Below are 130,272 nucleotides of genomic sequence, written 5' to 3'. Positions count from 1 at the left end.
CCTAGAAAAAAAGTACACGAGGGTGATTGGGGTGAGAAAGACGAGAACATGAGAAATGTGGCATGTCATGTATTTGGAGAATATAAGATGTGCACATCATTGGGACACTTCACGTATACGAAAAGGGTATTTCTGAAATGAGGGCATGAGGTTTATTTTAAGATATTTAGATTTGTGATTAATTTTAAATATGGATATTAATTTTATAAAGAACAACAATTCTATATATAGTATTATTCTAATATATGTATTCTTTATAGATAGTTTGTAATTGTAAGTTTGTTGGAGGAAAACGCATAAATTATTCTTTTAGAGGATCCTATTAGCACCGTTGTAATGCTGCTGCAATTTCTTTTAAGTCACCTGATGATAATTATTTATAGGGCTATCGTAGAGAGCAGTCCAAAATTTTATAAAGAAAATTTGAAAATGTAAAGATACGCTCTTTACATTTTCAAATTTGTGTCTAAGCGCAGGATTCGTTTGGAAAAAGGCTACTTTTTCAACAAAGACGCTTAAAACTGGCAGGCCTATCTGAGAAAGATTATGGCCTACTCAAATCCAATGCACTAAAACAAATACAAAAATTAGAGAAAAACATTTTTTTTAAATCGACAAAAATCATCCGAGCAAATAGGTGCTTTTGAAAAAAAAACAGATACTCAACCATTTATTCTGAATGAATCCAGGGGAGAGATTCATAAGAATTACTGCATCAGTTGGAAAAAATATGCAAACTAAGAAAAAGTACTTCCTGCTCCTAGTCAGTTAAAAAGTTGTTATACTCATTTCATATAGTATAATATAGTAAGGATTCTGAGTCTGCCCGAGATAAAGATTTTTAAAATATGGATATATTTCCAAAACTAAAAATATTTAATAATTATTAAATGTCTATTGCCAAAAATAATAAACTCGCAATACTCAGAAGTACGAATATATTATTTTAATAATATGTCTAAAGAATACAAAAAATCAAAAAAAAATCAGGCTTCCGGTCACACCAGAAGTGATATTTAATTATTTGATTTGTCAAACTATAGCCACCTGTTAACCATAAAACGTCACCAAATTTTCTAATTTTGCGTTTTTAGCACAAGGTCAAAAATGTGTAAAACTTATTTTAATATTAGATGCTAAATTTATTTTTAGTAGTTTTATTAAAGCTTTTCGTGCAACGTGGATCAGGTACAAATAAAATTGCATTGAATGAAATAGCAAAAGTATTCGCTTCTTTCGGTATTATTCACTTTTAAAAGTATTGGTAAAACAAATAGATTTTTATGGGGAACGGTAACTTTTATAATAATAATGTGACATTGACATTGACAAAAAATACAAACTCTACAAACAACAACACACCTACAAACGATTTAGACCTGAACAGTTGTAGTAAAGAATATAAACATAAAATAAAAAAGCGGAAAATAAGATTTTAAAAGGCTGACATTTTGCTATGGGTAGAAGTAATGACTTAGTATTCTAAGATCATAAAACATTCAATGGGAGCTTTCAAATTATGTATCGCATGACCTTCTTTCTATTTAATATAATTTTTCAAAATGGCGTGCCGCCGCCGCGATTGCTATCGCAATCGCTATGTAAATGTTGACAACGGTCGCGCAATAAAGATACGCAAAGCGGCTAAGAAGGCCTCGGTAGAGAGGTTAGAGACCAATTCAGGAGGTAAAGCTTTGGTTGCAAAGCAAACGAATAAGCTCAGGTAAGCCTTTGTGGTGCGACAAACACGGTAACGTGACATCATTACATTAAAACCTTCAGCGTAGTCCACTCCGATGTGAAGAAAAGGCTTTACTTGGGATACGCGCGCAGCAGGCAAATCACCCATTGGGAGTTGAATAGACTGAGGTCGACACCTAAGGCATCGTACACATTTTGAAATAATTTGACGAATGACCCTTTGAGAAGATACTATCCAGAATTGTTGCGTGATAAGAAACTGTATTATCACTATCCATAAAAACGCTTAATTTTCTAAGCGGTTTCGAAGGTAATTGATTGGTTTGAATTACCCTTATGTCTGAAGCAAAATCCTAGGACTGAACATGCTAAACCAAAACCATTGTTGCGGAATTAGGTTCGGAAGACGTAAGAACGCCTGTAAAATTTTTAAGTGGGAAACAAGAAACTGATGTTTTCTTAATACTTAAACTTTTTTTGGATAAAGGAGACCCTATTACTAACAAAAGTATTCCAACGATGTGGAGATGCTTTGCTACATGAAAGAGTGATTGTTGAGTCACTCCAGGCGAAAATCTTATGAATGGCGAAAGAGGATGTATACATTTTATAAACATGTGAATGCAATAGAGACAAAAGTACGGCTGCGCAAAGTTCCAAGCGTGGAATTGAAAGGGTTTTTAACGGTACAACTTTTGACTAGCACATACAAATTAAGTGGTTACTTGCCCATCAGCAAGTAAGCAGCATAGGTAAATTACAGCGCAATCGCCCTTTTCGGAGCGTCACAAAACCCGTGAATTTTTATGGTCTCAGAAGTGAGGGGGATCAAAAAACGAGGAATTTTACATTTGGATATAGAAGATATCTCCAAATAATATTTATTCCAAAGAAACACAATCTCGTTTGGAAGCGTTTTATTCCAGCCTAGTCTTAAGTACCATAAGCGTTGAATTAAGTGCTTAACGAAAAAAGTTCAGGAAGAAATTAATCCCAAGGGATCAAAAAACTTTGCTAAATTAGACAAAAGTATACGTTTTGTGCATCCTTTATCAACTGAACTAATTAAAAACACGAAAACATCAAAAGAATGATTTCACTGAAGACCTAAAACTTTCAAGGGGCTATCTGAATCGAAATTAAGTGAGATACTTTCACTATAAAGAAGATGGTGGAAAATCAGCTAACAAACGAGGATCATTAATACACCATTCGGTTAATAAGTAATTCGATCAGTAATTTTCGAAGCTCAATACCACCTTTCTGAAGAAGAGGCATTAAATCCTTTTGAACCTTTTTAGCTCCCTCAATAGTTTGTGAGCCACCGTTGACGTTGTCAACATAAGATGACCTTAAAATAACTTGGGAGACTTTAGGAAAATTAGTAAAAGACTAAAACTAACCTCTTCTGCTAAAGCTAATAATGACCTAATAAGCAAGATAAGATGCACAAGTTAGCCCATAAGTAACTGTAAGAAGACGATAATCAGCGATAGGTTGATCTTTCGAGAAGCGCTACACGATTCTTTGATAATCAGCATGTGCGGAGTTTATTAAAATTTGCCTAAACATTTGGCGAACATCGGATGTGAAAACAGACCGGTGAATTCTAAAGCCAAGAAGTAACTCAAAAATGTCAGTTTGTAATTTGGGGCCAGGGAAGAGACACTCATTAAGCAACATGTCCTCGCGAAATTTTGCTGAAGCGTTAGATACTACGTGAACTTTAGTGGTGGGACTGGAATCCTTTAACACACAATGATGTGAGATTTTAAATGACCGCTTTGGAATGTCCTTTGAAGGTATTAATTCCATGTGATTTTGTGTAAGGCATTCCTGCATATAAGCAGAATAATTACAGTAGAGCTTCAAATTATTTTCCAGTCTGCGCTCTAACAATAAAAGATTTCGAACAGCTAGTTCTCTACTGCTAGTAAACTCTGGGTTTTGAAATGGCAAGGAAACTTCGAATCTCCCATTTTCATTGCGATAGGTAGAATTAGGATAGGCAATTAGGATATAATATAGCAATAGGTCCAATAATATTCGAATTTTTTAAAAATGTCCAGATCCGTCTAACATATCTACTAGAACTGTAGATAGTAAAACATTAATGGAAGTATTACTATTAATACTATTTGCGACTAAATGCGAAGAATTTGAAAGATCAGCTAGCAAGTGTGACTGTGCATCATTATCTACAGTAAAAGCAGTAGAGTGGGGAGTGGAGAAAGCATGATTGCTATTACCAGAGCCAGTGTTTCTTTCAAAATGCAATAAAGTATGATGCTTTTGTTTACATTTATGACAAGCGTGAGTAGATTTACAATCCTTAATAAAATGGGTATTTATGTTTTAGCAATTTACGCACATTTTTAAAGATTTTGCGAGTTGATATCTCTCATTTGGACTTTTTGCTAAAAACTGGGACATCGATAAATACTATGATTTGAATTTCAAAGATCACAAAAAATTGATTTGCATTGCTCATGGCTGAAAAAGGAATGTTTTTGAATTGGGAAATGATATTTCAATTCTCTTTTCGCAAGTTCTTTCTCCTTTCCTTGAGATTGGGTGTAACAAACATTATCAAGAGCCAAACAATACTTATCCAAATAAGTAGTGAGTTGAACAAAGGAAGGTGTAACACTTAGATCGTACTGAAGCTCAAATTCTGTAGCCACAGAAACATGAATGCGGTTAAGTAACATCTGAACTAGAATGAAATCCCAAGAATCCACAGGAAAATGTAGATTACGTAAGGCAGAAAGATTATTTGAAAATGTGTCCAAAAGCTGCCTTAAGTCGCTAGGATTTTCTGTGGTAAGCCTTGGAGCATTTTCGATAGCTACCCAGTGCGCAGCTGCAACTAAACGAGTGTTTTGGTAACGTTTTACCAGCGTTTCATAAGCGGTTGAATAATTAAGGTCGGTCATGGGTATCTTCTGAATTAATACTAACGGTTGGCCACGCAAAAAACTTAAAAGATAATTAAATTTCTCTATATTGCGCAAACTGCCATTGTTTTGTATCAGCGCATGAAACATATCTCTAAAGGTTGCAAATTATATGATATTCTTGGAAAAGATGGGAATTTCAATATTTGGTAAAGTTACATGTGATGGATTACGAGAAACTGATGAGGAGGAAGGTTCAGAGCTAAGTTGCTCACCGAATAAGTCAAATTATGTCAATTGAATGCACCAAAAATCTCGTTCGAATGAACTTCTAATGCGATCCTGTATAATAAATTCCTCATTATCATCTAAGATGCAACCAATCACAATATTGTGCTGTCTAAAAAATTCTGAGTTATTGGACTCTAAAGACTCATAACGCAGCTTAAAAACTGTATGATCAAAGTTATCATTTTTTGCTCTTTCAGAGATATCAAGCAAGTCCGAGAATCGGTTCACTTCACTTTGTCTAAGAAGTTTGGCCCTTTTTAATTTATCAGACATTTTAAATAGCTTAGATTGCTATAAAAAAAAATCACAAAAAATCTACTAGCAAACAAATAGGAAGCTAAAGAAACTTTGGAAGAAAAGAGAAAGAAGAAAGGAAAAGCGGTTAATTGATTTAAAATTAAATTATGTGGCAAATTGATTTTCTTAACAAGGGCCGCTTGACTTTAAAGTAATACCAGAAAAAATCTATCTAAATAAAGTAACTTTAAGTGAAGAACAATATAGAAAAATGACCACTCGTTACTCTTGAATAAAAATGACGTTAGTGACATCAAAGTAATAATTTATGTTTGAGTCACCCTGTAAATATAATTCAAAACGACCAACTACCATGCACCAAGCAACATTAAACAGGTAAAAATATTTTCAGTTTTTTATCTATTTAGATTTCTAGTTTAAAATTCCAGCAAATGCCGAGCGTAAAACGACCTGTGAAGGACAATGAAGACCACAAAATTTAGTAAGTTATTTGAAAATTATTATTAATCTGGTCGAAGTGACCAAAAAAAATAGTTGTTAGTTTTATGTTTGAAAAACAATAATTGAGAAAAAATTTAATTAACTAGATGAAGGCTCACTGTTAAGACAGTCACAAAAGTGGCATGTCATTTTTTCTTTGAAAAAAATTATTTAAAAAAAAGGAAATGGTTGTGAGACCTTACCTGGTTTTTTTTTCGAAAATAGTTTACCTCGGATTGCCTTTTCTTACACGTTAGCTGGCCAGCTTTTAATTCATTATAAAAGTTTAATTTAGGTTTTTAATCCCATAAATGTGGGATTGTGGCGGGCGGTACATGACACGTTAGCCACTGGATTAGCGATCTACTTGTTTTGCGACTTGAGAGCTCTTCCTCTTGGTTCCAACAAGCAGATGCTACTGTACTGGACGCGCATTTTTTATAAGGCCTCAAAACATTCTTGCATTCAATATGAATATTTTACAAAACTGTTTCTATACAATGAGCCAAGTGCAAATAAGTTTAAGAGAATAAAAGTAAAAGTTTAATGACAACTTGGAACTAAATGAAAAAATGATTATATAATTTGAGAAAACTGAACATGGAAAGAAAATCCATATCTAGGTAGTAAAATTAAAACTAAATTACCCTCTGTTGAATGGCGCTTTCTTCCATTTATTTTTGTTGTATTTTTCCAAATAAACTTCTAAGATCACTTAGATAATCGATGTTCGATTTTGGAAAAATTAGATCGATTACTGAAAAGATCGCCTTAAAAAAATCCATCGTTGAATAAAATTGATTTGAATCATATATCCCTACGATGTGCGCGAGACAATCTTTACGTCGGTAGGACCCAGAACGGTAGGAAAGAGAACATCACGAAACTGTGCAACTTTGTGGAAAAAGTTTTTTTTATCTATTGGATTGCCACATCTAATCTTAATTAATTTTTATTTCGAGAATATATTTAATATAAAATACATTCATATCAAATTCAGGAAGTATTTCTGAGGAAAAAATATTGTTTTTGATTTGGGAGATCTAGGAATATCTAGCTATTAACAATGGAAATTTTATAAGATGTCAGCAAAAATTACTATAGTTTAAAATGGTAAGTTTCTCTATATTAATAATTAAGCTGCTATTTTTTGAGTTGACACTACATTTCCCTATAATTTACAATCAGTAAAAATTAGCTCCCTCTCAAAATAAAAATAATAATCATCGCATTTGTTAAGATTAAGAATTAGTTATGAGTTCAATATTTTATATTAACTTTGTCTCTTTAATGACATCAATCTTAGGTTATAAGATTTTATAAGCCATATTTTAGCGAGTAAGCGGCTATAAGCGTCTTTAAGACATCTCATTCGAGCGATCAAGTCATGACGTCACCGTATAAGGCGCTTTAAGCGTTTATTAGCGGTCTCCCGAGACCGCTAATAAACTCGATATGTCAAAGTCAAAGGGAAGCTATCGTCCCTACAATGTCCAACTATCGAATGTGAAAAAAAAGGATTTTTCAAATTCGATACATTGCTGTTATACTAGACGTAATACGTCTTGTGGTAAATTATTGAATCCGTAGCTCCTTTAGAACGCGTTTTAGAAGTAGCGAATATATATGTATTTCTATATTTTACAGAATCAAAGTATTGAATATTCACAATCGTTTTTTTGTACCGAGATTACATAAAACTTGTTATATTTGTAAATCTACACACTATCGAATATGACACATTTGTTAGTTAGACAGTGCAAATATCAAAAAATCTTCAAAATCTTGAATATCATAGTATTGAAAGTGTCATATTCAATAGTTGAATTTGGGAAAAATCATGTAGGGTTTGCAATTAATACAAAGCATATATTTATTCTAAATATATATACATATATCATTTGATTTATACATATATATACATATTTGATTTATATATATATATATATATATATATATTCATTTCCCGCGTTAGAATCTCACTATTGCCGAAAAAAGTCTGACTATAAATATTTGGATTCAAATCTAAACATCTAAACATAAAATCCATGTATGAGATGTATAAGACAGAATGCCAAGTTCAAGGCACAAAAGTAAATTGTTATGAAAACTGGAAAATATTTAAATTTCATAAATTGAAATTTCATAACCCCAAAAAAGATTTGTGCAAATTCTGCATTGCATTTAAAGAATGCTCAGAGGCAGACAAAATTAAAAAGGCTGAATCGTATGCCAAGCACCAGGAAAGAAAAGAAGCAGCCAGGGCAAAACGAAATGAAGATAAAGAGTTGGCTCAAGTTAATAATAACATATTGGCATTTAACTTTGATTTGCAGTCAGTTTTATCAACTCCTAAAGGAGCCACAGGACCTTTTTTTACGTAAGAAAACTTGCTATTTACAATTTAACAATATATAACTTGGGAGACTCAAGTGTACTTTGTTTCTTGTGGGATGAAACGGAGGGAAAAGATGGAAGCACCGAAATTTTTACTTGTATTAAATTTATAAATACATTATGTCGTTTCCACATATTGAGCATGTTAAAATGATGTCGGGCAGCTGCGGTGGACAGCAGAAAAACTTCAGTTTTTCAGCTATGTGTCAATATCTTGTTAACACTCACCCAAATTTAAAAACAATAGATCATGTATACTTTGAGCCAGGATATAGTCACATGGAGTGTGACTCTGTACATTCAAAGATCGAAGTTAAATAAAAAAATTGTCCTGTTTACACCCTGGAAGGACGGGCTCAAATCATAAAGCCAACCCAACCCAACCCAACTCCATTTGAAGTTAATCAGCTACTCCATGATGATTTCTTGGAGTTTAATAAAAATCATATTAAATTTGAAATGGAAAAACAAAAAAAAGCTAAGAAAAAGCAAAAAAATTAAGTAAATGAAATGGAACCAGTTATTGACGATCATTTTACTTTCATTGATGGTGTGGTTTCAATATAAAAAGAATGAAAACCAACACATTTTAATGAAACGAAACTATAACGAGGACTTTTTGAAATTAGTGGCTACAAAAAAAAGAGGATATTATCAAACAACTCCTTCTACTCCTTATAATAATAGAATTCCCATAACCGATGTAAAAAAAAGAGATTTTTTGACAATGTGCTCACAAAATTTGATCCCAAAACCCTACCACCAATACTACTACTCCCTACCAACATCAAGCGAACTAAGGGACTGTCTACCAGAGCCAGATGCTAATGAAGATGAAGATGAGCCCGAAGAGATTTAAAAAATATTTCTAATTGTAATTTAATTTCATGTTTAAATTTCCGTGAGAATGAGATGATTCTTCTATCATTTAATTCCACTTAACCATATTTTTATTTTGTTCTTGGTTTTGTTTTCTAATGTGTTTAGTGCTTATAATAAATAATTTGTATGTCAATTTTTGTTTCATTACTTGACTTTTATTAAAAACAAAAAAATTAAATGTTTATAACACAAACAATCGAATATGTCACATTCGATTCTTTGAAGTAAAATTTTTGAATTGGTACACATTTTTAATAAGATGCAAAGTGACGAATATAGATTTTTAGCCTATAATAAGAAAAAAAAACTATAAGTGTTAGCACTATCACAAAAAGAATGAAAAACTGCATAGCACTAATATAAAAAAAAACAAGTTGGCATATGCGATAATTTTTAAATGACAATTAAATATGTTTTTTAGCTCTGCTGAAAAGTAGGCATTTTCACATTCGACATTTGGACATTGTAGGGACGCTATACAAACAATAATAAACAATAAATATTGCTATCGACTTTTTGATATTTTTTTAGACTAGAAGCATTATATTTCTTAGTATTAGTTTTAATTTATTTAATATTAATGTCTTATATACATTAACAGTTACGACATCCAAACCAAATAAAAATGCAGAAAATAATAAATTATCAAAAGAGCGAATAGATTTGCAAAACATACAGTGAAGAACCTAAAGGTGAGGTTGCGCGGATATTTTTTAAATTGATTTTTGATGAGTTTGTGTTTATTTCTGTGTGAAAAAAATATGAGTGAGGTTATGTTTACGCCAGTAACTTTTTTGTTTATTGTATTTCCTCTTGATCCAAAATGTATGAGATCGGATTTAGACTCAAAACGTTTTGAAAACTTAGACAAATGGGTGTTTTCATGGTTTAGGTCAGTCTCCGACCAAAGCGAATGCAATACCGATGAAACATATAGCTAATATTTACTAATGTTTAGACTCTGACAGCTGTTAGACATGACGTCATTCGAGCGCAATCATATGATGACGTAACGCTTAAGACATTGAAAGGCAACCGAGTAAGACGCTTACTCGCTAAAATATGGCTGTAATATCCAACCTCTCCCGTCGTCCTCTTGAAAATGCCTAAATGTCGATTGTCAGATTGCTTGCAGAATTTTTGGTGGATTTTCCTGCTGGTATCCATTGACAATTGACATAATGACATATTAGAAATAAATAATAGAATTCTATTGACAGTGCTGGTATTAGTAGCATCTTTCCATTCTATATTTTTCGGTTTTGATAATAACAATTTGTGTTGCACTGTTGTGTTGTTTTATTCTATCCAGATTTGCAATTAAGCTTAGTGCAACATATTTTTTAGCATTCAGTACCAATACTGCGACGTACCATATTATGAACAGCTACAGATCATCTCAAGTTGAAAATATCCATCAGATGGAAAGTCAGTTTATGTATGAAAAGCCACAAACAACTAATTTTCAGCTACTTCAGCCCGTGGACAGATCTCAAACAGTGCTAGTTAATCCACACTTTCAAGCAAAAATTAAGTCAAACAGTAGAGTATTTTTAAATCCCAATTTTTCAGGCAGCTCAAGCATACATGTTAACCCTAGATTAAAAACACATGTAAGAAAAACTGAAGCTCCAGTTTCAAAAATTCATATAAATCCCAACGTAAAAAATATCCAATTGCCAGTGAGCAGCCAAACAGTTCATATAAACCCTAAGTTCACCAGTGCAGTAACTAATATTTTAAATTCATGTGATATTCAGGAAAAAAAAGAAAATGCACCACTTAATAAACCTAATAAAGCTCTTGTTTTAACAAGAACAAAATTAATAAGAAGCCATTCACCACACAGGAAATTAAAAAGAAGAAATTCTGTTAAATCAAAGTATAAAATAGTTAAAACTGGTTGTTCTTCAAAGAAAAGCTGCTCTTTAGCATCGGCTCAACAAGGCACCCATCAAAATAAGTACAAAATTGATAATAGAATAAATAAATCAGGATTACTAAACTTTAGAAATCCTTACCTAGTGAAAAAATATTGTAGAAAATATGTCATTAACACACGTCCTGTAGTTGGCAGCCCACTGGTTAAGGCAAACATTAAGGGCAATTTATATAAAAAAGTTAAAGTTTACACCACCATTAACATAAATGGGATAACATATTGCAAAACAAGAAATTCTATCCAAAGAACATGTGCTGGAATTGGTAATAAAATATTTTTAAAGGACAGGAGTAAAAAAGTAGCTATGAATCAGTCTAGCACCAGAAGGAGTATTGTAAAAAAGTTTAAAGTAATAAGGTAATAATTTATGATTTATATTTGTTTCCAAGATATGTAACCTTAATTCATAATTTTAGTAGGGGATTTGTAGTGGTAACTTGTGACCTTCAACATTTTTTAAAATTTTGTATGGTCATTTTAATTGAGATTAGGATTTTTTTTTAATTTCTTTCAAGGAACTTTAAAAAATTCCAAAATTATAGGTATATCAATCACAAAGAAACTTCAATGAACATTGTGATCAGCCATTGTGGCCGCACAGAGGATGGTACTTGCATAGATTCTTTTCATTTATAATTTAGTGCATAAAGGTTCAAATTTGTTTCAATTTCAAATTTGTTACAAGTTATGAAACTAATGATGTATGAATGCATATATTTAGCAGCTCTATGTTTTCAACTTTTATGAGAAGTATTTTTGAAAAGCTTTGTAAAGATTGTATTTTAACCAATTGCAATTTGTCATTTCCATTGATCTGTTGACAGTATAACAAGTTCTTAAGCAAAATATATTTGGTAGTGGTTTTTGCATTTCTTTAGTCAAAAAACACTATATAAACCACTAAAGGATTGTTCTGTTGAAATCTAAATAATGCATTTCTCAGATCTAGATTATCTTTAGCAGCTATTTCTTTAGACAAGCTAAATTTTTTTTATAATAGGGGCCACAATATGTATACTACTCAAACTAAAAGGACTTAAGAAATGTCAATTTTAACTGAACAAGTGGTAATTAAAAATAATGAACAAACATGCTTTAATTTATTATAGTCAGTGATATTTATTGTCCTTGGTTTCTAGGAGACAAAGTCCAAAGAAAGGGAAGGAAAAGGCTTCCCCAAAGAGGCTGAAAACTTGCAATATTCCATGTCCATTTTATAGAAAATATGGTGTTTGCAGAGGAAAGGAAAATGGAAAGTGTTTTTGGAAACATGATCCAGATCAAGTTGCTCTTTGTACAAAGTATGTATTACCAATATGAAATAATAGTATTACCCTGCACTGTCTAATATTATTCTTATATTAATGCAAGTGGTCTGAGCTAAAGCTTGAGTAGCCAAAGAGAAAAAAACATGAAAACACTATTATCAATATTAAAAGATAATAAATAGTCATCAGTACAACCAGTAATTGCCAAACATTTTAAAAATATCTCAAATTTTATTGTTTATTGTCTAACCAATATGCTTCTAATTACAATGTAGACATGCATTTTTGTAAATTTGCTCATTTATTCTTCCCTCTCATTAAATTTTAAAATCTCTAAAATGAAAAGCCAAAAAGGAAAAAAATAAATTAGTTCTAAGTGTCAGTTTGGTTTCATTTTACTTTCGCCTTGCCTTATTTTGACTTGTTGCTTTGAGTTTGTTTTCAAACTCTATATATCTATACTCTTTCAATACTCTACTAGCTTGATCAAATTAACATTAGAAACATATCAATCATTAAAATATGTTTCAAAAACAGATTATAATTAGTATTTAGTATTTAAAAAAAAAATTATGTTTCCCTTAATTTTTTCCATACTACATTTGAAATATAAAATAAAATTTGTATAAAATGTAAAATTGTGAAAGTATATTATGCTTCAGAGTCATATTTTTTGCAAATTTTCTCTAGAAGTTAAAAAGATATTTAACATTTTTAAATATGTTCTAAGGTGGTGGGGTTCCTATATAATGTTAACCTTGTTTGTGCTGAAAGTTTTAAAAATAAAATTGTTTAGGAAAAAAAACCTGTTCGCATTTATGTTCTAAAGTTTACTGTATGGAAATAACATTTCCTTACAGTACAGAAATGAATATTTCCTTACTGTTATTTTCGGTTGCCAGGCAACAATCAAGTTGGAGGAAATATTGACTTTTTCCGAAAATCGATAAGAAATAATAACATTTTTGACAACATATGTGAAGACAGAGTGAAACAATAGTAAAGTGACAGAAAACATCTGAATAATAAAGAAAACATCTATCCACAAATATTTTTTGAAAATTTTGACATCTGTTATAAAACATTCACAATTCAATACTGTATTCAAGATTAACAACCAGATATATGTATAATAAAAAAAAATTCTTTATTAATAGCACTAGGCTAGAATTAATTTCATACATTGGATTAACTGTATAACAATATAAGTTTTAATATATTGCTTACATTCCATTTTAAAGCTATTTATATTGCAGCTCTTTACATAATCCGGCAACTCATTGTCTGGTTTTAAACCTTTAAAATATAAACTATTTTGACCTGCACCTTTTGATTCACCCTGTCTATGTAAAAATTATCTTTCTCTTGTATTGTGTTGATGAATGTCACTAACAAACTTACAGTTTTCTACTAAATGACTTGGAACTAAGTGGTGTAACATTTTATAAATAAATATCATTGTGTTGTAAGTGACAGTCTGTCTTAGACTCAACACATTGCCACAGTTTAACATTTCTGTCCTCCTTGTATAATGATTGCAAGCAAGAATAATTTTTAACACCCTATTTCGTTTTTTGTAGTAAATCGATTTCTAACAATTTGGCCCACACACTACGTTGAATTTTACACTTACAAACTACCTTTGCAATGTCATTTATGTACAATATTAACAAAGTGAGACTCAAGACTGTCCCCTGTGGTACACCATACACTGTTTCTTTGGTAGAGGAGATTTTTCCATTGAACTTGGTCACCTGTTGGTGATCCCTTAAGTAGTCCCCAAACCATTTGAGGATAGGCTCACCCATGCCATACTTAAGCCATCAATTGTATCAAAAGCACGTTTGAAGTCCAAAAAAACAACCCCTATTAGTTTTCTATCATTCAATGCTTTTTTCCAATTGAAAAGAAATGTTTGTAAAGCACTTTCACATGATTTTTTTTTAATTTGAAACCCGCCTGGTATACACTAAGTATAATATTTTCTTCTATATAGTTTACAATTTGTTCATTCACACACATCTCGAGTAGCTTTTTATAGGGTGGGACCATGTTTATAGGTCGAAACTCCTCACATTTATTTGGCCACTAATTTTCTCAATTGGGACAACACTGGTTAGGCTTTGGTTAATTACATTCAGCATTTTGTCTCCAATTACTTCAAATGACATTTTTAAATTTTTTACGGTAATGCCATGGGTGTTGTTTTCTTTATTTTCCATAAGACTTATTTTAGATTTAATTTTTCTTAATTTAGATAATTCTAACTTGCAAAATTAGTCCAGCTCATGTTCACACATTATTATTTGTATAACATCTTCATTACTTATATTTCTGGCTATATTTTCTGCTATTTCTTTAATACTATCCAGAAATAAATTATTAAAACTTTTACAGAGATCCTTTTCTTTAACAATCACATTATTAAATATTATTTTCTTTTTATTTTCAACATATCCGCTATGGCTAATTAGTTTTTTAACGATTTCCAAATTTCCTTAGTTATTTTTTACTTCATCAATTTTACGGTTGTAGTAACTTACTTTAGCTGATCTTATGAATGATACTACTTTATTTCGTTGCCTTGAGTTGTTCCAATCTTCCTTAGTTTTGGTCCAAATAGCTTTTTTGTATAAGTTATCCCGTGTTCTTAATTCACTTCCTACATTCGGATTCCACCACATTTTTTTATGACTTCATTTATATTTATTGTTTGTTCAGGGATTAGCTTATTTAAAGTCATTATCATATGATTTATTAGACAATCAGCTAAAGTATTTATATCTGTACAATGGTATTATATTTATTCTTAAAATAGGTTAATTGTAGTATTTATACTTTTTATTTTAAATTTTCCTATAAAATACAACACAAATAAGTTAAATTAACGTTATAATGGTTGTTAAAATATAGGTAAAAATTTCCTCCGCTGGAAATTTGCGTCGACTTGATAACAGAGAATCGGCAAATATGTTTGTAAACAAAACACCCCTCTTGCCCCTGTGCACATGTTGGACTCAAACCAAGTTGTTGTTTACTAATTCTAGCCTTTCAATGTTCTAAGGCCGCAAAAATTACATTTTATCAAAAGTTGGGACGAAAGTAAATGAAACAAAACATCAACAGTATATAACAAATAGAATAACAACAAGAATTACAATTTAATATAAACCCGAAACCGATTTTAGGGTCAGCCAACTCTGCGCCATGCTAATTTTAACACACTGACAAAATTGAAAATTGTTCTAATTATTACCATATACAGACAAATATATACCTATATTATGGCACGCATCTTAAGAAATGGTTGATTCTTCGAAATATTATTTCCACGTACAAAAAGGCTGGTCCAATAGCACTCCAACAAGAAATATAAATTTAAATATTTTTTATACAAATTTTCAAATGGCACATTTTTAGGTTCAAAAATGCGAAACTTTGCCCTAAATTTAACCATCTTCGTATCTCTTATATTTACCGAAATCCGATACCGACTGTGCGATACAAAAGACCGTAATCTAATAGGTTTATCCATTAGCAGATTTTCTTTAAAAACTAGATAGTTGTAGTATTGTGAGATTATTTCAAAACCTGGTCCAGTTTATAAATATGCTGCCAATACATGTTTATAAATTTTTCAAGTATATTATTATAAGGTTGGTTTGTTACAAAAGTTGGATATGCTTTTCTTGGTTATTGTCTTTGAATTATATAAGGTCATTGTATTATATGAAAAGAATCTGTTATACATTGATGTTTTATGTAGAATGGAGAATTTGTTTTTGTTTCTAATATTTTGTCCATGAATGCTTGTCGTTGGCAGAAATTTATTTTTAAGAGTATTTGAGGTGTTTGTGGTATTGAGAAGCTTATGCACAAAATTTGAAAGATGTGGTTTTTTCTGGTTTTTCATATTGAGCCAGTTAGAGTTACAATTTTATGAGTAATATTGTCATGCTTCCTGATTTCATAAATTAATCGACAGCATGCGTTATGTACCCTTTGTATTTTCAGCTTATCAAGAGCTGTAAGCAATGTACTGTATTTAAAGTCAGCATAGTTAAAATGTAAGAGTACTTATGTGTCACATAGAGAACTAATAGCTAAAAATGTGGGGATCATTATATAGTAATTTCAGAGCAGAAAAGTTTTTTTTTGTTATATTCAGAACGTGTGCACTAAATCTGAGATCTTCGTCGATAGTTAAGCTAAGATTTTTTGCGCTAGATACAAATTTTAATGTAGAATCAAAGTTGTTTTTAATAGAGTTTCTTTTGATTTTACTTCCAATACATAATAGCTTAGTTTTGTCAGAATTTAGGTTATGTTCAGCCGATAATTCTTTAATTTCTTGAAGATCAGCGTTTATTTGATCGGTCATTTTTTGCGATTTGTTATAATGAAAAGACATAAATTAGTGTGTCATCCGCTTATGTTTGTGCTCTACAGTATTTAGGTGTAGGGATTATATCAATGGTGTAAATAATAAACAGAAGGAGTGACAAAATAGCTCCTTGTGGCACACGCGACAGATTATCCAACGCATCCGACGTGATATTAACTAATTGAACAGAGTCCGCAAAACCATAATATTTTAGCTTAGTTAATAGGAGATGGTATCAAAGGCCTTGGAGAAGTCTAGAAGTACCAAAATATTTATGTAGCCTTCATGGCAGGCCGTGAATATATCATCAAGAACAGATACTAAGACAGATACTGTGCTAAAATTCTCGTAAAATCCACATTGATTATCATGCAGCATTTTGTTAACAGTAAAATAAGTGAATAAAAAAGGCTTAAAGAATTCGCTCAAAAATGTTTGACAGTGTGGATAGAGGTACGATAAATTAAAAAAGTTGATGTTGAAATCTCCCAGATACAAAAGTATATCCGCTTGAAGGAATGTCTCAGATATTATGTTTTCAAAATCATTTATCATATTGAAAGAACTCGTCCATTATCTCAAAGAGACTTATGTAACTAGAGAAAAAAATATGAAAACTCCAAGTCTCAGTCTCAAAATGACATTTTGAGACTGAGACTTGGAGTTTTCATATTCTTTTATCATTTATCATATTGTTTATATTTGTGTAAGGTGGTCGATAAAAAGCTCCAATTATTATATATTTATTTGGAAGTGTGATTTTAAAAAATATGTATTCTAGTTGATCAGATGTTTGAAAATTAAAATCAATAGTTGTGTATTTGAGAATATAATTTACATAGGCACCAACTCCCCCACCTCTACCTAATCGATCCTTATGATAAAACCAGTACCCAGGGATGCTCAAAATTAAAACATATTCTGCGTTAACTCTGTAGTAGATTAGTTGATTCCTATTTGAATAAAGTTATAAAAAATACAGTTACGTGACATTACGATACGGTATAACACAACACACAAGTACGGTATAATTTGTATAAGTAGGTAAATAACAGAAGGTTAGCCGCCGTCTAGCGGCTGTTTTAGTAATTAGAAGATAGTGTCCGGCAATTTCTCATGGCCTTTTTGATAGTAGGATGTTCCATTTATTCCCACAGATCATAAGAACCATTCTGTGCAAGAAACATGGGTACACACCTTGTATTTGACCCCTTGATGTGGGATCTATGATATATTAGTTATTTTATATTTTTTTTCACTTTCTCAACCAATTTGAAGGTGTAACAAAATTGTTGTCAATTGTTATCACTTTTTAAATTACTTATTATATTTAGTTATTTATAGCGATTTATTACTAACTTGATATTATTTTATCTGCGGACCAACTGCCAAAAATATAATAAATCTATAAATAATATTAGTTTTGTATTAACTCTTTTCAGAAGTGTTCAAAATTACAGATAAATTTTTTTAATAATTTATGAGTTTGCAAACTGTTGGGTGAACTTATTTTTGCAACAATCCAATTATCCCTAATGATGTTTACATCCTTTCTTTATGAACCCGAATTCTGATTTGTTCGTGGTTTTTTTGATAGATAGTAACGTTAAATGAATAATTTTAGGTTTTTACAAGGAGCCTGCCTAAAAGAAAAATGTCTCCTAGCGCATAATGTTTCTCCTGAAAAAATGCCCACATGCAAATACTACTTAGAAGGCGCATGCTCAAGAGAAAATTGCCCATATTTACACGTTAAAATAAACCCAAAAGCGGATGTATGCCGAGATTTTTTGGAAGGTTTCTGCAAAAAAGCAGCCGAGGTAAATGTATTAATTAAGATTATGTTCTGAACTAACTTTTACCATCATATCTTTAATAATTTAGTGTGACAAGAGGCATCAGTATCTATGTCCAGAATATGAAAAATATGGCAAGTGCATCAAACAGAGATGCGCATATCCGCACGGTAGTATGGTAAGAACTTATTTGATGAATAAAAATAAATTTGTCAAAAAATCCTCTGAATTTATACCACAACAACCTGTTGGGCATCAAAAGTCGGTTGATATTACTTTAAAAGGGGAAAAATGTGAAGAGAAGCAGAGATATTATGCAGGAAATGGGGGTGAGAGTTCTCCAATAGACGAAGTTGGGACAGATTATATTAAAAATGAAGTGCCTCTTAAAACTTTTGTGGGTTTGCAGTCTAGGCCCAAATTGGGTAGTTTGCCTTGCTTTATACCTTTCAAAGATAATTTATGATATTTCTAGAATAATTCTTATTGTGTGATGATATTTTGATATAAAAATATACATTTTATTTTATAAAATTGTTTTTATTATTCACCCACCACAGAACTATACTACCTATCGTCACAAAAGATATCCAAGAACTAACTAGACACCTAATTATTAATAATTTATTATAAGTCTTAACTAGTCAAAAAAAAACCAAAAGTAGAAACAGTTATGTTTCTTATTATGATTCTTATAATCCTGCGATTTGATAATAATTTAAATCTTAAACTTACTATATAACTTTTTCTTCACCATAAAGGATAATTATATTAGAAATGACATGTTCCAATTGATTAGCTGTAATTACTGCACTATGAAGCGTGTAGACCTTTGCAAACATTATTGCGTCTTCTAGGTTGTCTAAAAACGTAGTTATATATCCCCATTCTACTTATTATGCATTTATAAAATTATTTTTTAAAAAGAGTTTTCGTCTTATCGACCACGTAATTGGCGCAGTCGGTAGGATAGGCCTAAAAAGTTCGTGTCGGAAGTAGGAAAATACAAAAGTATACCGAAAAAGTCGTCCGATCGTTTGTCATAACAATTAAAAACAAGCCTATCGAATCAACGAAGAATTAACTCACGACTAGGGGACCGTGAACAGCAGTCAGCATCGTCCAGAGCCCTGTTGGCACGGAAGGAGGACAAAAATCGCCAAATTCCATAATTAAGTATCCATGTTAAAAGCAATGTTACTTTCATTGTAAGTAATCCTTTTTTTTACCAAATATCCTTATTTATTGATATAATATCTGATTTGAATTTTATATATTTATTTCTATTTAATATTTAGCTCCAAAAAACTGGAAGATACTTATTTAGATAGTTTAGTAAAACTTTTTGATAGTAAAATTAAAATCTTTTAAAATGGCACAACCAAATTATCAATTGATACGTTATCAAGCTGATAACATTCTAAGCTATGATGGAAATTCAAAAACTTTAAATAGATTTATTTCTTCATGCGAACACTTTCTTACTAATCATCAAAATCGTCCAGAACCTAATCACCCTATTAACATTTGTCTTTTTGACACAATAATAGGAAAACTAATAGCGTTGATTGAATATTTGGGAAGATACGCAACCTTATGGGCTAAAGCGTGACCGCAAATATGCGTGAAAAATAGATGGCGATTCTCTCCAGTATGCGCGAAAATAATTTCGTCCGTCGCTTCTCATTAGTAATCGGCCGATCATCCCTGAGTCGTGTGGGAGAGTTTTTGCACAGGTTCGTGTTTGCCGTATTGAAATTTCGTAGTTAAATTAAAATTTTCTTGGATATCATAATCACAAATAGATAGATATATGTAAATGTGTTTAGTTTGTAAGACAATGGCTCCTTTAGGCAAAATTAATCAGTGTGCTTATCGTGGGTGCAATAATGTAAGAAAATGTAAAAACAATGTTCTCAGTTTTTTAAGATAGAAATATTTTTAATTAATAAAAGCTTTGCTAGATCAAATAATGTATCTTCTCTAATAAACCCATCAGAGAATTTTTCAAATTTATGTTAAAACACAATAAAATCCTTTAATGAACTTTATCATACTCTAAAAGTAAATAATAATATATGCAAGTCAATTATTATAAAATATAACTAGATAAAATAAATATAAATAAACCAAACCTATGTCCACAGCATATTGATAAATTTTTGCATTTATTAGAAAATCTTTAAAAAAAATCTCTTTCCTTTTAAAATCTATTTTTTCTACAAAAATCAATCCGAACTCTTGGAGATATTGTCTCTTCATGTCTATGAGAGCCATTTTCTCTTTTTCTTTTTTTTACTTTAAGAAAATTTTAAATCAATATATTATGTTTATGGTCTTTAGTGTTTTAAGTATTTTCAATAATTGTTTTCATGATGAAATTCATTCATGAAAAAGATAAAAATAAAGCCTAAAAAGCCTTTAAAGTTATTAAAAAACTGTCTATAATAGTACGAATGGTAGCTTTCCTAATTAAAAAAAATAACATATTAAATGAATGTCGAGTAATGTTTTCATTCCTGGAGAGATTATATTTGAGCTTGAAGAAGGTCACTTTGCTGCAGCGGTATTCTGCGACTTCTCTAAAGACTTTGACTGTGTCAACCATGGAATACTGCTAGGTAAGCTTTCTAGATATGGGTTTAGGGGAGTTGCTCTAGAATGGTTAAAATTTTGTTTTGTTAGACAGAAAAAAGTTTGTTTGGCCAAATGGCAGTTTGTCTGAACTTTGTGTAGTAAGCAGGGTTCGTTTCTCGGTCCTATTTTATTTCTATTGTATATAAATGACCTGGCGTCTCTCCAGATAAGAGGATTCTTCACTATTTTTGCGGATGACACCACTATCTTATGGGCAGACAATAATAAAAGCACATTAACAAGAATAATTTCTAAAGATTTATTAATGATTAAACAGTGGTTTGATGCTAATTTGTTAAACATAGATAAGACTAAATTGTTAAGTTTTTATGTTCAGAGCTGTTCATGATTCACAAAGAATTGGAAGTGAATAATTTTAACAGATTCTTGGGATTGTTATTGATCATAAACCTAAGTTTTATGGAGATATGTATATGGAGGAGGCAAAAACTGGCTAGACGATGTTATGCTGTTAGAGTGGTTTTAAATGAGCTGAGATTGATATCTGCAAAAACGGTCTATTTTTTTGTTGTTGAAAGTTGGAACTTACTTTCATACAAAAATACCTACAGTATGGAAACGAGCCATTAAATATAAGTGTCATAAATCTCCACAGGACATGCAGACCCCTATTTAAAGATACTTTCCTTGTGTTGCTTGTTTATTGTTGAGTCTGCTTGCCTAATATATAAAAAATATAAATTGTATCTTCAAAATAATGGCTCCTTAAAACATTATAATATCAGAAAAGAATACAATATTCCAATGCCCATCCCGAAAAGTGAACTAGGAATTCTCTTATTTACTTGAGCATACAAATTTTTAATCGTTTTCCAAATGTCATAAAAGTCCCTAGAAGTTCTCCTCGCTTTAAAAAGTCCTTAACGAAACTTCTTAAAAGCAAGTATTTTTATAGCATTAGAATTTTTTAAAGATAATTAGGAATAGGCCAATAGTATATAATTAGTTTTTAGTAATGATGTAAAGGTTAGAATTTGTGATGTTACTCTAAAAAATTTTTAAGTCGTCTTGCTTTGAAATTGAAAATACATTTTGTGTTTATACTAGTATGTTGAACACACTATTGTGTATTGTTTTTAAATTATGTGTTAGTAATATGTCGATTAATGTGCCTATTTTATATCATAGAAGTACCATGTCAACAAGTAGGTACCATGTATTCATGAATAAAGTATGTTTTGAATTTTTTGAAATTCGAAATTGTATTTAAAAGAGAGAGAGGTATATAATATTTAATAGGGATGATTCCAACTACTCACTAGAAATTACCTCGTTAAAAAAGTAAAAGGGTTATTCAAAACTGGAAGTGGCCAACATGGCGTCGACAAGAAGAAAAAAAGTTGATTATGACTCTCTAAAGAAGGAACGTCGTATTTAAAAGTTAAAGATGTTAACTTGTAAATGAAAGAAAGTGTTTACAACAATGTATAAATGATTTTATTTTATATTTTCAAATAACGCCAGAAAAAATAAAAAACCATTTTGCCAAATTTCACCTTTTTCCTGAATATTAGGAAGTATTTGGCATTTTTCCAATTTTTAGATTGCATTTATTCAATCATTGCATTTATATTGCGCAACTTTCGCCTCCTTAAACCATTTACTGCTCATCCTTACTTTGGACATCCTGTATAATCGCGATGAGACCCTTCATACTGTTAAACAAAATATTTGTTTTTTTTCTTATTAACTTTTTCTAGTTTTAAGAATTAGTAATTAAGTGTTTACCTGTATTGCAAATTAAAATGTGGCCTATTTTCTATATTTTATAGTGTTGTTACACCCTTATTCAAAACCTTTTAAATTTTGCGATTTTATTTTTATATTAATTTCAGTTATCTATTCTTTATTATTCAGGTATCTATTTTTCAATATTTTTGTCCAAAAAAAGTGTACTTCACAGATCTCACTACCCTACACAGTTTTTGAGATATTGGCTGGTTTCACACACCCGTATTGTCAAAAATCACATTACGGGCTACTTTTTGCAAAAAATTATTGACTCTAAAAAACTATAGTACCGTATATAGATATAAAATATTTAATTATTGAATTTACTCTTTATATTTACGTGAAACCTACCTATATCATCACCTTTATTTAATATTTTGGTTAATTTTCTAATTAATAAATAAAAGCTTATTGAATTTTTTTGGTTTGTTTTCATTTATTTATTTTTGTCTCAAAAAAGGATTTTGGTAAGTAATTATTTGTTCATAAAATTTAAGTTGTAAGAGATAGCACCTTCCAATACATTACTTGACCACCACATTTATCTAGTTATTTATGCGAGATCACAGCGCATTTAAATATCGGCAATAACAAAATAAATAAAAGGGCTGTTATCATCATCGCCCTTGTCTTAAAAAAATAACAAAACGGCCGGGCGCCCAAAGATTCCCGCGTCGTTACAAATGGTCAATATAGCGCCGACAAAGAAAAACAAAACAAGTTGATGATGTCTCTTTAAAGACAGAACGTCGTATTTTAAATTTAAAGGTGTCATCGTATAGGCCAGAAGAAGTGGTCACAATAACTTATTTATTTAATAAATACTTTTGTCATATATTTTGAAATAACGCCAGAAAAAAAAATAAAATGATTTTGCCAAATTTCAGTTTTTTGCAAAATTTAGGAAGTATTTAGATTTTATTATAAAAGGACACTATATTGCTTAACTTTCCTCTAATTATACCACCTCTATTGACGTCCTGTATAACCGTGATGCGGGGTCTTTAAACAAAATGTTTCTTTTTTTATTACTAGGTATCTTTTTATAGTTTTAAGTATGTAACAACTGGTAATTGAGAATTTTTCTGTGTCGCTTAAAACTTAAAATGTGGCCTATTTTCTATTTCTATTAACATCCTCACTCACAACCCCTTACTTTACAAATCTCACTACGCGGCACAATTTTTCAGATATTGAATCACATGACAAAATGGGTTACTTTTTACAAAAAATTATTGATCAAGAAGTTATATTACCATCGGTATTAAGTCTGATGAATTATTTCAATTAGGTATTCTTTATAATATTTACGTGAAACCTACTTATATCTTAAAATTTGTTCCACATATTTTTTGTATATTAGTTTTTAGTTAATTAAGTGCAACGGGCTTTTTATTTAAAAACTTGACCCTCTTGAACACAAAATGGAGGAAACATAATGTTTGTTGGAATTATAACTTGTATTAAACTTTGTTGGTAATTTTGTAAAAATAGCTTTTTATATATATTTTTGTATTAATTTTTGTCTCAAAAACATATTTTGGTAAGTAATTATTTGTTTTTAAATATATTTTATATCACTTATCACTTGACCACCACATAAATGACACCGTGCTGTATGTTCAAAAAAAAAATAAAAACATGGTTGGCAGCATCATCCCATATCTTAAAAAAATATCCAACACGGCCCCGTAACCGGAGATTCCAGCGTCGTTGAAAACCTGACTCAAAGAAGCCAAAAGCCAAGTCCACGCAGCTAAGATAAATCGTTCCTAGATTTGACGCTTCGCGGCAGCACCACACGGTGCACGAAACTGAACGGCAATCCGATAGTCGACTGGGTACACTTTTTAACACAGGATTGCGTATCTTCCCAAATATTCAATCAACGCTAATAGGCAGAGCAGCTGAATTAGTAGCTCATCGAACAGAATTAGATTCTTGGCAGAAAATTAAAGATGCTCTCATAGTTACCTTTTCAGATCAGAAGATTGTTTAGTTCAAGATATAGTTAACATGAAAATGGATATAAATGAAAATCCAGCTTCTTTTGGACAAAAATTACAAGATGCTAGACCTTTATTGTTTAGTAAAATTAATAGTAAAATTACTCAATATAATGATTTATGTTTAAAATCTTTTATAAATAATCTTAATTATCATATGCAACAAATAGTTAGATTAAAAAACCCAGACTCTTTATAACAAGCACTTTTATTCGTTAAAGAAGAAGAAAACTTTTTACGATTTAAAAATAGAGCAAATAATTTAAATATTAATAGTAATCAACATAAAAATAATAATAATCCTTCAAACTCTCAAAATAAAATTAATAAACCCGTTATTTTACCTTTAAGCTATAATGATTCTTTTAATCGTGAAGCTAGAAACATGAATAATTACTTAATAATAACTTTAGACAGCCAAACTCTATGCAATATCGCCAACAACAAAATAGATTTATTATACCTAATACAATGTATCAACACCAAAATAATAATTTTAGAACATTTAATAATAATAACAGAAATGATATCCCTGAACCAATGGATACATCCTCTTCAAATTCCAGAATACGATCTATCTAAAGACCGAATCAAATTTCTAATCATAATGTCGAATTAAATGAGGAAGAATACTCACAAAACAATAATCAAGAAATTTATGACCCATTCAAGAATTATGATGATAAACCCTAATTTTGATTCGAATCAATATTTCTTTGAAAAACATTCACAAGAAAATTGAAATGAGAATAATATAATAAATGATCAAGATAAATATGAACCTAATGATGAACATGAAAATTTTTTGTTGGTCCTGAACTCCAAAGAACAGATATAGTATTTCTAAATACTCATATAGCCACTAATTTGCCAATACTAAATATACCAGAACTATAATAATAAAAAATATACGCAACTTTTTTAATAGATACTAGCAGTGGTAAAAGTTTTATCAAACCCTCAATTGCTTATAATGTTTATCCAAATATTTTTAATGAATATTTTACAGTTAAAACTGCACATGGAACTTCGGTTCATCATGAAGTGGTTGATATTCCAATTTTCCCATGTTTTAATATTAACAAAAATCATAAATGTTATTTATTCAATTTTTCAGAAAAATTCGATGGTTTACTACGTATAGATTTCTTTATGGATATAAATGCCATAATTAATTTTAAAAATTCAACCTCAAAAACACTCACTGTAACCTTGCCTTTAAAATTTCATACAGCAAACAAAGCAGATAACCCTAAACGCGTCCTTGCAGATACAACAAAATTCATTATCTTACAACCTCGAATGTCTCAAAAGGTTAAATTACCAGTGAATCAAAAAGATGGCATAGGCATATTAAGTTATACAAATTTTAATGGAGCAGAAATGCCAGAAGCTGTGACAATGGAAAATTATTATACAACAATTATAACCAATACACAAGAATTTCCTATTAAATTAGAAGTCTCAAAACCTTTTGAAAAAAAACGTTGATATTAAAGAAACAGAAAACAATTTTATTGAAAAAATGAAAACTTATTTAACAATTAATCCTGAAATTGATAATAAAATAAAAAGCTAATTTAAAAAATTTAAGATTAAATCATTGTAATCAAGAAGAATATAATGCAATTCGTAAACTCTGCTATGAATATAGAGATATTTTCTATTCAGAAGACATACCTTTAACATTTACTAAGTTAAACATAAAATAAACCTTACTGATGATTCACCAATTTTTACTAAAAGTTATAGATATCCAGAAATTCATAAAACAGAAGTTAAAACACAAATTAATAAAATGTTAAACAATAATATAATCCAACACTCAAATTCGCCCTATTCTATTTCAATATGGATCGTACCAAAAAAATTAGATGCAAGCGGTAAAAAGAAATGGAGAATTTTAAATTATTGATTATCGGAAATTAAATTTAAAACCATTGATGACAAATTTCCATTTCCTAACATTTCTGATATTCTTTATAAGTTAGGTAAAGCACAATATTTTACTACATTAGATCTCGCAAATGGATTTCATCAAATCGAAATGAATCCTAATAATATTCATAAAACTGCATTTTCAACTGACACTGGACATTTTAAATTCAAAAGAATGCCTTTTGGATTAAAAAATTCACCAGCTACATTTCAACGTGTAATGAACAATGTTTTAAGAGGTTAACAAAAAGAAATCTATTGTGTATATCTTAATGATATTATAATATACAGGGTGTTTCAAAAGTCATGGTCCAAACTGAAAGGGGGGGTTAGGGGGGGCATTTGGAATCACAATAACCCCCTATGTTGTTATCGATGTGACGATTTTTGATGGTTTAGAAGTTATAGCTGTTTTTAACTTTTTTGCTATAATTTACTTCTGGCTTGTTGTACATCACCAGGTATTTCTCCCCGCAAATATGAGTTATGTACTCGTATGAACGGGAAAGCGTTCACGATCCGGATAACGATCACGATACTCTCTTGCAGCAAGGCGAGCGTTCCCACCGCACTATCCATAAATGTAATGCATTTCAGCATATTCCCGTGGGGTATACCGATCCGGCATCTCGATGCAGATTAATTATTACTTTAATGGTATAATAGGTCAGAACACAGAAAAAAAATCGATTAACACGTTAGCTAAAGACAAACAGAAAACAATACTGAAAAAATGAAAACTTATTTAACAATTAATCCTGAAATTGATAATAAATTAAAAGCTAATTTAAAAAATTTAAGATTCAATCATTGTAATCAAGAAGAATATAATGCAATTCGTAAACTCTGCTATGAATATAGAGATATTTTCTATTCAGAAGACATACCTTTAACATTTACTAATCAAGTTAAACATAAAATAAACCTTACTGATGATTCACCAATTTTTACTAAAAGTTATAGATATCCAGAAATTCATAAAACAGAAGTTAAAACACAAATTAATAAAATGTTAAACAATAATATAATCCAACACTCAAATTCGCCCTATTCTATTTCAATATGGATCGTACCAAAAAAATTAGATGCAAGCGGTAAAAAGAAATGGAGAATTTTAAATTATTGATTATCGGAAATTAAATTTAAAACCATTGATGACAAATTTCCATTTCCTAACATTTCTGATATTCTTTATAAGTTAGGTAAAGCACAATATTTTACTACATTAGATCTCGCAAATGGATTTCATCAAATCGAAATGAATCCTAATAATATTCATAAAACTGCATTTTCAACTGACACTGGACATTTTAAATTCAAAAGAATGCCTTTTGGATTAAAAAATTCACCAGCTACATTTCAACGTGTAATGAACAATGTTTTAAGAGGTTAACAAAAAGAAATCTATTGTGTATATCTTAATGATATTATAATATACAGGGTGTTTCAAAAGTCATGGTCCAAACTGAAAGGGGGGGTTAGGGGGGGCATTTGGAATCACAATAACCCCCTATGTTGTTATCGATGTGACGATTTTTGATGGTTTAGAAGTTATAGCTGTTTTTAACTTTTTTGCTATAATTTACTTCTGGCTTGTTGTACATCACCAGGTATTTCTCCCCGCAAATATGAGTTATGTACTCGTATGAACGGGAAAGCGTTCACGATCCGGATAACGATCACGATACTCTCTTGCAGCAAGGCGAGCGTTCCCACCGCACTATCCATAAATGTAATGCATTTCAGCATATTCCCGTGGGGTATACCGATCCGGCATCTCGATGCAGATTAATTATTACTTTAATGGTATAATAGGTCAGAACACAGAAAAAAAATCGATTAACACGTTAGCTAAAGACAAACAGAAAACAATACAGAAAATACCAACAATAGTCGGTTTGGCTATTTAAAATGGTCCATGTGAGAATACCATTTTTGTTTGTGGCTTTTGATAGCATTCTGAATTCCAATTTGAAGGTCAAGCGCACTTAAATAGTACCAAATTTGTGGTATGCAAGCAAAAAATGTGGTATGATTTTATTTCTTTTACGTTTCATTTTTGTAAAAATTTTCTTAACATACATTGATGAAATAATAAACACTATAAGGTAAATGTTTTTATTGAAAGACTAGAAACATTGGTTTAAATTCCTGTAGGTCTTTGTGTACTGTGTAGTGGTGCTTCATTAAATTGTTAAAATTCATTTTTGAAGAATCCAAAAACACATTAAACAAGATTTTCTGTAGCGAAATAAAAAAAAAATTACACTACTCTTTTATTAAAAAGACTCGACATTTGTTGGAATAAAAACAAAAAAATATATTTAAAAAATAAAGCCCCAGACATAGAAAAAAATATTTTTTTAAGCCAGAAGTAAATTATAGAAAAAAAAATGAAAAACAGGTATAACTTCTAAACCATCAAAAATCGGATAACAACATAGCGAGTTATTGTGATTAAAAAAGCCTTCCCTACCCCCCCCTTTCAGTTTGGACCATGACTTTTGAAACACCCTGTATAGTACTTCTTTACAGGAACATATTGAAAGGTTAAAATTATTTTTTGAACGATTTAGACAATCAAATTTTAAAATACAACTTGATAAATCGGAATTCTTACGTACTGAAGTTAATTATTTAGGACATTTAATTACTCAAGATGGTGTTAAACCTAATGAAGACAAAATCAAAGCTGTAAAAAACTTTCCAATCCCCAAAACCCAGAAAGAAATTAAATCATTCTTAGGCTAGCCGGTTATTACCGCAGATTCATTAAAGATTTTGCTAAAATCTCTAAACCTAAAGAAAAACGCTCAAGACACCTTCTTTTCTACAATCTTTTAATCACTTAAAATATTTACTTTAGAGCTTGGCCGTGTTTACTGAGAATCATAACTTAAAACTTAACGCATCAAAATCGTGTGTAATGTTTGTAACACATAACAAGAGTCAGCTGCAAGAGGTTTCAAACAGATTTAAAGTAGTTGTTAAAGGCGAGTCTGTTCCAGTTGTAACTGAAAAACGTAATTTAGGTGTAGTTATTGATTCAAATCTTAACTTTACTTCCCATATTAAAGTCAAACTTCAAGCCGCCTACATCAGATTAAAGGGCCTTCATCAGTATAAGAAAATGTTGCCTTCAAAAATAAAATATTGGCTGTGTGATACACTAGTTCTTTCATTACTTGACTATGGGGATATTGTATACGGCGATTCTTTAACTAAATACTTATCGAACAAAATACAAAAACTTCAGAATAGTTGCATGAGATATTCATTTAATATTGCCTCTAGAAACCGCATAACTCCATATTTAAATTCTAATTTAATTCTGAATATGAGCAATAGAAGGAAAGTCCATATGTTTAATTTAATTTATAAAATAATGAAAACCGGACAGCCTGCAAATTTAAAAAATTTATTTTTTAATCAAGATATTCCTTATAATACAAGAAATCCCCATTTGCTTAGAATTCCTTTACATAGAACAGCAACCTTTAAAAAATCTTTTTTATATATGGGCATTCGGATGTGGAATGAACTACCTATTTATATAAAGGGATGTTCGCCTAAAAAATTTATTATAAACTTAAAAAAATATCTCTTAAACACGCAAATTATGGTAACCTAATGTGATCGTATTTTATAAAATGGTATTTTTGTTTTAATTAATTAATTTACATTAAAATTAAATTCTCAGTCGCCTGTTATCTACCCTTCGTGCTCGCCCCTATACCGTTCTCGCTCGTCTTTGGATTCTTTTGTTTTTTTTTTGTTTTTCTTTTTGCCCAGCTTCATAGCCACTCGCTAGTTCATTGTAAAATGCACATATTGTCCCTTTTGATTTTGGTATGGACCTTATTGTAAATATATAATATTACGTTTTTTAGAAAATAGTTTATTTAGGAACACGGGTTGTACAGCACATGTACAAGTAATCTATGTACTTGCATGTGTATCGGTTTTTTTTTTAATAAAAATCGCGTTGCACTCCGATTACCAAACAAATTGTTGTAATTTTGAATTATTTGTATATTCATGGAATTCTGTTTCGTATATTCTGTAATAATGTTTAATAATTTTGAATGGTAATAAAAGTATTTTTTTTTTTTTTTTTTAATTAATGCACCAATCTTAAAATATCCAGACTTTACTAAATCATTTGTATTAACTACTGACGCATCAAATTATGCTATTGGCGTAGTATTATCTCAAGATACACCCCCAAATGATCATCGTGTAGCATATGCATCAAGAACTCTTAACGAAACTGAACAAAAGTATTCAACCATAGAGAAAGAATTATTAGCCATTATATGGGCTTGTAAATATTGTCGACCTTATCTTTACGGAAAGAAATTTATTATCTATACTGATCATAGACCTCTAGTATAGTTATTTAATTTAAAAGAACCCAACTCTAAACTTATGAGATGGGGATTAAAATTAGAAGAATATCAATATGAAATTATTTATAAAAATGGTAAGCAAAATACAAACGCTGATGCATTATCTCGAATTCAAATTAATGCTTTAGAACACAATCTCTTTACAATAATCCCGAAGAAATTTTAGATGATCGGATATTGACGAATTCTTGCAAAATCTTGGTACAGAAAAATTTAATCCAAATAAATTAAATGATGAAGATATTTCTAAAACCTTAAAAGAATTTGAAGAACTCCCTTCAACTTCAAGGAGAAGTCCAAAAATTAAAATACTTCAAAATATCCAATTAAGACCTCCTGATAATGATTTTACTTCTAATACTGTCCACAGTACAAATGTCAATGAAACTTTAAAAGAAATTCCTCTATTAGATGAAATAATTAATAATAAAAATAATCCGTTTATTATAAAAAAATCCCCATATAATGCATACGTAAAATGCAAATCTGAAAATTTTGATGATAAAAAAATAGTTTATGCAATAATTCCTGCTAATGAACATGCTATTTTCAATTTTATTAGAGACTATATGTCAAATAAAACTAATTATATACACTTTTTATCACAAGACTTACGTCCACTTTTCCAACAAGTTTTAGGTAACCATTTTAATGAATTAAAATTAGTTGAATATAACAAACAAATACATAACGTTAAACCTGATGAAAGAAATCAAATTATTCAATTTTCTCATGAAGGCAAAACCAATCATCGTGGAATTTAAGAAACTCTAACTCGAATAAAATTAAGATATTATTGGAAATCAATGAAAAATGATATTATAAAATATATTGACTTCATTTTGTGGTATCCCTAAAACAATTATTTCAGATAATGGATCTGAATTTAAAAATCAAACTGTAAAAGACTTATTAGAATCACATAATATTAAAATACATTTTACAACTCCACAACACCGCGAATCAAACAGTCCAGTGGAAAGATTAAATTCAACTCTAATCGAAAATGTTAAAATTTTGAAAAAAAAGACAAAAACGAAGACATTGTATCTTTAATGCCATATGCAGTTATTGCTTATAATAGTACCATACATTCTAGTACAAATTTTACACCCTTCGAATTAATCCTAGGACCTACAGATACACAAGATCCTATGAAATTAATGCCTGCACATATTTATTCAGAATATATAAACTCACATCGAATTAAAACTAATACATTATATGAAAAAATAAAAAATGACACAAATAATTTAAAAGAAAAAACAATACAAAAACCGAAAATCTACAGGTAGGTTGTCAAGTATATAAAAAATAAGAAAAAAGGTAAACTTGGTAAACTTAAACCAAGATTTAAAGGTCCGTTTTTATTAACACAAATATTAGAAAATAATAAAATTGATATTCAAAATCCAAATAATAATAGAAAAGAAGTTATTCACATAAACGAAGCTAAAATAATGCCCCTTGTTGCAGATGGATCGAAATCATTTACATCAATGCAAGCGGAGTAAAATTCCATGATCTAAATGATAATCCTGGAATACTACCGTACAAATTAGGTACAACAAAATTAATTACTAATTATTGGTCCTTAATTCAAATTCAAGATTTAACTCCTATTCCTAAAAGAATTTAATACTTTAAAAAATTATGCAAACATTTTAATTAATGCTTTAAATACTGATTTCATTTATATGAGAGAATATGAAAATACATTGTTACCATTATTCGCTTACGAAAAACGAATTGAAAATAGTATTAGAGAAATTAATCGAAATATACATATTGAAAAACAAAAACGAGGTCACAACTAGATTACAACTTTGTTGTAATCTATAAACGGTGTTGTAATCTATAGACGGTGACGAGGTATTTTCAACCCTCTTGGCTCTTTAATCAAAGTAATCACTGGAAATATTGATCAAAATGATGCAGAAAAATATGATAATTTAATAAATCAATTAAAAGAAAACCAAAAAAAATTAAAAGAAGCTTTAATTAATCAAGCAACCTTATTAGAAAAATCAATAAATGAATTTCAAAACGTCATATCAAATGTTTCTGCAAATCAATATATATTTAAAATATTTTACAATTAGAAAGGACAATTAAAGAAGTACCTAGCACTTAACCAAACAAATAGTAATCAATATCTTCATTACATTTAATAATTAATCAAATATCAATGATATACATAATTGAAAAAACAGAAGTAGCTGTATCTTTCGCTAAACTGAACACACTACATAATTCAATCATTAATCCAATTAAATTAATAAAAGAAATAAATGAATTTAAAAATCAATTGACAATTGATAATTTGCCAATACCAGCTGTTAATAGGTATTGAAAATATTTTAAATTTTGAAAAAATCATTGAAATTAAATCTTATTCAAAAGGCGCAATTATTACGAATCAGATGTTTATCATTATTATCAATTGTATCCTTTACCTATTTCTGATCGCCAAAATCAATTTTTCCTAAACTTACCCCAAAAACCATTCTTTGCCCTTAGTAATAGAAAGTATTCTTATATGAATAAATTATGTACGGAGTTACAACCCTATGAGTATTTATGTAAAGACACTCTCTGTGCCGTCCAGCTAATTAAATATCAACAAAATGCTACAACGTGTCGTCCTTTCTGCATAGAACTTCAAGACGTTCAAGTAACCAGAATTATGGATGGAAAATGGTTAATAACTGTTATATATACCAGATAAATTAATTGTTCCAGTATCATGCCTAAATTCCAAGGATAATGTATTGCTTCATGGTTCGTACTTAATAGAAGCTACTAATGAATGCATTATCCAAATTAAGTCATTCATCTTAAAAACCTGTAAGCCAAGCCAACTCAATTATGACGATGTATCACTTCCAAAACTAAATTTAAGTTTTCACTTTCATGATAAAGGAAAAATTTTCAACCTCCCTACATTGGATTTAAATACAATAAATCTTGAAGAAACAAGGAAGCGTTCTACAGCAATTCAAGAACAAAAAAGATATTTAAAAGAAATTAAAGACCCTGTTAATTTCAAATCAATTAGCTTTTGGACCATTTTACTGTATTTAATAATTATTTTGATATGTATTTTCTTTATAGGAAAATCATTATTTGTATTTTTACAAAAGAATAAACAGAAACCCTAAGTTGATTTTTAAAGTTTTCATCTTATCGACCACTTAATTACGTGAAACTTTATTAATCGATTTATGGTATTTTGGAGTTTTAATAAAATCGTCATTAATGGTTTTATTCATGTTTTTTAAATAATGCAACATGTCTGATCGAAGAGTTTTGGTTTCTACTTAGAATACTGATAGTGCTATTGTAATTATTGATTAGGTCTTTTGTCAATGATATCTGCAACTTCAGCTCTATAAAATAACAAATTAAACTCCGGGCTGATTCGTAGATAAATTTAATAGTCTAACTGAAGATATGAAAATACGATATAATACGGAATAATATAACGCGATAAAAGAAATAAAGGACGACCGATGTGCATCCCGAAATCAAAATTAGCCGACTAACTTAGTTTCGCGCCGGATCATGAGCTTGCACGAGGCTCACGAAGTTCCACCTTCCACCGGCTAAGAGAATCCGAATTAAATCGTCCGGACAAATAACCCGGCAATCGGAAACAAAGCATTTTGTATTGATATTTTGCATCGTTTAAAATATACTTGATTTACTACATACATAATTAGCTATTTTAGTTTAGTATGTAAAAACGAAATGTATATTTTTTTCGAAATATATTCAAAAAAACAGCTATAAAAAACGTTTATCGGTCGAGCATCGAGCCCGAAACATGGCATAATTTGCCGAACGGGCGAGACATCGAGCGGACGAATTAACCCGGATTAAAAAACCGAATTTTCAATTCATCCGAATCAATACTGTCAGGATATTGAATTAATCCGGATTTTTACAACACTAGCCGGATCATCATTCTCCTGGGTTTGCAAAATAGTTCCTGGAACGCTTTTTTACTATATTAGGCGTTCTCAGAAATTTTGTATTGGAGAGTTAGTACGCATTATAGTACGCATAGATATATTTTATTATTCAGATCGTTTTTGTATGGATTTTTAACATCCCCCCCGGGGGGCGAATGTGTAGCTTCTAATGGGAAAAGAAGTTGCACTGGTCATCTTAGTTTTGTTCCGTCCGCAGTTTTTATGTCACAAGCTCTAACTCGTTCGTCGCGACCTGGATAAGCCTCTGTAACACGAACCATTTTCCATCGTAATCTTGGAACGTGTTGTTCATATAGCAATGCAACATCTCCCTCCTTTATATTCCTCGACGTGCAATAATCGCCTTAAACATCTGGTGCAGGTTTCGGTGTTAAGGCTCGGGACTAGCTCTATAAATGTACCGCGCGTATTACTGCATAGGCAAGCAAAATTATATAAACTTATCTCTTTGTCCATCCTGCAAAATATACAATGGTGCGGCAAAATCTATGCCTGTAATTTTAAATGGTGCAGCTTCCGTCATGCGGTCTCTCGGTAGCGGTGCAAAACATTCGTTTCCTGCCTTCCTCTTAGTCGTAGACATTTTAGACATTGGCCCAAAAGAGTCTTTATTCATTGACGACCTTGAATAATCCAGTATTTGCTTCTAGATTGTGCTAATGTACTATTAACACCACTATGAATTATATCTTCATTCATATTAGGTAGGTATTATAAAAACACAGTTTTTATATAGTTTATAATGATATATTATATTTTATTTAAAAGTTTTTATTTTATAATGTAGGGATACAAAAGTCAACTTAACTCTCTGAACGAGAACGGTCGAATTAATAATAATATCTAACACGTAAGCGATCTCACACATAAACCTAAATTTGCTTAAATAACACTTATTCTTTACTATGGATCAGCACAATATTGTTTATTATTTTTCATACCGGCGGCAATGGAACAGCCGATGATGTCACGCACATCAAACTTAGGCTCCTATTCTTGCTTATAACAATCGGCCATCCTGCTTAGTTCACGTCCTCGGGAACATTACCCTGGAAACCAATAATTCTCTGAGGTATCACAACTAATATTCAGGATTTCTCAGACATCATCAAACATGGAACAATGCAACACTTTGCATTTATCTTTAGGACTACGCATATTACTTACCACCATAAATTTCAATAAACAAGTCAAAATTCCATCACATCCGCATACATGATTGCACACGCTGACCGCCTCGTATTTGGCCAGAATACGCACCGCCAACGTAAACAAACAAGCAAGCTTAAGTGACCATATCATCGCATTTTCTCAACATAATAAATATGATGACATAACTTTCGGCAGAATGCTGCTCATAATTTCGAAAACCTCTCATTAAGTATTTTGACCGACCATCAGCAGAAACCTGCCTATTTCTACTTTATACATATATACTCGTATATTCCTCCATGCTTGATACTGTCTAAGTCATCACATTTTCCAGTTTAAAATCCAATTTATTTTTTTTTTACATATTACACAAATACATACTTAAACATAACTTTACTATTATTCTATTCGTCGTTTATACTTATTTCGTCATCAGAACTAGAGTCATTACTAGATGCACCCGGCATACTATAATATTGGCGTAAGCTATCACCTGCTACAACCGTTTCGAACTTTTTATAACCCTTAAGCCCTTTTATACTTCGAATTTTGTATCTATCATTTTCCAAAACTTTGACAATAACATACGGACCAGAATATCGTGAATCAAGTTTCTTGCTTATACCGGTTTGACTACAACAATTTGCATCTTTCCATAACACCAGGTTAACTTTCGCATATTTTCGAGGAGGCTTATGCTTTTTATCATAAACATCCTTCATCTGACGAGCGATCTTTTCCATTGCCACAGCAGCTGCCTGCCTTCTTATTCTAACACCAGTATTTTCTGACATGTCACTTTCTAAATTCTGCAATATTTTCCCCTTGTGATTAAATATTATCTCAAATGCAGTACAATTCGTGCTGGAATTTATCGTATTATTTATACCCCAAACAACTTCAACAATTTTCTCATCCCAGTATTTGTCATTATCAACAGAAGGTTTTAAGGCATTTAAAAATGTCCTATGATATCGTTTTATTTGTCCATTGGCACGAGGTGTACTAACTGCATTTAAAATATGTTCAATCTGCTTATCATTGACAAATTCAGCAAAATGATGACTCAAGGTAGGCCTCTATCGGAAATTATACGTTTTGGGTACCCAAGAAACATCCCAAAAACTTGCTTTAAATGTCTTACAGTTTCTCCAGACCCCAACGTTTTACATGGCATAACTATAACATATTTTGTAAATGAATCAATAATTGTAAGTATATACATAAAACCGGATGAACTTTTTGGAAGGATCTATGTGAACTGTCTTCATAGGAACATTTGACTTATTTATAGGATGTCATTCACCTTCAGGTTTTCCAAAATTTCCCTTATTATATGCACATTTTATGCAAGCACAAACATATTTTTTAATAAATCTAGTCATTCCTGCAAACCAAAATTTATTTTTTATTAACGTTTCGCATTTTTTAAGACCAGGATGACCAATTTCGTCATGATACTTAATCATAATTTGCCAACGACCTGACTTAGGAGCTACTAATCGTTCCCCTGTAGAAGTCTTACGATATAAACGATTATTTTTAATAACATACTCATTTTGCAAATTTGATTTTTTTTTCGCCACTATTTAATTGATTAATAATAATTTGTAATGCATTATCCTAAAGTTGCAGGGTCAAAAACCAATCATCAATTTTAGAAATTTGGGAAATATCAATGCTTACGTCTGCAGTTATTGCGTTCCGACTAAGCGCGTCCACATGACTCATATTCTTTCCCGGTTGATGACATATTTCAAAATCAAAATCCTGAATCTGCAGCCACCATCGAGCAATTCAAAACAACAAATAAACACGAAACCGTTTTAATGACTCAATAACAGCCAGTGTTTCCAATTCATAACTATGATAAACTTTTTCGGCGGTACTCGTAACCCTACTAAAATAAGCGACAGGTTGTTTATTTCCATTTGTTTGTTTTTGTAATAAAATACCGCCCAAACCTTTACTACTCGCATCGGTGTGAACTTCCGTTTCTAATTTTTCATTTAAAGGTGCCAAAATAGGTTTACTTGAAAGTTTATGATTTAATAAATCAAAAGCCTTTTGCTGTGATGAACCCCATTCCCATTTTACATTTTTCTTTGTTAATTGTGTTAATGGACCGGCAATTATTGCAAAATTTTGAACAAATTTTCGAAAATATCCTGCTAATCCTAAAAACTGGCGAATTTCATGGACATTTTTAGGTTCTTTAAAATTTTTAACCGCATCCGTTTTTCGACTTCCCGGTGCTATCCCAGCAGAATTTATGGTATGGCCAAGATATTCTACCTGTGATTTTAAAAATGAACATTTTCTTATATTAAGTTTAAGTCCAGACTCATCCAAACGCTTTAATACTAATTCTAACAAAGCTAAACCCTTAGATGTTGTGGCAGAAGCAATTAAAATGTCGTCCATGTAAACAAGAATGTTATTCATTTCTAAACTGGTATTAATTTTATTTATGATACGTTGAAAGACAGAAGGCGAGTTTGTTAGACCGAAAGGAGTTCGTAAATACTCATAATGACCCTCGGTAGTTATAAATTCGGTTTTGGGTATCGACTCGGGTGCAATAGGAATTTGATGAAAACCTTGATTGCAGTCTAAGCTCGTAAAATATTTTTTATTAGATAAACAATTTAACTGTTCTTCGATATTCGGCATAGGATAAACATCTTTTAATGTTTGTTTATTTAATGCACGGTAATCAACACACAAGCGGTAATCGCCATGTTTTTTACGAATTAAAACTACAGGGCTTGCAAATTCTGAACTTGATTCACGAATTATTCCGGCTTCTAATAAATCTTTAATTTTGTCTCATATAATATGGCTTATAACATACGGGCTTTGGGTCTTTTAAAATTATAGACATTTCAACATCTTTTACCACTCCCAATTGCTTGGTAGTGTTTGCAAAACAATGTTGTCTCCTCAATAAAATTTCTTGTAACTTATTTACTGTTTCTGACTCTAGCGACTGATCAATATCAATTTCATTCAAATTCAAAGAAAAATTAGTTTTTGAGTGACTCACCGAAAAAGAAATTTTTTCTTGGCCGTCCACTTCTAAACACTCCTCTGCACGTGCCAACAGCTGACCCTTTCTAAAAACTACCGCCTGGCGACCCATGTTGGAAATAAGTAACTTTGATGTTGGTGTTGAATGAATGCCAGCAGGAGTTTGAACAATCGATTCACCTAACACGCCCAAGGGATAACATTGTGCTTCCTGGTAAACACTTTTTCCATCCGGAATGCCCGACACCACAATAGACACCACTTTTGTACAACCCGCGTTTATTGTTACATCTTCACTCAGTAACAATTTTGGCCGTTGTTTCGTTTCGTCCAAAGTAATGTTTTCCAAAAAGGTACACAAGTCGTCGTCGAATTGAGGACTACCGTTCTTAATCACTAACGATATTCCTTTTTTATTAATCACTGGTTGCCCGATAAGAAAGTCAATGCCATTAAGAAAGATTTCCGAAATTACGGCACATGTCTCAATTGTGAGTCCATCGATAACCACCGAAAAATTTGCAACGGTATCGCAATACACATATCTGCCTCCGAAACCCTTTAGAACGTGAATTTTCCTTGGTAATGGAAAGATTAAGTTTCGAGGCAATTTCAGCAGTTATGACATTAACTTCACTTCCCGTATCGATGAAACTAATTACGTTAATTGTGCCGATTTTACATTGTTTTTTTGTAGACATCGGCAATTTTTGGACATTTTAATACAGTTTTCACATTTTTAGGGGGCTCTTTTTGGTTACCTTGATCTTCGCGAAATCGGCACTCTGAACTTAAATGTCCTTTGCGGTTACAAGTGAAACAACGCGCACTCGGTCGTCGAAAATCACGCGAATAATGCCCACTTTTCCCGCAATTATAGCAACGAATGCTGTTATATGGTTTACTGACTTTTTAGCTTGTGTGGATTCTGCAGCTCGAGAGAAAGTCGGGACACTTTGGCATGACTAGAGGCAGGAGTTTGATAGTTATCCATGGGTGCTATAAAGCCTGCATACAATTCATCTGGAGTTGTACATTGAAAAGCCCGTGCATTAGCTTGCAATTCTATAGGTAGCCCCCTAATAACACATGAAATAATGCCATCATTTTCCAAACGACACTGTTGAGCTAAGGAAAATTTTGCGTGATAATAGTGCGTCATCGACTCATAGAGACAGTTTTCGACGAGCTACAAGTTCTTCCAGAAGTATGGCATAATCTGTGTGCCGTGGAAAAGCTTGTGTAAGTGCTGTTTTCCATTCACTCCAAGTTTTGTCGTAATCTTCCAGGCGATTGTACCAATCTCTGGCAGAACCAGCTAATTTATTTTGTAAGTAGCAAGACTTTTCGTATTCGGTCCACTTATGCAAAGTTCCTAGCTGTTCAATTTTTTGTAACCAGGAGGCTACTGTAAGTGTTTTCTGGTCTGGGTCAAAACGAGGTAAAATATTGCCTGTCACGAGCGTTGGAGCTAACCTAGATGTAGATGCGGCAGCCTCAAAACCTTGACCACCAACGGATGAAGTTTCCGTTGTGCCTCGAATTGCCTCATTAATTCGCCGTGAAATCTGCTCTTCCAAAAGACGCTGATACAGCATTTCCGGCGGCTCTTCATGTTCTTGTTCCAAAGACATAATTGTTAATACGTCACACTACCACGAACAAAGAACAACAAAATATCACAACAAAACTACTAAAACGCGGTCTTTAAGGCGCATGAAACGCGGTATCCCACTTCTGATATTATAAAAACACGGTTTTTATATAGTTTATAATGATATATTATATTTTATTTAAAAGTTTTTATTTTATAATGTAAGGATACAAAAGTCAACTGAACTCTCTGAACGAGAACGGTCGAATTAATAATAATATCTAACACGTAAGCGATCTCACACATAAACCTAAATCTGCTTAAATAACACTTATTCTTTACTATGGATCAACACAATATTGTTTATTATTTTTCATATCGGCGGCAATGGAACAGCCGATGATGTCACGCACATCAAACTTAGACTCCTATTCCTGCTTATAACATAGGGCAACATCGGATTCCTGCATCACTTTACTTGCAATATTAATTTTTGTTAACACATTATACCATATAATAATGGAACAAATAAATTTAAACGACTTAATTTTTAAGAGTAATGAATTAGCCATAGTTTTTGTATCAGAGTCCCTGTTATTATCAGAGTAAAGTGCAAATAAAGCGTCATATATTTTTCCTAAATTATGTCTAAGAACTTTCAGAGCATTTATTCTGCTTTCCCATCTAGTACTAGAAAGAGGTCTTAGTGTTAACGTTGAGATTTCATCTTTTAAAACTTGCCAACGTTTAGTTGATGCGGAGAAAAAAACGTAAAGTTCCTGCACAATAGCAAAGAAACTTATAATTTCTAAAGATTGCTTTCTGAAGCTTTTGCAGCGTCATTAACAACTAAATTTAAGCTATGGGTTGCACAATGCACGTAAAAAGCTCTAGGGTTCAATTCAATAATTTTTTTTTTGTAAACCATTATTGCGAACCTTCATATTCGCTCCATTATCATATCCCTGACCCCTTAAATCGCCTAAACAAATGTTGTGAGTCTCCAAAAAATCCAATAAAACATTAGTTAAGCCTTGTCCTGTCGAATCTGATATTGAAATGAATCCCAAAAAATGCTCTCTAATTTCGATTTGCTTTGATGTATTATTTTATAAAACAAACCTTAATATAATAGTTAGTTGGTCTTGATGACTCACGTCAGGAGTAGTATCAAAAATAATTGAAAAATATTTACTAGCATTTAACATGGAAATAATGTCATGTCTTATTTGCTCTCCCAGAAGGAAAATTAATTCATTTTGAATATGAACACCTAAATAATGAGGCATATTTGATGGAGTTCTTTTAATCCTGTTAATGTGATCGCATATTGTTTCATTAAAATTGGCAATTGTTTCGATTAATTTTAAAAAGTTTCCGTTTTGTTGCTCGTATATCTTGTTATTTTCACCTCTAAAACTCAAATTTTGACCGGCTAAAAACTTGACAACATAAATTATAATTTTCAAAACAGAAACCCATCTATCTTTTTCCATGTTTATTAATTTCTCGTTTAGTGAATCAGTTGTCGTTTTAGAAGAAATTGATTGTTTTAAATCAAGCCAAGATTTTGTATTACAAATATGCCCCTTTGACTTTTCATGTCTTTCTATAAGTTGACTTAAATGTCTCCAATCGTTATAACCCTCAACCAAACCACTACCACCAGAAAAAAATATTTTGCAAGGAAAACAATATACACAATCTTTTTATTTAGAATATACTAGCCAAACCCTCGGAATTATTTCTCCATTACACATTTTTTTTTAAATAAATAAAAAACATTTGGCCAATAGCCAGGATCCTTATAGACATTAATATTTTCAAAGCTTACTTCAGATCCTTGTTCTGCTAATAAAACATCACCTTCCACTATAGTTTGGGTATTCGATGAGTTCTCCTTCTCTTCTCCGCTATTGACCATTATACATATAGTCTCCGTCACATTTTCATCTCGGGCTTGGGAACTTGATGGTTTGTCATGTGATCTTGTTGGTATCATCATCATCTTTGCACTGATTATATCCGGTCTAGCAACGACGGCTCTTGCCGGTCTTTTGATTGATCCTTTCGTCGAGATTAGGCGCCATCTTTTTATGATTCTGGGTGGCATCTAGGTGCTTGGACTTTTGACTTGCTCGGAAGATAGGAACTGGTCGGGATAGGTTTTGCTGCATGTATTTATAAGATCTGGGTGTGATGGTATTGGACGCGAGCCTGTGGAACAGACCACGCCCCCTCAGATTGCGGAACTTTTAGCTAGCGAGAAAAGGTCGGGTGGAGGTGTGAACGTAACCGGTCATTTACGGTGTTTTTGGTGATGGATTAGGTCTTTGACGGTCGGATTGGGTCTTGTATAGGTTTATTTTTGTATGGTTATTAAGGATAGGAACTGGGATTTGAACACGTTAGGAAGGAAACGAACGGACACTGCGAGAGACTAGACCTCGACTCCCAGCAATAGCTTGATAGCCGGGTTAGAATTTAATCTCTCAAGTTTTGCCATTAGGTTATCTATTTTCTTTAGTAAGATCCCGTCCGGCAAGCTTAGAAGGTTCAGGAGATTTGTGTTTTTAATTGACAAATCGGGCCGTTTCATGTGCGATGATGTATTGCCATCCTTTGGCTCCGCCCTCCTGTTATTAGAGTCCGAGTTGGTTCTCAAGGTCTCAGCGAAGCTTTTTTTTTTTATTGTTTGTGTTTTTTATTATGTTTGGGTTTTTTGGGCAGCGCCAATAGCTCGCCGGATGGTCACCGCCGCAATTGCAACACTCAGCCGGGGTTGCTCTGGTCTTTTGAAATTCTGAATAGAAATGTTCGCCCCTTGCACTTGTGGCAACGCGGCTTTGCGTTGCAATTACTCAGGACATGACCATATTCCTGGCAGCGATGACACTGCCCAATTTGCTTTCTGTTTTCAATAGTCTGAGTCCTTAAGCGCTCAACGTGGACCCTAATCTTTAAAATGTTGTCAATTTTGAACACACTCTCCTGTTCTTTGGGGACGAGAAATCTGATGAGGTCTGTGGATCTTCGTCGGCCTGCGCCGGTTTTAAACCAGCCCAGTTCCTCCGGCTCAAATCCCTTCGCCCTCAGCTCCTCCTCGACCTCTTATAACTTGAAGTTTTGGTCAAGTCCTCTCAATATCACTTTCAGCTTCCTATCCTCCTCAAGGAAGAAGGAATGGAATTCCATTTCCTCCCCCCTGAGAAGACTCGGTGGTCGGCTTAATGCTCGATGGTCATTTGGAGTTTTGGGGAAGTGTGCTAATCCCAGTCTGTCTTTTTGCACTTTTACAATATTTTTTTTTTCACAAGATAACTTGTATTTTGCGGCCCAGTTTTTTGTGTCTCTTAACACTACTTTTGGGACTTTACTTATATTTGTGATGGGATCAGTGCTCTTCCCCTTTCCCGCCAAGGAGAGGTTATTTAAGGGCATGTAGAGTGGATTTTTTTTAACTTTGGAAAGGGATTTTTAGTGGAGTTTTTGGTAGGATCTGAAGCTGATGATGTTGAGGAGCCTGGCTCCCTGTTTGTGGTTATCTCAGGGTAAACCGCTTCCGAGGTCGGCTCGTCTCCGTCTTGTGAAGGCGGTGACAGGTCCGCGTCTTCCCTGGTTCTTTTATTTTTGTATTGTTCTTTTTGATTTTTATCACTAGCCAGATCCCTCTGATCTGTTAGTTTCTCTTTCAGTTTGGAGTTTTTGATGGTAAGGGTTTCGTTTTGGATCAGCACCTCCCCGAGTTTACCTTTCAGGTCCGAGATCTGCCCATTGAGAGATTGATTCTCTGAGATTAACTTATTAATCTTCTGTTCAAATAGTTGTATTCTCTCAATGATCTGAGAGTTTTTAAGCTTAATCTCATTCATCTCGTCGAGTTTGCGTACTCTCTCCTCGCTTTGCCTATCTTCCGCACTCTGGGGTGGCGTTTTGCCAGCTCCCAGGTCGGGGTTTGGTGTGGTTTTGGTTGTTTTGGAGGATAGTCTAGGATCACGGGATTTATATTGAGGTTTAAGGAACTTAGAGGAGTCGTCCAAAGTCTTACCCCTCTCTCTCTCTCTTGTCTACTTGTCATTCTCTTTCGGTCTTCACTTTTGGTGGACCTATCTGTAGAGTATCCATCGGACATGTCCATTTTTTGCTTTTCTTCTTTTTTTCGGCGATAGTTGTGCCCCCACTGACGATGGGGGGCGAGTCGACGTTTTTCTACGCCGTTCCTGCTTTTGAGTCTTCTCGGGTTGTTGTGCGAATTGGGTGTTCCACGCTGTGTATTTCAATGGATGAACTTTATTGACTGACGTGCACTTATGGCGACTGAGTGTCGAATAATGGAATGAATGAATTCTTGTTAAGATTAAAAATGCTTGGAGTGAACTGCAAGGCTTTTTAGTTAATTATTCTTTTTCACGCTTTTGTTTTCTGTACTGTGCTCCAGAAGGCTTTTTTCGATTGATTATCAGACATCTATAATAAAACAAATCCAAAATTAAAATAAATCCAAGTTATCCTATATTTTGCCTGAATGAATAAAGAGATATATTTTTAACGTTTCAAATTAAAAAAAAAATATATTAAGATTAAATGCTACTTTTTTATCAAGCAAATAACTAATATTTGAAAGGTGAGTAGCCAAACGGAATTAGCGGATGAGTGCGACTATTGGTTATTCATAACGCATATCATTTTTTCATTTTTTCCTCAAGTTCAAAATTAATTATTTTTTTTTGTTATTATATTATTTAACTCTAAATAAGTCAACATTACTTTTTAAAATAAAATTAATTGTGCTAACAAAAATTTAAAAAATCTTAAGAGTAAAAAAATTGGGAGATTTCTAATAGGAGTAATAGGTATCTAAAAAAAGGAAAAAAAAAACTCCTTAAATTTCAGGAAAAATAAAAAAAAATTATGCATTATAAATAGGCAGTAGGTTCAATCATCCAGCATTTCCGTTTGGCTACCCATTTTCCAAACATCCTATATATTTCAAAAATATAAAAACGATATTTAAATTTTATATGACAGCTCAAAAAAAAATTTAATCAAATTAACGTGTGTAGAGATACCTACTTACCTTTTTAATTTTTACTGTCTGTTTTACCACAATATTAAATAAAAGCTTTTAATAACGTTGCGATTTACACGACTACAGGTTACACGCTTAAAATTTAAAATGAAACAAGTGCACGCACTGCACGCATTTATATGCCTTGACCACAGACAAGTATTTTCCTGAAAAATCTTCGTCGCGACATATTTTTTTTAACTCGTTGCGACCTGAAGCGGACTGAAGCGTATATCTAGGTATACCTATTAAATTTGAATCGGAAATATTACTAATAATATTTAGAATGTTATAAAGTAACTTTAATACATTAATTAATAATTAATAATATTTACATATGTATAATATTTTAAAATAATATGTGTATAATAATTAGTTTTTGAAACAAATTATTAAATTTTAAAAATATTTATTAAAAAAATATTTATTTAGTTTTTTTTGACCTGCCTCTGACCTGCCGCCCGGGTGCCCCGCACCCCCGGGTCGAAACGGCCCTGATGAATGTATACCAATAATGCATTGTAAACTTGTACTATTACTGGCAAATAAATTTATTTATTATTATTATTATTATTAGTATTATTAAAAAAACAAAAGAACACACCCAACGAGCGCGAAAATAAAAAGGAATAAGCAATGGCGACGATTGATGATGCGAAGGTGGGTGGTGGGAAGGGACGAAAGAAGATCGATAATCTAATGACAATTATGACAGAAGTTGGCCCTCGATGCGGTCTAACCGAACTACATTTTTTACGTTAAGTTTTAGAACTTGATGATCAGGTTAGGCTACCTTTCGAACACTCTTTTAATATTAATTTCTCTATGGGTTTCCTATAAGTAACGAATGAAAACACGATCTGTATAAACTGTTTGTTGTAAATAACTGGAAAAATGAAACCATGGTCATTCCGATTTACTTCCTTGAAACGATTCGATTTCGAGTCGAAGTCTTATTAGTAATGCTTATCATTTCTAATAAGACTTCTTCTAATTAGGACACTCCTATAGTAAACTGCAGATCACTTCATTTGAAGAGGAACCTCCCTACCAAAGATGTTGTATTTTTCGAACCAGTGACCTTAATAAAGCTTGCCCTAAGAGCGCCATCTGTTGGTGGTTGAATTTGGTAAAGTCTCTAGGTCCGTAAGAGTTCCAGCTGTTTATTTCCAAATGTCACAAGAATTTTTTTCATTTGTTTTGTCAGATGAAATTCTTTGTTTTGATCGATGATCAATGTTATGATTAATCTTTTTGATTAAATAAAGTGCAAATTATAAACTATATTGTGAAAAACTACTTTTCGGGGTATTTGTGCAAAAATTTGTCGTTAAAATGTGTGATGAGCAGCAGGGATCACTTTTGATGCTGCCTGAAGTAGCACTGGAGAAGATTTTTTCTTTTCTATCCTATGATCAAATTGCCAAAAATAGAATTGTAAGTATAAAGCCCCTTAGCAAGAATTATTGTTTCTTAACGATGATATTAATTGAATCTATCGATTAACTAGGGTACATCTTATTTGTTTTTTACCTGTTGCTTACAATGTACCTACCTTGTTGCTACCAATATTTGTGTCTGAAGCAGCACCTGATTGGTTGCCAGCAACCTATTTATAGTCTGCACTTCTCTTCTATCTCCCACAGGATAAAATAATAAAATAGAAATTGATCCTTATATTATTAAGAATTATATGAATAGATTTATGATATTTCCAAACCTCTTCAAACAAAAGCTTGTTTGTAAAAAAAAACTGAATAGTTCATTATTAAAAAAAATTATTGAGTAGTTGATTATTAAAAGGTCTCTTACCTCCTAAAACTCCCAAGGAATTTTAATGAAAATTTGTAGGGAAGGTCAATAACTGCTAGAGGCAATTGCTTCTGGCAGTTATTGACCTTAGTTAAGTTGAGGAACCCCTGGAACTCATGTGTGTGAAGCTAGCGTCCGATCGATATCCAGCAACCAAAATCGAGAACGCAGCATATGCCGGTTGCCAGCGACCAATTTATAGTCCGCGCTCCCTGTTATTTAATCAATATAATGCCCGTATCTCCAAAAATTCCCAAGGGATTTTAATAATTTTTTGTCCAGATATTAACAATGAATACCTAAATCGACTGACGATGGTCTCAAACCTCTACAAACTAAGGTTTTGTTGTGAAAATTAATTAAAAAGTCAAATGGTAAAAAAATGAAAAAGGCTCTAACTCCCAAAATTCCCAAAGGATTTGGATAAAACTTTTTTTTATAAAAGATAATAAATATCTAAATTGATTTTAGATGGTTGCAAACCTCTACAAACGAAAGTTTTTTGGTAAAAAATTATTGAATTTTTAGATGTACAAAAAAAATTTAAAAGCTATAACTTCCAAAACTCCCAAAGGATTTAAATGAAACTTTTTTACGCAACTAGTAATAAACATTTAAATCGATTTTACATGGTTGCAAACCTCTACAAACGAAAGTTTTTTGGTAAAAAATTATTGAAGTGTTAGATGTAGAAAAATATAAACGGCTATAACTCCCAAAACTCCCAAAGGATTCGAATGAAACTTTTTTATACAACTAATAATAAATATTTAAAACGATTTTACATGGTTGCAAACCTCTACAAACGAAAGTTTTTTGGTAAAAAATTATTGAATTTTTAGATGTACAAAAAAAATTTAAAAGCTATAACTTCCAAAACTCCCAAAGGATTTAAATGAAACTTTTTTACGCAACTAGTAATAAACATTTAAATCGATTTTACATGGTTGCAAACCTCTACAAACGAAAGTTTTTTGGTAAAAAATTATTGAAGTGTTAGATGTAGAAAAATATAAACGGCTATAACTCCCAAAACTCCCAAAGGATTCGAATGAAACTTTTTTACGCAATTAGTAATAATTATTTAAATTCAACAAACACAAGTTCTACAAACGAAAGTTTTTTGGTAAAAAATTATTGAAATGTTAGATGTAGAAAAATATAAACGGCTATAACTCCTAAAACTCCCAAAGGATTCGAATGAAACTTTTTTACGCAATTAGCAATAAATATTTAAATCGATTTTACATGGTTGCAAATCTCTACAAACGAAAGTTTTTTGGTAAAAAATTATTGAAGTGTTAGATGTAGAAAAATATAAACGGCTATAACTTCCAAAACTCCCAAAGGATTTAAATGAAACTTTTTTACGCAACTAGTAATAAACATTTAAATCGATTTTACATGGTTGCAAATCTCTACAAACGAAAGTTTTTTGGTAAAAAATTATTGAAATGTTAGATGTAGAAAAATAAAAACGGCTATAACTCCCAAAACTCCCAAAGGATTCGAATGAAACTTTTTTACGCAATTAGCAATAAATATATAAATCGATTTTACATGGTTGCAAATCTCTACAAACGAAAGTTTTTTGGTAAAAAATTATTGAAGTGTTAGATGTAAAAAAATATAAACGGCTATAACTTCCAAAACTCCCAAAGGATTCGAATGAAACTTTTTTATATAACTAATAATAAATATTTAAATCGATTTTACATGGTTGCAAACCTCTACAAACGAAAGTTTTTTGGTAAAAAATTATTGAAGTGTTAGATGTAAAAAAATATAAACGGCTATAACTCCCAAAACTCCCAAAGGATTTGAATGAAACTTTTTTACGCAATTAGTAATAAATATTTAAATCGATTTTACATGGTTGCAAATCTCTACAAACGAAAGTTTTTTGGCAAAAAATTATTGAAATGTTAGATGTAGAAAAAAATAAACGACTATAACTTCCAAAACTCCCAAAGGATTCGAATGAAACTTTTTTATACAACTAATAATAAATATCTAAATCGATTTTACATGGTTGCAAATCTCTACAAACGAAAGTTTTTTGGTAAAAAATTATTGAAGTGTTAGATGTAGAAAAATATAAACGGCTATAACTTCCAAAACTCCCAAAGGATTTGAATGAAACCTTTTTACGCAATTAGCAATAAACATTTAAATCGATTTTGCATGGTTGCAAATCTCTACAAACGAAAGTTTTTTAGTAAAAAATTATTGAAATGTTAGATGTAAAAAAATATAAACGACTATAACTTCCAAAACTCCCAAAGGATTCGAATGAAACTTTTTTATTCAACTAATAATGAATATCTAAATCGATTTTACATGGTTGCAAATCTCTACAAACGAAAGTTTTTTGGTAAAAAATTATTGAAGTGTTAGATGTAGAAAAATATAAACGGCTATAACTTCCAAAACTCCCAAAGGATTTGAATGAAACCTTTTTACGCAATTAGCAATAAACATTTAAATCGATTTTGCATGGTTGCAAATCTCTACAAACGAAAGTTTTTTAGTAAAAAATTATTGAAATGTTAGATGTAAAAAAATATAAACGGCTATAACTCCCAAAACTCCCAAAGGATTCGAATAAAACTTTTTTACGCAATTAGTAATAATTATTTAAATTCAACAAACACAAGTTCTACAAACGAAAGTTTTTTGGTAAAAAATTATTGAAATGTTAGATGTAGAAAAATATAAACGGCTATAACTCCTAAAACTCCCAAAGGATTCGAATGAAACTTTTTTACGCAATTAGCAATAAATATTTAAATCGATTTTACATGGTTGCAAATCTCTACAAACGAAAGTTTTTTGGTAAAAAATTATTGAAGTGTTAGATGTAGAAAAATATAAACGGCTATAACTTCCAAAACTCCCAAAGGATTTAAATGAAACTTTTTTACGCAACTAGTAATAAACATTTAAATCGATTTTACATGGTTGCAAATCTCTACAAACGAAAGTTTTTTGGTAAAAAATTATTGAAATGTTAGATGTAGAAAAATAAAAACGGCTATAACTCCCAAAACTCCCAAAGGATTCGAATGAAACTTTTTTACGCAATTAGCAATAAATATATAAATCGATTTTACATGGTTGCAAATCTCTACAAACGAAAGTTTTTTGGTAAAAAATTATTGAAGTGTTAGATGTAAAAAAATATAAACGGCTATAACTCCCAAAACTCCCAAAGGATTTGATTGAAACTTTTTTACGCAATTAGTAATAAATATTTAAATCGATTTTACATGGTTGCAAACCTCTACAAACGAAAGTTTTTTGGTAAAAAATTATTGAAGTGTTAGATGTAAAAAAATATAAACGGCTATAACTCCCAAAACTCCCAAAGGATTTGAATGAAACTTTTTTACGCAATTAGTAATAAATATTTAAATCGATTTTACATGGTTGCAAATCTCTACAAACGAAAGTTTTTTGGCAAAAAATTATTGAAATGTTAGATGTAGAAAAAAATAAACGACTATAACTTCCAAAACTCCCAAAGGATTCGAATGAAACTTTTTTATACAACTAATAATAAATATCTAAATCGATTTTACATGGTTGCAAATCTCTACAAACGAAAGTTTTTTGGTAAAAAATTATTGAAGTGTTAGATGTAGAAAAATATAAACGGCTATAACTTCCAAAACTCCCAAAGGATTTGAATGAAACCTTTTTACGCAATTAGCAATAAACATTTAAATCGATTTTGCATGGTTGCAAATCTCTACAAACGAAAGTTTTTTAGTAAAAAATTATTGAAATGTTAGATGTAAAAAAATATAAACGGCTATAACTTCCAAAACTCCCAAAGGATTTGAATGAAACCTTTTTACGCAATTAGCAATAAACATTTAAATCGATTTTACATGGTTGCAAATCTCTACAAACGAAAGTTTTTTAGTAAAAAATTATTGAAATGTTAGATGTAGAAAAATATAAACGGCTATAACTTCCAAAACTCCCAAAGGATTTGAATGAAACCTTTTTACGCAATTAGCAATAAACATTTAAATCGATTTTGCATGGTTGCAAATCTCTACAAACGAAAGTTTTTTAGTAAAAAATTATTGAAATGTTAGATGTAAAAAAATATAAACGACTATAACTTCCAAAACTCCCAAAGGATTCGAATGAAACTTTTTTATTCAACTAATAATAAATATCTAAATCGATTTTACATGGTTGCAAATCTCTACAAACGAAAGTTTTTTGGTAAAAAATTATTGAAGTGTTAGATGTAAAAAAATATAAACGGCTATAACTTCCAAAACTCCCAAAGGATTTGAATGAAACTTTTTTACGCAATTAGCAATAAACATTTAAATCGATTTTACATGGTTGCAAATCTCTACAAACGAAAGTTTTTTGGTAAAAAATTATTGAAGTGTTAGATGTAGAAAAATATAAACGGCTATAACTCCCAAAACTCCCAAAGGATTTGAATGAAACTTTTTTACGCAATTAGTAATAAATATTTAAATCGATTTTACATGGTTGCAAATCTCTACAAACGAAAGTTTTTTGGTAAAAAATTATTGAAGTGTTAGATGTAAAAAAATATAAACGGCTATAACTTCCAAAACTCCCAAAGGATTCGAATGAAACTTTTTTATTCAACTAATAATAAATATCTAAATCGATTTTACATGGTTGCAAATCTCTACAAACGAAAGTTTTTTGGTAAAAAATTATTGAAGTGTTAGATGTATTAAAAAAAACTTAAGGCTATAACTTCCAAAACTCTCACAGGATTTGAATAAAACTTTTTTTAATATTAATAATAAACATTTTAAGTGATGAGATTTAAGACATGTTGCAAAACTCTCTATTTAAACTAATTAAATTGAGTTATTTTAACTAATCAAAAGACCATAATAATTTTCCAATTGTTTATTTTATATAACAAATACAAAGATAGTGATTTCTGAGTAGAAATACAAGATCCAAGTCCAGCCAAATAGTAGTATGGAATTAAACCATCGGGGCTAGTAGCTCTAAGTCGTCGATACTACAGTCAGGTGCTACAAAAGGAGTCCGGGTCTTCCCTTTAGGTAATCGCTCTCTTTCAGGAGACAACAGTCAATATTCTCCATAAAGGTCCAATCAAAAATTACGTTAAAACCACTGGCTGGATTGTTACCAAGATGCCTAGAAAGTATACCTGAGGAGGTTTCATTAATTGTATTTAAGGAAAACTTACATAGGCCCCGTTTGTAGTAGTGTGTGGTCTCAGTTAAGATCCTTTTGGAAATTCATCCAGGAATTTGTATATGTTGTTAGAAGCAGTTAAGTTTTTACCCACTGAACTGCCCAGCAATAAAATTCTTTGCGCACTTTGGTGTAATTTTCTTTTCAATTTTGTTTTATTACACGACGGGGAATGCATTTACGCACGAACTGGGACGCACAAGGCACTCCAGGACAGTGTGGGGCTCGGTGAAGCCACTACCCACTAAACCCCTCCGTGTTCTTTCCCGACCGCATCTGCCCGAATACTCGCTACAATATCTGACAGGTGCCGGTATGATATTTTTCTCCCTGATTTCCCTACGCAAAAGGGCTCCTTCCTCCCCTTCACCCTTGCCAATCCCAATCCAAGAAATAAAAGGTTTTCCTAACAAGTTGATGCTTATTATTGATAGACTCAATAATTTAAAGGTATAATTTAGAACTTAAAGATAATCGTGAGCAGCCTTTGTACTTTATTATGATTAAAAAACCGCAAAAGGGCTCCTTCCTCCCCTTAACCCTTGCCTATCCCAAGCCAAGAAAAGAGTAATATAGCGTAATAAAAATATCTGTATGAATATTGTATTGAATTCGGTAAAAACCTAAGAGTTTATGTATCGATGGTTCTTACTATCTAGACAATAAGACTGCAGGAAAGTGGGTCAGTTACTTGATAAGATAAATAATGTATTTTTTAGGTAGAATTTAATGACAATAGAAAGATTTTAAAAGGATAATAAAAGAATTTGCGAGACAAAGATTATACATAATTTTACAATCTAAAAATAAATTTAAAAATCTTATTTATTTGAAACTTTTGAAACAAACATAGGTATATGATTATTTATATATTCATAAATTCGGTACAAAGAGGACAATTGTAAGTTATAGCTTCGAAATCATTTTCGATGTATTCCTCTCCGAGGCATTGAGTCATGTACCATCGCTTACAAACATCACATTCAATCCAATTAGCAGTTATTAATAATTGAGTCTCTCCGCAAATAACACATCTTTGAGACATATCAGAATTTTCCAACAAAAATGATTTCAAAGCATAGCGCTAATCCTCTGGCTCGGAACACACAAATAAATTATCGTCTTTCCCCTTAAATAATTTCTCAGCCCAAAGCAAAATAAATACCCCACAATTAAAACTGTCCCTTTGCTTCGGGTGCTCGTAAACTTTTATCTTCCATTTGGATTTGTTTAAAGAATACTGTTTAGAGAATTTTAAAAAATAATCATTTGTTTCAGATGCTGAACTACCGAAAGGATTTAAAAAAGAAAACTCTCGTTTTTTAAAATTTATAAAAACCAAACACCAATGGCAGTTATTTTGCAAATATGCATATAAATATGAGTTAGGTGCAGATAAATTTAAATCCGGTGTGCAATTTTCATTAAATAAGCTGCAACCTTCAAAAGAACTAATATAAGTTACTATTGACGTTTTACTATATAGAAACAAAACTATCTCAATCAAAAAATTTGAAAGCCATTTTCTATCATCTAAAGTTTGAAAATCTGTATTTTCTAAATATTTGAATGGTTTCGCCCCCGTATAGAATCCCACCACGTATTTTTTTAGTGTTGAATTTTTTTTATAGTAATTTATATCTTTAATTAAGCCATTAGGATAGGTTCCACTTCATAACGTGATATTTTTGAGAAAATGATTATTTGGTCCGAAATAAATTGGATCTCTTAATTTTTGTTTTTTTCCCCACTTTTCCTGCTGCAACATGCCTAAATTTGGATCTTGTTTATTTTTTTTAATTTTTCCAGTACAGCGAACTTTTTCAATGTCAAATATAATTTGTTTATGCAAACCTAAGGTCACTTCCCTTGTAATACGTAAAAATCTACTACATTTTAGCCGTTTTCCTGGCAATGTATTATGCTTTAATTGTTTGAAATGTCCTTCGACAGGTGCATTACTATACTTCTTTAAATCTGTGTCTTCAGAGATAATATTGGACCACATGGGTAAGTAGGGTAAGTATCTTTTTAAAACAAGTGTAGCAATCTCTGGGTGAAAAAATTTGTTATTAATATTTTTAACATTTTTGGGCATATTAAGTATAAAATTTTTTTTGAAATGTTGATAAAATAATGATCGATTTAGATATTTATTATTAAATGTATAAAAAAGTTTCATTCGAATCCTTTGGGAGTTTTGGAAGTTATAGTCGTTTATATTTTTCTACATCTAACACTTTAATAATTTTTTGCCAAAAAACTTTCGTTTGTAGAGGTTTGCAACCATGTCAAATCGATTTAGATATTTATTATTAAATGTATAAAAAAGTTTCATTCGAATCCTTTGGGAGTTTTGGAAGTCATAGTCGTTTATATTTTTCTACATCTAACATTTCAATAATTTTTTACCAAAAAACTTTCGTTTGTAGAGATTTGCAACCATGTAAAATCGATTTAAATATTTATTGCTAATTGCGTAAAAAAGTTTTATTCAAATCCTTTGGGAGTTTTGGAAGTTATAGCCGTTTATATTTTTCTACATCTAACACTTCAATAATTTTTTACCAAAAAACTTTCGTTTGTAGAGATTTGCAACCATGTAAAATCGATTTAAATGTTTATTGCTAATTGCGTAAAAAAGTTTCATTCAAATCCTTTGCGAGTTTTGGAAGTTATAGCCGTTTATATTTTTCTACATCTAACACTTCAATAATTTTTTACCAAAAAACTTTCGTTTGTAGAGATTTGCAACCATGTAAAATCGATTTAGATATTCATTATTAGTTGTATAAAAAAGTTTCATTCGAATCCTTTGGGAGTTTTGGAAGTTATAGTCGTTTATTTTTTTCTACATCTAACATTTCAATAATTTTTTACCAAAAAACTTTCGTTTGTAGAGATTTGCAACTATGTAAAATCGATTTAAATATTTATTACTAATTGCATAAAAAAGTTTCATTCAAATCCTTTGGGAGTTTTGGGAGTTATAGCCGTTTATATTTTTTTACATCTAACACTTCAATAATTTTTTACCAAAAAAATTTCGTTTGTAGAGATTTGCAACCATGTAAAATCGATTTAGATATTTATTATTAGTTGTATAAAAAAGTTTCATTCGAATCCTTTGGGAGTTTTGGAAGTTATAGTCGTTTATTTTTTTCTACATCTAAAAATTCAATAATTTTTTACCAAAAAACTTTCGTTTGTAGAGGTTTGCAACCATGTAAAATCGATTTAAATATTTATTATTAGTTGTATAAAAAAGTTTCATTTGAATCCTTTGGGAGTTTTGGAAGTTATAGTCGTTTATTTTTTTCTACATCTAACATTTCAATAATTTTTTGCCAAAAAACTTTTGTTTGTAGAGATTTGCAACCATGTAAAATCGATTTAAATATTTATTACTAATTGCGTAAAAAAGTTTCATTCAAATCCTTTGGGAGTTTTGGAAGTTATAGCCGTTTATATTTTTTTACATCTAACACTTCAATAATTTTTTACCAAAAAACTTTCGTTTGTAGAGATTTGCAACCATGTAAAATCGATTTAAATATTTATTACTAATTGCGTAAAAAAGTTTCATTCAAATCCTTTGGGAGTTTTGGGAGTTATAGCCGTTTATATTTTTCTACATCTAACACTTCAATAATTTTTTACCAAAAAACTTTCGTTTGTAGAGATTTGCAACCATGTAAAATCGATTTAGATATTCATTATTAGTTGTATAAAAAAGTTTCATTCGAATCCTTTGGGAGTTTTGGAAGTTATAGTCGTTTATTTTTTTCTACATCTAACATTTCAATAATTTTTTACCAAAAAACTTTCGTTTGTAGAGATTTGCAACCATGTAAAATGGATTTAAATATTTATTACTAATTGCGTAAAAAAGTTTCATTCAAATCCTTTGGGAGTTTTGGGAGTTATAGCCGTTTATATTTTTTTACATCTAACACTTCAATAATTTTTTACCAAAAAACTTTCGTTTGTAGAGGTTTGCAACCATGTAAAATCGATTTAAATATTTATTATTAGTTATATAAAAAAGTTTCATTCGAATCCTTTGGGAGTTTTGGAAGTTATAGCCGTTTATATTTTTTTACATCTAACATTTCAATAATTTTTTACTAAAAAACTTTCGTTTGTAGAGATTTGCGACCATGTAAAATCGATTTAAATATTTATTGCTAATTGCGTAAAAAAGTTTCATTCAAATCCTTTGGGAGTTTTAGGAGTTATAGCCGTTTATATTTTTCTACATCTAACACTTCAATAATTTTTTACCAAAAAACTTTCGTTTGTAGAGATTTGCAACCATGTAAAATCGATTTAAATATTTATTACTAATTGCGTAAAAAAGTTTCAATCAAATCCTTTGGGAGTTTTGGGAGTTATAGCCGTTTATATTTTTTTACATCTAACACTTCAATAATTTTTTACCAAAAAACTTTCGTTTGTAGAGATTTGCAACCATGTAAAATCGATTTAAATGTTTATTACTAGTTGCGTAAAAAAGTTTCAATCAAATCCTTTGGGAGTTTTGGAAGTTATAGCCGTTTATATTTTTCTACATCTAACACTTCAATAATTTTTTACCAAAAAACTTTCGTTTGTAGAGATTTGCAACCATGTAAAATCGATTTATATATTTATTGCTAATTGCGTAAAAAAGTTTCATTCGAATCCTTTGGGAGTTTTGGGAGTTATAGCCGTTTTTATTTTTCTACATCTAACATTTCAATAATTTTTTACCAAAAAACTTTCGTTTGTAGAGATTTGCAACCATGTAAAATCGATTTAAATGTTTATTACTAGTTGCGTAAAAAAGTTTCATTTAAATCCTTTGGGAGTTTTGGAAGTTATAGCCGTTTATATTTTTCTACATCTAACACTTCAATAATTTTTTACCAAAAAACTTTCGTTTGTAGAGATTTGCAACCATGTAAAATCGATTTAAATATTTATTGCTAATTGCGTAAAAAAGTTTCATTCGAATCCTTTGGGAGTTTTGGGAGTTATAGCCGTTTATATTTTTCTACATCTAACATTTCAATAATTTTTTACCAAAAAACTTTCGTTTGTAGAACTTGTGTTTGTTGAATTTAAATAATTATTACTAATTGCGTAAAAAAGTTTCATTTAAATCCTTTGGGAGTTTTGGGAGTTATAGCCGTTTATATTTTTCTACATCTAACACTTCAGTAATTTTTTACCAAAAAACTTTCGTTTGTAGAGGTTTGCAACCATGTAAAATCGATTTAAATGTTTATTACTAGTTGCGTAAAAAAGTTTCATTTAAATCCTTTGGGAGTTTTGGAAGTTATAGCTTTTAAATTTTTTTTGTACATCTAAAAATTCAATAATTTTTTACCAAAAAACTTTCGTTTGTAGAGGTTTGCAACCATGTAAAATCGTTTTAAATATTTATTATTAGTTGTATAAAAAAGTTTCATTCGAATCCTTTGGGAGTTTTGGGAGTTATAGCCGTTTATATTTTTCTACATCTAACACTTCAATAATTTTTTACCAAAAAACTTTCGTTTGTAGAGGTTTGCAACCATGTAAAATCGATTTAAATGTTTATTACTAGTTGCGTAAAAAAGTTTCATTTAAATCCTTTGGGAGTTTTGGAAGTTATAGCTTTTAAATTTTTTTTGTACATCTAAAAATTCAATAATTTTTTACCAAAAAACTTTCGTTTGTAGAGGTTTGCAACCATGTAAAATCGTTTTAAATATTTATTATTAGTTGTATAAAAAAGTTTCATTCGAATCCTTTGGGAGTTTTGGGAGTTATAGCCGTTTATATTTTTCTACATCTAACACTTCAATAATTTTTTACCAAAAAACTTTCGTTTGTAGAGGTTTGCAACCATGTAAAATCGATTTAAATGTTTATTACTAGTTGCGTAAAAAAGTTTCATTTAAATCCTTTGGGAGTTTTGGAAGTTATAGCTTTTAAATTTTTTTTGTACATCTAAAAATTCAATAATTTTTTACCAAAAAACTTTCGTTTGTAGAGGTTTGCAACCATGTAAAATCGATTTAGATATTTATTATTAGTTGTATAAAAAAGTTTCATTCGAATCCTTTGGGAGTTTTGGAAGTTATAGTCGTTTATTGTTTTCTACATCTAACATTTCAATAATTTTTTGCCAAAAAACTTTCGTTTGTAGAGATTTGCAACCATGTAAAATCGATTTAAATATTTATTACTAATTGCGTAAAAAAGTTTCATTCAAATCCTTTGGGAGTTTTGGGAGTTATAGCCGTTTATATTTTTTTACATCTAACACTTCAATAATTTTTTACCAAAAAACTTTCGTTTGTAGAGATTTGCAACCATGTAAAATCGATTTAGATATTCATTATTAGTTGTATAAAAAAGTTTCATTCGAATCCTTTGGGAGTTTTGGAAGTTATAGTCGTTTATTTTTTTCTACATCTAACATTTCAATAATTTTTTACCAAAAAACTTTCGTTTGTAGAGATTTGCAACCATGTAAAATGGATTTAAATATTTATTACTAATTGCGTAAAAAAGTTTCATTCAAATCCTTTGGGAGTTTTGGGAGTTATAGCCGTTTATATTTTTTTACATCTAACACTTCAATAATTTTTTACCAAAAAACTTTCGTTTGTAGAGGTTTGCAACCATGTAAAATCGATTTAAATATTTATTATTAGTTATATAAAAAAGTTTCATTCGAATCCTTTGGGAGTTTTGGAAGTTATAGCCGTTTATATTTTTTTACATCTAACATTTCAATAATTTTTTACTAAAAAACTTTCGTTTGTAGAGATTTGCGACCATGTAAAATCGATTTAAATATTTATTGCTAATTGCGTAAAAAAGTTTCATTTAAATCCTTTGGGAGTTTTGGAAGTTATAGCCGTTTATATTTTTCTACATCTAACACTTCAATAATTTTTTACCAAAAAACTTTCGTTTGTAGAGATTTGCAACCATGTAAAATCGATTTAAATATTTATTGCTAATTGCGTAAAAAAGTTTCATTCGAATCCTTTGGGAGTTTTGGGAGTTATAGCCGTTTATATTTTTCTACATCTAACATTTCAATAATTTTTTACCAAAAAACTTTCGTTTGTAGAACTTGTGTTTGTTGAATTTAAATAATTATTACTAATTGCGTAAAAAAGTTTCATTTAAATCCTTTGGGAGTTTTGGGAGTTATAGCCGTTTATATTTTTCTACATCTAACACTTCAGTAATTTTTTACCAAAAAACTTTCGTTTGTAGAGGTTTGCAACCATGTAAAATCGATTTAAATGTTTATTACTAGTTGCGTAAAAAAGTTTCATTTAAATCCTTTGGGAGTTTTGGAAGTTATAGCTTTTAAATTTTTTTTGTACATCTAAAAATTCAATAATTTTTTACCAAAAAACTTTCGTTTGTAGAGGTTTGCAACCATGTAAAATCGTTTTAAATATTTATTATTAGTTGTATAAAAAAGTTTCATTCGAATCCTTTGGGAGTTTTGGGAGTTATAGCCGTTTATATTTTTCTACATCTAACACTTCAATAATTTTTTACCAAAAAACTTTCGTTTGTAGAGGTTTGCAACCATGTAAAATCGTTTTAAATATTTATTATTAGTTGTATAAAAAAGTTTCATTCGAATCCTTTGGGAGTTTTGGGAGTTATAGCCGTTTATATTTTTCTACATCTAACACTTCAATAATTTTTTACCAAAAAACTTTCGTTTGTAGAGGTTTGCAACCATGTAAAATCGTTTTAAATATTTATTATTAGTTGTATAAAAAAGTTTCATTCGAATCCTTTGGGAGTTTTGGGAGTTATAGCCGTTTATATTTTTCTACATCTAACACTTCAATAATTTTTTACCAAAAAACTTTCGTTTGTAGAGGTTTGCAACCATGTAAAATCGATTTAAATGTTTATTACTAGTTGCGTAAAAAAGTTTCATTTAAATCCTTTGGGAGTTTTGGAAGTTATAGCTTTTAAATTTTTTTTGTACATCTAAAAATTCAATAATTTTTTACCAAAAAACTTTCGTTTGTAGAGGTTTGCAACCATCTAAAATCAATTTAGATATTTATTATCTTTTATAAAAAAAAGTTTTATCCAAATCCTTTTGGGAATTTTGGGAGTTAGAGCCTTTTTCATTTTTTTACCATTTGACTTTTTAATTAATTTTCACAACAAAACCTTAGTTTGTAGAGGTTTGAGACCATCGTCAGTCGATTTAGGTATTCATTGTTAATATCTGGACAAAAAATTATTAAAATCCCTTGGGAATTTTTGGAGATACGGGCATTATATTGATTAAATAACAGGGAGCGCGGACTATAAATTGGTCGCTGGCAACCGGCATATGCTGCGTTCTCGATTTTGGTTGCTGGATATCGATCGGACGCTAGCTTCACACACATCTGGAACTCCACAGTCTTACAATTTATTTGTTCCCTTCCCCATGACTAATGGCATGAATCAACTTTTTTGAATAAAATTAAAATTGATAAACTTAAGAAAATATTTTATATATAATATATTTTAAAGCTTCATTGTGATTTAGATATTTCTGCTTTAAACTAAAATATTTATAAAGGGTTTGTCTATAAATAATAAACAAATGCTGATGACTCAGCCCCTGGAATAATTTCACCAAGGATAATATATTTTCATATTAAAAAGTGGTATGGTCGTTTTATTCTGACTTGAAGAAGCCAAATATTAGGCCATCCCAATAAAATTATTGAACTTTGCCACCATCAGAGATGCCATAGTTAAAAAAAAGGGGCTGGGTAATATAATAAAATAATTTTAATATTTTCAATTCAGTTGTTTTTTATAATAGTTTTACTAACAAAATTAACTTTGACTGCTAGAATTTTTTCAATTCTGAATCTGTTCTTTGGTTTAACAGATTTAGAATTGATATTATTAAAATGAATTTTTGTAAAGCTTACTTGGTTATGGCTTTAACTTTATGCAATATTTTAGGTTAGGAAACCAAACAATTAGGTATTTTTATGATAGAGATCATTCTTTAGACATGAAGTTTAATTTAAACTTTAATGTGATTTAAAAGTTCACCTATTATATTATTATAAAACACATACAGGGTGTCCCACTATCCCCGAAGATGGATACAAGTCAATACTTTGGTTATGTGTTAAGCAATCTTTTTCATTTGTGGTAGGAGGCTGTGTTGCTATGAGGCACACATTTTGCCTAAGATAGAAAGGCAATACCTAATTGAGGTACATTTTAATGACAGTTTGATATTTTCAGATTTAAGAGCAAACTGCCTTTAGGACACTATTTATCTTAAATCTGTTAAGTTATATTGAATCCTCCTTACCCTAAATACTTAAGTTCTAATTTTGTTAAATATTGATACATCTGTGTCATGAAAATAAGACATTTTTATTTTTATTATTATTTTTTCAGTACAGACTTACAATGCCATTAGAAAAAAAAAACTAAGTCAACATCTTCAATTAAATTTCACTGAGCCATCTTCTTACAGATGCAACATTATTGATCAGAGAACCATCTAGTTGAATATACAAATTCTCTCTATAAGTTAACAGCAAAGAGTATAAATATTTAAAACCTAACATGGCCATGGAAACAAAATTATTTAATTTTTAATGCACATGTCGAAATTATTGATATGTCATCGTTTATGCAGTTCTAGAATTAATATGCATTTAAGTTTAGCAGAAAAAGTAGAAATAGCGAGATTAGTATAGGAGATGGATATTGATTCTGATCACTTAATATTGTACACCATGGTGTCTAAAGTATGTATATTGTATGTTTAATCAACGGGGTTGGGTCATAGGAGAAAGTAAGATGGCAAAGAAACCATCCACAGAATCCAAGATTTTTAAATCATTTCTGGCTGACTCCAACATCCAGTTTAAGAAATTTTGATAGTAGGTGGAAGAGTATGGTTTCAAGATGTTAGAAAAAAATGGAAATAAACTGTTTATATCAAGATTTTCCACATGTTACAACAAAGTGATGATCAGAAAAGAATTTAGTACTATTTAGCTATGCCAGCCAAATTTTACGAAGACTCTATGTGGCAAAATATTATTTACTGATAAGGTGACATTTCCAAATATTAGATATTGGAATAATGAGAATTCTCACTCGGTAGAGAGAATTTACTGGGGGAAGTTATAGAGAGAATTTGTATATATTTAGCTAGCTGGCGCTCCAATCCATAATGCTGCTAAAATTTTGAAGATAAATGGGGTGGTCGCAATCATTCTTTTGTAGAGTGGCCTCCTAGCTCTTACCCCTGGCAAAATGTGTGCCCTATAGCTATACCGCCTCCTACTAAAAATTCGCTCAACACACGTCCAAGATATTGGCTTGTATCTATCTTAAGTGGGACACCCTGTATATACTTACCAATATTTAATATTCTAAAAGACTCTCTTCAAAACTAGAATTTTCGTCGTCAAGCCGAACTATTATTTGGGGTAAGGGTGGTAAAACCGAATGTCTACAGTGTGGCTCTTAACTTCAATTTAAAATTGAATCTTTAATTTTTAATGCGGCATAAATTAAAAAAATACAATTAGCAGTTTTTTTTAAGGAAATTAGGGTTTTCATTTATTGAGGGCAACATTATTCAAAAAGACCTACAGAGCTAAGCAGTGCTAATCGAAACTAACCCAATTAAAAAAAAAATTATAAGAAAGCGCACACATCCTTCATTATCGAAAACGTGACTTGGATACACAGAAATTGAAGTCCTTAAAAAGTTTTCTAAGTAAAAATTTCTTTTGAAAGTTCACTTTTTCTAACCTAGAAATGCGGAACATGATATGCGTATCAGTATAATGAAAAATGGTATTTTTAATAGAATATATCCCCATTATTGGGCCAAAGATAATCCTCGTTTAAAAAGTATGTCTTGAACGTTATCTTGAATATTTGCAAAATAATTTAAAAGAAACTTTAGATAATTTGGCTTTTTTACAGAAATTCGATCACCTGCTCATAATAAGTGCTTGCAAGGAACTTTACAAAAGACTTGATTCAGCTTTTGCTGCTTCAGCACCTTTAAAACAACGAAGACGACGGCGATTTCCAGTATGGTTTTCAAAACAAATTATTTCTAATATCTTTAAGAAGGAAAAAGCATATCGTGATTATAAATCCTCTCCAACTGAATTTAATCTTTCCAGATACAACAGGCTTCGTCAGACAGTAAAATCTCAAGCCCGTGAGACCTATAACTCATTCGTGACCCAAGCCGAGGAGAACATTGTCACTGATCCCTCATCGTTTTGGTCTTTTGTTAGAGCTAAGAAAGGTCACTATTCACTTCCGTCTATCATGTGCGATACCAATGGTAATTCTTTTCAAGGAACAGAAAATATTGTGCCAGGTTTTGCCAAACTTTTTCAGAATGCCTATAAAGATCCAATCAACCTCGCAGAAACCTATCCTCCTTCTAATTCCTCAGACATTCTTCCATCAATTACCACTAAGGAAATTATTGCTGCTAGTCGGAGGCTAAAAAACAAGTTGACAGCCGGTCCAGATGGTGTTCCAAGTTTTGTGGCTAAAGACTGCATGTTTGTCCTTTGTCAGCCTTTATATCATATTTTTAACCTTATTTTGAAAACTGGCAAATTTCCAGGTGTCTGGAAATGTGCTAAAGTAATACCAATTCACAAAAAAGACGATATAAACAGAATCGACAACTACCGACCTATCTCCATACTTTGCAATTTTTCCAAAACTTTTGAAACTATTGTTTATAACAGAATTCTTCCCCAAGTTCAATCGCTACTCTTTATAGATCAGCACGGTTTTATTCCTAAAAGGTCGTGCATCACTAACCTCTGTAATGTGACTCATTTTATTTCTTCAGCCCTCGATAGAAAAAGTCAGGTTGATGTGGTGTATACTGATTTCAGTAAGGCTTTCGATCAGATAAATCATAGCATTCTGGTGGAAAAATTGAACAAGTAATTCAACTTCTCAGAAAGGCTAATTTCGTTGCTTTCGTCATACCTTATTGACCGTCTACAGTTTGTTGAGGTGGAAGGTTGCAGATCTAATACCTTTGTTTCAACTTCTGGAGTCCTACAGGGATCCAATCTCGGCCCACTTCTTTTTATCTTTTATATTAATGATCATATAGAATTGATTTCCTGCCTTAGACTAGCTTATGCTGATGATCTGAAAATATTCTGGTGTATCAATAGTATCTTGGACTGCTTGTTCTTACAGAGTAACTTGGACCTAATTAGGGGATGGTGCAGTCGAAATCAGTTATGTCTTAACATCTCGAAATGCTGTGTGATCTCCTTTCACCGAACCAAGGATCCTGTTTTGTTTAATTATAATATAGACAATCAAATCCTCTGTAGAAGAAGTATTTCTATTAAAGATCTAGGGGTTGTATTCGATGATAGGCTCACATTTGTGCCACATATTGAACAGACAGTAACCTCCTCGTTGAAACTTCTGGGTTTTGTCATTCAAAATACCCGACTCTTTAACAACTCAAACTCAATAAAACTATTGTACTTTTCCTTTGTTAGATCAAGACTGGAATACGGTTTTTTGGTGTGGTGTCCTTTCTATGAATGCCATGTTGGCTACATCAAGAGTGTTCAGAGAAGGGTTTTAAAGTTTCTTATGTTTCGTGAGGATGGAATATATCCTGTTAGAGGACATGATCATGATCTGATGCTAGGTAGATTTAATCTGCAATCTCTGGCCATGAGGAGAACAATGAGTTACTTATTATATTGGGTATTACGTCACTTATAGCAAAAATCAATTTAGAAATTTTTATCTCACACGCTCAACAATTGAAAAGAAGAAGAAAATAGACTTATTCACGTATTTAAAAGAAATATGAACTTAAATCTGTAACGATACCGTTCGATATACTTAATTTAATTTAAGTTCAATAAGTTTTAAATACAATAATTTACTTGAGGTATAATAGATTTTTTTTTTAATATACCTAGAACAATTGAGAACAATTCATTTTGTAACATTCTTATGGAAGTTGGTCAATAATCAAATAAATTCTCCTCCTCTCTTGAACGATATTCTATTTCATGTACCACGATTTGCTTCTAGAGCAAATATCACTTTTGCTTTAGATCGCGCCGGAACTAACATTAGGTTTCAGGATCCCGTATATCAAATGTGCAGAATTTTTAATTCAGTATCATCAACCTGTGACATATTTGTATGCTCCATAAAGGATCTAGTTTTGTCTCTGACAAACCAACAGTTACCATAATTCCTTTTCTCTTCCTTTTTTCCCTTGTCCCATGAATCCCTTTCTTTGTTCATTCTAATGTTAATTTACATCTCCTTTAATTTTGATATATACATGATGTTACTATAGTAATTTAAGTTTTCCTTATTTTTCTTTCTTTTTGTTATTTAATTTATAGTAATTTAATACTTGTTTACACTTTCAAAACATTAATTGTAGATTTTCCTGTAACTGGGCTTTGCCTGTTGGAAATAAACTGCTAAATAAAGAAATAAATAATACCAGAATAATTACGGAATATCTATCAACTAGATTTCCAAAAAGACATACCAGACCAACAGAGTTACCACCGAATTTAAACGGCGACCACTATTTAGTTTTTTTAGAAAATGAGCTGGTCGAGCTTTTGTCTCTATTGCAATTACGAAGACGCCCCTACTCACTTTTTCAGACCTGAGTATATATATCTTGAGCAAGAATATGCTAACCACTGGATCGGTCGTATTGGCAGTTGTCAATAAACGGGTAGTTAAGTGTATTGAAGTTAACGGAAACCTGCTTAAATATGAATTCACTAATTGAACATTTGACTCCGCGTCAAAACCATAATATTTTAGTTTAGCTAATAGGAGACAGTGAGCCAGAGTATCATAATGCCTTGGAGAAGACAAGTACCAAGGAATTTCTGAAGCCTTCATCGCAGGTCCCGAAGATATCATTAAGAACAAATGCCAAAGCAGATACCGTACTAAAATTCTCTCGAAATCTACATTCATTATCAGAAAATAAAGGCAGAATTTTGTTAAAAATAAAATAAGTGAATATTTTGTTATAAAGAATTTGCTCAAAAATTCTTGACAGTGTGGGAACAATCCTTATGATCTCTCAACTCAGAAAAATGCGACGGGTGACTATTATTTCGTAGTGGAATTTCCAGAATAGTTTTCCAGATTGTTGGAACTTGTTTCTCTTTATAGTAGTGTTAAGAAAATGTAACATTATATGATCTAATAAAGGGCTGCATATTTTTAGCATTTTTGCATTAATTTGGTCAGCACCAACATCGGTAGTTCGAATGTTGTGTAGAGCGGAATGTATTTCATTTAGTGAACCTAAACAAAATATAAAGTCTATTAAAGAGTTTGAGACGTTACTTGGTATAATGTGTTTTTTTTTGGCGAATATTTAAAGCTTGAAGAGTTTTCCAGAGTTTAACTGTATTGTTTATTGAAAAGTTTATATATAATATATCTCTGTTTTGCAGCTCTAATGGCAGATATCGTCTGGTTACCTCCGATCTAATTATTCTATACCTACTTTTGCCAACTTTTATCTCTAAAGACATTTAGCTGATAAATTTCATTTAACCAACATTTTGTTGCTCGAACCTCTATTAGGGCGAAAACACAGAGGAAGCTGGTTTCCTGCTTACCGGAAACCAGTGCCGATCGGTTCTGAATTCCGGCACTTAGTGAGGACACAGTGCCAACGAGAAAAAGGCCAATAAAACCAGTCCTTTATCAGTTCCAGTTTAATCTTCGCATCAACATGGCGTCTAGCTCATATGACGATGAATTTATTGCATTAGATAGCCTTGTAGCTAAAACAATAAGAAAAAAAGTTGGTGTTCACTCTATAAATCGTGAGAGAGGGTACATTATGGTAAATATCATCATTTGTTTAAGAAGTTGACAGATGACCACAATCGCTTTTTTCAGTACACCAGAATGAATCATAAAACATTCGAATATATTCTGGAAAAAGTTAAACATATTTTAACTAAAAACTGGTGTACCCTTCACAGTCAGCCCATTTTACCAGAAGAAAGATTAGTCATTACTTTGAGGTAAGTATCTTTATATTATTTATATATTTTAAATAGGTTACTAACAAATAAACCATTTACTATTAACAAAACATCTAGCGGTTACATATTTTGGTTTTGTTTTAACAAAAAAAAGACTCAAAATAGTGGATTAAATTCTTATTTCAAGAAGCACAGTGGTGGGGGACATTTGGAAGTACCAAAAACACTTTCAGATTGTTCCATCTTTGATAAAATGAGACTTGTAGATTCTACTTCTGTAATGAAATAATTTCTATCAAAGTAATTCAGTGACTGAACTACTATGGATAGTCGATGGAACAGATTTAAACCTATTTAGCGGGTATGAAAATTGTTCAACTAGCTCTGAAACCCGGCATAGAAAAGCTAATACGCGTGACTCTTTTAAAATTTTTTTTTAAATTTTTGTCTCATGAGAAGACTTAAAAAAAAAAGAGGTGTTCATCTTTTTTCTCATTTATTCGCTTTAAAATCTAAGGCATGCTACTTTTCGTTTCTCAATATTTAATAATGAGACATGAAATATTTCTGTTGAGTCTCGTTTCTTTTTAGATGAGTGTGGTGTCGAATTCATCAGTATTCCTTTTTGTTCTCGAAAGTGTTTCAGTATTTTCTTGTCTTGTATTTTCTACGAGATCATCGCCAGCATTTGGTTGAGGAGGTACATCATCTTCAGTGGAACAAAAGGTGGTCTCGTCTAATTCTAGTGGTGACCGAATCGACTCTTCTGCTTCAGTATGGCTTTGTGCAAAGCTTTCAGTATGACCACTTACTTGTGGCAAATTTTCTTTCAACCTTCTAGGCATTACCGTGTCTTTCAAAAAAAGGAGCAATTTGAAATATGGCCACTTGGATGTCGGAGTATCATTTGCGGCATCACCTGAAAGTGAAGGAGAAAATGTTCCTAATTGTACGGAGAATTGATCTCTAATATACTTTTACAGTTAATTTTCTAAAACAAAATTACATAGTAAAAAATTGCACCGACGCCGACGTCCAAAATGCACTAAAAAGTATGAAATAAAAGTATCAAAAAATTTAAATATCTTGATTTTTTAACAACTAAAAATTTTTGATGTTTTAAATATTTTTATTTCATAATTTTTAGTGAAAATTATAAAATCCATACTCAAAATGTAATCGTTTTAACTTCATTTATTTACACATCATTTGATCCATTTTTCATTTTCTACTAGATAGTATTTTTTATAAATTTGCTTTTATTTGTATCTAAAATAGTAACATAAATGAATTTCTCATACTGAGAAACCATACATTTAATATTTTACACGAGTATTTTTTAACTAGCAGACTATTAATTTATACCCCTTAAGGTTTTTTAACCCTACTGCTAATACTACAGCTTTTTTAATGAAAATAACACTATTTTTAAATTCCTAACCCTTAAAACCCCCAAAAACGATATACAACTTGAATTTTCATATTTCAACGATTTAAGCCTTCCCCTATTTTTGCCTTCATCGTTAATAGAGTTTGTTTTCATCATCTTATGATTTTACCATCTCTAAAAATATACTTTCAGGATAATTTTAATTTATCCCCTCACTGACCACTTGTATATTCACTCTAAAATTGTCTTTAAAAAAATCCCCTATACGCTGGTTCCTATTTGATTCATTTATTAAAACGTCAAAACCACGTTCTAATAAAATGTGTTTTTTGCAGAAAGCACAAAGGATCTTGCCGCAGGCTCATCTTTCAGAATGCTGTCATTTTCATTCAGCGTTGGAGCTTCCACTGTGGGAAAAATTGTAACAGAAACAGTTGCTGCATTGTGGAAAGTATTGCAACCAATCCACATGCCTGTTCACATGAAAGAAGATTTTCAAAATATATCTGAAGATTTTAATATTTGAAATTTTCCACATTACATGGGCAGTATTGATGGAAAACATATACGCATTTTTTTACCTACAAATTCAGGATCAATGTTTTTTAATTATAAGAAATATTTTTCTGTGGCCCTACAAGGAGTAGCAGATGCAAATTATACATTTTTGTAGTTATGGATGTCGGTGGATACGGCAAACAAAGCGATGGTGGTACAGTTCAGTCTTCGGAACTGTATAAGTTGCTATCGAAAAAACAACTGGATATCCCAGAACCAGCGTATCTGCCTCAAACTTCCTTTGCACCTTTCTAAAAGCACCGTTTGTACTAATAGGTGACGAAGCATAACTTGCTTCCTTACCTTTTGAAGCCATTTGGTGAAAAAATTTAAATTTTGAGAAAGAGTGCTTTAATAAACGTTTCTCTCGTGCAAGGAAAACTATTGAATGTACCTTTGGTATCGTAAGTGCTAAATGGAGACTACTTTTAAAGTGCATAGAAACTGACATGCAGTAGCGGCAGATAATATTAAATGTTAATGTATTCTTCACAACACTATAATAGACAGAGAAGGATTTGAACGACATTTGACAGATGTAAGATTAAATATTCCTCATCACAATAGATGGCAAGTAACAGGACGACCATTAAATGAAGCCAAAACGATTGGAGATATATAGTGAGGGACAAAAGTATCGGCACACTATTACTTTTAGAAGCAATTTATTAATAATTACAATAATTGTTAAACAATTTAATATTTGAAATGTTATTAATATACTCCCTGCCCTTAAGATTTATATTGTATAGAAATAAAAGTAAATTAAAAATTAAAATTAAAAACAAACTTTTTACCAACTGACAAAAGTATCGTCATAGTTATTTTTATATACCGGTGACACAGAAAAAAGGGAACACTTAATAACTTTTTTACTTTTCAAGATAAACAAATGAAATTCGGTATACCGATAAAATAGTTAGAAGAGCATCTTTTGATATATTCTATTTTTTTCCACCCCTTCTGGTTTAACAGAAAGTGACACTAACTTTCTTATTTTAAATGGGATACTTGGTATATTATTACGTATTTCGATAGAAAATAATATTCTAAAAACAATGATACTATATTTGCTACCTTTTGTTTTATACTCATAGAAAAAATTGTTTTTTTTTGAAATTTTAAAATAGGGTGCCATGAAAGCATTGAAAGTTTTAATTTTTAATCAAGTAATCTCGGAAAAATAGTTTTCTTTACATTTTATGACGTAACTCTTTTACACGCCTGTTTAAAATGTCCAAATCATTAATTTTAGGATTTACTTAATTTTTTTTAAAAAAACATTCGGAACAACCACTTTTCAAATGCGGTTTCTTTTTCCCAATAATTTGATATGATTATTTTTTTAAATCGGTTGATAAATAAGCCCATAAGAAGAAATAAACTAAGGCACATAAATAAACGCATTTAATTAATAAAAATAGCATGCGAATAGGCTGCGTTTTGCCGCTTTCTTCAATTCAAAACAAAAGATTGCTAACTGAAGCACGATTTACACTGGATGTACATCTAAAGTGAAATCTTCCAGATTAATAATCCTTGTTTACATATTTTCATTTAGTTTGGTGGTTTCTCACGCGCACTCGTTACTTCGTGTTGATGTGCAACAATTAAGACTGTTCGTGGCAGATAGCAAAATGTCTCGATCGAGAAGAAATGCAAGGATTGTACGCGGAGGCATTGATTTAATTGAACTGATACATGAACTAAACTTAAATTTGTCTAGTTACCGCGCTGAAAGACGATGGTGGGTGAAACCATGGGTTTCAAGAAAAGAAAATCTGGGAGCATCGTCAAAGCTCTTAAGAGAATGGGCAGAAGAAAATCTTGAAGTGTAGAGAAATCATTTAAGAATGAATGAAGGCCAATTCGCATATCTTCTTGAAAAAGTAACTCCGTTAATTAAAAAAAAAGACACTTGGTTCCGAGAAGCTTTGAGCCCGAAATTAAAAGTACAAATGACGCTACGATATATAGCGACCGGGGATAATTTAGGTACATTGAGCGCATTGACCAGAATTCCAAGAAGTACATTCTCATTGTTTTTTTCTGAGGTATGCTACGCTATATACAGTGTTTTGGCAGATTTTCTACTGGTAAGTACAAAGTTTATTCCTTACAGTTAAATTGATTCATAAGTTAGCAGAATCTAGAAAAAAGTTATAAAATTTTATTGCAAGAAATTAAAAAAATATTTATTAACTTTCAGAACATTTTTAATTTTTTTAAATTAATTCATATAATAATAATATTATTATGCATTTATTCCGGCTTAAGAAAGAGCCTGTGACAAAACATTGCTGAAATCATATTCGTGTCTGTGTTGCGGTTATCTGAGTCTGTTAATTGGTAGTAGTTTTGTGATTGCTGTGAAAGAAAGCTGTGGCCTGGTGATGATATTACAGAGTACTGGTCGGAATTACGTATTTCCAGAGAATGTTGATAATAAGATAGACGACACCAATGGTTGAGACTGATGCGAGCTGGAAGAGACGTTCTTGTGTCATAACATTCTTTAACTTCTCTTGACAAATAAGAGCTCTATTTAAAGGCATTTTCTTTAATTTTATGGCGAGACTCTCACAGAAGACGTCGAATTCGTTTGGATCCTGATTATGGACCCCCGAAGCGGAATCGTTAAGAGGACGCTTTAGCCCTCTTTTGGACTTTTGTAAGTTGGTAAGAGTTTTTGGAGTACTTGTAGTTACCACCGAAAAATTCAATATTATCTAGAGAAGGTGCCTCAGTGTCCAGAACGTGTACTGTTTACTCTCTATGTTGCTCCAAATTTTGCTGATCAATTTCTGCTTTCCAGAAGTGTTCTTTCCCGTCGATTTTAAGTCCTTAATTCAAATTCAATGTATTACGTGCAAAATACATAATAGCATATACACAAGTCAAATAAAAAAAAAATAGGGCAAAAGATTAGTTGCATATTAAAACTTCAGAGATTTAAAATCACACAGTACACTTTAAAAACCTGAACCTATTGCTAAACAATATAAAATATTAATTATCAAATGCACTAATGAATTCTGTGGCATCATAAAAAGCTCTCTCGAGCAGAATTTTCCTTCCACAGACACCTTCCCAGCCAGCGATAGGCCGGGACAATGAGTTTTCTCTGTCTAGTGTAACAGCTGTGACCCGCACCATGCACTCTGTATTGGCCCTCATTTGACTTAACATGCAAGAGAGACTCAAATATATATTGGAATGGGAATGTTAATATTTTCAGATCGATAAATGCCTGTCTGCAGTCGTCCCTGTATCCCAGCCCAGCCAGGAACCGCACTGTTTGTCTCTGCAGCCCAAACACTCTCACAGAGTGAGTGGCATGACCCCAAGCCAGTACAGCATGTGACATTACTGAGTGAGAAAGGGCATGATATGCAATGTTTAGGGCATCAAGAGATAAGCGCTCTGAGAGAGTACGAAGGGCAAATAATGTGCTTCTTATTCTGCCTGACACTTTATAAATATGGCATTCCCATTTAAGAGTAGGGTCGATATGACATTGCTCAAATCCATGAGAGCAAAAAGCACTGTCTCAGTTTTTTTCTTAATTGACACATAGCATTCCTAGAAATAATTAACAGAAATAGAAAAATTTTAATATATAATACAAAATTTGAGTACAAATAACATACGTCACGAAAATTAAGGGAGCAATTTTATGTGCTAAATAATATTGGCACAGCAAAGTTGTTATTTTAATTATTACTGAAAATCTTAATATTATTATTTTGTAAAGATAAATACCCAATATACTATTGCCTATAAATGTTTGTTACAGGTGCCTAACAACATTCAGAGCTGGGAAAAAGTGATTGCGAGACTGCAAAATCAACATTTAACGAGGCCTTGCGAAATAACTCGCTGAATATACCGGAACAAGGGATTTTCATCGCTGATGATGACTTCCCATTAAGAATTATTATTTTGAAGCCATTTTCCAGATGTGGCTCACTAGCCGATTAGCAAAAGATATTTAATTACAGACTTTCAAGGGCTCGTCGAGTCGTGGAAAACATTCTCTGTACAAACAACAGAACAAGTGGCACAAACTATATGTGCTCTTTACAACTGGTTAATGCAAACTTTAACTCCTTTAAATCAATATATCCAGAGAGATGTGCTGGATATTGAAGAGTGGGGAGAAGGAAGGATTAAACCAGGTACTTCTATCATAATCCGCATACCGGTCTTGAAAAAAGTTCTCACTGTGCAATAAATAACTACACCAGGGCAGCAGGAGAAGCATGAACTTACTATGCTAAATGATATGTTACAAGAGATATTGTACCTTGGCAATGGAAAATGATTTAGCAACCTTGATGCTAGCATGTTATATTATGATAATGGATGTACTGTAATTGTAGTGATTAGCAATAAAAAATAAAAATAAATAAATATCTTTGGTTTGTCAATCATTATTAGCACATAAAACTTTAGTACCATAATTGATTTTAAGAAAAAAATGTGTGTATTAAATGTACTTACCTGCAAGTTTGAAGAACTTGGCTTTGTAGTGCATAGGTTGCGTAGGAACACATCTGCATCTTTAAGCCAAAATAGTTAGGGCTCATAAACATCATCAAGACCAGCGCCACTTCTTTCTGATCTTGGAAAGTTCTGCTCCATAACGCGTTCGTATAGTTTTTATTTTCAATTTTACTGCTACAGTTAACTCGGGCAAATTTAAATCAGTGACGCGTAGTGCGCTTTTTCCCGCACATTTGATTTGTTATAATCACTATGTTATAAAAATATGGCATTTATTTCCAACAGGTTTGTTACCCAATTACAGGAAAAAATAAAAATAAAAATATGTTGAAGTTTGTACTTGCTCAGCACATGCAAAGCAGGAAAGAAAAAAGAAAATAACAAAATATGTATAAAACATAGAAAATTGAAACTTGTAAGAAACATAGAAAATTGTAAATTTGGTACTGAATTAAATGGTTGTGTGGGGTTAGGAATTTTTTCAGACATTTTCTTTCCAATATTAGTTAAGAACTTGTTACTTTGTTTCGCTATTTCTTCTGGAGCTGTAATAATTGAGTTATTTATATTCAATTTATTAATTGTTTTTTTTTTTTGGTCTGTATCCTTCTGTAGCATCTTTTATTATTTTATAAAGCTTTCTTAGGTCTTGTGAATTATTATTTATTTTTTTATTCATTTTATTTTTTTTATAATATTCATTTTTAGTTGTTTTTATTATTTTATTTAGAGTATTTCGATAGTTTTTGTATTGTCTTTCATTGGAAAAATTATTTTTAAGTTCTTTTTTCATTTTGTCTCGTTCTTTAATTGATGTTATAATTGCCAAAGTTATCCAGGGTTTTAGTTTTTTATGTTTTTTTCTTGGAACCGTAGTTAACTCAGATTGCTTGATAATCGATATCTGTGAGTTAATTATAAAATCACAAACTGATATGGGATTATCAAAGGAAAATACATATTCCCAGTTAATGTTACTTGCAAGTAGTTTTAACTTCCAAAAATCTCATCCATTATTCTCTAAGAGACCAACATACAAAATTGACGAAAAACAAAGAAAAACACAAAGTCACGGTCTCACAACATGTAATAAAACGCGCTACACGTGTTTCGCTCTAGTTAGAGCATCATCAGGCCTTTAGAACCAACCACACACTTCACAGTACATAAATAAACTTAAATTTATCAAATAGTCATCATCCTTTAAATGGTTTTGTTTTCTGTCTGTGATGTCGTTATATCCTTTTTAAATCTAGGAATTTTTATCCTGGTGTTTTTTAATGTCGTTTTAGTTATTTCGTAGCCTGGACCCAGAATTTGTTTGGCAGCAGATGTTAGAGTATCGGTGTCGGTATGAGACGGACATTTTAAAATGACTTTTCCGTCAGCTAGGTTTTTTCTGCTCAAAACTTTAATTCCCAAATCAGCAGGATTAATTTTTTCCATATCTTTCTTTGACTTACTAGAATTTTAGTCTTGAATAGGTTTAATAATTATTTGCGTAAGACTGGTATCTTTTTAGTTGGGAATTTTTTAGTTTCGGCGATAACATTTGCGTCAGAAGGTTTTGCTTGGTTGGCATGTTATCGTGAATAGCCTTAATATTTTGTTGCATGTGATGGAGTTTCTCTGTCAGGTGATCCAACTTATTATCCTGTTTTTTGATCATCATAATTTCTCTCAATTTAGCTTTGCATGTTTGACACATGCAAATGACTATGTCCGCCAGGTCTTTTGTTATTTTTTTATATTGGGAGCCAGTAATTCCGATACACAAACAATGGTACCAAGAACGGCAAGCTCCCTCATAAAACATACCGTCTTCATTATTCTGAACATCTCGTTTACATTTCTTGCAACATATATTTTCTGCAACCTCATCGTCACTCATAATGCACGAAAAATGTCTATTTCTACTGGGCTATACTACGTGATACGATACGAGAATCATCAACATTGATAACAATGGGATTCCTAACAGCAAGCGCTATGGTATTTTGTTCTTAACTCGACATTGTTTATGCTTTTCTAAAATAAGTTTATAAAAAACGATAATACTTTTGATTTCGCAAATTACTCCACTATGTAGTTCACTTTTTTATTGTTATTTTGACACTAAACACAACTTTATAGTTCACAATATGGCAGGAAAAAAATACAAAAAGGTCGGAGCTCGATTCAAAGCATACGTATTCGGAATGTCATTATTCTTGATAGAAAAAATGAATTAAAAACGCTTTAAGCGATTTAAATGAATTTTGTAGGTTTTAAATGATAGGTAGTGAGGTAACTTTTTGAGGAATTTCAGGTAATTCGACTTGTTCAGGGATGGACTTGCAGCACATGTACGTTAATTTTTTATAAAAAAGCAAGTACACCACTGTTTTTTTGAAAAAAAAAAATTTTTTTCTGAATATTTTTTTATTTTCAACAAAACACAGCCCTTGCATTTTTGCGTGCAATAAAATACATTTCATATTCGGTTCTTTATTTTATTAGTTTTTTTGTTATTTCCGGAAAATTTTAGCCAGTTATTCATACATACCTACTATCGTATTTTTACGATATGGGAATCACTTTTTTTAGGAGATCAGATCGGAAGTCAATTTTTGTAGAAGATTAAGATACCATACTCCATGTAAATAATACTGTCAAGGCGATAACATGAACAAGAAAAAAATGAGTGACAAAAATAAAAAAACGTAATTAAATTAATTAATTAGCTATTAATTAATTGTCTCTAACTGTTTTCAAGTAAAACTGGTAAAAATGAATCGCTTTGGATTGGCGGAGCTTGTGCATCTTTCGTATAGAGAAGTCCGAGGAAGTGCTTTATTGGCACAGCGATTGTACAGGCAGCGTTTTCCACATCGTGAATTGTCTGAACGCAGAATCAGCAATTGGTTTTGCCAAAAACACCGTGCACCACAGTATTACAAAGCCATAATCTTCATCCGTTTAAACTGCAAAAAGTTGAGCATCTTGTTCCTGGAGACGCTCCTGGTCGTCTTGGCTTCTGCGAATGGTTTCTTTGTCAAATAGAACAAAACGCTAATTTTTTAGGTTTAATCCTTACAGGTGACGAAAAAGGATTTTCACGCGAGGGGTTACTCAATCCTCGCAATAACGAGTGGAGTTCTTGCTTCCTCTTAAAACCCCAATGCTAAACATCGGAGAGTATCATCAGAAATTTCACATTAATGTTTAAGCAGGTATTCTTGGGGACAGCTTATCTACGCAACACCTATCCTATAACCAACAGAGAAAACCTAGTTGCTAGAGTTGTGGTGACTTCGGACTTGCTACATAGGATCCTTGTATAGGTTTTATTTTTTGTACGAAAACAGTGCAACCGAGCGAAAAAATGCAAGGGCTGTGTTTTGTACAAAATAAACAAAACATTCAGAAAAAAAATTCTTTAAAAAAACAACGGCGTCTTTATAAAAAAAACAATCTGTTTTTTTTTTTTTAAATTTCACGTACATGTGTTGCAAGTCAGTCCCTGGACCAGTCAAATTACCTGAAATACCTCAAAAAGTTGCCTCACCACCACCACCTTAAAACCTGAAAATTTCATTCAAATCGCTATAAGCGTCTTTAATACAGAAGAAAATTAGCGATTTTTGTGGCAAATTTCAACTTCCTGTATTTTGGAAACGGCGCACTGGGTGTTCTATCTCAAACTACTTCTTTATGGCTCCTGTATATGCTCTAGCATTTTTGACCATTTGAAAGGGGACACCCTGTATATATTTTAAATTAACTGAAACACAAAGAAAAACTTGAATAACCACAGATATTCGACTGCGAATTGTCATCTAAATAGCGAATTGGGTGGCGGCAATGAACCGATTGTTTATTTACATTTTTCATACAGAATCATCGATTTGAAGAACGTCTGTTTCATCAAAAGTCGGTCGGAGATCAATATGTTTCATCATTCATATTTAGTGTACACTTTGAATGAACAGAAATGAAAGGCAATTTATACTTTTCACTTTGGATGATTATTCCGGGATGAACATCCAAAGTGACAAGTCTAAACGAGTCTTAATCATAAATGCGTTGCTGGCAAATGCTAGAGTCATATTTTAGCGAGTAAGCGTCTTTAAGACATCTCATGCGAGTGATCAAGTCATGACGTCACCATATAAGGCGGTTTAAGCGTTTGTTAGCGGTCTCTCGAGACCGCTAATAAACTCGATATGTCAAAGGGAAGCTATACAAACAATAATAAACAATAAATATTTATATCAATTTTTTGATATTTTTTTAGAGTAGAAGCATTATATTTCTTAGTACATTATACTTGTCTCATATACATTATACATTAACAGTTAAGACATTCAAACCAAATAAAAATGCAGAAAATAATAAATTATCAAAAGAGCGAATAGATTTGCAAAAAATACAGTGAAGAACGTAAAGGTGAGGTTGCGCGGATATTTTTTTTAAATTGATTTTTGATTAGTTTGTGTTTATTTCTGTGTGAAAAAAATATGAGTGAGGTTATGTTTATGCCAGTAATTTGTTATTGTATTTAATAATTTGTTTATTGTATTTCCTCTTGATCTTAAAATGTATGTAAATGTATTTGTATATTGTACTTAAATGTATTATTATAATCTTGTATATTGTACTTAAATGTATACTTAGACAAATGGGTGTTTTCATGGTTTAGGTCAGTTTCCAAAGCGAATGCAATACCGATGAAAGTGAAAGGTATAGTTAATATTTACTAATATTAGACTCTGACAGCTGTTAGACATGACGTCGTTCGAGCGCAACCATTTGATGACGTAACGCTTAAGACATTGTAAGGCAACCGAGTAAGGCGCTTACTCCCTAAAATATGGCTTAGATATATGCTGCGACTTTGACTTTGGTTGCTGGCAATCGATCAGACTCAAGCTTCACACATTTAAACCGATTCCAAGCGGTTATAGTTATAACCGCTTGAGATACGTGACGTCACCAATTAGCCCTTTATACGTTATCAATTTGGAGCAGTAATTACTCACGTCCGGAGCTGTTTTCTAAACGTCAAATGTCAAAGATATTGAAATAAGTGCGGGAAAAAATAAAAACAAACAAGGAATTATTTCCTTTTTAAAAATGACACAAAATTTATTATGGCTAATAAGTGTTCTTTTCTGATATTTATGTTTAAGAACTAATTACATATAATATTACTGGCGTCTGGAGTATTATTTAAAAACAAACAAAAATGATGATAGTGACAGCTGACAAATTACGAAGTCACTTCAACCAAACACGTCCAAGCGGACACGATTGGTTATGTTATAAAGGGACTGTTCAAGGTGAACCAAGGGCTTAACCGCGGTTAAACCCGATAGAATTGCTTGGAATTGGTTATAACCTTGTTTACATTTTTTGACAGCTTAATGTTGAGGTTGGAATTTTGGCGCCTAAATTAGGTTTTGTAAACAAGTTATAAATTTTATTAATCAACCAATATACGGCATACGGTTAACCAAAAATTAGTCATGGAGGAGGATGAAGACTTGCTAGCCAGTCTTCTGGAAGCTGCTACTAAGCAATTAGAAAATACTGATTCTGTTAAGCCAACAACCCAGCCCAATGTAACTCATTTTTCAGAAGGGAGCAGCTCCAAACCACAGGCACAAAAAGAAGAAAAACCCATTTTAAGAGATTTTGATATATTTAATTTTAATTCTAATTTAAAATTAGCAGAAAGCAACATCACTAGTGAAATTCATAATGGTGACACTGATTCATCAGATGACGAAGGTAACCGAAATTATGAAGATCAGAAATATAATGAGTGTGGCAAAGAAATTAAAAAGTTATTAAGTACAAATGAAAATTCTATATCGAGCAGTCATTATGGAACACCTAAACAAAGATTTTCTACTTGGAAATCTAAATGTGTTGCAACAAATCAACAAATAAAGCAAAATACATTATTCAAGTCAAAACCAGAGGAAGAAAGAAAATTCGAAGATGTTTTAATAGATCCTATCTTTGGCATGCGCATAGTAAATCCAAAGATATCTTCTCAAATGTTAAAGGAAAGAATGCAAGGACGTCTCTCTATAAGATTTTCAGACTTATCTCGCCTACTATTTTCTGGAAGCCTAAAAGAGAAAGATTGGGTTATTTGTGGTGTTGTAGTGAACAAGTCACCTCCAAAAACAACTCAGAAAGGCACTCAGTTTTCCATATGGACCCTGACTGATTTAAAAGATGATATTAAAACAGTGGCCTTATTTATGTTTAATAGTGCACATAAAGAACTTTGGTCAACTGCTGCTGGCACAGTTATAGGAGTCTTAAATCCAAATATAATGGATAGGAGGGATGGTTCAAAAGATGAGGTAAGTAAAACTTTTGTTTGATGTGCAGAGCTGTGGTTAAGAGAGCCAAGAGTGTATAAATAGGCCTAGTATAGATTTTTTTATATCATTGCTTTTGTGTAATTGTTAAATGTTTTCTAAATGATTACTTAATACCCGTAATCTTTTTAACTTATTTTTCTATTTTCAAATTCAACTTGTTTTATTATCATAAACAAGTATAAACACAACATTTAATTTAAAATTCAAGAGAAAATGAGTTAAAATTTTATTAAAGTAACATCACAAATTCTAATATTTACGTCCTTACTAAAAACTAATTGCCTTTTCTCAATTATCTTCAAAAAACTCTGTTAGGCTATAGAACTTTACCTGCTTTTAAGAAGTTCTGTTAAAGACTGTTTAAAGTTAGGAGGACTTTTAGAGGCTTTTGTGCAATTTGCTACAGAAATTAACTTGCTACTTTGAATGGGAACTTGACTAGTAATCCGAAACATTTTTGGAAGTTCATTAATAAGAAAAGAGCATCTAACATTGTACCAAGGGAAATGTTTTTAGATAATAGTGTTGCAACCGATGGTCAGCAGATTGTTGATTTATTCGCTACTCACTTCTCTGCAGTCTATTCAAATGCAAACACAACCCCACCTGAAAAGTCTTTTAGCCAAATTAATATTGACTGTCATAAGTCTGGCTGAGGTGTTTGATAAGCTGGGGGCTTTGCCTAATAAGTTAATGATTGGTCCAGATGGAATCCGCAATATTCTTTTAAAAAACTGTTGATATGCACTATCACAGCCACTATGTAAACTTTTTAACTTATCTCTTATTTCTGGAACATTTCCAGACATATGGAAAGAAGGTTATATTTCTCCTATTTTTAAATCAGGGTCGAGGGATGATGTCAGAAATTATAGTAGTGTGTCCATAGTGTCATCCATCCCCAAAATTTTTGACAGCCTTATGTTTGCCCATTTAAATTGGCAATGTAGAGAAATTATTGTTGAGGAACAGCATGGTTTTAGAGGTGGTCGGTCCACTCTTACAAATTTACTCATATACTACAACAAGTTGTCAGATGCCTTGGAGAGGGGGTATCAAATTGATGCTGTATATACAGACTTCTCCAAGGCGTTTGACAAGGTAAATCATTTGTTATTAATTGAAAAATTGAGAAATATAGGTTTTTCTGATAGATTGCTAAAATGGTTGCTTAGCTTTCTTAGTGATAGAAAGCAAGTGATTAAACTTGGTAATTTTATATCTAAGGTGATTGAAGTTTGTTCTGGAGTGCCACAAGGCGGACACTGCTCTCCTTTACTATTTAGTTTGTTTGTTAATGACCTTAGGGATGTCTTGGAGTATTGTGAATTTTTAATGTTTGCTGATGACCTCAAACTTTTCTTGGTTATTATGAATGAACTTGATATCAGCCTCTTACAGAAAGATCTTGATAGCCTTTCTCTGTGGTGCCAAAATAATTTGTTGGATTTGAATATTAATAAATGCTTCCAAATTTCATTTCATAGGAAAAAAAGTAGGATACCATCATTTTACACAATTAACGGCCAGAAACTTCAATTAAAGGATGTTGCTAAGGATTTAGGAATACTGTTTGACACGAAATTAAACTTTTGCAATCATATAGACCAAATAGTAGTAAAAGCTAATAGAATGTTGGGTTTTACGCTTAGAAATTGTGAGGGGTTATCATTGCAAGTTGTCAAATCTGTATATGTGGGATTGGTATGATCACAGCTTGAGTATGGCTCAATTATCTGGACTTCCTATTATAATGTCTATAAGTCATTACTGGAGAGTGTGCAAAACAAATTTTTAAGATATTATAACTACATGTTTAATTTAGATCTTATTGCTAATCATGGTTATTCCCAAATATTGAATTATGTTAAACTTTTTTTTTTGGATAAAAGAAGAACAATGTTTGACATAAGTTTTATCTATAAGTTGTTGAATGGTATTACATCCTGTCCAGATTTACTTTCCCAAGTTAAATTTTCTATTCCTTAGAGAACACTTAGACAAAATAATTTATTTCATATTGGGTTCCATAGAACCAATTATGGTAAAAACTCTTTTTTGGAGAGATCTCTAGATTTTTTGGATCGGGAGGAGAGGCTAGATGTTTTTAGCAATTCATATGGGTCTTTAAAGGGTAGTTTAATGAAAATTTTGAATACTTAGTATTGTTCAATTAATTTTTAATTAATAAGTTGTTTGATGGGTAAACCAAGTGAGAATTTATGTTCCTAATCTATTAGTTAATACAAGGATATATATTTTTTTTGTTTATTTACTTTAGAGTCTTTTTTTTTAGTTAAGTACTTTAACTCTTAATAGTTTAAGTAAGGATTATTAATTATTGACATAACTGTATTTTATAATTTATTTTTTTTTGTAATGGGGGTTTCCCGTTTAATGAATAAAAAAAAAAAAAAATTTGAAAGATTGTTAAAAATTATTATGTATTAAATTATTATGCTTAAGTATATAAGGGATATCCATGTTAGTACACTTTTCAGGATGGGCATTGGAATATTGTAGTTAATAATAATAATAATTATAGCTTTAATAATCTCAAGAATACATAGTATTCACAAGTCAAATATTCAAAATATAACAACTAATAGTAAATTACAAAGATTTGCTTGAAAACTAATGATGTTGAAAAATTGTTCATACATATACAGGGTGTCCATGTAATATTGCAGTCCTGGATTGTGGATAAATTTTGAAATGGAAAAAACTTTAATAGGAGGAATGTTAATTTAGTTAGAGGGCTACTTTTTAAAATTGGTTTGATTGATATAGGGTGTCCCAAAAAAAGGTAGTACATAATTTGAATTTTTTTTTAATGGTACCACCTTTTTTTTTTCAAAATGGGATTCTGATTGGTCTCTTTCCGTAATCCTAAAACTATTTTGCCCCAAAAAAAGTCCTGTAAGAGTTTGTATTTTTTGGCATGAATAAATAAAATACCATGTTATCTAGTTATTAACAATTTAACCAATAGAAATCAATAGCTACTGGAAATGAAAGAATGATTCAACCATACTGGAAGCGTAGAGACAAAGAGCAAACTAGAACAAGAAGAAGAACTAGAAGGAAGGTCCAGCACACCACCCTCACGATTTTTCGTTGTTACTTCTACATTTCTGTCTGCACAAAATACAGGAAAAAAATATATTAAGGTCATTTTGCAGGATTTCAATATCTAGAGGAGAGCAGATTTGTCTATACAGTTTTAAATTGTCAGCAAATAGGAGACATTTTGATTTCACGAGAAGAGCAAGATCAATAATTATTAATAGATTAAACAGGAGAGGACCAAGATGCGAACCCTGAGGAACTCCTGAAGAAGCCATAAAGCATTGAGACAAGCAACCACCAATTCTAACTTGCTTCTCACGATTGCTTAAGTATGATTTAATCCAAGACAACAAGGTGCCATTGATACCAAAATTTGACAGTTGATGAATCAAAATGGAATGGTTAACCTTGTCAAAGGCTTTACTAAAATCGGTATAAATAGCATGTGCCTCATGGCCTTCATGGAATGAACTAAAAATGAAATTGATAAATATGAAAATGTTGAGCGACCACTGACAAATCCGTGTGGTTGATCAACCAAAATCTCTTGAAAAACCTTCAGAACTGCCTTGATATATTGCTAAAGAGCTTAGGAACAAACAATATGATGCTTATAAAATAAAATAAATAAAATAATCTTTATTGTATGCAACAAATAAATTACATCTATTCTATATACATACAAAGGTAGAAAGTACTGCTAGGCATGTTTTAATAACCACCACAATAAATAATAAAAGGACATAGTACAATTTTCTTAAAAATAAAAATGTGAACAAAAATGATTGAGATACCAGAATCAAAGTTACAGCAATATTAAAATATCAGACCAACACATTTTTTTAATTTAGACTTAAAAGAGGCCATGCCTAAATCTTTAATTTGTACAGGTAGGCCATTCTAAATACAGGCAGAAGTATATATATGAAAGAACTTTTCAGAAATTCAGTCTTATGCTGGGGGATTGCCAGTGTGGTTTTATAGCGAATATTTACATTATGTGTATCTCCCCTTTGAATAAGGAATTCTGACAGATATTCTGGTTCATGAAAATTAAGTAATTTATGTAAATTGCAGCTTATACCCAAAATCTTCCTTGGGCCATATTAAGACTATAGACCTGCTTTACATGCTCACTTACATGAACCCTCCAAGGTAAATTTCTAGTAAATTTTACACAGGAATTTTGAATTTTTTATCTATTTTGTGCAGTTAAAAAAGGAACATATACAATATTTAAGTATCCAGCAATACTAAGCACTAAACTCTGTAAGGATTTTTTTTGTACTAGCAGGCAAAATATTCTTAAATTCATATAATGACTTTAATTTATAATATGACTGTTGACAGATCTTATTTACATGTGGATTAAATGACATTCATTTAACCAAAAGCCCATTCCAATTCAACACCATTAATATTTAATTTACTTGGTGCTCCATTATTCAAGGTACTTTCATTTCTTGGAATTTCTTTCTCAGGATTGCCTGTGTTTTTTTCCAGAATTTATAAAAAGTGAGTTTTTGTCAGCCGCATCAGAGATCCTCTAAGTAAGCACTAATTAAATCCAAGGCTTCAGGCAGGCAACCAACCAATGATGGCAGATAAATTTGCAAATTATCTGCATACTTGTGATACCTGCAGTAAATTATTTTATGAATTAAGTCAGCTTATTATAAAGAGAATTGAAAATTTCTCCACCCTGAAGTTACCACTTCCTCCTCATTAGTCAGCTTTACTGCCTGTTGGCTAAAACAGGCAAACTGCCAACAGGCAGTTAAACCACTCATTTGCCTGAATATTGTAGTGCCTTAGTTTTGCCATTAAAAGTTCTATATTGAGAGTACCAAAGGCTTTTGTCATATCTATCAAAACAGAGGGAGCAATTGACCTTTTACTATTTTCTCAATTAGTTTAGATAAAGTTGGCAAAATACTAATTGGTCTTAGTTCAATAATATTGGTTGAATTGTTCACTTTAGGTACTGGAGTAACAAGTGCTTTTTTCCAGATGTCAGGGGCACATCCAGAAGATAAAGAATTATTAATAATGTTCAGGTTTTAGGCAAATAGGAATGCAAACTTTTAACATTTTTATAGTGTGTGTTTTATAAAATTCCTTTTCAGAGACTAGTTCTCTATAATTTTTTTAAAATTATGTGGTAACCACAATGGTTTAGACCCTCTTTGTTTTAGTGGTTTTAAGGGATAATAAACATTAAACCGGGACAGGATATTTTCATTGAATATTTGAATTTTTATATTTATATCATTAGAATAGTATAGGTTATGCCAATCTACCTGTTGTAAACTTGCCCTAAACTCATCAGAATATGCCAGTCTTAGATCTCTACCTTTTATCACAGAATTGTTATTTATTTTCAATCTATGACATTTTAATATACAAAATACTGCTTCATGATCTATTGAAACTGGATCACATGGTACAACACCATGACTTTTGACTAGATTTATGATTAAAATTATGACATCAATTAATCAAATATATATCTGATAATAAAATACAATTTATCCAGGTTTCTGACAATGCAACAATGTCATAGTCCTGATGTCTGAAAATTTATTGCACATAGACCAGGGATTTATATGCACCACTTTTAATGTGTTGGCCAGTTGATATGACCTTTAGAATTACTTTTGATGTGATCTCTGAGGGCCCCTGTGGAAATTTTGACTTCTAAGCATTTCTCTGGTTTTTCTGTTAACATCATGTGTATGAGGCTTAAACTGATTGACATAACATCCATCAGGCCAAAACTCATCAGACAGATATTGGTGTTCCAGCTCTTCAGGCACACCAAGCTTAAATGCTGAACTACTGGGATTGCAATATTTAGATGGAAGTTTTGTACAGTGATATGTATTAGCATACCTTGGATCTAATACTGCAATTATATCTTCAGGCCTGGTATCAACATCCAAATTTGAAAGATAAATCCATGACAACTTGGCAATCCTCTCTCCAATATTCTTGTTAGTAATTTTCAGCTTTGGTTGTTCAGGTCCAGAACATATTTTATCTGAAGAACTATTAGGAGCGTTTATGCTTTTCTTTATCTTGTCCACATTACTAGCAAGCTTTTCCGAAGGCTTTTCAAGAATTTTCTTTTTATTAGATGTACACTGACGCTTTCACAGAATACAAATGGTTTTCACTGATACTAGCAGATTTTGGGCCTGGTGTACCTGTAAATGCCTGTATCAGTTCAAGATTAGGCTCTTTGATTGCATTTACTATTCCGTCCATTTTTCCATAAAATTTATTCCTTTCTTCTATTTCCTTCCAATTTTCAGCAGATTTTGATTCAATGAATCACTAAATAATTTGTGCAAAGGGAGGTAAAGAGAATGACAGCATTCTTTCAACACCCTGTTGGGAATTTGATCAGGACCTGCACCCTTACTTGCATCAACTTTAGTAAGTGCAGTTTCAACATCAGTAGGACTTAGACCTTGGAATCACAACCTCAGACACTAAATTAAACTTATAATTGATATCATTGAACAGAAGAGAGATGCTACAATGTTACAAAAAGCTCTGCAACAGAAAACCCAGAACCAGCTTTAGTGTCACCAAGGAATATTACTGTAGAAATATTAGACCCACCAATAATCCTCCTTTATAGCATTCTAAGCCCTACTAATATACTTGCTATAACAATCCCTAGATAGCAAATTGGCTTCCAGTCTTAGTGAGCTAAATTTTGCATAATCAGCCAGAGAATTATATTTTTTGTATAGTTTGTGGGCAATTTTGCCTGTGCGATAAGATTTTTTAATTTCCTGGAGAACCAAATTGGATAATGACTTCTAAAAAATGACTTCTTTATGGGAACAAACATATCAAAGCAATCATATAATACAGAGTAAAAGTGAGCAACACTAACATTTAAATCAGTATAAGACATTATTGTTTCCCAATTACAGTTTAGGAGATAATTTTCAATAAAAGTAAAATCCGCATGTTTAAAGTCATAACAATAAGTCATAGGTGAAGTTAAATATTTAGGCTTAAGACAAGGTAGTATCAGTTCAAGAGGAGGATGGTATGAATAAGGATCATGTCACAGTTACATTTAATTGTGAAGGGTAAATCAAGATTTAAAAAGCAAAGAGAATTGACCCATATTCATTAGACATCCCTTGAATGGAGACAATCCTGAAAAAGTGAATCACAGAGAATAGAATCCCTGCCAAACAGTATGTTACTAGCATATAGACCAGGCAGGTCTTCACTGGGTTTCTAGAGGTACTTTTAAGAGATATTAGGAAGATTAAAGTGACCAACAATTAAGACATTTTTATACAGGTCATAAACTTTTGCAGTAATTCTACAGTGCTTTTCAAAAACAGATATGTCCAGGGTAGGGGGGATATAAATACATTCAAGTCAGTTCATGGTTGCCCAGATCAGCTAAAATCCAAATTTCTTCTATGGATGGGTAATCAGTATCCAGTTTACGAGATTTAATATAGTTTTTGACTGCAAAAAGCACACCTCTACCTAGAAAGAAATTCTTCATTATTAATACTAGAATCTAACCAGATTTCTGTAAGAGATATAATAGTATAATCTTCAGCCTGAGCATTGCAGAGAAAGTATTTAAGTTTAGGTCTGTTACATTTTGATAAAAGAACACATCTTTATCTACCGCTTTTGACGCTCTGCAGATGCCTGCTGAGAATTTGCTTCAGATATAGGATTGCGACGCGTTCAATTATCTGTTGTTCGGTAGTGTCAGGGTTACACCTTTTAAGATATAACCATTGCCTCCTTTCCCCTGCTGAGAGTGAACCGCTCTCTGGAGCACGACCAATAATCAACTGTTGTTTTTTTTCGGGATGAGACAATTGCCCAGAAACCAATGAGCGCCAATCGTTAAATTAACTGAAAATCGCTTACGGTTGCTAGTGATTGCGAGACACTGGTTGACGCTGATGAGATCTAATGGTGCCCATTTGAAAGTGACTGTCTGATGGCTGAGCCACACTAGATGACTTTATTCTGTCATTAACGACAGTCGCAGAGGCATCAGAGTTTTTACATGGCTGCATATGAAACAATTTCTCGAGCTGGGTTAGTCAATCAAGTAAGTTGAACTGCTGAAATGATTTCTCTTCCTGAATAGTCTTAACTCTCTGTACCATGTGTTTTTACCTGAATAACCTGTGCTTCAGATGTGTAAAATTATGCGCAGGCCATGCAGTAGCTCGCATTACAGAAGTCACAGATGATCTTATATTTCACCTCTTTTTCAGAGAGATGATTCTTACATTTTGAATAAGACATTTCAAATTCAAGATAAATTTAAATAGTACCTTCAGCTATTGATCTCACGGTAAAGGTCTAGTTGCAAAATAGTACTTTATCCATTACCACGTAAACAGCTTTATTTATAAACAGCAGTTTTGTTGTTTTCACAGGTTAATTCAAAGGTAGGCTACAGATTTTGCCAGACGAAAAACATTTAAAACTTGAACTTGAAGACAATGGACAATTTCGACAAATTTTCAGCAGATAACACAAACGCGTGTGACAAACGTAACAACCGTTAACGGAACTTCATATATCTAATAACATAACTATCATTTTCACTCTTATTAGGATTTACTTCAATTAGTGCCTTCTTGAATTGTGCTCGTTAGAATAGATTTAAATCTTTATTTTTCCTCAGTGTGACTAGAAGATTTTGTTTTAAGTATTGCAGATTTGGTTTTTTTAACTCATTTAGATTTGGTTGATTTAAAGCAAACCACATCTTAGCCCGATTTTATATATCAATTATGTACAGGATGTAAATACCCCTAAAGATTAGATCTATTTTCAAAAGTGTGCCTTATACAATTCACCAAAGATAGAATGGCATCTATTCTTGTTACATTTTTAAAAAACTGAACTGACTTGGGATTATAATCTTATGTTTATCTAGAAAGGCCACCAGCTGATTAAAAATGATTGTCTCAAAAACTTTGGAAAGGCAGGAAATTTTGTCCAAAGTTTTGAGGAAGGCTTGGTTCTTCTTTTTTATGTATATGAATTATTTTGGCAAACTTGAATTGTTCTGAGAAAATACTTTCCTCCAAACATGCATTTTTAATATCTACCTAAGAGATTATAATCTATTCAGAGACTCTCCTGATACTAAAAACACTAACACCAAAAATATCTTCCATTTTCTTATTTTTAAGTTTATTATACTTTTTATATTGTAATAGTCAATTGGATGGAAAAATATAGAGCCAGCTGGTTACGGCTGGTTAGAGCCCTGCATGGGATAGTTTTTATGTAAAAAACTATTTAGTCCTCTTAAAGATTTTTAATTTATTTTTTCTTCTAGTTTCAGTGTTTGATATCCCAAACAATCTGCTTTAATTGTCAGCCTGCTCTAATTTATTATTTTAAAAGTATTTTTTTGCATTTGCTAAGGTATTGTTATATTTCTTTTATATTCTCTATATATCTGTTTATTACCATCTGTTGGATTTTTTTTTATTGTGTGGTAGAATCTAAGACTGTCTTTTGCTCCTACTACCTGTGCAGTATCTATCCAGCTTTTTGCCTCTGGCCTATTTCTTGGGCACATTTGGGAACATATGTATCATAATAATATAAGAAATATTGATGAATCTCATATTTATTAATTTTTTTTTGAATGTCTTTATTTCAGATTATATAAATTAATATTATAGCTTTAAAAAATACAAATATATGTAAGATGACGTGAATGATCCCCAACTACTCTATTAAGTACACAACACAAACAACCTAATACTAATAAATCAATAATGCTACTAATTCTGACAAATATTCCTCAATACTAAAAAGCTTAAGGTTAGTTAAAAACTGCTTTAATTTTAGTTTAAACTGATTCTCACTTGTAATATTTTTTATATTGCTACTTAACTTATTATAAAGCCTAATGCCCATATAATAAGGACCCTTCTCATATAACGTTAAGCAATGTAGTGAAAAAGGGTTATTATGTGTATGTGTACTATAGTTGTGATTAATAATTGCTGGGAACAAAGTCTGCCTATTTTTAAAAACAAACATCAACAGGTCAAATTTGTACGGAGCATAGATGGTCATAATTTTGTTATGACCAGTTTTTATTTTATTCTAATAAGACGTTTCTGTGTTACAAAAATTTCTTGAGCCCTAGAGTTTTTTAAGAGAGAGAAGCCAAAAAAATTATACCATATCTAGCAGTGCTTTAGAAATTCGCAAAATACAGTATTCTTCTAGATGACTCATTCATATATTTTGAAACAAATCTAATGCAGTAATAAATTTGATTCAGTTTTCCATTCAGATATTCTATATGGTAAGACCAGGTTAAAAACTCATCAACAAAAATACCCAAAAACTTGGTACTGCTTCCTATTTTAAACTGAGAATTACTTATTATAAGTGAATCAGGTCTTTCTAATTTCTTTAATTTGGTCCTGAATAAAATTAGACTAGTTTTTTCTTAATTTAGACATAGACTTTATTTCTTTATTTAGACATTGGTTCTTAAACCAATTATCTGTCAATTTAAATATCAACTCCCCCTTTCAGTAAGTTCATTGATATTAGATGCTTTTACTGATAGCTTCGTGTCATCTACAAATTGTGTTATGTTGCAATATGGGCAATGCATTTTAAAACTGAAATCATTAACAGAGTAGGCCGCATTATGCTACCCTGAGGCACTGCTTCTGTATTTTGTGATATATCCGATTTATGCACTACGACCATCTTTCTTAATGATAACTCTCTGGTACCTTTGACTTTAATACCATCTAAAGCATTCAAGAGCGCATCCCCTAACTCCATACAAATACAGTTCTCTCAAAAGCATTTCCCTGTTGAGGCGATCAAATGCCATCGAAAGGTCCAAAAATATACCGAGCACACATCACCCACTTCACCCACTTCCAAGTGTTCCAAAACTTCCTGAAGTTGCTGAGTTTTCAGTATATACATATATCAGTCCATGTTTCTTGGAAACTGGACTGATATACCGGGTGACACAGAAAAAAGGGAACACCTAATAACTTTTTTACTTTTCAAGATAAACAAATTAAATTTGGTATATCGATAGAATAGTTATAAGAGCATCTTTTGACATATTCTATTGTTTTCCACCACTTTTGGTTTAACAGGAAGTGACACTAACTTTCTTATATTATTACTTATTTCTACAGAAAATAATATTCTAAAAACAATGTTACTGTATTTGGTACCTTTTGTTTTATACTCATAGAAAAAAACCATTTTTTTACATTTTAAAATAGGGTGCCATGAATAGGTTGAAAGTTTTCACTTTTAATCAAGTAATCACAGAAAAATATTTTTTATTTTAAATTTTTATTGCATTTTATGACTTAAATCTTTTAAACGGCTATTTGAAATGTCCGAACGATTAATTTTGGCATTTACTTAATTTTTTTAAATAGCACATTATTGGGAACAACCACTTTTCAAATGCGGTTTTTTTTTTCAGTATCTTAATATGACATATTTTATTTAACATTTACCTAACATAACATAGGTACACACAAACGGTAAACAAATAGAAAAAATATGAGGTTTACAAATTATTTTAACATAACATGTTAAAATAATTTTACGACGAAACGACCACATTCTTGTCTAAAGAAAGTACAAGCGCGGGAATATAGCGTGCGGCATATCAACTTTTTGTTCATTGGTAAACATTTCAAATATTAGCAAATTTTATAAATAAAAAATAATAATTGCGCCTGACAAGATGTCATGTATTATGTCAATTGAAAAATAATTGAAGAACGCATCAAAACGCAGCCTATTCAAGCAATCAAGCCTTCTATGCTATTTTTATTGATTAAAAAAATTATTGGGAAATTATTGGGAAAAAGAAATCGCATTTCAAAAGTGGTTGTTCCCATTAATGTGCTATTTAAAAAAATTAAGTAAATGCCAAAATTAATGGTTTAGACATTTTAAATAGGCATGTGAAAGATTTGTGTCATAATGTCAGAATGTAACGAAAACTATTTTTTCCGTGATTACTTGATTAAAAATTAAAACTTTCAACGCATTCATGGCACTCAATTTGAAAATTTAAAAAGGTGATTTTTTCTATGAGTATAAAACAAAAAGTGGAAAATACAGTATTATTGTTTTTAGAATATTATTTTTTATTGAAATACGAAAAAAAATATCCCAAGTGTGTGTCCCATTTAAAATAAGAAAGTTAGTGTCACTTCCTGTTAAACCGGAAGGGATGGAAAATAATAGAATATGTCAAAAGATGCTCTTATAACTATTCTATCGCTATACCAAATTTGAATTGTTTATCTTGAAAAGTAAAAAAGTTATTAAGTGTCGTCTGAGTCACCCGATATACTGAATATATGGAAAATAAATGTTTCATATTTACCGTTACTGTATAGTATTAATACTTTAACCTAACACTTTACCTAAATATAATTAAGATTAGTAAATATATTATCTAAGCAATTACCTCTAATATTTGTGCATTTATCAACTTGCTTATATAGCCCAAAGGACATAAAAAGCTGAACTACTTGGAGCCTATTATCATCCGACTTATTATTAAAATGTACATTATAGTCAACAGCTACAGTAATATTAATTTTTTAAATTGATTTTTAGTACAAAATCTAGAACATTGTTCATAATATTTAAAAAACTTTCTATGTTCCGAAATTCAGTAGATCTATAGATAATAACAATGGCTAAATTTAGTGGTTTACAATAAGAGACAGAAATCTCACATACTTTTTCAACTGGCGTTTTTTCAAGAGCTTGTAAGTTTCTTACTTCTAATAACTACTAATTTAGGATGAACGTAGATATAACATCCACCATTATTGGCCTCAGTCCTGCAAAAATACCTAGCCAAGTGAAGATTTTCCAGTTCCATGCAATAAAGTTGTTCCTCTCTGAGTCAATGTTCATTTAGGTAGATTAGGTCTTAACATATGGATATTGAATGAGGCAGTGTTCAGTCTCCAAATATTTGCATTGTTACAACAAGGCATACATATGCATTGTTTTAAAATGCATATAAATACCCAACCCAATCCAATCCAGCGATTAGTGGTATATTTTCTAAAAGTGTGTAGAAATCAAAAATTAGTTGATGAGGTTTTAAGACCATATGTAATATATGGTTTCTTAGGCTTTATTTTCATGTTTTTCATGGGAAACTCTTATTGAAAATACTCAAAACAAAGTCACTAAAGTGGTTAAGAGGAATAAGAGCACGATACAACACCGTTCAATTAGTATTATTGCATACATTTCTAATGCGTCTACAATTTGCATCTCTGTAGACGCTACCGTATTTAATTTTTCAACCTAGGTATTTTCGTTACGCTTATGGTAGCCAGAATTGACCCGTGATGGGACAACCCAGAAGGAATTAGCTGGGGAACACAATTTAGCTCAGAGACCAAATTTAAACAGGTGTAATCATTTAATGTTTAAGAGCATGATGTGAGCCTTGTTGGTTGATCAAAAACCATTTGTACACTATCGGACAAAAGTAGAGAAACTTTTTAAATTTGCGTTTTATTTGAATACTTCAAAACTAATGCAGTTCTACACATAATGAAAATCAACAATAATTGTTAAGACTTAATTTGTATAAAGTAAAATAAATTGTAGAAGAAAATCCTAAGATTTAATTTAATTAAACAAAATATTTATGAGACAAAAGTAGAGAAACTAAATTTTATTCCAAAAGTACAAGTTATTTCTTATTTCTATCTTAGAAAAATTAATAGTAAGTAGAGTATCCCTTATTGGCAATCACCTCGCGGCATCGATTTGGCATGGATTCCAACAGTTTCATAATGGTTTCCTCTCCAATAGAATTCCAGGAATCTTGTAAAACTTTTATAAGATCATTTTTATTACTGATCTGATGTTGCCTTACACGCCGGTCTAGTTCCTCCCAGAGGTTTTCAATCGGGTGAAGATCGGGACTTTGCGCAGGAAAGTCCATAACCCTAATATTTTCCGATAAAAACCAATCTTTGACAACCTTTGATTTATGTTTGGGGTCGTTATCTTGTAGGAATATCCAAGTCAAAGGTAAATTATCCTCAGCAAAGGGTAGCATTACATTTTGTAGGATGTCTAAATACACAAATCGATCCATGATACCCTCAATGATGTGTAATGGTCCTGTACCGAACCCAGAGAAGCAACCCCATACCATGCAGGAGCCACCACCATGCTTTACCGTAGGCTGTGTATATCTTGGATCGAATCTTTTGCCTTGTGGTCGATGTACCCATGAGATTCCATCGGACCCAAACAAATTGAACTTACTTTCATCAGTAAAAAGAACTTTTTTCCAGTCGTTGGTTGTCCAATGCAAATATTTTTGTGCAAAGTTGAGTCGGGCCTTCTGATTCTTCTTGCTAATAAACGGCTTTTTAGCGGCTCTTCTACTAAATAATCCTCCTTCCCTCAGTCGTCTTTGTATGGTCTTAGAACTAACATTAACACCAGGTAATTCACTTAAAATTTTATTTGCTGATTTGTGAGGATCAGACTGGGCAATTCTTTTTATTATCATTTCCATGTGTTTGGTTGTTTTTCTTGGGCGGCCACTTTTTTTAATGCTTTTTGTTGAATTTCGTGTTTTAAAATTAGAAATTGTCTTGCTAACAACGGACTTATGCAAATTAAGCGTTTTACTAATGTCCACTTGTCGTATACCACTCTTGTGTGCATCAACTATTTTTCTACGAAGGTCTTCAGACAAATATCTTCCGCGAGGCATGTTGATTAAAAAAACTATGCAAAACTATCAACAGAACTCACGTAAAGCGAACTAAATACTAAATTTGAACGATTGATATTTAGGTTTCTCTACTTATGTCCATCCGAAAATATTTGAATTCTTTTATTGTAAATAAACAACTGATAAGAGGCATGTAAAATGCGGTAAAAAAACGCAGTTGTTGAGAACTACAATATTTGTAGTAAATATTTAATTTAAATACATGGTTTCCGTAAATCAAAGAATTTTTAGAAGTTTCTCTACTTTTGTCCGATAGTGTAGATTAAAAGAAGCTAGCAGATTGTTTAGGCTATTAGATTAATGCCAGTCTGAAAGATAATCAATATTAAGGTCGCCACAAAAGATTAACTTTGCTCGTACTAGAAATAGTGTCAAAATCATTTCAAAGGAGTATAAAAACCTCCCCAATATTACATCTGGGAGGACAATAAATACATATAATATAAAAGCATATATTGCGGTGAACTTAAAATATTTATAAAGATTTCAAATCCATTTGATTTATTTTTTAGCGACTAAATATTTAAAAGTAAAAATGACATTAAGTAACTATTGTTTGAACTATTGGGAGCCCCGATGTTATTTATAAAAAATGTTCATTGGTTTCTGATGTAAGACTAATAATCGAGTCATGAATTGAAGTAAAGCGAGTTAAGTCACGTTGAATATATAATATAAGGTTAGTATCTTTAACAGGGCTTAAATTTCCAACAATATACATAAACATTCTTCCCAACTTGCCCAATCCTCTTTTATTAAGGTAATTTTTTTCATTTAAATAGTCTTTATTACAGTATTTATTTCAATCCAAAAAATCAATATTATTTGAGAATCTTTTTAAGCTATTAACAACAGAGGACAATTCCCTATTAATAGTGCTTATATTTTATTATGGTGGGAATCAAGACCGTCGGGGTTCTTTGAATAAATAGGAAGATTGCGAACAATTAGATTTGTCTTAAAACTCTTATTAGCCAGGAAAGTTATGTGAGATATCTTAATGAAACTATCATTTATGCCAGCTAAAACTATTATGAAATCTTTAATAGTTAAATTGGAAACCTAAGAGTCACAAGTGTCTATTCAATCTTTAAATTTAAACGGTTTACTTATTACTTGTATTTTAAAGTTTGTGAGTTCTCTTGATAAGTAAGGGTAAATGTTTCTTTCAAAATCATCAGTACGAACAATGATTCTATTTTTATTTAATATTGGTTGCACATTTGTTACATTTTCTATGCAGTTGTCTGGAGAATAGGCAATTTTGGAGTTCAATTGAGTAGTAGAGGGTGAAGAGGATCTGTATTGGACTGGGTGGTTGAGAGAATCATGCATGGTGAACAAAGAGAAAAATAAAATAAAGAGTTTTGGTTAGTGGTAAAACTGTCTCGAAATTTGAGTGTCACATCAAAGGTTCTGACCATAGGACTACGAGGAGGTATGTTTGCATTTTATGATAAATATTAATTGAGGGCTTGTGATTGCACGTAAAATGAGTGTCAATGAAAAGATTAATATCTTTTTAAGAAATGTATGTATATAAGATGTATGCTTTTTTTAAAAATACTGCACCTCTAATCAATGCTTAAAGCTCTGGTCTCGAGGTTATATAATTTTAAATACCTGATTAATACTTAACTAACACCTCAGTATATTTTAAAGTAGTTATTATTTAAGTAGTTTCACAAACTTTTTAAATTTATTTGTATTACTTATATTTTCGGGAAGTGTATTGTACATTTTTGACACTTGATAGATTGGGATATTTTAACCTATATTACTCTGATCTCCTACCCAGTAGATTTCATTTTGTAATCGAGTATGATAACTATGTACAATTAAACAATATATTTACATTGGATTTCTGATCCTTATGGATGAGCTTAAACACTAATTTTGCTCATTCTAATTCTAAAATTTGAATATTTCTGGAAAGCTCTAATGTGTGTGTACTACTTAACCTATTTTAATTAAAAATTTTAAAATTTTGTTTTGTAATACTTTAATTGAAATTAAAAGTGCCTTACCGCAAGTTCTCCAGATAGATAGAAGGTATCTAAAGTGAGAAAGAAAAAAGGCATTATTGATATTATATTTTGACTTATTAGAAATATACTCCCGGCATCTATAGACCATAGGTAACATTAGAGTTATTATATTTGTAACATGCTGGATGTGTTGAGACGAATTTAAGTTGTTGTTAATGAGCAAGCCCAGGAACTTGTTTTTTACTTCTTTATATCTATTCGACTCAGTTTTTTGTTTTTTTTTTAAATCATGTACTTATCTTAATGATTTTTAACTTGTTGGAGCCAATTTTGATATTATACTTAGATCTTCGTTAATTACATGCTAAAATGCCCTTTTTTCAGTCCCTGTATAAGCTAAACCAGTGTCATAATCAAATGTAAAGTAACGTGCCCTTACATTAGCACATCTCAGGAACCTCGAACCATCGAGTCCTTCAGGAACAGCTTCTGTACCCTTTTCACTTACAACGTTTATAAGCTTTAAATTTAAATCCTGATGATTATCCACGCCGGTTGACTTTTTGTTAATGCCTTTTGAATCGTAACGAGCCTGATTTGACAAGAATATTGTTTTCAGATGAGGTATGTTTTACGTGCGGATCGATTGGAAGAGAAGGTCCCGTTGCCTGGCCCGCGCGTTCTCCTGATCTCAACCTCCTAGATTTTTTTCTTTAGGGTTATTCTAACTCCATCTAGAAGCTATTCCCGGAATGTTCCAAAGAATTCGCGACTCAATGATCCAACGGTGCAATCTTTGTGTTGAAGCAAATTTTGAGCAACTATTGTAAACAAAATTCATTGGTTGAAAAAAAATGATTAAACTGCACTGCAAACAGCGATTTAGTTACTGAGCAAAATAATAGTACGAAAATGTTTTTTTTGCTCTGAAGCCCAAACGGCTCATTTGCGGACATATAGATAAATGTCTTTAAAAAATTTTTGGGACACCCTGTATAAAGCATAAAATAGCAGTCCCAAAACGGACCTAGTATTATCTAGTATGACATATTGTTTTTTATTAACTAGGTAAGTCTTAATTATTAAAATCAATATTTTTTGCCTAAATCCGATGTCTTGAAGTTTCTTGATTAATAGATCTATAGTAATAACATTAAATGCTTTTCGCAGGTCTATACATGACAGTTACCTGGTCATATCCTGCTGCCGAGTTTTTTTGAAGTTCTGAAATAAGTTCATTCAACTTCATGCGAATTAGTATCATCAATTTATAAATAAACTATGCATATCATTATTTAATTGCTCTACTATATTTTTTCCTACCGTTATAGAGTACCTGTTTAAACTATATACAATATCCTCTTTTGTTTTTATAATTACATTTTGCTTACTTATACATGTACTACCATCTCCGTCTTTAAAAAACTTATCTATAAAATACCATTGTTTTTTTTTATGTTATTACCAATTTATTCACATTTATTTCTAAAATATTTGTTTTTTAAATTTTTTATTTTGTTATTAATTTTATTTTAATTTTTTTTAAATTGTTTTGTCATTGTTTCATTGCGTCCATATTTAACTTTTTAAAATAAATTATCCCTTTCTTTAATCATTTCAATTGGTTCTGTATTTATCCATTTATTATTTTGCCTAATTTTAACTCTGTTAGTATACTCTTGGGCTACAGCTAACAATCCCTCTATCTAAAATAAGATGATCAATAATAGTTTTTGTAGTTTCTGTTACTTGGGTAGTCTGCTCCTCAATAATATTATTTAAAACTCTAAAATTACTTAAAGCTCAAGCACTCATGTAACTAACTACATCATTGGCCCAAGCTTTTTATACATTAATATTAAGTCATCTACAAGTAAATGTCCCATTGAGTATAATGTCCAGATGTGACAAAAAGTCAGTGGTAAGATGGAGGCTTATAGATAGCACTTACTTTAAGATTGTCTCTTATGGATATGCACACCCAGTTTATAAGATCATCTTGATTCAACATCTCTATAGAAAATGTCTATAGAGAAGTGTCTGTAAAGTCAATGTCTTCCTTTATACATATAGTGGCACCTCGACCCCTTCCTTTCTTGCATGAATGCACAGCCCGTAGCTATCTACTTTATAAAGCGATTCTTCATTATGTTTATATTATGTTTCTATTAGCACTAGAATATCGCATTAATTAGTTTTTACAAATCACTAGATTTCTTCCAACTTATTCCTTTGACTTTGAATGATCATGTAGGCAATACTTGGGTGCTTTTGAGGCATTTATTTTGCTATTTTCATCTTTCCTGAGCATAATGTTTCTATAGAATTTAAAGGCTTGATTTATTTTACAATTTTTTTGCAGTTTTATAAAGCTAGTGTTATATTTAGTAAAATCCTTATTTATAAAAAATTTATTATTATTTCCTGTAAACCGCAGTTCCCGGCAGCTCAAGATTTAAAAAACATGTTTTTTAGTTTTTGTGTTCAGAAATTACTTTTATTGGTCCAATATTCAGATTTTTTCTCTTCACTGATTACCCATTTTGTACGCAATAAACTTATTTCCCACTTCTAATTTTCCGACTATTTTGGATACAATGTCTGGAAGATTTTCATTCAGTTTTTGTGGAATGCCTTATATAATTACGTAATTTTTGAAGCCCCTTTCTTCTTGTTTATTCAGCTGTTTTTTATGCTAAAAATTTTCTTTTTTAGTAATTGCTTTGTATTCACTTGTCCCTTATATTTTCCCAAGAGAATATCATACTTGCCATTAATTTTTTCCAACTTTGCCATAACATCCTCTAGTGTTAATGCTTTGTGATTTTTATCAGCAGCTTTGCATATTTCACAGAATAATGGGTGCGTAGACTTCGTCACCTGTTGATGTCTTTACAGACATTTTAATGATAAAATTTACGGTTTATTAGTTAAGACAATAATAATGTACCTTGTTGTCTATATTAAGTTTTATTTTATAATATTTTAACTTCAAGAAAAAAGATACTAATTATTTTATTATTTAAATAAGCACTAATTACATCCGTTGTAGTGGCCTGAGAATGTCCTAATATAGGCCAAAACGTCGGCAGTATTAAAATCTGAAATTTGAGTTTTATTTGACCCCAGATCCAATCATTGACATGATTAAGATAGCATTTATTATATAAGTAATTCAAAAGCAATGATATAAAAAATCGGACACCTTAGAGGCTTATTAATTAAATCAACATATTTTTATTTTTTCCTCAATTGTTTAGTCTTGTCGATTAGGTTTTTTTTTACTTGTCAGACAAGTGAAAAAATCTATAAAACCTCTTTAAGAACTAAAACAACTAATAATAAAAATAGTGGTTTATTTTTACAGTATTTTGTAGTAAACTTTACTACTGTCAGGACGTCCGGATGTCTTTCCGTAAATGATAGATATAGTCGTTTCATTCTTATTTGAATGACCATAAAAACTATGAAAAACCGGTTATACTATTATAAGTTTTCTTATAATTTATTTTGTTCTTTTCTTATACATTAATTTTGTTCTGTTATACTACTTTCAACTCACTTTATATTAACAACGGCATGCATTTTACGGCGGCAGAATCCTATATATATTTTTTGCAATTACTTAATTCGGTGCTCATTAAAGTAAGAATAAAACGACTATACTTTCTATTATTAATTTCTGGGTTTTCCTTTTTATAATTTGTTTTTTTTTTGTTTTAAACATACTTTCAATAGTTTTGTTTTAGTCTCGGGTCTTCATAAGATTAAGAGTTTTGTAAAATCGCACAAAAATGGTCTTATTTGATATCAAAAGACGTCCTCAATCTCTCTGGGAATTTCCTATAAAATAAGGCTAGCTAGCAATTAAGTCATCTCATTTCGTTTTTTATTTGAGATTTCTTACTTTTTTTCTTTTATTTTATAATGCACGCCTTCTCCCCCAGGATAAAGGGAACAATAAAACTTCTTTAGACTTTAAGACAAAAAAATTAAAATATGATAGCTTATATATTTTTGCATATTTTGATATTCCATTTTTATGATCGTATTTTTGGTTTTGATGTGCTCTTTACATGTGTATTAAAAATTTCCTAACAAAACATTTTTCAAAAGGCATTCTAATGGAAAGAATCACTTTTTCTACGTAGATTTTGTTTAATAGTATGATTGAATCGGCTATGAGTCGAAGTTAAATTTAAAAACAAAAATGTTACAATGTTTTACAAAAATCCAAAACCCCAATAATGATATAGCCCGAAAAAGGTGTCTCTTTGTCTCTTACATCGCCGTGCTAACTTTCTGTTTAAGAAAACCAAACAATTTAATTTTGATATGTTGTCAAGTAAAGCGAATCATACTATTGATAAAGTTTGCTATGCATTCAGTTCGAGATTTATGTTACGAAATTCTCATACCTGATTCGGTTTTTTTGATGCCGTGAAGTTATTTTTGAGAAAACATCTACATCTAAAAAGTGTTTGCATTGGTGTGCCTTTAGAATACATGAATTAAACGACAAAACTTGCATGTTTGCATATTTTTAATACTGGTCTAAGCACATGGTTGATGGTACTTCCATGGTTACTAGTTAATGTCTGACCAAAGGGGGAGAAAGTATACTCAAAGTCTCACAAATCAAGCGTCTATTAAAAGGTTACGCGTTTCGCCGCATTAGGGCATCATCAAACCTATCTAAATACAAAAAATACACACTGACTCACACACTAACATAAATACAAATATAAAATATAATATGTCTACAACATCGTGTACCGTTATTGAATAAACAATCTTTGAAACAATAACGGTACACGATGTTGTAGAAATATTATATTTTTATTTATGTTAGTGTGAGTCAGTGTGTACTTTTTGTATTTAGATAGATCTGATGCCCTAATGTGGCGAAACGCGTAACCTTTTAATAGACGCTTGATTTGTGACTTTGACTTTGAGTATACTTTTTCCCCCTTTGGTCATATATCTAAGTCTCCTTGAGAATAATGGATGATTATTTTGAATTAGTTAATGTATGGTTACTATTTAAAAAAAATGAATATTTTTTTGACAAATGTGTTAAAAACTGACACTTTAATAAGTCATTTAAAGTTTAAAAAATTAAGTAATTAATTTGAAACAGTGACTAAAAACAACAGAATATATACAAAATTTTAGTTCTTTTGCTTAAAAACCTAAAAAGTTATAAAGTATTCCCATTTTCCTGGGCTACCACATATGCTTGTTTAATTTAAAGATGTTCACTAAATTTGTTTTTTTTTCAGGCTGCTCTTAGTGTTGACACATCCCAAAAAATTATGGTATTTGGCCAATCGAAGGACTTTGGCACTTGCAAAAGTATTAAAAAAAATGGTGAAAAATGCACTTCAATCATCAACATCAGCATATGCGAATATTGCATTTATCATGTCAAGCAAGAATACCAAAAATGTAGCAAAAGGTCAGAATTACAAGCTAACTTCGCTGGAAAAGGCCTCGTGAATTTAAGAAATAAAGTATTAGGCAAAAATGAGGTTTTTTATGCTGGTAAGTCCTTTATGGCAATACCTGCCAGAAAGAGTAAGAAACTTGAGGCTAGGGATAATAATATAATGGAAAATCTTAGTTCAATGAATGGGAGAGCACCTAGTTCGACCAAATCAAGGGTAAATAAAGGAAAGAAGGGAGCAGCCACACATTTGGACGTTAATCCAGCACAAAGAGCAAGAGATCTTGAGCTGCTTAAAAAGCTTGGAGGAGTAAATAATCTTGAGACAAAAACATTCTTTTCTGGACTGAGGTCAGATAAAATTACTTTAGAAGAATCCAAAGCAACCGCACGAGAGGTTATTGAGAAATTGAAAGTAAAACAGTACCAATCTGGTAACCAACAATTGCGAAAAAATAGTCTATATGACTTAAAAAGTGATTTATTTGTTAATGTAGAAGGTAAAAGTAAATTTTTAGGCAAAATATCAGAAGATGTTTCCCTAGAGGATAGCAGGAATTCAGCATTGTCAGTTATAAGTAAATTAAAAGCTCAGAGGGCCAATGATATACAATCAGACAAACAAAATAAATTTGATGAAATGCTGCCACTTGAAGTGTTTGAACGAGCGTCAGAATGTAATGAACTTAATTATTATAGTGATGACCAGAATGAAATTGATAATCCGGACTTTGAGGGAAATCTCAATATATTGGAAAATGTTAATAAAAATAAATCTTTGACTAAAACAATTAATAAAGGTGCTGTTATCGCCATGAATTCCACTAAAGACTCTAATGAACCCCCAAGTAGTCAAAACTCATCTAACTTTAAAATTGACTCACTGAACATAATGATACCCACAAGGGATTCTAAAGTAAGTTTAAGCACTATTAAAAACCTAAGCAAAACGCGAAATACTTCAAAAGTTTTAAATTCTATACCCAAAAGCATTAAAACTAAAGACGTAACCAAACCTACCTTGCCCACTTTTACAAAAACAAACTTTGAACAACAAACACCAATAAATTCCTCGCACATGAAATCTCCGTTAGATAAATTAACAATGGGTATTCCATTGCTCTCAGGATATGGCTGTAGTGACCTTATAGATTTAAATAAGCCTGTCACAAGCAAACACATAGAAAAGGCAAAACTGAATGCTATAAAGTACATTCAAAGAACTGGGCCTATAAAAAAGGTTGATCCTAATTGTACTAAGGCCAAAAGTAGTTCTAAAAAGAGAACGTTTGACAATATGCTAAATGGAGAGGCTGGGTCACACTTGCTTGGCAATCCTCTAGCAAAAAAATCGAAACTTGAAGAAAGTGAGTTCATTTCAGACAGATTTAAGAAAATGATGGCAATGACATCTAGACATACAGATCTTCTAGAAAGGCATGATGATGAGGAAAAAGAAAAGTATTTTAACAAACAGGAAGCTAAGGAAAAAATGGAAGAAAAAATGATCAATACTCACAAAGTGAAATGTAAAGCTGTGAAATGTTTGCAGTGTAAATATACAAGCTTTTCCGCCTCTGACCTATGCAAGACGGAGGGGCACACATTAAAAGTATTATCAAATTATCCCATTTCAATGTTTATAATACCAAACAATTTTTATTTTAGGTTTTTGATTCAATGAAACGGTTTTATAAATGTGGCAACTGTCAAAAACGAATTACGATCTTGGAGTTGATTCCAACTAGGCCTTGCACTAATTGTGGTTCTTCCAAATGGGAAAAAACAGGAATGATGAAAGAAAAATTGGCAGTGGTTCAGCACAATTTATCTATTAGGGGCGGAGAGCAGAAATTTATTAATTCGATGGCGGCCGACGCCAATTTGGATCTTTTGGTGCCAGATTAACAAAACAATTATTTTAGGATTAGTTTCATTCGTCTTAAGTTTTTTCTTGTATATTTTTATTTTGATTAGCGTATTTTATTTGACATTCGCAGCTTGAATATGATTATTTCAATATATTATATTTATATAATAAAAGAATTTTTTCCTTTCGTCATATATTTGTTGACATTCGATCTTTGACAGGTATATTTTTATGTTCATTATATACGTATTTTTATCTGAAATTTTAAAGTGATTACGTTGCCCTCAAAAACTTTTATATGTTCTATTACTGAATATATGTATTTTTACCTTTCATGTAATTTCATTACAAGATAAGCGAAAACTCCTTCGACTTAGCTTTTTGTCTTATGGCCAATACAGCCATTGCGAATCTTTCTTCCGCTGTGCATCAAATAATATCGAAATAATAAAAAAATGTGGAAGGTTAATGCTGGCATAAGTTTCCAAACCTTCCAACTTCACATGTGCAATGACCCTTTTGCGTGTCGACATCGTAAGCTAGTTATTACTGCTGCTGTTTGGTACCTTAAATGAGTTACTTAATTACCTTAACTTCTCAATAAGAACTATGTCTTTTTTTGTTAAATAAAATGCTTGCTTCATTTCTTTTTCGACAATGGCTCTCTTCATTTTCACGCCCGTGAGCAACATTTTATAAAAATCGAATATCGTATTCTTCCAGCATAGTACATGTAAAATCAGCTAAGGCTAAGATACTGTAGGCCTTGCATTAATTTAAAAGAATATCCTTGTACAGCCTGACAGATACTTCAAAGAAATTATGTGAATTATTGATCATGCGTACTTTATGTAACACCCTAACTTTATTGGTGTTTGGCACCAATAAAGTCGACGTTTCCAGTAACTCTTCGCGAACATAATCCAAGTGGGATATTTAATAGGATATTTAATGCAGATTCAAAGCTACTTTCTGCCGAGTCAACGTTAGAAGACCTCGGTATCTTTTTGAAAAACTATCGTACAATAGAAAAAGCCATCCCCATATTAACTGCGATACGTGAAAAGAGCATAGCAAAAGTTTTGACTCTGGAAATACCTGATTTAATATGCTTGCTTCTCGGCTTCACTATTGTCCATCATAATATATTTTGGACAAGAATTTCCAAAAGCTTCGCTCGTAAGAATCAATTTTATTCCATTTAAACCAGATACGTAATCGGGTGTGGTTTGGTTTTTGATAATAAAAATTCCAAGAGGTACATACAGCTTCAGCTATAGCTACCGCCAAAATGAACGTTATGACATGATTTTCTGCATCAAAGAGGATGTACATAAATAATATAATATAAATGATAAGAGATTTGATAACTTGCAGCTGGTAGTTTGTGACTTCTTTGACTTTTGTGTATTATAATTACGACTGTAAATGGATCGCCTGTGGTCTGCAATAATATTCCAATCATATTTCGCGGTTTTTTTCATCTGCAAAAATTCAAATTCAAATATATTACTTAAAATTGTACAGTATTGTTACAAAGTTAGGGTTTGTGCCCTAAGTCACAAGTGACTTGTCGGGACAATATTTCAAAATACAATAATAATTTAACAATAAATTTGAGAGCTTGTTATAAAAACGAAATTAAATTAACTTAGATTAAATTTGTAAAAGTAATATTTAAATTAATTCATTCTTTTATTCTATCAATAAATAATATTTGCAAATATACCTGTAATTATAACATTTGTTTATGTTAGAAAAGGTAGCTTAAATAAACTATTTTCATAGTTACACCTGATTCATTCGGTTATGCGTATATTAAACAGTTTTTTCTTATAGCCTTAAAAGCGTGTGGTATAAAATTAAAGATTCTTGGCCCCACATAAGATATGATGTTGACAAATTGTAAAATCTACCTTAGTAAAAAAAACATGTTCTCTCGTGACAGATCTAGTAATATAAAGGCGTTGGGGTAGAATCTTATAAATGTTTTTATTATTCATAAAGTTAAGGGTGCTCCTCAGGTAAAGTGCTCTTACAGTGAGAGCATCACTTTCCAAAAACAAATTAACTCTTGGGTATCTATTTGGTTTTTTATTTATTATTTTTAGTAAATATATTTTTGAGTGATAACCAGGTTTGTTATCATTGTGCTACACGCACTACCCCAAATTCTTATACCATAATTTAGAATGGTAGACCACTTCCAACAACTCACGAGGCATAAATTCTCGTAGTTGGTAAAACTTATAAATTGTTTTCCTTGTCTTTTTAGTTATGTAATCAATGTGCATATTGCATCTTAAATTTCTATTAATATAGACGCCGAGGTATTTTGTGTACGAAACTGAGGAAATCTTAGGATAACAAGTACAATTTTCCATCTGATTTGCAAAACAAGGATAAGTTAGTATTGTTAGTTCCACAGGTTCTTCTTGTTGATTAGTGTTATGAATCAAGAAATTTATAAAGTGGGTTGTATTACTATTAAGAGTTAGAAGATGATGATCCGTCCAAAGTTTAATTAATGTGATATATTTTTCAGCTAGCTATTGCACTTCTGACCATACTTTTGCTTTTACTAGAATTACTGTATTGTCAGCGTAACAAATAATAGAACAATTTATTTCAGGTAAAATTCTTGTAAGGTTGTTTATATAGATCAAAAATAAGAGTGGCCCCCAGGACAGTGCCCTGTGGCACACCACATTCAACTGTACCCATCTCTCCAACAAGATTATTAATTTTTACTTGTTGTGTTCGGTCACTAAGATATGATTCAAAGAGAGCTAACTCAGTACCTCTTAAACCCACGTCACCCAGTATTTGCAAGAGAATGTGATGTGCCACAGTGTCAAAGGATCTTGCGAGATTAATAAAAATGCCTAAGGTCTTATAACCCTCATTAAAACCATTCAATATTCGCTATATTAATTGTTGAATTGCATCTTCAGTGCTCATTTTACTTCGAAAACTAAATTGAAAATTTAGACAATAATTTATTATTTCCTAAATGTTTTCGCAATTTAATTTTAATGCACTTTTCAAGTAATTTATTCAGGGTACTCGTTATTGCAATAGGCCGATAGTTTTCAACGCACTGGCTGTCACCAGACTTAAATATGGGAGTTATAGAGTTTTTTAGAATATTTGGGTAAATGCCTGCTTTTAGTACTAGATTTATAAAGTGTAGTAAGGGTTTAATTAACGCTATATGATTGTCTTTAATTATCAATGCAGAAATACCATCGCTTGTACATAAAAGCTTGCTTTTAAGAGAATTTATTTGCATTATCAATTCATTTACCGTGATTTCCGAGAAACTCACTGGATTACAAGGAGTAGGCTTACTAAACACATATTTATTTTTAGGTATTTTTTCACTAAGGTTTTATTACAGTAATAGTTCAGAAATTTTCGAGATAATTTGTCTTTTTCAGTTACTTCCTTACCATTTTCAATTATAGTATTTATTATATTTTTATTTACGGTTTCGTTGGTTACTTCCCCGATGGTTTCCCATATTTTTTTTTGTATCGTTTATGTTTGTATTTAATTTCTTTAAAAAAAAAAATATTTAGCTCTTTCAATTAATTTAGTGAGGACATTTCTGTAGAGTCTGTAACTTTTTTGTGTTTGGAAATTTAAAGGATGTTTCAGGGTCAGCCTCCTTAGTTTATCGCGATTTTTAATGGAATTGATGATCCCAGAGATAATCCATCCTTTTTTTTTACGAGCGTATTTTATAGTTTTAAAGGTTGTACAATTTTCAATCATAATTCTCCTGGTTTTAACAAAATTATTCATGCAAATATTTGGGTTATTACATTGCAATATATCGCCCTAATCAAAATTTATTAGACTGTCTGCTATTTTTTGAAAGTTAACAATTTTTTTAGTATTAATTTGTACCTTTTCCGGGTTACCATTATTTTTGTTTAAAAACTGCATGCTCAATAGTGTTGGGAAATGTTCTGTCAAACCACTCATTATAATATAAGAATTGACAATTATATCGTTGGCGGTAGTTTTTAAAAAGATGTGGTCTATGCAGGTTTTTGCATTTCCTGCTACCCGAGTAAAACCATTTATTTGACTAATGTAACCCATGTGATTTAGATAGTTGAGATATTCTGTAGAGCATTGAGTTACTTTATTCTCTATAATGTCAATATTTATATATCCACAAAAAACCTCGACTGGACATCTCCAAAAGTTTATTTCGAATAAAAGCCTTACATTATTGATAAATTGTGTTTTGTTTAAACTAGGAGAGTTATATAATGCGATTAGCCCTATTTTTACATTATTTTTAATCAAAGTTACTCTTAAAAATGTAGAGAAATTTACAGTTTTAATTTCGGACATTAAATTGCGAACATTATACTGGGTTTTTGACTTAATAATATCGATAGATATTTCTCAGCCATTTAAATTCCTAAAAAGCTCAAATTTTAAAAATCACTATAAGAGATCATTTTCATTAACCATCACAGCTAATCTAATCACAGCCTAATTTAATCTTCAATTATTAAAATGGTGAAAAGTCGTTTTTTTTTAATAGAACCCCCTATATTTTATTTTTGGTTCTAATCGGCAGTTAAAATACCTTTAATTTGTTATAACACATTCCTATATCTACATGGTTTTGGAAATAAATACTTATTTTCGTATAATTTGATATTTTAAATATTTTTGTATTGTAAATGACTTAGTTAGCTATGAAAATGTCGCAATGGTTTAATAAATGGTAGGGGAATTTTAAGGTATGACAGTGGTAGTGGCGAAGCGTGAACTTTTTTTTCGGGTAGACAAACAATAAAAATCGTTAATTAGAAAAAAATGTGTATTCAATATTATTCACTTTAATGAAATAGAAAATGAAAGCGCATGAAATATTAACTCAAAGAGAAAAATTATGTAGTGATATAAAAAAGAAAAAAAATAATTGCTACTAGCATAAAAAGATAGATAGATAAAAATAAATACTACTTACAAAAAAACACAACATAGGTATAACCATAACTTATAGATCCATAATATCCATTATTTTAAAATTAATTAAAATAAAAACACAACTAAAATACAATTGCCAATATAGAACAGTCGTTCATAAATAACCACTAAAAAAACCTTTTCTATACACCCAAAAATAAAAATACTAATTATTAAATTACTATAGCACGCGCCCGAACCAAATGCCCTTAGAACATTGAAAGGCTTTCAATGTTCTAAGCAAATGCCAAATGCAGATTCATCAAAACAAAACTGAAGATGTATTGCGGCCGACCAGATCAAGCGTGTCCATAAACAATAACCCTCAACAGTATAATAAAATAGCTGATCGACTTCGATAGACAAAAACTCGAATGTCTTTCCCGCGAGTAAATTTTGCATACGTAATAGGCTGAATGCTGATGCGGCCGGACCTCTGTCACCGGCTTGATGCGTATTTGGTTCGATTAGATGCTCCAAATTTCGGAAGACAAATATCAATGTGTCTTCCTGGGGCTCGTATACATTAATTGGGTGTCAGCCCTGCATTTTTATTTTAATTGGTGCGTCAGGCGCCTTAGATATTATAGCTGTTTAGATACTATGTATATAATAATAGTAAGGAGAGCGACTACGTTCTGTTAATTTTTTTTTAAATTTTAATTCAACAATGAAATAATTACGTGATAAATTAATGACAAATAACTGGATAATTTTGGGTAGACAGTGTCTACCTTGTCTACTCGTACGCTTCGCCACTGGACAGTGGCAGTTTTAGTTATAGTATTACCATTATGTTTTATAATAAACTTAATTTAAAAAAAAAAGGAAAATTTTTACAAGTATTCATATGATGTTTTAATGAGACTATTTGTTTTTGATGGACAATGTGCTCAAATAATAGCAAGAACAAATAGAAAATTTATTACATTATACCTAGATTTACAACCAATAATGATTTAAAAAGCCTATTTATACAAAATACAAAATACTTCATTAGTTATACGTAAAAGTAACAAGCAAGTATTATTATAGGAATTATTTTCGAAATGACTATCATTATTCTCTATAACATTCATAAAATTATTTTCTGGTGGATATATTCGTCGCTCTTCTAATTTTGCTTTCTTCGAAGTCTTCAAATCAAGTAATAACTCGCTGACGTTACTGTTCTTTGCTGTTTACTGGTGTTGCGTAAACCCTTTCCATTATATTATCCCAATGGTAGAGGTTCCAAAAAATTACTTACGACACTTAAGATTTCTACAAATTTGACAGAATTTAGTGGCTATAAGAATTCAAAATATTACTTGATTATCTTTTAAAAGACAAAATACATTGAAGCCAAATTTTTCTTGAAGATTTAAATCAGCCCAAAAATTATATCTTTTATTGAAAATTCCGTCTCTGGAAAATTTAGCTTTGCCGGTTCAAATTATTTTTCTTAGAAAGTCAGTGTCTTCATGAATATGGATCAAAATGTTTTCACAGAATTTTACCATGTGAGAGTCTTGGTTAGTTTCAAAGCGTGATTTTTGGTGAACTTGTATGAATGCATTTAATGATTGGCTAATATTTTTTGAATTGAATAATAAGACAAATCTAAATCACCCTTAGCACTTCTAACTAAAGTTTTATTTAATTCAAGTTTTAATTTAGAGCCATAATTAACAAAATTATTTATAACCTTACAAACTTTCGCCGATTCATTGATGGTAGATCGGGATACATTTTCTTGAATTTTATAGATGTTCTTGCTATTATTTGACTAAATTGTCCATGGAAAATAAACAGCCCCATCAACACAAGTTGATCCTAAAACACAATGTTAATATCTTAACTTAATATGTCACTGTTATTTATTAAACCATTGTGACATTTTTATTTCCAAGCAATTTACAAAATAAAAATGTTTAACATGATAAAATTTCATGAAAATAAATATTTATTTCTAAAAGGGAGCCTCGCCTATACCTAGTTTTATATGTTATATTATATTAAACGTATTTTAACTGTCAATATTTTATAAATGAATATTTCATTTGAAAAAATACATTTTCCGCCATTTTAGTAAATGAAAGATATTAATTTAATTTTCGACAACCCTGTATAATGCTGATTAATTGAGGCTATGGGAAGTTAATTAAGGTTGTCCCTTAAAGTGATATTTAAAATTTGAGCTTATTAGGAACCTAAATAGCTGAGAAATACACCATTTACTATCTGCTGGTTTTTAACAAAAAACACCTAAAATATGTTTTTTCTTGATTAACAAAGGTTCAAGAAGGGGACCAAAATATCTAAAAATATATGAGGTATTCCTTTTAAAAAATCAAAGGTGTTTTCATTTTTTTACATAAGCGGCAACGCTGCAATGCTAAAACTAGTTTAGACCGTTAGAGCATTGTCTGTTACCATGGCTACTAAATTTTCAGAAAAATGCTATATTCCGTATACGTATACAGGCGCTGATTCACGACCATGCCATCGGTCGTAAATCAACCTGTATTCACAAATTCAAAAGTTATGCATCACAATGAATTTCCGACAGTTTTTTTTTATCGGCAAAAATAGATTAGATACGTATTAATTGATTAGTTTTAATTAAGAAAGCGATTAAAATGCTTGTTACAAAAGCTTTATTATTCTTAAGATTTTTTTTAATAAATCTAAATAAAACTAAAATTTACAGATTGATAGTTTTTCTTAATAAAGGTACGGGAAAACCTTTTAATACCGCGTTTTTCCACCTCTAGCGTTTATGCAAGCTTGGAGACGCCTGCCCATACGTCTATAAAATTGTAGATATCCTGTTGAGGAATATTGTGCTATAACTTCCCGAGCAGCATGAATAAGCTCTTGTAGAGTCCTAGGTGGGTTTCTACGTACTGCCCCTGCCCTGGAAAGCCTATGGGATTTATGTATGGTGATTGTGCGGGCCAGTCCAAAAGCTTTGAATATGTCATGAATATGTGGGATATGACAAAGAGTCAGACTACCCATATATTACATTATACTTTACACATAACAGAAGTGAAGTAAATTAGAAGAAAGGCAAAGCCAAAAATTATAGATTAGCAGATTAGTACATAGCCCATGCTCTAAAAAAACAGGTCAAAATTTGGAGAAGGATTACACAGGAGAGATTAAAAAACTACATTGTATCATAAAGCCTAGCCAGATGTTTTTTTCAGATATATATACAGATAACTATTACTAATAATCAATTGTCACGTGCATTATACGTTAATATATTTTTAGGTATGTACCAAATTTAACGAAATTGGTAGCAAACTCCTCTCAAGAGGTTTTATTCAAATTGAAAAACGACATGCAGCTTGTTTCAAGAGAGTAAAAGCTGCTTTGCCAAGAAGAGAATCCGAAAGAAATTCGCATCCCATGGCGAGACATTGTGACATACTTCAAGGAGTAGAGACTCGACTGAGCATGCTGAATATGACTTACATGAGGTGTATGGAGAACAGACTTATTTGTTTTATTCCAGGAAAGGTAAACGTATAAAACTCATTATAAAAAATGTGTAATTTTTTTTTTTAGGTATTAGATGAAATTAAAATAATACTGGATTTGGTAGAGAGTAACAACTCACCGCCAAGGACACATTTGCTGCTTCAAGAATTAAGGGACTTGAGCAGTATGGCAATTGAGCATTTTGATGAGAATATTTTTCCTCGATGTAAAGAGCAGCTGGCGCAGCTAAGAGGTATTGATATAGTCGTCATAACGTCAATAAAAGTAATACTAATTCATTTAACAAAGACAAAAGCTGTTGAATGATGAAAAATCATATAAAAATTGTCCCCATAAAAAAACAACCTTGGCGATAATTAAATTTTTATAGAATTACTATTTTTGTTTCATTGCAGATTCTCCAGAGCAAATTCTAAAGGATCTAGAACTAGCTATGGCAGGTGGTCTGCCGCCTTTATCGAATGTTAAAGGTATATAAAACATTTTCAGAAGGTTTCGTTTCCTGAAATTTTCTGAAGAAATTTTATATACTATATTATTGAATATTTTCCATTTATCATTGAGAAAAAAAGTCAGCTTAAATCTTGCTTCAAAGTCGAATAAAAGATTTGAAAAATCATGAAAAATAAATTCATATGATACAAGGTGTTTTTTAATATTGCGAACAAATTCAGGGGCATGTTCCTTGAACCAAAGCAAGTAAAAAAGTTAATATGAACATATGTCGAAAACGTCTTAGATTTTACACTACAGGGTGTTATAGTTGAAAGAAAAAATCTAAAATTTTTCGATAAACTTGCAACATGTATTTTAGGCATGTATTTGAATGTTTTACCAGAAAAACTTCAAAAAGGAATGCTGAAAATAGAGTTATAAAATTAATACTTGATTAAGAGAATCAGATGTAGGCGTTATGGCTATCTACAATAATGGTTTTTATTTTTTTATGCGAAAAACGTGCATCGGACGAAAAATTATCAAGAGATTAGATATGCTCTAAAAAAAATAAAAAATTTTTCCTTTCCTTTAAAAAAAAAATCAGTTTAAACCCCGGATGTGTATAAATAACAAACTGTGTATAGGACAATCGCTATAAATGCTTAGAAACTGCGTACCAATTTTAAGAAAAATATCCAGGGGTATCAAATTTATCGAAAAAAGTAAGTTTTTTTCTTACAACTTCAACATCCCATAGTGTAAAATCTATGACCTTTAGAACATTTTATATTCATAGGAACTTTTTTGCTTGATTTAATCCAAGGGACACGTTCCTGAATTCTGTCGCAGTATCAAAAAAAAATCTTGAACAGTTGCCGTCAACGATAATCTATCTATTTTCTTTGACCTAGATGCGATATTTGAATTGTATCAATATTTACAAATACCAATATTTTTTATGCAAAACAATTTAAAGTAATTGTTGTGTTGACAAAATGAGGCCAATGTTAAACAAAAAATATGTATTTACAGTAATTCAATAACTATAATAAAACTTCTTTAATGGACTAATCTGCAGGTGTTCCGAACACATTTGCCAAGTATTCAGTGCAGGTTTGTTATAAGATGATCTTTTCAATCAAGTTAAATTTAATATTTGCAAGTATCTGATATTTCAATTAGTAAGAACTAATTTTAAGACTTCGCGTATTTTGTGCTTGTTGACATGGTATGCATATAAGTATTATCGAATCTCTTTCCGGCGCTCAGACTCTAAGGCTCTTATCATTTTTTTATTATTTACCTATGGGACTTATTGCTCCTATTATGTTTTCATCTGTTGTACGAAATTTAAAATATAAATTTTTATGGTAATTGTACAATTGAATTGGGCTAAGGAAGCTTTTAGGCAAGTCAAACCCAACACAAAGTTTACTGTAGTACAAAGTCTGCTGTCGACCGAAAGAATCATTTGTAAAAAAATAATAGACACAGTGACATGTTGTTAAGAGGTTGAATTAATCTGGCTGAGACCGAAATAAATGGATTTGAGGCTCTTCAGGATATAATGGAATTAATTTATATAAGTAATTTTTTATAGTAATTAAAATTTAAAAAAATTATATAATATTCATATGTAAAGTACCATAAAAAGAAACCGCCGTTTAACCAAAAATACTACAATGAATGTATTTAAAATTGGACCGTTCAGGAAAATCAAAGATTGTCATGCAGAATGAAAACTATGAGGTTAAATAGCAATTGAAGGAAAAAAATAGACGGAATATAAGGAATATATCAATTCTAGATTATCAGTTCAGTTCAAGTTCAACGTATTAAATAAATTGTTATGCTAAAATATTATTTTTTAATCAACTTAAACTTACTCAATTATATGTAACATATATTTATTTTATTATATTTAACATAACAAATATTATATAACAAAAAATGGAATAATATGGTTATATTTAGCACAGACCATAAACATTTTGTATTATTTTTTCTTGTAACCAATTTGACTTTTCTTTTTGTTGCATATATTTTCCATATATAATTCTATTTATTTAAATCTAAACAAACAGCCAACACCCGTGCTTTAAAGAAACGCCAGTCATCGCCGCTGTTCGTGAAAGTGTGCAGGAGAATCCGGGACAGTTAATTCTTTCGGCCTTTTACAGACTGGGCCTGCATACGAACAAGAGTCAGTTCAGAGATCCAACTGATGCAGGAATACAAAGTTAATGACCATAGATAACGCCATTTGTTCGCTGACTAGGATTCAGAGGGTTTGGAATTTTTGACGAAAAATAATCTTTAGTGATGAGCGCTACATAACCATGATAACCGATTTCTTTTGGACGAAATTGAATTGATTTGGATATGGATAACATGTGGTTCCACCAGTACGATAGATATTCTGTCTGGAAGATTTGAGAGTGCTTCAAGAATCTCTCGAGGAGGTGACATAAGTTGGACACCAATATTTCGACCCCGCTTGACTATTTCTTGTGGGTATTTCTGAAGTCATAGGTCTATAACAATAAACTGCTATCGACTGTTGCCCTTAAGGCCAACATAACCAAGACCATTCCTCATATTCAGCCAGATCTATGCGCCAGAGTCATTGAAAAATTGACTACTCGAATTCGAACCACTGTGAGAAGGCGCGGCGGATTTGAATGATATTATATTCCATGCATAATAGCATATATGAGTCTTTCAAATAAAAAAATAATTTCGTATAAATAAATATGTCACACGCTAGATTTGTTTAAAAAGGCTTTTTCAACTATTATATAATTTTGTAGTAATATTTGTGTTTTCTTAAAAATACTGTTGAGATATTGTTCAGAGAGGTGTTATAGAAAACGTTATATAACATACCGAGTAACACGGGACAAAGGAATAAATTAATAAGTTAAAAACATAACTCAACAACTTTTTTACTTGTCAAAATAAACAAACGAAGTTGAAGAAGTATTTTCATAGATTGGTGATGAGAATGGATCACAGAAAATAAATTATCGTTGACGACAACTATACATGATTAGTGTTGTGATTATATCTTAAACGACCCTGTTTTTGTTATTAGTAATCATGTATGTATTTCATTTTTATGAAAGACATTCTATAGTTTATTGCTACAATATATTTTTTAGGTATAATGTACAAAAATATTGCTTCTGCCACTAAGCAGGCCCCTGGAGTTTTGTTGCCCCAGCCTTTTCCACAACGAATCTCCAACGATATTCTTAAAGTCAAAAAAGTAATCAAAACTCACAAACATCATATCTCTTACTTGGCTCAAACCAGTAAGAAATTGTGGGTAAAGGTAAGGATTTGAATAACATTTGAATATTATTTATCCAAGATCAATAGTTAAAATATTGAAATTAAACACATCTGATTTTAGTTTGGAAACAACAATTAATTTCTCTAAAATACAGAAATTCATGGTAGTATATCGAGCTTCTAGTGGTTCTTGCAAAGTGCGGGTGGATTGTCGGACATAAGTACAAAATTTTCATAAGTACAAATGTAACCCCTGGGTTCGGCACAGCCTCAGCCTTCTTAAGTAAGAACGTAAACTAACCTTTATTCAACGGTAAAAAAAAATAGATTTTAATCTCTGGAGCTCCAACGGGACACAAGGATTGTTTTCGTATAATCTATTCCTTATTTAAACATTTAAGCTTATTATGAAGCTTAAACATTTTGAACCTCACTATTGAAATTCTTGAAGCTAATTGCCAGTAATATTGGGGTTTCGTAATGTCTGAAGGCGAATTTGCGGATCATGTATAGGTTCTGCTGCTCTTGTTGGATTACCATTTTCTTTTAGTAGTTTTTCTCACATTAATAGTCTCTCTGCCTCAACCTACCAAGGCATATTGCTCTTGGTAGAATTTACAACTTCTGCCACGTCGCAGATCTCGACAGCTCTCACTATGTTTCACTATTAAGGTTTTGTCTTTGCACATTTACTATATTGCATTCACAATTAAAACAAATTAACACAAAACTGGGCCTAAAAATTATACTGAATACACTTTTTAGTTTTCAAGTTTGGTTTTTATAAAAGGCAAAAACACAAAATGTACGCATCACAGAAACTTTTAATAAAACGACAAAGGTTACATGTTTCGCCTGAGTAGAGCATCATCAGACCATAACATATGTTAACACCTAACATATGTTAGGTATTTTGATATGTTGGGTGTTTTGCGTATAGTAGGTACCTATTTTTTTGCTTACCTCATAATTTTGAAAGTATTTTGGTTGGAGGTTCAAATTACAGGGTATTTTTGAGATGACTGCCCAGTCATCTTCAGCTGAGTGCGCTCATACTAGGATTTAGATTTGTTGCTAAGCGATAAAAGAGTTTCCATAAGTAAAATAGAAATTCCATAAAATAATTCCACTATTAAAAATAATATGATAAAATTAACATATGTTTAGATGTTTTGTGTATTGTTATGGTCTGATGATGCTCTAGTCGGGCGAAACATGTAACCTTTGTCGTTTTATTAAATATTTCTGTGATGGTGTAGATTTTGTGTTTTTGCCTTTTATAAAAACCTTTGGAAAGATGAATTTTTGAAGTTATCAAATTTGGTCTTGAGGATTTTAAACTATTTATTTAATATCAAGAAGAATAACTTAATGAGATAAAGGTGGTAATGTGTATATTTAAAGGAAGGTCCGACAAATAATAAATACGATTTATCTTGGAAAAAGAGTTTACTTAAATAAGCTAAGAATTTTTGAAATAAGCTGAAAATAAGAAATTTTAATTTTCAGATGCGGAAGCAGAAAGACAGACTACGCATTCAAGAGACGAAAATACGTGACCAGGAGCGCAAACTCCAAGAACAAAGTACGAAAATAGCAGAACAAGAGGCCACAATAATTGACATGAAAAAACACATGGACGAGTGGGATCAAAAGTACAAAGATCTTACTTCCGAACTTGTCCGAGCCAAAGATGAAATTTTATTAAAAACATCCCCCATTAGCAGTACCCATCCAATGTTACCAAATTCGCTATTGAGCCGAAATATATTGCCCACGACAGCACCCACACCATCATTTAAATCTAATATCAAACCGCGAATCGCCAATATATTACCCAAAAGCTATTTGGGATTTGATTTGGAGCGGAAAAGAAAATCTTCTGCTAGTCCCGAGGTGCCGCTGAAACGTAGTAGAAGTCCAAGCATGCCCGGAGTTCTACCAAGCCAGAATTGTTTAAGAAATTTAGACAATGTTACCATAAATTTACCGAATTTAGAGAATTTCGAAAGTGAAACTAGTAAATCGGGTCGGGAAAATGAATCAGAAAGTAAACTGCCAGAGACGGGCAGTATATTGGGTCCATTTCTTGATGGTTTGTTGAAAGGAAAAGCTAGAAAACGGAAAATGACAGATGACATTGATTTAAAATAGATAGAAAATGCTGTCGTACTTGCAAATCATCTAATGCAACTAAAAGCTTTTCTATGTATAGGGTCTTGGACTAGTGTGACAGAATACCTATTTTTTTGTTTACCTCATAATTTTGAAAGTATTTCGGTTGGAGCTTCAAAAGAGCTAATTGCAATAATTGCATTCATACAATTATTTAATTATTAAGTATAGCATGGTATTTTTTGACTGCCCAGTCATCTTCGGCTTATTCAAAAGTGCGCTCATATTAGGTTTCCCTTTGTTACTAAGCGATAAAACGAGTTTCCATCAGTAAAATCGAAATTCCATAAAATAATTCCATTATTAAAATTAATATTGTTAAAAATACAGATAGGCAAAAACATTCTCTCATTATATCTCTTGTAAGAGACATTGATAATTGAAATGAAGAGTACCCTTATCTATAGTGAATTGAAAAAAGAAATAAAAGATGTCAATAAAAATTTTAAAAGGTACTGAGCCTTGAGACCCATTATTTTTAAGTTTAAAATCATTTGAGAAGTCGGCTTTGAAAGCAACTTGAGTAAATGTCAAGTAGGTATATTTATTTTAACCTTTATCGGTTAGTTTTAATATTATGAGGCTTTTAAGGATAAAATAGGAATTTTGCCACATCGAGCTCGAGTCTCGTGCTTCCAGCTAGTTTGGTTTATTCTAACTATCCAAAACCTTTAAATACACCGTTAACTACCCTCTTAGTACTTTACTTTAGGAGTTAAACAGAAACATTGTAAACCTTGTTGGAGCGAATGCTGCGTATTTTTACTAACTTATAACAAATTAATTACAATTTTTACCACATAAAAGTAAATTAAAAATAATAATTTTCTTATATTTTATTATATTATATATTAATTTTTTTTTATTATATTCATTTATTCCGACAAATTTCTTTAGTAGTTTAGCTATCGGTCGTTTCATCTAAGAAAATAAACATATAAATTAAATTCTTGGCGCTTTGTCTCTTTGGAGACATTGCTGTATTACTCACAAAAAGCAACAATGTATGAAAAATGTTAACAACAATATCGTTTTTTATTTCCGAACTTCCAAGAGAGGTAAACTTAAAAGTATAAACTTGAAATGTTATTATACTGTTTGAAATTTGGAGTTTTTAGTTATAGGTATCTTTGTAAAACGCCTTCGTTTCAATTATTCTTCTTTTGTACCAACAGAAATCTTAAAAACGACTTTAAAGATAAAATATGTTGAAAAATAAAAAATTGTTTGAAAATGAAAGCGTAAATACACTGTAAATATTTTAACGCTTTCATTTTCAAACAGGCGTTTTATAAATAAATGACGGAATGTGCGGATAGGGATGTTCATATATAGAGAATATGTTATTCAGTGATGAGTAATCCTTTCATGAACATCATGTCGATCTGTTGCAGTTTGTTACTCAACCTAAAAAATACGAATTTAAATATTGCAATTAAAAAACTCTCAAAAGATTAATGTATGGGCCAGCATTTTTATTTTTATCATATGGAATTTTCATAGGCAGTCATGAACATACCTTTAATTTAGATGAACTACTAAGGTACATGAAACTCTGAACAATATATATATATATATATATATATATATATATATATAAATATATATATATATATATATAGTTTTTATTTTATATATATATATAGTTTTTTTATCAGGCACAATTTTTAAATTGCATAAAATAGGTACATGCATATTTATATATTTTCTCAAGTAAATATGGTGACTTAATAGTGAATTTGAATTTGTAAAGCGGTAGGTTGTTCTGTACACAGCTCTTCTAATCGACCGGCGTGCCGCCTCGAAGGCTACTAGCCTTGGATAAACTAAGAGACATTCTGGTTTGAAAGACGATGTATACTGTAGAGGTTTGAGATATTTAGTCCCAGATATATGAACCTATTGCGTCTGAATCCTAGACACGCGGTATGATGTATGACAGCTTCATTCTCCTCCCAACACTTGTAACTTACCTTTTGCTTTGCCTTTCTTGAGTATGCATGCTCTGTCGGTATATGATTTTAAATTTAAAGAAACGTTTAGAGGTATGAGAATTAAAAACAAAATATCTCTATATTGAACTAGTCAATATTTTCGTATAACTCCTACACGACATTAATGTGCTTCGGTGCAATTCTCTTGTCTTCTAGCACTTACTACAACTTGGCTAATGGAACATTATCATACGCTTTTTGAAGGAAAATAAATACCAAATGTGCCCTCCTATTATGTTCGAAATGCTTTTCTATTATTTGTTTTAAATAGAACATTGTCTATACAAGAATTTTGTGTACAAGTCAGCCCGATCATCTTCAGCATCTTCCCAACAATCTTAAATTCGGCTTTAACAAATTAACAACCAGAAAAAGTAAAATAACCTACTAGGATCATTTATACAGGGTGTCCCGAAAGTAATGGGACGTAGAACAACAATAGATTACTTACGTCAAAATAATGTGATTGAGGTCAACTTGCCTTATCCTAACTTTAATAGTAACTGAAATACAGGTGGTCAAAGTATTATTTGATTTGTCGTTTTTTTCTCATAGGTCCTGAACCAAATGACATACTGACGTGAAATTTAGAATATACGTCTTTTAAAAAGGAAAATAAAATATCCTATACAGTTTTCGGTAGAGGGCGCACGTTGTGTTAGTTTTTACTTTTCTAAAACTCCTAACTTTTTTGCAGCTCCGTGTATTGGTTTGAAAAGTAACAAAAAGATTTTCTGTTTTAATATTCCATAAAAAATGTATACTTTATTAAAGTCGCTAGGAGCAACCATTTTTGAAATAATCGCACTTTTAGGTTTTCATAACATGTGAATGACTTAAATTTACTAGATTTTTAGCAATGCAATCCTAAATAAAATAAAATTATAACCTAAGATTATTGATATTTATGTAAAATTAGAACAGTTACTAAATAAAAAAAAATATTACGACTTTTTTGTTAATTCTTATATCATAACCAAAGTAAATGATATTTATTTATTTTTTGTATATTTTATTTTCAAACAAATACCAAAAACAATAATAAACAAAGAAACATACAAGTAACGATACTATAACAACTGTTCAAAATGCCCTCAATTAACAATTGACTGCCGTATTTTAAAAAGAAGATCCTCATTATTTTATAAAATATTTACAGAATTTACAATTTTTACATTTAGTTCATTTAGATTATTAATCTAAATAATCTAAACTATAATAATCTAGGACTATCATAAAAATTGAGTTCAAATATCCCCAAATACAGAAGTCCATGGGGTATAAGTAAGTAAAGCCATCTAGATGATTTACATTAAAATCAATTACTATATACTGCAACACATATGTGAACTACTGAATTAATAAATTAAAAAGAATTAAAATTATTTCTTAGCAGTATATACCCATGCTCGGCGCTGCCTGAGGTTAGGTAAGAGATTCTTCCATGACTTTTATGCTTTTTAATTTATGGTTCCTTCTTTTTGTTTTTTCGATGAGATTTTCTTACATTTTGCAGTAGTTATAAATATTTTCTAACAAAAAAACGATAAGTTAAATAAACTCTGAGAAGAAAAATGTATTACTTTTTATATCATGGCAAAATCGCCATTAAAAAAATAATAATACGCGTTCCTAAAGTCCACAGCCTGGGGGGAGGAAGAGGATGGTCAAACTAGAAAAAACGTATATGAGGGAAGGGAGGTTTATTCCCAAATCGGACAGCCATACGGGAATTTTTTGAAACTCCTGCCAATTAAAGACTTTCCTACAGGACTTCCAAAACGAAGAGGAAGGCCTTCTGGAATTCGCATTGGCGAACATAGAGCAAGAAAAGATCCAAAACAGCCTAAAATTAGCAGATGTCTTTTATGGACGCTTCCTAAAGCGGAGAAAGTGACCTGAGTTAGGTGCTTGTTACACATAACTTAGTTTCTTATCTACTTCTTTGCCCAAATCTCTCACTGAACTGCAGTTAAGTAGCCGGGAGCTATTGAGGTTATAAGGAAACAAAATCTCTTGGTTTGGAAGGAAATAATGTTTTTCCACTTTTCGAGTTGTTTCAGTGTTTGTCCATTTTGCATAGTCTTAAAGCTTCCCTTTATAAAAATGTCATTAAGGCAAAAAAAGAAGTGATTATCCCACTGAGTACAATGGCTCGTGGTGCTATAACGTCACGTGGCTTGTCAGCAACTAAAGTCTACGTTTCCGGAATACTGCGTTCTTTGCCTTCAAATGAATATTGTGTATCACCAATGGACACACTGGATATATTTCAATTACCAATTTGTCAAACCTTGATCTTAAGGTTAGCCAGAATAAAATTTTAGTAAGATCAGTTAATTGTTTTAAAAAATGGAATTCCCAGCATAAACATTATGTTGAGTGAGATAATTGAAAGTCGTATACCTGTCATAAATAGGGATATTTCTTATAAAAAAATTTAACTTCAGAACATATAACTGAGCTTGTTGATTTGTTAAACGAGATTCAAGGCTGCTTGCCACAAAGTACTAAAGGTATTGGTATTTGGAACGAAAAGTTCTGAGGAAAATAGGTAACGATCTTGTAGAAAACAACATAGTCCAAGAGTAAAATTTGCCATCAGCAAGTCTTATTTTGAAAAAGAAAAATAATAAGAAAAGAAAGATACTGGAGAAAAATACTGGAGGATATTAGATGGTAGAGTATACTATCGTTTAAATTAAAAAACCCTTAAAAGATAGATTTCCCTTGCCTCGGGCAGATGTTTCGGAAAAACTTAAAGAGCTGCTGCTATTTAAGTCTTGATTTAGCAAATGCATACCATCAAATTAAGATGGATACAGTATCGATTTCGAAAACAGCTTTTGTGCAACCAGATAGACATTACGAATGTCTGTGTTTGCAAAGCAACCAGAGCACTTAAATCCCATTTAAAAACTTGCAGAATGTAATATCTAAACGTATATTTTTATGTAAGCAGTACAATCGGCCAAGTTGGGTCCTGTTCTTAATTTGTTGGACGAAGCTATAGTATACTTGGATGGAAATAGTACGTGACAGTGAATCTTGTTAAAAATTGGCAGAATATTGTAAAAATTTAACAATTAAAAAACAGGTACCTACCTTAAGAGCAAATGGCCAGGTCGAAAGGTATAATAGAATAATTTTATAGTCAGCTAGCACTGATGAAGAAGATATAGATGGGATGAACAAGTATAAAAATTCAACAACAAAAATATCGCCTTATAAACTTATTTGGATATACGCCAAAAGATGTAGCAAATGCTTTATTGATTTATTGAACAACGAGATCATTGAACCAAGGTTTGATGACAATTTACAAGAAACTAGAGAAATGAGCTGTAAAAGGATTATTGACCAACAAAGCAAAAGTAGAGCTCCATTTGATACGAAACGTTGGAAGAGCAAGAAGTTTGCCAAGCGAGATCTTGTTCTAGTAAGAAATGTACAGACGTGTACGAATGTAAGGTAAAAGTATGAAAGTTTTGCCAAAATACAGTGAGCCTTACGAAATAACAAAAGTTCTCGACAATGACATATTGGTTATTAAAGACTTGAGTTGTTCTGTTACAAAAGAAGTCCAGGGACATAGTGGCATTGGACAAGCTTAAATCTTATAAAGTAAAATTAAGCTTCGATGAATCCGAAGTGGAAAATATTTAACAAAATAAGTTTCGATCGATCAAGTCGATTTTTAGTTTTTCTTCAAAAAATTTTTTCTTCAAATCTTATATAGCAACTTTCTGGTTGATTAATAAATATAGATATAAATAAGATAGATATAAATAATAAATATAGAATAAGAATAGGCATAAATACTAGAATTATGTTATATTAACTGGATATAATATAATAATTGGACAATATGACAAAAAAGGATAAGCTAAAATAGAAGTAACATTAAATTTACATAACACACTATTAATAAGTTCAAATAATATAAAAAATGTGTTACTAAGCAAATGTGTTATAATTTACAAATATCAGGCAGATAAAATTCCAAATTTTGACAGAAATACCATTACTTCTTGCAAAAGTCTTCTCTTTTCTCTTTCAAAATGAATAAGACTCATATGCTCATAAAAAAAATTGCTGGAATATACATATAGATTTTGCTATGAGCTATTGGTCATTTATACAGATTTATCACATAACACCAAATATTAAGGGAATATGCACATCTACAGAATAACTTATTCGCAAGGGACTGTACCTTTTGGCTTGAGATCCACATGTATTTAGTCGAGCGTAATGGGTTATTCTGTTCATAATTGTGAGTGGTTTGGGAAGAAATATTTTGAAATAAGTATGGTTGATGTTCTCTGCAAATACTACATTGTCACCTTTAGAAAGCGACCTCGTAAACATGTTTTATTATAAGCGTTGATTGACTATACTTTTTACTTTGAAACTCACATTTATTTAACAAGATTAAAATACATATTTTTATATGTATTTTAATCTGGGGTGGTTTGCTGACTTAGGCGGAGGTGGAGGGATGGTCGGAGCAGGGAAGACTATTTAGGAAGATACGCAACCTTATGGACGAAAATGTACCTGACAATGGGATGACGACACCGTCGCGTCGGTATAGATGAACCTGAGAATTTATCCAAAGACGTGTGCCAACAGCCACTGTCTGCCTGCTTTGCATCATTTGCTTTGAAAACTCGGGCGCTTTGAGCTGATATCTAAATCTACTAATGTTTTCCACACGTGTACTTTGAAAAATTATTTGTTTTGTTGACATTTTGGATAATAATTATTGATTTATTATCTTTAGTAGCGTAGTTAAAAGCTGCTTCTCTTGCATAATATATACCTTTATGCTGGCAACAAATCAAAATAAGTATTGCTAATAGCAGACGTCATAATAAAAAAACAAACAATAATGTAAGATTCTTTAAATCCCAGATTTGAAATCAAATACCGTTGATATTTTTTGGGAACACACTGCTAAAAAATCAAGGATATGCGAAAATAATTTTTTTTAAATTATATTTACGTAAAAACATACCAAACAAAAATACTAAGAAGAAATGTACGGATATGTGGTATCTTGGAAAGGCTTATATACAGGGTTGCCCATCGAAAACAGTCCAGCAAGGTTTGAGCCTTTTTTTTTAAAAATGCTTGGACCCATCGATTTTCGAGGGACAATTTTTTTACTTTCAACTCCTTAACATCAAACAACAAAACAACACCACAACCCCTTAGCGGGGACGTCATTCACCGTTATTTTTTAATTGGGAAGAGGTGTATTATGATACGTCCTTTGAAAGGGCATTCAAAAAATTGTTTTTAAACTATCAAAAGTCAGTCAACAATCCGACTTTATCTTCAGTAGACAAGTTAATGTGAATTATTCAATAAAAATGGTTTATTATTGCGGAGAGAGTAAAAATTATTGAATTATACTTTATAAACAATCAATGTGCAAAACTAACAGCAACTTTGTTTAATAAGAGACATGCAGATAAACACGTACATTATGGTTACATCCTAGAGTTAGTGGAAAAATTCAGGGAAACCAGTTCGGTGCCGAATAAAAAACGGTATATTGAAAATCCAGTGAGAAATACCGCCGTTTACAGTTTTGTGAAATAATGTCCGAACTAATTTTAAATAATCCCAACTATCTTTTAAATGTTTATTTCTGAGACGAATGTTTATTTTTTCTAAATGGCACTGTCAATCGTCATAATTGTCGGTACTGGTCCGACATGAATCCAAGGATCTACCACCAGGTTAAAAATTTAAACAAAAAAACGGTTTTCTAAAATCAAAAATCGACGAGTGCGAGCGTTTTTGTTTTGTAAATTAAGAACTAAAAACTAGTCCTAAAAGTATTAAACAATAGTATTGTTTCAAAATCTTTGACAAGCTGTCATACTGGGTTCGAGCATTTTTAAAAAAGGGCCTCAAACCTTGCTGGACTGTTTTCGATGGGCCACCCTGTATAATTCGTGTTTTTTTTCACTAAATAGAGTTTAGACATTTATTATAGAATGTTCACAAAATATGTTGTTATAAATATTAAATTTAATTTAATCTATTATTTTGTTTCAATTTTTCTTTTAGATACTAAAATCGTAATATTATCAATATTACGATTAGCTAGTTATATGAGTTTATGAATTATGAGAATAAGCTAGTTATATTTCTGATCTAATTTGTTTTAAAAAAATATAGGTTTACAAAAGCAAATTGAAAACTATGTAATGAGTATTAGATCAATACCTCAGAGGTAGTTTTATAAAGAATGTATTTTACTTATTCCAGTCAATTAATCTAGTTAAGGATTTTTTGATCATGGATTATTTCAAGTAATTCAGATTTAAGTTCTTGTAATAAGAAATAGCTGTAGATACAAAGCAAAGTCAAGTGTTCAACAGTTTCGAATTGTAATTTTATATAATATTAATATTAGATTGCACAAATCATTCGGCAGTGGAATTTGTGAAAATGTCCAAAACTTTTCATAATTGGATGATAGTCAGACCAGTGAAGTTTTAATTTCAGATATTGAAGCCAACAAAAATGTAACTTATTGTTATTTCGAAATTGCATCTACAAGCAATATAAGTAGTTTCACTTCTTCCAATCTAAAAATATCGAATAATTGAAAAAAAAACCGTAAGTTTGGAAACGTGTTATAATGTAATGTTTCTGGATATTTCTCAAAAATCTTAATAGAGAAAACGAAATGTGAAAAAAATGGTGATAATTTTTTGAAAAAAGGATAAATCAGAAAAAAGCAATAAGAAAGAAATATTTTAAATTCATAAAAATTACTAAATCAAATAATTATAGTTTTATTCGTATTTTCTTTAATAAGATCACCAGAATTTTTTTTAAATTTATATCAAAAGAATAATCATTCAATGAATTTATAATATTTATAATACAATTTATAAAATATTATTAGATAAAACAAAAATAAATATACTAAACTATACTATGTTCATGGCAAATTGACGCTAAATATTTACAGTTATTAATTAAGATTTTGATTTGAACGGAAAATGGAAAACTCAACACCTTATTAATAAATCTTAAAAAAATCTAATTATAAACCTCAAAAATTATTCATTCATCTATAAGAACTAAACCCAGGTCTTATAAAAATTGTTTCTCGATTTCTATGAAATCGACTTTCTATTTTTCTTTCTTTTACTTATTTAAGGAAATCTTAAATCAATTTATTAATTTTATGGTCTTTAAGTAATAACTAGTTAGGATTCAGTCTCATGTCAAATTATGGTTTTTGCCCTATATTAAACTAACTGATATGACTCAGACTCCTGCTTAGACCCTCTTTTTGTCAACACCAGCACAACAACAAAACAAATAAATTCTTACATATTACATAGTTTTACAGATCACTATCCAATTATGGTCAATATATCGGAGCACAACACTCAAAATTCTCTTTTAACAAATAAACAAGATAAATATACCGAAAGACAAATACATGACCTGAATATATTAAAAATAACCTTAATAATCGTTGACTGGAACCTGGAAGGAGGGTACAGACATTCAAGACTCCGAAGACGCTATAAATATTTTTGATAAGAAACTTCGAAGGCATCTCAAAGAATAAAATAGTACAGAAACACTAAAAAGAGAGTAAAGGAATGGATCACAAGAGGATTGATTGCCTCAATAAAACACAGGAATAGACTGCATAAGGACCTACAAAAACACTACGATTATGAATAATATAACACTTACAAAGCCTGTAGAAATCATTTAAATAAACTAATAAATATAACAATGTATACATTTTACAATAAAAAATAGTAACAAGAATGATATTATGGAAAAAAATATATACATATATATATATATATATATATATATATATATATATATATATATATATATATATAAATAATATAACCGGTGGAGGCACGGATAGAAAAAAGCAGCACAATGGTTATTAAGGAGTTCAAGACCAACCTTTTAACGATCCTCTGGTGATGGCAAACATTTGCAACAAATACTTTGTGAATGTCAATATAGAATTAGAAAAAGAAATAAGCGCTCTTGCTACCATACAGATAAGACCCAAACCACAGTTCCAACTTGTCCATGTTTTTAAAATCAGCAAAGAACTAAATCCATATATATCATCATTAAAATCGGATCAGTAGTCCAGGGATGTAACCAGCAGAATATTAATAATTCACCCTTTTATTGTTTTACCCTTACAACACATAGTTAATACAATCTTTAAAACGAGAAAGGTACCAGAACACTTTAAAGTCTCCTTAATAACTCCAATTCATAAGGCCAAATCCCGAAATAAAATTCAAAATTATTGACGAGTTAGCCTAGTAAATAATCTAGCCAAAATATTTGAACAAGCATTAAAGGGTAGACTGTTACATTTTTTCAACGAAACTAAAATCTTATCGTCGAGACAATATGGATTTTTAGAAGGAAGAGGGACCACCAATGCTATAGAGTGGCTTACCTCAGAGATCGCCAAAGGCCTTGACGATCAAGTGAAGGTTATAGTGGTTTTCATGGACCTTGCTAAGCCTTTTGTCAGAGTGTCTCACCAAAAGTTCCTTGATGTTAGTGAACATTATGGAGTGCGACACATTGTGTTGGAAGTCGTTGAAAGTTATTTATCCTCTAGAAAGCATTACACTAAAGTAAATAACAATTTAAATTCCCCAGAAATAATTAAAATTGGCGTTCCTTAAAGAAGTATAGTAGGACCTATTTTTTTTATTAGCTATATAAATTTATTACTTAAACTAATTCTTAACTTCTTGCAGTATTTGTCGTTTATAGTGATATAACATATAAAATTCAAGTACATTTCTTACTGGCTCATGCCAGTATTT

At 31.1% G+C, this 130,272-nt stretch overlaps 3 protein-coding genes across 5 annotated transcripts; all 3 read left to right on the top strand.

Moving 5' to 3' along the window:
• Positions 1 to 10,100: 10,100 nt before the first annotated feature.
• LOC126741271 (zinc finger CCCH domain-containing protein 3) lies at positions 10,101 to 18,830 on the top strand. The gene is made up of 4 exons (XM_050447658.1): positions 10,101 to 11,205; positions 11,988 to 12,149; positions 18,125 to 18,320; positions 18,385 to 18,830. Exons 1-4 carry the CDS (start codon positions 10,286 to 10,288, stop codon positions 18,760 to 18,762), a joined length of 1,656 nt encoding a protein of 551 aa, XP_050303615.1. The 5' UTR covers positions 10,101 to 10,285; the 3' UTR covers positions 18,763 to 18,830.
• Positions 18,831 to 47,045: 28,215 nt separating this feature from the next.
• LOC126743850 (F-box only protein 28) lies at positions 47,046 to 120,876 on the top strand. Of its 3 annotated transcripts, none has more exons than XM_050451085.1 (6): positions 47,046 to 47,314; positions 113,277 to 113,525; positions 113,574 to 113,739; positions 113,903 to 113,977; positions 117,107 to 117,279; positions 118,749 to 120,876. In XM_050451085.1, the coding sequence occupies exons 1-6, from the start codon at positions 47,213 to 47,215 to the stop codon at positions 119,391 to 119,393; spliced, it is 1,410 nt and encodes a 469-aa protein (XP_050307042.1). In that variant the 5' UTR covers positions 47,046 to 47,212; the 3' UTR covers positions 119,394 to 120,876. The 3 variants fall into 3 exon arrangements, with proteins under 3 accessions (XP_050307042.1, XP_050307050.1, XP_050307059.1); XM_050451102.1 differs by lacking the exon at positions 47,046 to 47,314 and adding an exon at positions 103,112 to 103,248; XM_050451093.1 differs by lacking the exon at positions 113,903 to 113,977.
• Positions 79,806 to 105,353, top strand: LOC126743839 (protein MCM10 homolog). The gene is made up of 3 exons (XM_050451074.1): positions 79,806 to 80,799; positions 102,987 to 104,762; positions 104,819 to 105,353. Exons 1-3 carry the CDS (start codon positions 79,948 to 79,950, stop codon positions 105,056 to 105,058), a joined length of 2,868 nt encoding a protein of 955 aa, XP_050307031.1. The 5' UTR covers positions 79,806 to 79,947; the 3' UTR covers positions 105,059 to 105,353.
• Positions 120,877 to 130,272: the final 9,396 nt, after the last annotated feature.

This window comes from Anthonomus grandis, chromosome 1 (assembly GCF_022605725.1).
Source record: "Anthonomus grandis grandis chromosome 1, icAntGran1.3, whole genome shotgun sequence".
In the NCBI taxonomy this organism is placed as follows: domain Eukaryota; kingdom Metazoa; phylum Arthropoda; class Insecta; order Coleoptera; family Curculionidae; genus Anthonomus; species Anthonomus grandis.
The sequence above is the reverse complement of the archived record's forward strand: the minus strand, read 5'-3'. Positions and strand labels throughout refer to the sequence as shown.

Coding starts and splice junctions, on each gene's coding strand:
- LOC126741271 (XM_050447658.1), top strand. CDS start 10,286: ATGAACAGCTACAGATCATCTCAAGTTGAAAATATCCATCAGATGGAA. Junction 11,206..11,987: donor AAAAAGTTTAAAGTAATAAG/GTAATAATTTAT, acceptor CTTGGTTTCTAG/GAGACAAAGTCCAAAGAAAG. Junction 18,321..18,384: donor TCTGCAAAAAAGCAGCCGAG/GTAAATGTATTA, acceptor TTAATAATTTAG/TGTGACAAGAGGCATCAGTA.
- LOC126743850 (XM_050451085.1), top strand. CDS start 47,213: ATGTGTGATGAGCAGCAGGGATCACTTTTGATGCTGCCTGAAGTAGCA. Junction 113,526..113,573: donor TTTGTTTTATTCCAGGAAAG/GTAAACGTATAA, acceptor TTTTTTTTTTAG/GTATTAGATGAAATTAAAAT. Junction 113,740..113,902: donor GCAGCTGGCGCAGCTAAGAG/GTATTGATATAG, acceptor GTTTCATTGCAG/ATTCTCCAGAGCAAATTCTA.
- LOC126743839 (XM_050451074.1), top strand. CDS start 79,948: ATGGAGGAGGATGAAGACTTGCTAGCCAGTCTTCTGGAAGCTGCTACT. Junction 80,800..102,986: donor GGGATGGTTCAAAAGATGAG/GTAAGTAAAACT, acceptor TTTTTTTTTCAG/GCTGCTCTTAGTGTTGACAC. Junction 104,763..104,818: donor CGGAGGGGCACACATTAAAA/GTATTATCAAAT, acceptor TTTTTATTTTAG/GTTTTTGATTCAATGAAACG.